The sequence below is a fragment of the Zalophus californianus genome, chromosome 2, assembly GCF_009762305.2.
Source record: "Zalophus californianus isolate mZalCal1 chromosome 2, mZalCal1.pri.v2, whole genome shotgun sequence".
NCBI classification, from domain to species: Eukaryota; Metazoa; Chordata; class Mammalia; order Carnivora; family Otariidae; genus Zalophus; species Zalophus californianus.
Genome location: NC_045596.1, coordinates 151,004,097 through 151,148,275, shown reverse-complemented (window position 1 = coordinate 151,148,275; position 144,179 = coordinate 151,004,097). Strand labels below are relative to the sequence as shown.

Genomic DNA, 144,179 nt, shown 5'->3' with positions numbered 1-144,179 from the left:
TCCGTTGACTTCACCATATGTGAATAATGATTATAATACCTCCATTTAAAAATAGATGCATATAAATCCACCCTAATATCTGATTTCAATTTTCAGGTTTCTACTCTTCCCCTAGTTCTATCTTTTGCATGAGAGACCTATAGTGGCTGTGAATTCAATTTATACTGTATTTAAGCAACCAGTAGTGTTAGATTGGGGACTTAAATTTTGGCTACATTGGCTCTGCAGCTACAAGAAAGAAGATACTTTTCGTATAGCAGATATAGACACTCTGGTTCTTTGACTATGCCTTAAGCCCCAAACCTAAAACCCTGAGTTTACTAGTTTCTTTAAGCTTTTTTTTAAGCAGTTAGGCTACCCCCATGGCCTTTGTATTTCTCATTCTATTATAATGGTTAATTGCAACAGCAATTTGGCCTGCCAAAACCTTCCTTTCAATAGCTAATTCATTCTAAGGTACTATAGGTTATAATTAAATGAGTACATGCTACAGACTACCTGTATCCTATTTTCAAGTGGTAACAAAGCCATCAAGATCAGATATCAAATACAACCCAAATCAGACATCTAATTCTAGACTATCTAGGACAGCAAAAAACAAACAAACAACAACAACAACAAAAACAATCCCATAAATGGGCCCACACTTATATTTTGTGGTCAGTTGATTTAGACCAAGACACCAAAGCTATTCAATGGGTTAAAAGAAGGTCTTTTCAACTTAATTGGCTGTGTATATGGAAGAAATGAGTCTTGAACCATAACACATCATACTTGGAAATTATTTCAAAATGGATCATAGACCTAAATGTTAAAGCAGAATAAATAAATATAAGCTGAATAAATAATAAATAAAATTATATACATCTGATAAAGGGCACACACTCAATATATAAGCAATTGGGTATGTTTCTCTATGTAATTTATACCTCAATTTGAGGAAAAAAGTTACTAGTTTGAGCTCTTATTTCTTCCTTGCAGGATTGGCAAAAGTCAGAAAGTTTGATAACATGCTTTGTAATGGAGTCAAAGCAGCCCCCTTCCTGCACACACTCCCTTTCACAGGATCCTGGCTGAGGGGCCAGGCTGTTTTCAGCTTCTCTGTTAACCTCTGCCCTGAGCTGAGGGCACAGGATTGTGGCTTCTCAGTCTCTCCCAGCCTCTGCCCTCTGAAGGCCAAGTTGAAGGCCGAGTTGCTGTCACTGCTGCTTCTTTCATGAAAAAGAGGAAATCCTTATAAATCTACCTTTCTCAGCAACAGTTACGCATCTGCTTGTAGCTGTATTTCCCTGCTTACCGATAATCAAAAGTTTGGGGTAGCTCAGCAGTTTTGGCAAAACAACTACATACTGATTCTCCCTGCTCTCATCTACTGAAATGCTTCTTCACCCACTCTCTAGATTCAGCTGGTGGCCAAGCTCTCCTGTTCTGATGCAGCCAATGAGAACCAGCACAGAGAAATTCTTTTCATCCTCTTTTCTTCCCTTTCACTATGTATATGCAGAACAGATTTCACCTTTTCGTTTTATTTTGTTGTTGTTACTCACAGCTCAAGGAATTCTACTTTAGGCAAACTCATATAAAAACACCCATCTTTTTGAGTATGGCTTCTCCCTCTCTCCTCAAAAATGTGCTGAGTTGCCTCAGAAAAGAATGCCACTTATTACCTCTTGTCTGGTTGGAAAAATTATGCTCGTGGGTGATTGGATGAAGGATGGAGGGTCCATCCACTCTTTCAGATGGTCCAAAATGTAGTCTTGGACTGTCAAACTTTTAGACAGCCATTTACTAGAAAAGTAATTCCTTTGATTTTGTGCTACCCCAATATATTTATCATTTTCTTTTTGCTTCAGGTTGTTTCTGATGTTTGCATGCAAAGGTGCCTTGACTACTATAACCCATTTAGCTATGTGTTTCTTTCCCATCTAATCTCTAGGACGATTCTACTTCAATGATTTCCTAATCCTGAATCATAGCATTGTTCCACATGATCTCTGAGAGCCCAAAACAGTATTTAATGGGGCTCTCGACCCGGTGATAGCTATGGAAGCAGAAGAAGGTGAAGAAAAGTATCTTTCTGAAGACAAAATCTGTAGGTCTCAGGGATTAGCTACAAATGAGGGGAGAGAGAAAAGTTGGAATGTTATTTCAAGACTCCCCCCCCCACAATGGGGAACTGTCTACTCCTTTGGAAAATGAAAGAATTTGTGGAAGGATATCTGTTTATAGGAGGGAAAAGAATAGGATTTCTGTTTCAGAGATCCTTGGCATGCCCCTCCGCAAGCAGAGGTACTCCATCCCCACCTCTGGAGAGGCCTCAAGCTGAAATTGGTAGCCTGCCTCCAAGTTCCAAGGGAACAATCGGCTGTGTAGTAGGTCGCAGGTGTATCATAAGCACTCCTATGGGTATATGACTATTTCAGGCACAACTAAAACTATGAGAATCCCTTGCACCCCACCTTTAACCTTACTCCAAAAACCGAGGATGCTTGGTTTTGAGGCGCTACAGTTTTTAATCACAGAGGTAATAGAAGTATCACAAAATACAGTAACAAGATGGCCCAGGGTGATTGAAGCAAACTGTACCCAGAGTCTGGCTCATGCATGTAGGGCCTTCCTGACAGCGTGGTCTCCATGTTAATCCATAACAGATAATTAGACACCTTCGTATACACTCCAGGCTTTTTCTTCCGGCCACAGCCCTCTCCCCAGCTGACAATGCCCACCTGGTACCATATGCTTTGGTTGTCTTTTTTCTGGCAAACCAGAGGCCCCCCACTGTCACCCTAGGAGAGAAAAGTTGTTTGGGAGTGGAAGGGACAATAGCAAATTCCTTCTATAGCCTATTGAGGTGTGGGCAACTGGCACAAGGCAAAAAGCATTTATAGTGTCTTTTGATGAGAGGACAGTTGATTAGGCTCTCCAACTACATGACTATACTCCCAGCCCCATGACTGTCAGACAAAGTGGCAAACCATTCGGTCAAAAGCAATGGCAGTGAATGACAGTTTGATTAAAAAAATGAACATCCATCAAAATCATTATCATCTAGTTGCATGGGTTCATTTTGATGTACCAAGAAGTGGTTTTGTAATCCATTTTGCCTCTAAGCACTTTTCATTGTTTTTCAGAATTCTTACAATTTTCTCACTGCCTCTTTAAATCTATTTTCAGCCAACCAATTTAGTCTTTCTATATTGTTCATAATAGCAAAAAGTAAAAAACAAAAACAAAAATCCACTATGCCTCATAATAGGTAATCGGTTGAATACAGTAAGTGCACAAACTGATATATACAAGATGCAAAAGGTACAAAAAGTGAGTCAAAATGTTATGTTGTGGTTTAAAACATTAAATTTGAAACACTTTACAAATTTTAAAGCATCATGAAAAAGATTGCCAAATAAGCACAAATAAGGGGAATGGACATCATTGACAAGAAAATTGAGGAACACACAATCTTTCAATGCCCCCAAATTTGGGGGCTATTTCTTTATTTTACACTTTTATTATTTAAGTATAGTTGACATACAATGTTATATTAGTTTCAGGTGCACACATGGTGATTTGATGATTCTATGTATTATACAATGCCATAAGTGTTGTTCCTCTCTGTCACCATGCAATGTTATTACAACACTATTCGCTATATTCCATATGCTGTACTTTTCATCTCTGTGACTTAATAATTCTATTAAAAATTATGTATCTTCATCAAAGAAAATTAGAAATCTCAGATATGGAAAAAGAACATGCAGAATATCCATAATTATATAAATAAGTAAATTTATATATAAACACACATATGATTGTATATGAAAAGAATATTTCAGGAAAGATAAGGTAACATGATAAAAATGGTTTCTCTGGGGAGTGAAAAGGACGACAAGTGTGAGAGGTAAACTTCCTTTTCACTGTATATCCATCTATAACATTTGAATTTTCCCTACCACGTACTCAAATAAATAAACGACATAAACAACATTTATAATTCTAGCCATGCAGAGGCAACCCCTTAGTCAAATAAAATTGTCCACAGCCTTGAGTATGCAAATATGAATACATCATTGTTATTTTACAGAAATAAGATCAGGTGGTACATATTTTTTCACAGCTTACCAAAGATTTATTTTTGAAAATATTAAGTGACACACAAAAAAGTTGAAAAGAAGCACCATTTAATAATATGCCAAAAACCCAAATCTAAAACAAATAAAACAAAGCAAACAGGATATGGGTTTATTTGATTTTTTTCTAAACCAGATTGTTATCATAAACAAATCGCTGTGCCCATCAACTAACTTTGAACCAAACTGTTCTTTACCAGATTCCTTGAGGTCATTGGAAAGTCCCCTGACCTTTCTTTAAAATGAAGAATTAGATACCAGCCCTTTATCTGTAGTGTCATTTGCAAATATCTTCTCCCATTCTGTATCCAAGATCTATAAAGAACATCTCAAACTCAACACCCGAAAAACAAATAATCAAGTCAAAAAATGGGCAGAAGACATGAACAGACACTTCTCCAAAGAAGACATACAAATGACTAATAGACATATGAAAAAATGTTCATCATCATTAGCCATCAGGGAAATTCAAATCAAAACCACATTGAGATACCACCTTACACCAGTTAGAATGGCAAAAATGGACAAGGCAAGAAACAACAAATGTTGGAGAGGTTGCGGAGAAAGGGGAACCCCTCTTATACTGTTGATGCGAATGCAAGTTGGTAAAGCCACTTTGGAAAGCAGTGTGGAGGTGCCTCAAAAAATTAAAAATAGAGCTACCCTATGACCCAGCAATTGCACTCCTGGGTATTTACCCCAAAGACACAGATGTAGTGAAAAGAAGGGCCATATGCACCCCAATGTTCGTAGCAGCAATGTCCGAAATAGACAAACTGTGGAAAGAGCCGAGATGCCCTTCAACAGATGAATGGATAAAGAAGATGTGGTCCATATATACAATGGAATATGACTCAGCCATCAGAAAGGATGAATACCCAACTTTTACATCAACATGGATGGGACTGGAGGAGATGATGCTAAGTGAAATCAGTCAAGCACAGAAAGACAATTATCACATGGTTTCACTTACTTGTGGCACATAAGGAATAGCATGGAGGACATTAGGGGAAGGAAGGGAAAAATGAAGGGAGGGTAATCGTAGGGAGAGATGAACCATGAGAGACTATGGACTCTGAGAAACAAACTGAGGGTTCTAGAGGGGAGGGCGGTGGGGGGATGGGTTAGCCTGGTGATGGGTAATAAGGAGGACACGTACTGCATGGAGCACTGGGTGTTATACAAAAACAATGGATCGTGGATCACTACATCAAAAACTAATGATGTATTGTATGGTGACTAACATAACATAATAAAATAAAATTAAAAAATAAAATAAAATGAAGAATTACAATTTCTTCTGTGGGGTGAGGGGATCTATGTGAAGGATGTCAGGCAGAACAGCAGTACAGTTAAGATCTTCTATTTCTGAAGCCCCAGATCTTGGTTCATACTCCAGGGGGAGAATTTAGCTGGGAGAATGTGAAATTTTTCTTCAGCATTTAGTGTTTGGCTTTGATGCTGGTGATAATAACTACCTTTCCTGCAATACTGTGTGGATGGAAGGAAACGACAGCTGTGAAGCCCTGTACTGCCCTGCTATCTGGCAAGTCTGTACTCAATAGTAGTTCCTGGCATTTCTGTGGCTGTTGAACTAGCCAAGTCTGGGCATGACCAGGCTGGGCTGATGGATTTGGAGCCCCTGTTTCTACTGGAACCCAAAAGATGGCTCCAATCTCAGAAGACATTAGAATTCTGGGTCTGTAGTTTAACTTGCCAGCATGTCCTCTGTCGGCTTCCCTGATCCTCAGTTTCCTCATCTGAAATAAGCCTGCTTCCTAGGGCTAGTTTGCAACCCTTTTGTGTATTTGTGGAAGTGGTTTGTACTTTATTAAGCGCTGAACAGGTATAAAAGATGGTGATGGAGAAAATTATATTTATAGAATTTACTATGACCATCCTCTGCTCTGTGCTGTTTTATGCATTGACTCACTTAATTTTCACAATAGTCCTAGAAGGTAGGAACTCTTAATATTCCCATTTTACAGATGGGGAAATTTGAAAAAGCACAAGCATAGAGGGAATTCACAGGCCATAAGTAGAGGAGCTAAGAGGGAAGCTAAAGGAAACTGCACCCCTAACCACTATCCCACACAGTCTCCCTTTGGTTACAGGGCATCTGTACTGGGCTGAATAGCATCCCTCTCAAATTCAAGTCTACCTGGAACCTCAGAATGTGAGCTTAGTTGGAAATAGGACTTTTGCAAATGTATTTAGTTAAGTTAAATGAAGTCCTACTGAATTAGGGTGGGTCCTAATCCAACAACTGAAATCCTTATAAGAAGAGAAAATAGGAGACACACATACAGGGGAGAAGTCCATGTGAAGATGTGGGCAGAAAGTGGAGCGATTCATCTACAAGCTAAGTAATGCCACCGATTGCTGGAAACTACCAGAAGCAGGAAAAGTCCAGGAGGTATCCTCCCCTAGAACCTCCAAAGAGAGCATGGCCCTACCAATGCCTTGATTCAGACTCCAGAACTATAAGAGAATACATTTCTGTTGTTTGAATCCACCCTGTTTGTGATAATTTGTTACAGTAGCTTTAGGAAACTTATCCAGAGGGGGAAGAGGGGAGCAATTATCCTGGAAATATTGACCAGCCCTCTGTGGCAGTCCCTCTCTAAGCAAGGGACAAGCTCCATTACCTGGCAGGAGTCCTTCCCTTCTTGAGTGTTCCCAGCACACAACATGTTCTTGGTGAGCACAGTCATAACAGAGGAGCACATTTCCCGTTTGACCAAGTTGATGTTGACTTTGTTCAGCTGTTGACTTGTACTTTGCATAGGAACTGACCCAAAGAAGAAGCAGATAGGGAGAGGACCCCCTGAGCTCAAAGTGATCCCTTTGGGTTGAGGTGAAGCACCCACTCCCCATCATGTCTTTTTGCCTCAATGACAAAGGAACTACCGTATGGCTCAGAGAACTACCCAAACTTGGACTTAGTGAGGACAGGATGGAGAGGTGTTCAGGAGACTCTCAAGCCCATCCTCTTTGAATCCAGAGCTCCCCACAACTGGGTCTCTATTGGATCTCAGCCTAAGTGTAGCCTTCTCACTCTGCAGAAGGTGTCAACTCTATGGTCCCAAAAAGGTATTTCATTTAAATCCATAAGAAAGTAAAGAAAACCCATGATGACAAGTTCTGCAAGTTCTGTCCTGGGGCCCATGGCTCATAAAGATGGATTTGAATCATGTCAGAGCCTTTGAGTAATTCAGTGTCTATCTAAGAGGTGAACCTAACACCTAGAATGTTTATTCTCCGCAGATGAGGATATTTCCCTTTGTGTGTATTGCTGAATTCTCAGAGCCCAGAACACTGCCTGGAAGAGGATCAATAAATATGTGCTGACTGATACAAGAGGAACTCTAAATTAAGAAGGTGGCCTTTTTTGGAGTTCACGAAAAGCCTTCAAGGGTAATTCCCCATGAGGAATTCTAAAACAGCTCTGAGCTTTGGGACCAGGTAGGAATCAATGTATTGTCATTTGTGCGCCTACTTAGAAGAATGGCACTGACTGGAATTTTTTTTTTCTGTTCTTTAGATTTTGGAGTAAGACACATTTACCGAGAAAAATGACAAAATGTCACCATTTTATGAGTTGGTCGGGCAAAGTGGTGGGTGCAGGTTACAGGCTGACTCTATAAGGACAAATTTATATTCAGTTTATCCCTTTCTCCTTGGCCTGGATCAGTGGTTTTCAAATATTTGGGCCACCAAGCCCTTTGTTATAGGGGAGAAGAACTGACCCCATCAATTGGAACAGAGCTGCTCTGCTGACATTAGTGTGGACTTCCTGGAGCCCAGTCCATTTTGCCACCCCTTTGCCCATCAACATGTCCCTCAAAATTCCTCCAAGTCACCCTTGGACTCTGAACACTTCTTCCTGGGTTATCACTGAGGCCCTGTTAGGGTTTGTGTTCTATAATGTGGACATAAAATTTGCTACAGGAGCCCAAGAAGGCCAAGGAAGAATGACTCACATGTGGACTGAGATTAAGGTTCATCGTGGATCTTTAAATGAGAACTGGAAGTTTCCAAACCCACCAGGTAGACTTCCCAGAGCTAGCAGAGCCTCCAGAGTTTACTTTCTCATTGTAAACATCAACCAGGTTGCCATCCCCCACTGGGTTGGGCCATAGTAACTCACTGGTAATACCCCATCCAGTCACCCAGCAGTTTCGCCATCTCTCTATGTCAGTGACCTCTGAAAGGCAGATGGGTACTTTCTGGGCATCCAACTTAAAAGGAGATTTGAGCAAGAGCAAAGCAATGTCATTATCCAAGAACCAGCTGTCAAAATAAGGGTGAGTAATTAGCTTGTCCACTTTCATCCTCTTCGAGTTCTTGGTGCCAATGCTTCTTTCACTATGTATAATCTCCAAGCCAGATCTTATGTAAAAACAAAAGGAGGAGAAAAAAAGGTAAGTGGCGGAAGGGTTAAAAAGGTGGGTCTTAAGAGAAAATAATTCCACCAGTGTGAGACTGTGATCCTGAGAGCTGGAGGGATGGAGGCATCTGGGACCATGCACTTGGGCCCTGACTGGGCAGAAAAAGACAGACCGGAGTTCCAGTCTTGCCCTGTTGCCAACCAGCTTTTGCCTTGATGGCCTTGTGGGCAAATTCACTTGTAAATTTTATTAATAGATGTCTGAAAGTCATGCTATGCACATGTCACTGAGGGACTTGATATTGATTTGCAAGAAGAGGTGGACTAGCTACTAAGAAACACCTGGGAAGTTTCTCAAAAATACTGATGTATGGACTTGAGCTAAGATAGCACCTCAGGAACTTCTGTCATGCAACCAGGTCTGCTGCCCTGCCCTGGGGTCCCAATCCCTTCTAGGAGTCTGACTCTGTGGTCAGTGTCAGCTTACTTTCACTCCAAGTAATAGCAAATACTTAGGGAAGTACTTTCCAAAGGTTTGGACCAGGACCACATGCACTTGGCAAGATGCTGAGAAGTCCAAAGGATACTTGTTCTGCCATTTGGGTCCCATGAAATAAGATGTAAAACATCCTAGGAGGAGAACAGCGTCTATACCACCTGCAAAGTCTGGTATTCAGTCACACAGGCATACAGTTAACCTCCTGGTATTTCATTTGGTGACTGACAAACCTGGGTGGAGTTTCCAGGAGAATAATAAGCATGTAAGGACAAATATTCTACCACATTGGTTAAAAAAAAAAATCTGTTTGGAATACTTACCTACTTCTGTTTATGAAGCAATGGGCCGCAGTTAAAATCCACCACATGCTGAGGATTGATCCTCCACAGAGATGTTTCCCGTAGTAAAGAATACTCACCTGCCATGGAAAATCTGTAAGGTCTGCAGGTTCCCCGCCTATGATTCCCAAAGTTTCTGATTTCTCAGGTTTGCTACTTTTTCTTTGGCCACATGTCACTAAAAGCAAAAAGAAGGAAGAGGGACAAGAGAACCAGAGCCCAACGGTCAAGGTTTGTTGGCTTGAAAGAAACTTAAATACAGTGCCCCCTTCTTCTTGCCTCCCCAGCACATAGATAGCAATGGCTTAGCCAGGTTAACACCAGGTGGGAGATCCATCAAACAAGAATGATGCTTCCTAGTGCCTATGAAAGGCATCAAAATTGTATATTGTGCTTTTGGGGGAACAATGACTCCTTCCTTCACCATAGCTTTGCTTTTTAGAAGGGTCTCTCTCTGAGGGCTTGTGGGAAGGAGACACAACCACAAACCCTGGAGCTGGATCTTGTTATTGCCTCTCAGTAAGGAAGCCCAAATGGGAGTATTCATTTATTTGAAATAGGACCATGGTATGGTGTCTTTACATGGACCATAAAATCCTTTTTAGCTCTGTACTCATATTTTCAACTTCTATACCTGGATGACACAAACATCAGAAATTCTACAGGCAAAGGGAAAGTGATCAGCCCCTCCCTTCCTAACTGATTGCTCGCTCTCCTGCATTTCCTATTGTGATTAGTGGCACCGTTTTTCACTTAATTTAATTCTAGGCATTCCAATTGCACCTTAAAAGGAATAAAACTTTTGGCATTTCCTATGTGATAGGATTGTTTTGAGATCTTTTGGTGTCTTTCAAATGTCATTTGAGTAATGAGAAAAATAAATATCATAAAATCTAAAATGTTGAGTGCTTACTACTTGCCAGGCACCATTTTGTTTTGCATAAAACAGTTTAATTCTCACGTAAACTCCATGAGATAACTGAAATTATTATTGCCCCAATTTAAAGGTGAGCCAAAAAGGCAAGTTTAAAGCTTAGGACATCTGGCCAAGACCCAAAAGCTAATATACAACTGAGCTAAGATTTGAACCTAGGCAATCTGTTTCCAGAGTCTGTTTTCATTACCACTAGGCCTTCTAACTGTTAACCATGTTTATGCATGGGGAGAAAAGACAATGACATTCAAAAATTTCCACAGACAAGTATAATTCAAACCATCTCCATACCACACATCACGACCATCCATGTTACCATCACCAGATATCACCATAGCCATACAACCCCGCCACCACACAACCCTACCACTACATATCCCCACCACATGTCCCCATATCACAGGTCACCACAGCACACAACCTCACAACCACACAACCTTGCCACCATACAACATAACATACAACCTCACCACCACGTCCTTATCATGTCACCCCCATCACACCACTCATTATTACCACATTTTACCACAACCACTGCCAATCACCGGCACTGCTACTGCTTATCTCTGCCTTTGGGTGTCTCTCCTCCAATTTTCCTGGCCCATCAGCTCCCCAGAAGTACCTTGCTCTTTCCTATCTCAGAACTTTTCCCCATGCCTCTGCCAGAAAGACAGGCTCCTCCCTCATCTGTCTTGCCCCTCTTTGCCTGTTTAGTTCTTGTGTATCCTTCACATTTTAGCTCAATTATAAAGTTCTTTTAGAAATCTTCCTTGCCTTTCAGGATTACATAACCTACCCTCAGTATAACTTTCTTTTCTGACACCTACCTTCCACTCAGAACACTAACAACAGAAATTATGTATTTGTGAAACTGCTGAAGTCTATTTCCTCCATTAAATTCTAATCTCTATGAAGGCAGAAGGCATGTTGCATGTTTTGCTAATTTTCATATTCCCATTATCTTAGAGACTAGTACGTGGTGGCAACCCAATACATACTTATGAATAAATGAATGGATGGATGGATGGTTGGATGGATGGACGGGGTGGGAAGTAAAGGTCTTAATATCAGTGGTAAAATCCTTGACCTACTAATGAGCTGTACAGTTTATCAGGAATTGAGGGACCTTAGTTCATACCTACAGAGTCGGCTGTCCTTTGAGTTCCTAAATCAGAAAGCCTTGGGCAGGGGGACAGTAAGTGGCCCATAGAGGTGTCATTTCATTTGAAGATGCAAAGAGAGAATAAGGAGCTGGTGCCCAGGAATATCTGCTTCACCCACATTGCTCCTGTCAAAGGAGATGTTTTGGCATTCCCAGTGGAACACCACACACAGCAAGGACCCTGCACCCCAATCTCCGATGGAAATGTTGAGTTTTCAGGGCCAACAAGGAAATCTTAGAATTAATATACAATAAAGCAAGTTGGATCTCTGGGAAATTTTCTAAATACTTGAATAAAATAATAATTTATGAAAGTTTAAACAAAATTACTGATGATTGGGAGTCAGATTAGATTCATAGTTAAAAATCCCTAATATATCAGTCTTTTACAACATAGTAACTACTACTTTTTGAGCACCTACTATGAGTCAGCTTCTGCATTGTGCATGTGAGATATTTAATATTCCCAGCAAACCTCTAAGATATGTTTTATTATTATTCCCATTTTATAGATGAAGAAATAATCTCTGAGACGTCATGTGATTGCCCATGATTATTTAGCTTGTATGAGACAGACAGGGATTTTTCAGTCAGGTGTGTCTGGTTCTGAAGTCTAATTATCTATTCTTTTTGCCCATAGCTTTCATGGTATGTCTATATTTCAACAAAGCCTCTGCTCAATTCTTTGAGAATCTTATTTGGCTAAAATGATGGTATGTGATTTGATGATTGCTCTCTAAGGTTAACATCAAACAGATTGAGACATTATATCCAAAGCATTGATCTTCAAATCTGTGTGTACCTGCAATTCTGGAGTGAGGTAGAGAAAAGATTTCACCTGGAGAGCTAAGTCTGATTGGGGGGCAGTGGCTATCAGCAGTCCTCTATGTAAAACAGGTCCAAAGGTGCATCTAAGCTCAACAGAAAAAGGGACTATGATCTATCAGTAGTTTTTGCTGAAAGTCTGGGGGTGTTGGATTGGCAGTAGGATACCAAACCAGGCTAGTGCTAATAGATACCTTTAAAATTTAAATGGGTAAAAAGTCATCTTAAACTTGGGGAAAAAGTACACAATAATGCATGACATGAAACTGAGCAAGAACTACTAATACAGATTACAGAATTGAGATAGAAAATTATCTGGCCAGATCTGAATCCTGGGCATGAACCATCAATATCAAACTCAATAACGAATAGACTTGCAACTCCAGGTAGAAAAATAATAGATCCAAAGCTCTAGATTGTGAAGGGAGGTTGGAAGTTTTCATATGAAAATATCAACCATAAAATGCTGACAACATGACATCACTGGTAAGCTCTCTGCCTCATAGACGGCAGCATTTGAATGGTTGTCAGTCTAGAGCCACACGGGTAAGAATGACATTAACAAATGGAGTCTATTCAGAGATGAGTGGCCAACATAAGAAACCTTATAAGAAACATGAAAGGAAAGAAGACTCAGGCCTTCAGACTCTTGCAGGATTTTCTTAAAGATGAGACATCAGGGTTGTTCAGATCCACCATCAGCGGGTAGAAACTGCAGGGTGGTATGAAAAATCTTAAAGAAGTATAAAAATTCTGCCATATAGTTATAGTCTACTTTGTTGGCATTTGCACAGAATTGAGGCTGACCTAGACAATCTGAGACCCATGCACGTGAAGTTTAGGAGAGTCCCTGGGAACCCAATTGTATATTATTTGTATTAAATATTTGTATATTCTTTGTGGAATTCTCTGTAGTGGAACAGGCTACCTGTAGAGTCTTTAGTTTTCTCAAGGAGTGCACTTGTGATGAGCACCAGGTGTTGTATGGAAGTGCTGAATCACTTATATTGTACACCTGAAGTTAATATTATATTGTATATTAACTGGAATTTAAATAAAAACTTTAAAAAATTAGAGGATTTAATTAAATTATCTCTAAGGTTCTTTTCCGTTCTAAAACACTGTACTTTTACAGTTCAAAATGGTGAGGGGGAAATATTTTTACTTGAATTACATTAATGTAAAATGTCATCTTTATTCAAATTCTTAGATATAAAATATATATTTTAGCTTCCTTATTCTTAATTTTTCCTTGAGGTATATGATTTCAATTCCAACATTTTAAATGCTTTTTTGATATTGATGTCAGGCTGCCAATCATCATGCATACTGAAATGTCCATGTATTTACATGAAAAGTCTCATACAAGTACGGTAATTTTTTCATATTTTCATATGCTAATGGCTCAACTTTATTGAAAATTACATAGAATTGGGATTGACTTGAAAAATAGAAGACCTGTGGTTGTGAATTTTAAGAGAGTCCCTGGGAGCCCAAAGGGCTCTATTTTCTGTAGATAGAGAACGAAGTGAATTTTTGGGTCCATCAGCACCACAGAGCAAAATTCCGCGGGGTGGGGGGGTGGGCAGAGATGTCCCTTTGCAAGTCCCACCTGAAGGAAATAACTTCAGACTCTAGATTTTTCCCAAGTGACTGATTGATCCAGACCCAGGGATGTGACCAAGCAGATTAAGATAGGAAGGTCTCATTTCAGCTTTTTAGTCCAAAGTGGTTTCTCTTTGCTCATACTATCCAGGTGTCTCAGAAAAATATTCTTTCTCCCTAAAGATTCTACTGATATGGTGGTGACTATGGGAGAAAGAGAAGGATGACTGCAGAGACAGAACTCAAGTGTGCAGAAGGCACTGTGGTCTTAGCATGAAAATTTCCTGGCTCTGTCCTGTGTGGCAGGGCACCTGGTAAAGAGGGAAGAAGGTGGGGTTTGGGGTCAGAAGTTCTGAGTTGGCTGCACTGTTTGCTGGTTGTGTGACTTGGAGCCAGTGATTTAACATCTCTAAGCTTCAGTGTCCCCATCTTTAACGCAAATATAAGTATTAACACATGCTGTGTTAATGAACATTTCATGTAACATTGATTTAGGGGGATGGCATTTGGCTTCACTTTAGTCTGGAACAAGGAGAAAGGCGTCTGGGTTTTGCCCAAGACCCTTGGTGAAATCTGGGGTCATTTCTGGGCAAAATTTTAGTGGGAGAATGTACTTCCTAGTTGTCTTTCTACATCAATGGCCATACTTATGCTCTTCTGCTGAATCCTTCTGCCCTTCTAAAACCCAAGTCTCAGTCCTCAGACCGCTTCTCTCTTTTTGCATTTTAGCTAGGGTATCTCCTCCCAGCCATAACTTCGAATATCATCTTTATACAGAAGATCTCACATTTGACCTCTCAGACCTCTCCACTCAGCCCTCAACTCTTAACCAACTGCCCTACTCAATATCTCACAAGAATGTCTAAGAGGCACCTCAAATTTAATGTGGCCCAATGGAACTATCAACTTACCTGACCCCAGTCCAAATCTTCCTTCCTATAAGTTGTCCACAGTTCAGTAAATGGTACCTATATGTATCTGTTGGCTTAGGCGAGAATATCATCTGGGAGTTATCCTTGACTCCTCCTCTTCTCTGTCTCCTGGTGTCCAATGCATCAGCCAGTATAGTCAGCATTACCAAAAGATATCCAGAAACCAACCCCTTCCCTCCATGCCTCCTGCTCTAAACCCATCCAGGCCATGATCCCTTCATGCTCACTCACTCTTGTCCCTGCACACTGTCCTCTGCAGCAGCCAGTTTCTCTTCTTCAAGTACCTCTCATTTCTCACTCTCCTGTTTAGACTCTCTGATGGCTTCCCATTGTAATGAGAATAAAATCCAAAATCCTTACTGTGCCTTTATGAGGTTCAGCATGATCTGGGCCCCACTGGCCCCTCTGAGCCCATCTCTCTTCAGTGCCCCCTTCCCATTCATTCTGTTCCAGCAATACCAGTCTGTGTGCCTCCAAAACATACTGAGCTCACTCACTGCTCAGGGCCTTTGCACTTGCTGTCACATCTGCTTGGAAATATGTCTCCTTCTTATCAGATGGATCTCAAAGCCTGCCTGAGGTTTCCTGAAAGCCTTCCTGAGACCACCTACTAGTAGAGTCTCAACAACCACCTATAGGCCTTCTATCATATAAGCCTATTTTCGTGCTTTATATCAATTAATAGGAACTGAAATTAACTTATTTACTCATATTATATGTTTAATACATCCTTCCCCTCATTAGATAGTAAAACTGCATGAGATTAGGAAACGAATATGTCATTCTCTGTTATAAACTGACTCCTAAAACAACTCCTGGTCCATGGTAGATGTTTATAATATTTGTCAACCAACAACTGACTGAACATAACACAAATTTCCAGAAAGTCTCAGGACCCAGGGAGAATCCATAGTAGCTATTAATACACTGCCTTTATTATAGTTATATCATGTTACTGTTTTCATTAGGCCAGTAAGTCTCCATGTGATCCTTCAGAATGTATTCCAAGAGAAAGCAGCCTTACTCATGGCCTCAAAGCTGCAGGAATATGGCTAGTTGCATCTCCAGCTTGATGGCTGGTTACCCCTCTCAAAGGGTTTTCTTATATCAGCCATTCACTATGGAAAATTCTGGGACCTAACATAGGCATAAAATACACACACACACACACACACACACACACACACACACACACACACTCGGCATGTAGCTTTAAAGTTGAAGGTGTTGTGGGAGAAATGATCTGAAAGTCTGGTCCAGGTGCCCCCTGCATGAGATTCACTTAAGGGGCTTATTAAAAGTGCAGTTCCCTGGATCCCACTCAGAACTGTGGAATCAGCATCCTAGAACTTGACCTTTTGAACAAGTTCCCCAGGTGATCCTCCTGCACCCCAAAGAGCAAGGGCCCCAGTCAGGCACAGACACAAGAACACCACGAGACACCTACGTGCTAGGGAGCTGTGTGCCCAGGGCAGCAGCAGGGTGATGGGCAGCAGAAGTACCACTCTTCCATCTTTCCATCCTTTCATTGGCCCTGGTCTTTACTCAAGTCAATGGAAAGCCTTCAGGTGAGACTGTGCAGATTCAATTCAGAGGGACCAAGTCTGGTTTTGCTCTCTGTGTCTACTATCTGAAAGCCTGACAATCAAGGTCACAATGGGGCACTGGGTGAAGCAGTCATGGTCCAGACAAGGCAACCAAGTGGCATCCTGCACCCAGGACCTGATGATTTCCATGAGCCAATCTTTTGGGATGTGGAACTGGGGGCCAGAGGCAAGAGAGTAAGAGGTCTCCACACCAGTTGGGATCCTGTAAGTCGAGGCATCTCAGATTCTCTAATGCATCAGGACAAAAGAGCTGAAGCCACTCCCCAGGAGAAAGGATCCGAAGCTTCTGGTCCAAACAGCTCAGGTGATACGGCAGAGTGAGGATAGCCTCGGACTCCTAAAGAAGAAAACTCACATCACCAAGGGGATCTTTGGGGAGCTACTGAACTTTGAGCCTCAGATTACTCATCTGTACAATGGAGATAACAATAATACATCATTATATTGTTGGGAGGATTAATGAGATAATGTGTGTATCCTAGAACAGGACCTGGCAAATACCAAGCCCATGATTTTAATTCTCTGCTAATATCATCTCTACTAATGTCTTCTCTCTACTAATTGCATCTCTACAGGCTCCGGCAAAGGAAGGTACATTGATCAGCACTGTCTAAAACACGACACACATGAAGTACAGCTCCATGCAGGGTGGCTTTCGTTGATGCAGTTCATCCATTTGTTCACTAGGTTAGCTGGCATTTTATGCAGCACTTTCTACATGCCAGGCTTGTGGGATGATGCAAAGATGAACAATATTTGTTCTCTGTCTCCTAGAAGCTCATATCCATCTGGGAGAGAAACGTGACCAAAGACATCAACAATACAGTGGAGTAAGCGTATCACTGTGAACTGTAGAGAGGTACCCGATCCAGTCTAGGAGGAGCATGTTTAGGTGGTAGGTGGCAGAAAGAGGCTATTGGAGAAGATTCTCTAGGGGAAATAAGCTCTGTCTGGGCTGAGTCAGTCTACAAAGAGAAAGGGTATTAGGGAAAGACAGAGAGGCTTTTGTTGTGGATTGAATGGTGTCCTTCCAAAATTCATCTTTTGAAGTCCAAAACCCTAGTACTTCAGATTGTGACCTTATTTGGAAATAAGGATGTTGTAGATACAATTAGTTAAGATGAGGTCTTCCTGGAGCAGGGTTGGCCCCTAATTCAATATCACTGGTGTCCTTATAAGAAGGGAAAATTTGGATATACACACACACACAGAGGGAGAATGCCATGTGAAGATTAGAGTTAGGCTGCCACAAGCCAAGGAACTGCCCAAATCTACGAGAGAGACCTGGAAAAGATCCCTCCCTAGTGCTTTCAAGGGAGCATGACTTCTTGACACCTTGATTTTGGACTTCTGGCCTCCAGAACTCCAAACAATAAATTTCTGTTGTTCTAAACTACCCAGTTTGTGGTACTTTGTTATGGCAGTCCTAGGAAACTAATGATGGCATTCTAGATGGGCGGAAAACATGTGCAAAAATACCAAAGTGTACGGGAACTATAGGAACTTTATTTTTTTTAAAGATTTATCTCTTTATTTTTTATTTTTTTAAAGATGAAGTACTGTATGGTAACTAACATAATAACAAATAAAAATAAAAAAATAAAATATTCTGGAAAAAAAGATTTTATTTATTTACTTGAGGTGGCAGGGGGAGAGGAGCAGAGGGAGAGGGAGAAGCAGTCTTCCCACTGAGCAAGGAGCCTGATGTGGGGCTTGATCCCAGGACCTTGGGATCATGACCTGAGCCAAAAGCAGATGCTTAACTGACTGAACCACCCAGGCACCCCAAGATTTATCTATTTATTTTATATATAGAGAGAGCATGAGCAGGAGGGGCAGAGGGAGAGGGAGAGAGAATCCCAAGCAGGCTCCACGCTGAGTGCAGAGCCCAACGCAGGGCTTGATCTCAGGACCCTGATATCACCACGCTGAGATCACTGCCTGTGCAGAGACCAAAAGTCAGCTTACCAAACTGTGCCACCCAGGCGCCCCCTACAGGAACTTTTAAATTAAATCATATATAATTGCTGTTTTAGTAGCTCCAATATTGTCTTAATATTGGCAATTTCAAATGGTCCACTAAAATATTGAGCTGAAATAATGTACAAGTTTGAGCAGGAGACAGAGGTCAGTTTATTGAATAAAGCTCAAATCTGAACAGTTTTCCCTACTATGCAGCCACTGAATAATTCTCATGAGAAATCGCCATGCATGTGACAGGTATGTGGGGAGCAAGGGTTATTACTAAAGATTGGCAAGGAGCTGTAGATGTAAACATTCTCCAAAATTCTATACATAACGGATTTCCATTTCAGGGGAAATGACTATGGGCATTTTTCTTTCCCTGGCTGTCTTGAGGCTTTAAAATTTATCTTTAAAACTCTTGGAAATATCCTGTCAGAATAAGCAAAAGGCAGATGAAATATTAGGAAATTAGTTCATGTTATTGGGTATAGACTTTTCACACAACAAGCATTTACCATACTTCTCATAGCTGTAAGCAAAGTATCAGAATTCATCCACTTAGCTCATATTTTTCTATGCCAGGAGGGGGCCTGAAATGGGAGAGAAAGCTTCCTCACCACTGTTCTTTGGAAAACAGCATGAAGTTGAGTTTCATTGAAGCTATAAGTGTTTGTATCTTTTGGGGTACTGGAGAGCATGTTCATATGAGGTCGAACAGGGCAGAGATAAAGAATTCCCAGTGTCACCCACAATTCTGCTTAGCTTAACCACCTCGTTTCCATGGCTGGCCTCAGAGTCCAGAACAAGAAAACACAGCATATGCATTATTTTCACTCAGACCCCAAAGAATCCCCAAATCTCCCAGCACATCAGTAGATAAATTCACACCTTTATCAAAACACCACTGTATGAAGACATGTGTCCACACTAAAATCTCACAATGGTTATAGTGGCTTTATTCATAATCGCTAAAAACTGGTAACACCCTACATGTCCATCATCTGGTGAATGGATAAACAAACTGTGGCCCAGACAGCATCACCACTATTCAGCAGTAAAAAAGAAAAACTATAGATACATGCAGCAACATGAATCACAGATGCATTATGCTAAGTTGAAGAAGCCAGACACAAGCAACTGCACTCTGTATGATGCCATTTAGATGGCATTCTGGAAAAGACAAACAACAGGCACAGAGAACATGTCAGTTGTTGCTAGGGACCGGGATTTGGAGAAGGGGACGGGTTACCAAGGGACAAGGGGAACTTATTTTGGGAGGGTGGGGAGCTTCTATATCTAGATTGTGGTGGTGGTTACACAGCCATTTGTATTTGTCAGGATTCATAATACCGTACACCTTAAAAAGGTGAATTTACTAAATAAATATAAATTATACCTCATAAATCAAACAAAAAAAAATGCCTTAACACTTTGTGCTCTTCAGAAAGCCACTGATGTGAACCATTAAAGAATTGCCCAGTTTGTTGAAAGCCTTTTTGCTGTGACTTCAAGGGCCAACGTTGTGCAGGAAAATCATTCTTAAATACTGTCTTGGTCTGCTCAGGCTGCCATAACAAAATGCCACAGACTGGGTGGTTTACGCAACAGAAATTTATTTTCACAGTTCTGGAGGCTGGAAGTCTGAGATCAAGGTGCCAGATTTTTCAGTTCCTGGTGAGGGCCCTCCCTCTTCCAGGCTTTTGCATATGGCCAACTTTTCAACGTGTCCTCACATGGCCTTCCACAGGGAGTGTTCATGGAAGGAGGGATTCAGAGAGAGAGAGCAGGAGCACACACTCTGGCTTCTTATAAAAACACTAACCCTACAGCATCAAGGTCTCACCCTTTATGACCTCATTTAACCTTAATCACTTCTTTATTATTGTAATTACTAGCTTACTTACTTATTGGGCCCCATCACCAAATACAGCCACACTGGAGGCCAGGGCTCCCACATTTAAATTTTTGGACCATAGCACACAGCAGACAGGACACTCCGGTGCCCCCGAGGCTGCAGTACCCGTCGGGGTTCTTGCTCAGGTACTGCTGGTGGTACTCCTCCGCGTAGTAGGAGGTTTGGCCCTCCCGGATGTCGGTCGTGATCAGGCCATAGCCGTGCTCCGAAAGAACCTGGGGAGAGAAAGGCGCCGTGAGGACTGGATGCTGGGCAGACAGGGTCTGAAGGATCGGGGCGGGGGATCCGGCCGTGAGGGAGGCAGACGCGGGTGGCTTGGGGTGTGCCAGTGGGTCCTTGTGGGCCCGAGCTCTGCCGCTTCCCAGCTGGGTTATTTTGGGCAAGCTTCTAGCGCCCCGTGCCTCAGGTGACTGGGGCCTGAAATCCAGTTTTCTGATTCGGTAATTTGCATTCTACCCATCACACCAGCGATGCCCCCGGAGCGGGCTGGGAGCCCTGCTTTGGGCCCTGGGGTCTGTGTGGAAGGGGCCCCAGGGCTTCCCGGGGAAAACAGCAGGGCCATGTGGCTGCCTGGCTGTCCTGGGAAGAATGGGCCTCCCTGAGGGCACTGGAGCAGGGCTGCGGCAGGAGGGGCTGGAGGGGCAGGGGCAGGATGGGACTGGCAGGGCTGCGGCCCCAGCCCAGTGCTGTCCCCTCTGCTGCCGGCTCCGAACGGGCCCCCTGCCCACTCCCAGGCTGGACCCAGGAACCCCCACGCGCTGGGGTTCTAGGGAGCTCGGGCGCTGCCTGGGGGCCTTGGACAGCACGGGGTCGTCTGGGTCTGTGCTCTGCCACTCCAGCCCCGGGAGGCTGGGGACTGAAGTCAGGGGAGGACGTGGCCTGAGGGCCTTTGTGGGCTCCTCACCGCCCTCTGTGACCTACTTTAAGGCCTGGTGTCATCTGCTGCCAGGGAAAGAAACAGACACGTAAACACAAGTGGGGGAGGAGAGCGGAGCTATTTGGGGCAGGAGACAGATTAAGAAATAGACATTGTTCCCCATGGATCTTAGCCCGTTTCCTTTTCCTTTTGGATTTCAGCTGTGCCCTAATTCTTCCTTGTTGCAGGCTGCTCGGGGCATTTGGGCACAAGGCTACAGAAACCCGACCCCGGGTTTGTGGATTCCATTTTGGACAGGGAAGCAAAGTGGTTTTCGGACTTGTTTTTCCATGCAGGAACTGCCTGTGTGCTGATAGCTCATTGGTCTCTTGGAGATGAAGTCCTCGCACCTGTCAAGAAGGGTGGGTGAAGTCTTTGCGTTCCGCATCGTTCCACTGCTGGACCTGCCTCTGAGCTCTGAGTTTCCATCCAGCCCTCTGATAGCTCTACAACCGGGGGCTCAGCTGTGAAGGAAGATAACCCTGGGTGTATCAATCGGGGAGAGTCCGAGAAGGACTCGGACAGAATTCCACTCAGGAAGTTCAAATGGAGGTACCTTAGTGAAGGGATTGAGAAAGAGTTATGGGCATCGTAAAAGGACCCACATGTAGAAGGCATTTGAGAGACAGGTAACAGCAGGAAGTCACAGGGACAAGGAGAGAAGGTATACTTACTGGAATCCAGTGAGAATAGCAGGTGTGGAGCAGGGGCACCAAGCAGGCACTGAGTCAAGGAGGGTCTCTGCCATTGGCAGCACAATGTCTCAATGGGAAGGGACAGGGAGGAAATATCCACAAACGTCCTCACGGCCTGCCTATACCTTCTGTCAGTGTCAGTATCTCCCACTGCTTGGGGGAGGCCAAGTGACATTCAGTATCCCAGGTGACTTGGCCCCTAGGAGCCAGCCTACCTGGACCCAGGGAAGGACAGCCAATAGATCTGTAGTAGGGAAATGGGGGACAAATGGAAAATAGCTATACAGAATCATCTAGTGCTTTATCCCAGAGAACAGAATCGAAAGCTATGAGGCATTCATATTTTAGGACTGATGCAGATACCAAGCTTTTTCATGAACATCAGGGCTTTGCCAGTGTTATCTCATCCTCCATAGCAATTGTCTGAGGGAATGACTCTTCTTGTTTTCCACATTCAGTAGACCAATTTGCCAAATATTGTATGTTGATATTTGGCACCATCTCTGCCTTTCTAAACTCCCCTAAAAATTATAGAGGCTGAAAGCTTGGGGCTACATTTCTGAGAATCCCAGCAGCCTCCAAATTTGGATCCTTAGCCAAGTTTCAGGAGGGAGAGAACAGGAAGAAACCATCATTTTCCCTTAGCAGCTGTGTGCAGGCATGCAGATTTTAGCATATGACAGTTGTGAGGTTCTTGCCATTACCTTTGAATATCCTTTTGCAAATGGCCACTGTAATGCTGAAGAGAATAGTAAGATCATTAGCAGTGGGTTCCCATGATTTTTGAAGTTTGCTAAGCTCCAGAAAGCAAGAAACTGTTTTTCCTGACTTTTGCACTCAAGCCCTTTTAATAGTTCTGTAAGCATCTGTTTCTATGTCCTAAATCCCTTTCTGCTTGAGATACGTAGTGTTTTCTGTTATCCTTTTGGAATATTAACAGCTGCCGCATTTGGTACTAAAAGTAGTTCCAGGAAGTTCAACCGCAAAGATGGGAATCTATTTGTTGTCAGACCTGGTTTGATTTGAAGACAATAATGACCTTGTTCACTAGCAGAAAATGGGATTCTGGGAGTCCATGGTACGCAATGTCAAAACAGCTTCTCAAGTTATTACTTGTCATTCCTGGAATCAGTTACCTATTAAGAGAGACCAGGTGGCTTTTGCAATAGAATACTCTGGTGAAAGAGACAAGTACTAGGGCTATGGCAATGGGCGGCTTACAGAAAACAAACAAACCCAACAATCTTGGGGCTTTTCAACCCAAAGGTATTATCCAGGGGGCAGAGAAGCTTCCACAATTGCACTAAAAGAATCTCATATCTATTGTATCAAAAATCCAACCCAGAGTAGGTCCTGTAGGTGGCAGAATTACAACATAACTTGAATTCACAGCTTCTTCAGATGCTCACATAAAAGTGATTAATTGGGAAAGAAGGCGACCAAGAAATTTGCAATGGCATATTTGGATGGACTAAGATAAATCAGTGTACTTTAAAACCCCAAGTCCCACTGAGCTTGCCTTCCTGTCAGAGGCAGCCCTCTACCTCTTTCTGGGAAGGCCCATCTTCCCTTGCTTGAAGTCTGTAATGACTTAGCTGAAATAATTACTTTTCCAGGTGATGCTGATTCTCTCCACAACATACTCCTACCACCTCTCATAGGAGTCAAAACCAAAAGGAGAGTCATCCCAATAGACTTCATAGGGGATCAGTTCAAATCTGACCCAGAAGACTCTATTCATTAAAAGAACTGTGGCATTCTGCTAATGCGTATTTGCAGAAACCCAAGGGTTATGAGTGAGAATGAATTCTGATGGAGTTAGATGAGGGATAAAGTAAAATGTGACTAGGCCAAATTTATCAATCTAGTTACACTTAAGAGAAATTCTGTATTCAAATGAGTTAGCTGAAGCGGCTGGAAATGGCTTTGACAAATAATGGCCTACATGAAATGGAATTCCTTTGTGGAATATAAAAGAAGGAATCCAAAGCTTTGGATAGGAATGTCAGGATGGATTTATTGTGTGACCTGCTCACCCATCCTCTAACTCTATCCCTCATATGAGTCCCAAGGACACCGTGTTAAATTAGGCATTGAAAAATGATTTCCAAGAGGAGCATCAGCATTCTTGTAATACCCTGTTGTGACCATCATCTGCAGACTGAGGATGATGTGACACACAAACCATCTGGCTAAAGATTGACTACACTTGGCCCCTGCTTTTGTGGAATAGGCAGCAATTTTTTTTTATCATAGTAATAGACATTTACTTTGTGTATGGATGTGACCGCCTTACACACATGCTTCTGCCACCCCATCACACATAACTTACTAAATACTGTTATTCATCATATGGTTTTCCATTTGGCATAACTTCTGACCAACCGGTTATAATGCAACAGAAGTGAGGCAATAAGCTGATGCCCCTGAGATTTACTGATCTTACCATGCATCTCACCACCCAGGATCAGCATGCCTACTAGAACAGTAGAATGGCCTACTGAAGGTTCCATAACCGAGCCTGTTGAGATCTAACAATATATGATGTTGGAGTGCTCTTTTACAAAGTATGGTGTATATTAAGAACCTGTATTCAATAGATGGTGCCAATTCTCCCATGCTAGAAAACATGGGTGTATATATAAATCAAATAATAGAAATGAGACTGGTTCCAATTACTATTCACCCAATGATCCGTTCAAAAAATGTTTTACTCCATTTCACTACAACTTTGAGCTTTGAAGGTCTAGAAGCCTTAGTTCCCAAAGGAGGAGTGCTTCTTCCAGGGAATACAATGGATCTATTGATTTGTGAGTTGAGACTGCTACCCGGCCATTTAGAGCTCCCCATGCCGTTGAACCAAGAGACAAAGAAGGAGTTAATGTGCTGACCGAAATGACTGAGCCTGCTCATCAAGAGAAGAGTTTTACTGCAAGTAGATTTTAGACAAGGAGGAGTCCGTGAAATCCTCCAGGGATACTCTTAGTATTTCATTATCCAAAAGGAAAAATAGAAAACTATACAGCTCAATACAGGCAAAACCACCAAGAGCTCAGAAATGAGCTGAGCTTCATTCAAGAATTCACACATAGCAGCCATGGCTCCAGTTGTATACTCAAGAACTGTACTAGCTGCCCAGATTTTCATGTTTGTGTATACTGATTTCCCTTTTTCCCTTCCTTTCCCAGGTGTTGGTGGTCATTAAATTTATCATTTAGTCTTTTTTTTTTAAGATTTTATTTATTTGAGAAAGGGAGAGAGAGCACAAGTCAGGGGGAGGAACAGAGGCAGAGGGAGAAGCAGGCTCCCCGCCGAGCAGGGAGCCCGATGCGGGGCTCCATCCCAGGACCCTGGGATCATGACCTGAGCTGTAGGCAGCCATTTTTTAACTGACTGAGCCACCCAGGCACCCCTGTGATTTAGTCCTTAGATACAAGATTGGGATAGCCAAGGAGGTGCACCATTCAAATCTGCTTCGAGAGAAACTGCTGCAGGAGTGTAGTTGGTAACAGCTTTCAGCTGCTACTCCTTTGGGTCCATCAGGCAGTCAGGCCAAGAACACCCTTTTCTTGGGCTGTACCCAGGCAATGATTGAGAGTAGCAGGCAAGGGGTACTAGAGCAGGTCCATTATTACCCAACGTGGCAATCTTTGCTCAGGAGCTCCTATCAGTTTGATCAAGACTTTCTCAGACCTGCCCTGGGGTTTGAAGATGCCCTGCCTACTGCCACTTCCCTGCCTTTTATTCTTCCTAGGCATTTCCCCCAATAAATCCCTTTCACATATAATTCTTAGCATCTGCTTCTTGGCGGACCCAAAGTGACACAAAGACACAAGTGGGAATTCCTGAAAGAGGAATGATTATCACCCAGAGATGGATATTGTGATTTATGAGACTTTCGGTTCCTGCTTTGGGGAAGAGATTTGTGTTTGTATGAAGAATATTTGTATTGTGTTGGGTAGATGCATGCTCTTGTTGCTATTCTTGTTTTCCAGAATTTTTTTTAAAAGATTTTATTTATTTGACAGAGAGATACACAGTGAGAGAGAGAACACAAGCAGGGGGAGTGGGAGAAGGGGAAGCTGCTTCCCTCTGAGCAGGGAGCCCAATGCGGGGCTCGACCCCAGGACCCTGGGATCATGACCTGAGCCAAAGGCAGACGCTTAATGACTGAGCCATCCAGGCACCCCTGTTTTCTAGAATTTTTAACATAGTATAAATTTGTGTATATAAGCCGAGAAGCCAAAGGGGTATGGATTTGCTAGCTAGTGTCTAGTAGCACTCAAAATCTAGTTCCCTAAAACCTAAATCCCCATTTTTCTGTATCATGAGGTCTGAAAGCCTATGAATTACAGTTCCCAGCTCCCTTGCACTGACATTTTAGATGTGATTCGGGGTCCAGTGAGATGCACCTTGCTAATATTTGAGATGCAGAAGGGAGGCGGTAGCAGTAGCAGCTGAAACTGGGTTCCAGTAGCGTTGAGTTTTTATAGTGACCTAACTCTTCATTCCCTCCATGTCATCAGCCTCAGGGCTGCGAGACAGCTGGGCATGGGAGAGAGGAAGCTATGTTTTCTGCTTCTTCCCAATTGTTGGCTGCAGCACCAGCCTCCTGGCTTCAGGGCCACAAAGATGTGGCCTGAAAATTAGCAGAGACCCATGACTTCTGCTTATAAAACCCTGGGCAAACTGGAGAAACAATCCTGTAACTAAACCTACTCTTGTAGTGAGTTTCTATCTGCTAACTTCACTCAGATCTGCTTTATTCTCTTACCTTTTTTCCCTTTAATTATGTCTCATAAGCACTAGTTTTACCATTCCTTATGATTCTGCTTTGCAAAATGAGAGGAGATCATAAACATTTTGAGTGTTCTTTTTTCCTTTTCATAAGTTATGGTAAAATATTTAAGACAAAAGTGATACAAATAATAATATAATAAACACCATGTATACTTCATACTTCAAGAAATAAAACACCATGAACCCACTTGAAGGTCTCTGTGGGTCTCTCCACCTCCTCCAGTCATAATAAGTAGCCTGAACTGTGTGTTTATCTTTTCCTTGAATTTTTTTTAAATTTATTTTTTAATTTAAATTCAGTTAATTAGCATATAATGTATTATTGGTTTCAGAGGTAGAAGCCAGTGATACATCAGTCTTCTATAATACCCAGTGCTCATTACATCACGTGCCCTCCTTAATGTCCATCACCCCGTTACCCCATCCCTCCACCCGCCCCGCTCCAGCAGCCCTCAGTTTGTTTCCTATGATTAAGAGTCTCTTATGGTACAGTCCCTTGAATTTATAATTTTTCTGTATCTGAATATATACTAAGCAATTGTAAGGTCTTACATATTTTTAAAAATGTGTAGAAAGTGTTATCATAGCACATTTTTCTGTAGCTTGTTTTCGCCCGTGATTTGGGGGCGATCAGTTTAGTTCTAGTTCCTGTATGTATTCACCTCTAAATGGTACTCTGTTGTATGGCTATACTAAAACTTATTCATGTCTCTGACGATGAGCATTAATGTTTTTTGTTAATTTTTTATTACACGCTGTGATGCTATGGATATTCCTATGTACATCACCTTCTTGGTCTCAAATGTTTTTATTTTTTTTTATTTATTTACCTTTTTAAAGATTTTATTTATTTATTTGAGAGAGAGAATGAGAGATAGAGAGCACGAGAGGGAAGAGGGTCAGAGGAAGAAGCAGACTCCCTGCTGAGCAGGGAGCCCGATGTGGGACTCGATCCCGGGACTCCAGGATCATGACCTGAGCCGAAGGCAGTCGCTTAACCAACTAAGCCACCCAGGCGCCCTCAAATGTTTTTAAATATGAAAAACATATTAGTGAAGATCTGTTAATAATAAACTATTTTCAAAATCTGTTTTACATTAATGATAGTTTTGGTGTCAACAATTTAAAAACATGGTGGTTATTTTCTCTCAGCCCTGGTAATTCCAATATCTTTTGGCTTCCATTGTTGCTGCCTAGAAGTCTATCAATTCAATGTACTTTTATAACCACAGTTTCTCTTGCCTGTGTTGATTTTGACATTTTCTCTGTCTGCTGTTTTGCAATTTCACTAAAATGTGTTCGTCTATAAATTCTGCTGCAGATTTGTGCTTTCCTGAATTGGAGGATTCTTTTTTTCATCAATTATGGAAAATTCTTGGTCATTGATTCATTGAACATTTTCTTTCCTCCATCATTTCCATTCTCTCCTTCTGAAACTGCAGTAGCCATATGTTAGAGCCTTTCAGTTTGTCCTTGTTTTGTAACTTCTTTCTCATATTTCTCATGTTTTGTTGTTTTGTTTTTACATTCTCAGTAATTTGTTCAGATCTATCTACTGGTTTACAGGTCATGTTTTTTATTGCCATAAATTCTATTTGATTCTTTTTTGATTTTTGTCTGGCCATTTTTATAGTATTTTGTTTGTAGTCTCAAGTTTTCAGTTCCTTCCTTTTTGCTATGTAATTGCTTATATGCATTATCTAATAACTTAAATATCTGAATTCTTTGGGTGTATAATCTGTTCTTCCTGCTCTCTCTCATGGTGGCTTATTTCCTATATGAATTTAGCAATTTTATATTTTGAACTCATGATTTGCTGAACTTAAACTGTGGGCATCTGTAGGGAACTATGATTAGAGTTGCCAGTTTAGGGGAAAAAACAAGATACCTAGTTAAATTTGAGTTTCAGATAAACAATTAATACTTTAAGTATTCCTCAGACGTGTCATGCTGCATATTTATACTAAAACTTTTTTTCATTGTTTATCTAAAATTCAAATTTAACTTTGTGACATGTATTTTATCTGGCAGCTCTACCTATGCTGAAGATACATGTTTCTAGAGAAGATTTGTTCTTGTTTCATATATATTGTTATGTTATGTTAGTCACCATACAGTACATCATTAGTTTTTGTTCTTGTTTCTCAGAGATTTCCCGGGTTACATCCAACTGGGACCACTTTTTCAGTTTGGTGTTTTCTGGGTTATGTACAGGGTTCACTTTGAGCTGTAACACACTTATAAGGATAGGGTCATGTTTGCCCTTTCCGAGAATTCTTTCCCTGTCTAAAGGGCTAAAACAAAGAATATCTCCTTTTGCCAGAGGATGGGTTTGTTTGTTTTTTGTTTTTTTCCTAGCTTATAATCTTTAGGGGTCCATTCTTTGTGAATGGTTCTCAGTTTGTACCACATACCTTCCAAAAGCTCAAGCTAGTCCCCCCACATGACCATTAAAATCCAAGAGTCTAGGTTTATGTAACCTGTTCATATAACTTAATGCTCTAGACCTCTTGTTGGCTTTTCATTCTGGATAACAACTCTGGACTCCTACTTCTGTTTTGTATTTGACTCCCTAAAATTTCCTTACTTTTTATGGGATCAGCTGTGCATTTTGAAGGATGTTTGTTGAATTTTAGCCTTCATTCGTAGATGTTTACTAAAAAGAAAGTTTTTCAAATTATCTTGGAGCCCATATTAGCTCAGAAAAATTCCCTTTTTATTTACTTTAAAAAAAATTTTATTGTTATGTTAATCACCATACCTTACATCATTAGTTTTTGATGTAGTGTTCCATGATTCATTGTTTGTGCATAACACCCAGTGCTCCACGCAGAATGTGCCCTCTTTAATACCCATCACCAGGTTAACCCATCCCCCACCCTCCTCCCCTCTAGAACCCTCAGTGTGTTTTTCAGAGTCCATCGTCTCTCATGGTTTGTCTCCCCCTCCGATTTATCCCCCTTCATTCTTCCCCTCCTGCTATCTTCTTCTTATTTCTTAACATATGTTGCATTATTTGTTTCAGAAGTACAGATCTGTGATTCAACAGTCTTGCACAATTCACAGTACTCACCATAGCACATACCCTACCCAATGTCTATCACCCAGCCACCCCATCCCTCCCACCCCCCACACTCCAGCAACACTCAGTTTGTTTTCTGAGATTAAGAATTCCTCGTATCAGTGAGGTCATATGATACATGTCTTTCTCTGATTGACTTATTTCACTCAGCATAACACCCTCCAGTTCCATCCACGTCCTTGCAAATGGCAAGATCTCATTCCTTTTGATGGCTGCATAATATTCCATTGTGTATATATACCACTTCTTCTTTATCCATTCATCTGTCGATGGACATTTTGGCTCTTTCCACAGTTTGACAATTGTGGACATCGCTGCTATAAACATTGGGGTGCACATACCCCTTCGGATCCCTACATCTGTATCTTTGGGGTAAATACCCAGGAGTGCAATTGCTGGGTCATAGGGCAGCTCTATTTTCAACTGTTTGAGGAACCTCCATACTGTTTTCCAGAGTGGTTGCACCAGCTTGCATTCCCACCAACAGCGTAGGAGGGTTCCTCTTTCTCAGCATCCCCGCCAACATCTGTCGTTTCCTGACTTGTTAAATTTAGCCATTCTGACGGGTGTGAGGTGGTATCTCATTGAGGTTTTGATTTGGATTTCCCCGATGCCGAGTGATGTTGAGCACTTGTTCATGTGTCTGTTGGCCATTTGGATGTCTTCTTTGGAAAAATGTCTGTTCATGTCGTCTGCCCATTTCTTGATTGGATTATTTGTTCTTTGGGTGTTCAGTTTGATAAGCTCTTTATAGATTTTGGATACTAGCCCTTTATCTGATATGTCATTTGCAAATATTTTCTCCCATTCTGTCAGTTGTCTTTTGGTTTTGTGGACTGTTTCTTTTGCTGTGCAAAAGCTTTTTATCTTGATGAAATCCCAATAGTTCATTTTTGCCCTTGCTTCCCTTGCCTTTGTCGATGTTTCTAGGAAGAAGTTGCTGCGGCTGAGGTCGAAGAGGCTGCTGCCTGTGTTCTCCTTTAGGATTTTGATGGACTCCTGTCTCACGTTTAGGTCTTTCAACCATTTGGAGTCGATTTGTGTGTGTGGTGTAAGGAAATGGTCCAGTTTCATTCTTCTGCATGTGGCTGTCCAATTTTCTCAACACCATTTGTTGAAGAGACTGTCTTTTTTCCACTGGACATTCTTTCCTGCTTTGTCAAAGATTAGTTGACCATAGAGTTGAGGGTCCATTTCTGGGCTCTCGATTCTGTTCCATTGATCTATGTGTCTGTTTTTGTGCCAGTACCATACTGTCTTGATGATGACAGCTTTGTAATAGAGCTGGAAGTCCGGAATTGTGATGCCGCCAGCTTTGCTTTTCTTCTTCAAGATTCTTCTGGCTATTCGGGGTCTCTTCTGGTTCCATACAAATTTTAGGATTATTGGTTCCGTTTCTTCGAAAAGAGTGGATGGTATTTTGATGGGGATTGCATTGAATGTGTAGATTGCTCTAGGTAGCATTGATATCTTCACAATGTTTGTTCTTCCAATCCATGAGCATGGAACGTTTTTCCATTTCTTTGTGTCTTCTTCAATTTCTTTCCTGAGTATTTTATAGTTTTCTGAGTACAGATCCTTTGCCTCTTTGGTTAAATTTATTCCTAGGTATCTTATGGTTTTGGGTGCAATTGTAAATGGGATCAACTCCTTGATTTGTTTCTCTTTTGTCTTGTTGTTGGTGTATAGGAATGCCACTGATTTCTGTACATTGATTTTATATCCTGCCACTTTACTGAATTCCTGTATGAGTTCTAGCAGTTTTGGGGTGGAGTCTTTTGGGTTTTCCACATACAGTATCATATCATCTGCAAAGAGTGAGAGTTTGACTTCCGCCTTGCTGATTTGGATGCCTTTGATTTCTTTTTGTTGTCTGATTGCTGTGGCTAGGACTTCTAATACTATGTTGAATAGCAGTGGTGATAGTGGACATCCCTGCCGCGTTCCTGACCTTAGGGGAAAAGCTCTCAGCTTTTCCCCATTGAGAATGATATTCGCTGTAGGTTTTTCGTAGATGGCTTTTATGATATTGAGGTATGTACCCTCTATCCCTATACTCTGAAGAGTTTTGATCAAGAAAGGATGCTGTACTTTGTCAAATGCTTTTTCTGCATCTATGGAGAGGATCATATGATTCTTGTTCTTTCTTTTGTTAATGTATTCTATCACGTTGATTGATTTGCGGATGTTGAACCAACCTTGCAGCCCAGGGATAAATCCCACTTGGTCGTGGTGAATAATCCTTTTAATGTACTGTTGGATCCTATTGGCTAGTATTTTGGTGAGAATGTTTGCATCCATGTTCATCAAGGATATTGGTCTGTAATTCTCCTTTTTGATGGGGTCTTTGTCTGGTTTGGGGATCAAGGTAATGGTGGCCTCATAAAATGAGTTTGGAAGTTTTTCTTCCATTTCTATTTTTTGGAACACTTTCAGGAGAATAGGTATTAATTCTTCTTGAAATGTTTGGTAGAATTCCCCTGGGAAGCCATCTGGCCCTGGGCTTTTGTTTGTTGGGAGATTTTTGATGACTGCTTCAATTTCCTTAGTGGTTATAGGTCTGTCCAGGTTTTCTATTTCTTCCTGGTTCAGTTTTGGTAGTTGATACATCTCTAGGAATGCACCCATTTCTTCCAGGTTATCTAATTTGCTGGCATAGAGTTGCTCATAATATGTTCTTATAATTGTTTGTATTTCTTTGGTGTTGGTTGTGATCTTTCATTCATGATTTTGTTGATTTGGGTCCTTTCTCTTTTCTTTTTGATAAGCCTGGCCAGGGGTTTATCAATCTTGTTAATTCTTCCAAAGAACCAGCTTCTAGTTTCGTTGATCTGTTCTACTGTTCTTTTGGTTTCTAGTTCATTGATTTCTGCTCTGATCTTTATTATTTCTCTTCTCCTGCTGGGTTTAGGCTTTCTTTGCTGTTCTTTCTCTAGCTCCTTTAGGTGTAGGGTTAGGTTGTGTATCTGAGACCTTTCTTGTTTCTTGAGAAAGGCTTTTATTGCTATATTCTTTCCTCTTAGGACTGCCTTTGCTGTATCCCAAAGATTTTGAACAGTTGTGTTTTCATTTTCATTGGTTTCCATGAATTTTTTTAATTCTTCTTTAATTTCCTGGTTGACCCATTCATTCTTTAGTAGGATGCTCTTTAGCTTCCATGTATTTGAGTTCTTTCCAACTTTCCTCTTGTGATTGAGTTCTAGTTTTAAAGCATTGTGTCTGAAAATATGCAGGGAATGATCCCAATCTTTTGGTCCTGGTTGAGACCTGATTTGTGACCTAGGATGTGATCTATTCTGGAGAATGTTCCATGGGCACTAGAGAAGAATGTGTATTCTGTTGCTTTGGGATGGAATGTTCTGAATATATCTGTAAAGTCCATTTGGTCCAGTGTTTCATTTGAAGTCTTTATTTCCTTGTTGATCTTTTGCTTAGATGATCTGTCCATTTCAGTCAGGGGGTGTTAAAGTCCCCCACTATTATTGTATTGTTGTCAATGTGTTTCTTTGCTTTTGTTATTAATTGCCCTATATAATTGGCTGCTCCCATGTTTGGGGCATAGATATTTACAATTGTTAAATCTTCTTGTTGGATAGACCCTTTAAGTAGGATATAGTGTCCTTCTTCATCTCTTATCACAGTCTTTTTTTTTAAATCTAATTTGTCTGATATAAGGATTGCCACCCCAGCTTTCTTTTGGTGTCCATTAGCATGGTAAATTGTTTTCCACCCCCTCACTTTCAATCTGGGGGTGTCTTTGGGTCTAAAATGAGTCTCTTGCAGACAGCATATCGATGGGTCCTGTTTTTTAATCCAATCTGATAGCCTGTGTCTTTTGATTGGGGCTTTTAGCCCATTTACATTCAGGGTAACTATTGAAAGATATGAATTTAGTGCCATTGTATTGCCTATAAGGTGACTGTTACTGTATATTGTCTCTGTTCCTTTCTGTTCTATGCTGCTTTTAGGCTCTCTCTTTGCTTAGAAGACCCCTTTCAATATTTCTTGGAGGGCTGGTTTCGTGTTTGCAAATTCCTTTAGTTTTTGTTTGTTCTGGAAGCTTTTTATCTCTCCTTCTATTTTCTATGACAGCCTAGCTGGATATAGTATTCTTGGCTGCATATTTTTCTCATTTAGTGCTCTGAAGATATCATGCCAGTCCTTTCTGGCCTGCCAGGTCTCTGTGGGTAGGTCTGTTGCCAATCTAATGTTTCTACCATTGTAGGTTACATATCTCTTCTCCCGAGCTGCTTTCAGGATTTTCTCTTTGTCTCTGAGACTTGTAAGTTTTACTATTAGATGTCAGGGTGTTGACCTATTTTTATTGATTTTGAGAGGGGTTCTCTGTGCCGCCTGGGTTTTGATGCCTGTTTCCTTCCCCACATTAGGGAAGTTCTCTGCTATAATTTGCTCCAATATACCTTCTGCCCCTCTCTCTCTTTCTTCTTCTGGGATCCCAAGTATTCTAATGTTGTTTTGTCTTATTGTATGGCTTATCTCTCGAATTCTGCCCTCGTGTTCCTGTAGTTGTTTCTCTCTCTTTTTCTCAGCCTCTTTATTTCCCATCATTTGGTCTTCTATATCGCTGATTCTCTCTTCTGCCTCATTTATCCTAGCAGTTAATGTCCCCATTTTTTATTGCACCTCATTAATAGCCTTTTTGATTTCGACTTGGTTAGATTTTAGTTCTTTTATTTCTCCAGAAAGGGTTTCTCTAATAACTTCCACGCTTTTTTCAAGCCCAGCTAGTATCTTTAAAGTCATGATTCTGAACTCTAGGTCCAACATCGTACTAATGTCCGTATTGAGTAGGTCCCTGGCAGACCGTACTGCCTCTTGTTCTTTTTGCTGAGGTGATTTTTTTCGTCTTGTCATTTTGTCCAGAGGAGAATAGATGAATGAGAGAACAAAATGCTAACAGGTTAACAACGTCCCCAGCAAATATACTCTATACAAATCAGAAAAGGCCTGAAACCAGGGGAAAAGAAAGGGAAAGAAAGGAAAAAGAAAGAGAAAGAAAAAAAAAAGAGAAAAAGATAAAAACAAACAAAAACAGAACAAAACAAAACAAAAGAAAAAAAACAGAATATGATCAGATATTATCAGGCTAGTGCATAGATCAGTGCCACACAGTAGATTTGGGGCATATTTTGGTCTGTTAGAAGAAAGTGCCTCCTAAAATTTTAAAGGAAGAAAGACTTATATATGTACAAAATAAGGGTTGATACAATGAAGGGATAGAAGATGACTGTAAAGATGAAAATTATAAAAGATTTTATAAAAGGATTTGATAAGTTGTTTGAAAAAAGAAAGAAGATTTAAAAAAAAAAAGAGGGCGCCTGCGTGGCTCAGATGGTTACGCGTCTGCCTTCGGCTTAGGTCATGATCCCAGGGTCTTGGGATCGAGTCCCGCATTGGGGTCCCTGCTCCTTGGGAGCCTGCTTCTCCCTCTGCCTCTCTCTGTGTGTCTCTCATGAATAAATAAATAAAATCTTTAAAAAAAAAAGAAAAAAAAAGGAGAGAATGTGATCAGGCAGGAGACTAGAACAAAGCCATACACTAGTGATTTAGGGTATATTTTGATCTGTTAGAAGAAACTGTATCTCAAAATTTTAAAGAGAGAACAACTTATATATACATGCCAAAAAATAAGGGTAACTACTATGAAGGGATAAAATATGATTCTAAAAATGAAAAATAAAAAATGTTTTTTTTTTAAAAAGGGATTGATAAGATGTTGGTTGAAAAAGGGAAAAAGAAAAATTCAAAAAAAAAAGTTAAAAAAATTAACTTTGAAAAACTAATGAATCATGGTAAAAAAGCCATGAATTCTATGTGCAGTATTCCCCTAGCGCTGGAGTTCTCCCGTTCTCCTTGATCGGTAAACTTGGTCTTGGCTTGCTTGCTGTTCGTGCAGATCTTCTGGGGGAGGGGCCTGTTGCCGTGGTTCCCAAATGTCTTTGCCGGAGGCGGAATTGCCCCGCCCTTGTTGGTCCAGGCTAAGCAAGCTGCTCGGGTTTGCTCTCAGGAGCCTTTATTCCCTGCAAGCTCTCGGCACAGCTTTGGAGGACCAGGGTGAAAATGGTGGCCTCCCAATCTCCGCCCGGAGGAGGTTAGAACTTGGGGCCCCGCTCTGCAGTGTGCCCCCAGAGAAAAGTAGTCACTCCCGTGTCCCCGGTCTCCGGCGGCACTCTGTGCTCACCCGGCTTGTGACCGAGCGTTTCTATCTCTGGCACCCAACCCCGTGTGGAGTCTCCAAACCCAGCAGATCCCTGCGGTGCGCTCCTGCGCCGCTCCTCCCGAGGGTGGAAAGGGAGTCTCCCTGGATCTGCCACGTGTTGGGTCCCTGCAGGAGGAGCAGTGGCCCGACTGGGCCGCGGATCACAGTTTATGGCCACCCCGAGCTGAGAGCCCGCGCCTCGGCTCCGTCTCTGCAGCCGGCTTCCCCGCTCTGATACCTGGGAGCTCTGCCGCACTCAGGCACCCCTGGTCTTTCTGTGACCCCGAGGGTCCTGAGACCACACTGTCCCGTGAGGGTTCCACCTCCCGCTTAGCCACTGCAGCGACGTCCCTCAGTGGAGCCGGCTTCTAAAAGGTCCGATTTTGTGCTCCGCGGCTCTATCACTTGCCAGAAGCGGCCATCGGAGGCCCCTTCCCCTGCCGTCTATCCTCCCAAATATCACCTCGGATTCACTTCTCCGCACGTCCTAACTTCCAGTAAGTGGTTGCTTCTCTGTTCAGAGAGTTGTTGCTATTCTTTTCTTCGATCTCCTGTTGAGTTCGTAGGTGTTCAGAATGGTTTGATCCCTATTCAGCTGAATTCCTGAGACCAGACGAAATCCAGGTCTCCTACTCCTCCGCCATCTTGCTCCTCCCCTCCCTTTTTATTTTCTTTAACAAATGTGAGAAAGATGCTAAAAACTAAATTGATCTGAGTCAAGAAATATGTATTTTAGTCCTGAATCTGTTCATAACTTTTAGCAAAACCTTGTCTTCTTTAGAGCTCAGTTTCCTTAAATGTAAAAGGAAGGTTAGGATCGATTTCCATCAGTGTTTTTCAAATGGTGATTCACTTTCACATCCTATTATTATTGAGTCATGCAATTTAGTGGATAGTAACTAGCATATGGAAGAATATGCATTGTTTCATGAAAATTTAGCTTCTGGTGTGTGTGTGTGTGTGTGTGTGTGTGTGTGTGTGTGTGTGTGTGTGTGTTCCAGGTCATGATGTAGGATCTACTCTTTACTGTGGGTTACACAGGCTATCATTATAGGCATTGATCCCCCTCATTGATCAGAACCTCCCTTGCAGTGAGTACTCTCTAGTGGGCATTGATGCGAAACACAGAGATTTCTCCTCAGTTCCATTCACATGCCTCTTTTCTAGACTTTTTACTTTGGATATTTCAGTCTTGCTTTTCCAAGCCCGTGACCAGCCAGCCAAGTGGTTCACCACTGCCCATGAGGCCTTACTTCATACTACCTATTTCTCCATACAAAGGATATGACCAAATGCACTGTTCAGAGCTCTGCCCACAGGGGTATTGCTCCTCCTCATCACATCATTCAAGGCCAGCCCTGAGTAGGTCTATATTGTGGCGGAAGTCCATCTTCATGGCCTCTGTGGAACCACGACTGAGAGCTTTTCCTTTGTCATCAGCTGGCTTAGGGCCTCTTATTAAGTCAATGGATAAGGTGAGAGAGAAGCTTTATTCCAACAGAGATAGGGGACATAGGGACCTAAGCAACCTGTTCATGCTAATTACTTAGACTTGCTTGTGCTTAATCCTAAATTTTCATTAGAAGATGGAGTATTTCTGGCCTGCCAAACCATGTGAACTGGGTGGGTTATGATAGGTAGCTCTTGTCCCATAGTTACTTGGTGTCTCATGGCTAGGTGCTCACTCTCCTATAACTCTAGCTCATCAGGAATTGTTTTACAAATTCTCAGCTGCAGAAGGCAGATTCCTTCAGATCCATAACAGTCTACAATTCTCTTATTCTGGTTTGCGAGAGACTCCATACAATGTCCATACCTACCATAGTAATATGGACACACACAGATACTAGGGTTGATTGGGGTAGGCGAGTTATAGTGGAGAAGTATTAAAACACACACAATCCCCTGAACTCTCATTACTTTAGACTGAGCACAGATGGTCTGTAAATACCATAGTTAGTGTTTCAGGAGAGAGGAGCTCCATGGTCATAATTCTCTACATTTTTACTGGAGGGGGGAAAACAGGGAACGTCTCTGGGACTATGTAACTTAGGATGCTTCATGGATTGAGAAAGTGATCTTATTTGAAAAGAGGAGTGTCAGGAGCTCAGCAGTAAAGAGTGTTAGCCTCTTCTTCATTGAGCTAACTCAGGCCTACTGAACCAGGCCTCTGTTGAGCTATCAAAAATAGAAAGAAAATGAGCCTTCAGGATCATTCAAAATTTTTTTCTCACACAGATTTGGTGTCATTGGATCGATTGGTCATCTGGCCAAAGTGGCAGGTCAGTTTGTACTGTATCTTGAACTCAATGTAAAATCTTCTCTTGCTTTGAGCCCCACAATCAACTGGAAAAATTCTGAGGCACTGATAAATGGGTTGGAGTATTATTTGCAATGATAGTATATGCTATTTACAAGATCCAAGGAGGACCCACCGATTGCTGTGTCCCTTTCTTAGTGACAGGAGGTATACAATGCAAAAAGTTGTCCTCTCTCTTAGAGTGGATGCCTGAGATGTCCAGATCATTGGACCCCTAAAAATGTTACTAATGTATCAGGCCTCTGAATCTTTATATTTCATCCTCTGGAGTGATATGTCTTATCAGGGCATTCAAAGTACTTTCCACTTCCTATTCTCTGGGACTGATAAGCAAGATGACATTAATATAGTGGACTAATGTGGTACTCTGTCTTGTGACAGAGAGCAAGACAGTGGATATCAGCTACTATCCTGTCCAGGTCAATGCAAACCAATTTTAATCTTCTTTCTTAGAGGAAATGGAAAAGAATGATTTTTCCAGATCAATAATTACATACCATGTGCCAGAGTATGGGTTGTAATGATGATGCCACATAAAGCGTAACAGCTCGATTGGGGCTGCCAATTGATAAAATGTATGGCAAGTATATTATCGTCTGCTATGATTCATCTGGATTTCTGCAGGGACCATACCAGTTAATTGAATGGAGATATGATGGGGATTCTCCTTTAAGTCTTGAGAGTGGTACTAATATTGGCAAGTCCACCTAGGATGCAGTACTGCTTCTGGTTAACCTCCATAGTGGAAATTGTGATATGGTGCTCAAACTCCCCCTTCAGGAATCTCTCTGACTTATTTCCCCATCTGTCAACTCTCTTTGGGAATTCTTTGACTGAAGAGAGCCTCTTCATCTAAGGTCCTGTCTAAAGTTCTCCAAAGGATCCCCACATTGAATGAGTGATCAATGTAGGGAATATAAAGTTCTAGCTCCCTTACCTCAATTAGCGACAACTGTGGAGGGCCATTCCAGCTTCAGAGGACCTCATGGAGTTACTGAGTCCTTCAATGAAATTGTATCACAGCCCAAGTTTTCCTTTAGCTGGTCTTGCTTCCTTCTCCCCACAGGTGTTTCTCCTGAAGCCACTCCCTAATAAGCCTCTTGCATAGTCTAAGAGTCTGCTTCCTAAGGAACCCAAGCAATGGCAACTATCTTGATCAATAGGGGCATTATCAGGGTTTTTCTACCATAAAGATTCTTAGACTTGAGAATGAATAGAAGGGTTTGGGTTCTGCCGGCTGCTAAGTATAACCATCCTTGTGTGCACCCAGGAACCAGAAAAATGAATCTATTGGTTGGGGTCCATAAATCTATTGTATCTACTTTGACTCAGACTTGGGCCAGGACTATAACAGGAGGGCCATAATGACATTTTGGTTCCCTAGTAACAGTATCATCTCAGGTGACTTATCCAACTGCTTTCAAAATATCAGAGTATTCTCCTTTCCCCCAGAGTACAGCTACCCTGGTAAGGGAAAAGGGTGTTGACACAGGAAAGGACGAAGGACAGGACAAATAATTCAATCTGCTACAGCAAGCATGAGAGCATATAAAAGAACTGAGAGTAGGAGGGAAAATTTTTTAGACTGAGTGATCAGGGACTCTGAAGAAGTGACGTTTAAAATGAGCCCTGGCTAATAAGTAGGAGTTAGCATAAGGAAGATTGGTGAAAAGAATGTTCCAGGCAAAGGATAAGCATATGGGAAGGCCCTGGAGGAGAAAAGAACTTGGCCCATTGAAAGAATGGAATGATCAGTGTGGTTTCACCTGGTCAGTGAAGTGGAGACATCAGTGGGAGAGATGGGATTTGTGGGCTACAGCAGGAATAGCCAGAGTTCAAGTCAAGAGGTTTTCAAGAGTACTCAAGGTTCAGGATTTCATAAGCTTCTGAGCGATGTGTATAAAACAGGAAATATTTGGACAAATGTTTGTTATCCAATGTAAATAAAGCTCCATTACTTCAACTTAAAAGTTTCCCTATTTAGTGACATAATAGTATGAACAGTCCTCTCTTAGAGAAGGGAAGTCTTTACTCCTTGGCTATGGCTTCTGTGAAACACTAATGTTTCCCTTTGAGGTATTCTCTTAAATGTCATCCCCTGAATAATGCCCATTTTCACATCCCGCCTTGTCCTGCAAGCTCCAGACACCTCGGGAAGATCTATCTGTGCCTCTCTTAATGCGCAGAATGCTTCATACTGTGAAATGAGTTATTAATATACATATTAGCACAATTAATATGTGCATAAACATAGAGCACAACTATTCTTACATAGGATTTAAAACTGGATACTTAATATCTCACTACAAAAGAGGATTTAAGGTTACCCATGAGTAACCCCTGAGAATAGTCTAAAGTTTGTACCTCCACCGCATCCCATCAAATGTCATAGATAAGGAAAGACTGAAGTACAGAAGAAACTAAGAAAGTATGTTCGTCTCTACATTTTGCCTCCATTACAGCAATAAACTGGTAGTTCTCAAATATCAGCTACTATGAGTATTGCCAAATGATAGCTCATAATTTTTTATTTGTCTCTTTAAAAGATAACTGTTTAAACAAAACTGGAAAACATTCTCTCTCTCTCTCTTTTGGTTTATAATGTAAATAAGCAAATTGTATGACAACAATAGAACAAAGGTTAAAGGTGAGGGGAAGAAGTGTACTTTTACAAGGTTTTTATACTAAACATGAATTGTATATCATGTGAAGGTAGTCTGTCATAAGTTAAGGATGTATACTGTAAGCAAGGGTAGCAAACTTTTTCTTAAAGGGAACAGGTAGTAAATGTTTTAGACTTGTGTGCCATAGAGTATTTGTCACAATTTCCTCACCTCTGCTGTTTTAGCTTGAAAGTAGCTATAGACAATGTAAATGAATGGGTATGGCTGCCTTCCAATATCTGATTTACAGAAACAGACCCACAGGCCCAATTTTCCAACTCCTACTATAAACCTTAAATCAGTCACTAAAATAAAAATTTTATTTTTTTATTTGTTTTAAGATTTTATTTATTTATTTGAGAGAGTGAGTGAGGAGAGAGAGCACAAGCCAGCCATGGGGGAGAGGCAGAAGGAGAGGGAGAAGTAGACTCCATGCTGAGCAAGGAGCCCAATGCAGGACTAGATGCCAGGATTCTGGGATCATGACCTGAGCCAGAGGCAGACGCTTAACTGACTGAGATACCCAGGCACCTCAATAAAAATTTTAAAAAGAGTTCTAGCTAGTAAGCCAAGAAAGACGATACAATGGGATCCTAAAAAATAATTAACTCAAAAGAAGCATTTTAAAAAGGACAAATAAGAAAGAAATTGCAAGATGCTAAACTTAAACCCAATCATATCAAGAGTTACATTAACTATAAATGGTTTAAATATGCCAATTAAAATGCAGATGTTGCCAAATTGGGTAAAACAGCAATATCCAATTATATACTGCTTATAATTAAGTCACTTTAAATATAAAGACAAAAATTATTTAAAAGTAAAAGAATGGGAAAAGTTATACCATGATAAAACTAGTCAAAATAAAGCTAGAATGCCTTTATTAGTATTAGAGAAAGTAGATTTTAGAGCAAAGAATATAGCAAGAATAAAGGTTATTTCATAATTGTAAAGTGGCCAATTAATCAAGAGGGAATAACAATCCAAAACCTTGTGCACCTAACAACTTCAAGAGACCTAAGACAAAAACTGGTAGATTTCCAAGAAATAATAGACAATTTTAGTTGCAGATATCAATACTCCTGTCTCAACAATTGGTAAAATAAGTAGACATATCAGTTCATATATAGAAGTCATTGACAATATGATCAACCAACCTGATCTGATTTAGATGTATCACACACTCTATCCATTGACAACAGAGTACACATGTTCCCCCTGAGTACTCCAGAGCATTTATCAAGATAGACTATATTCTGGGTCATAAAAATAGTCTCAATAAATTTTAAACAATTCAAGTTATACAATGTATGTGCTAGGACCACAGTGGAATTAAATTAAAATCAATAACACAATAGTATCTGGAAAATACCCCAGTACTTAGGAACCATATAACACACTTCTACATAACCCATGGATCAAAGAAGAAACCAAAAGGGAAAATAGAATGCTTTTTGAACTGAGTGAAAATGAAAATTTATAGTACTAAATCTCTATATTAGAAAATAACAGAAGTCTTAAACCAGTGAACTCAGCTTCCAACTTATGAAATAAGAAAGAAAAGAGCGGGTGCCTGGGTGGCTCAGTCATTAAGCATCTGCCTTCGGCTCAGGTCATGATCCTAGGGTCCTGGGATCGAGCCCCACATCAGGCTCCCTGCTTGGTGGGAGGTCTGCTTCTCCCTCTCCCACTCCCCCTGCTTGTGTTCCTGCTCTTGTTATCTCTCTCTCTGTCAAATAAATAAATAAAATCTTTAAAAACAATTAAGAAAGAAAAGAGCAAGTGAAAATCCAAATAAGCAAAAAATAGGAAATGATAAATATAAGATAAAAATTAATGAAATAGAAAAATAATGGAGAAAATCAGTAAACCAAAAGCTGATTTTCTGAGATCAAAAAAAATATATATATACCTATAGACAGACTGATCAGGAAAAAAAAAGAGAGAAAACACAAATTACCAATATCTTATGCTAAAAGGACATATTTTTAAAAAATATTTTATTTATTTATTTGAGAGAGATAGAATGAGAGACAGAGAGCACAAGAGGGAAGAGGGTCAGAGGGAGAAGCAGACTCCCTGCTGAGCAGGGAGCCCAATATGGGACTTGATCCTGGGACTCCAGGATCATGACCTGAGCCGAAAGCAGTCGCAACTGAGCCACCCAGGTGCCCTAAAGGGACATATTTTAAAAGGACAATTAGAGGTTATACAGATATTTAAAGAATAACATTATGAAAACACCTTATGCCAAAAAAAGTTGACAACTTAGATGGAAATAGATAAATTCTTTGAAAGACACAAATTGCCAAACTGCCAAAACTCACTCAAGAATAAATAGATAATCTGAGTAGCTCTATATCTACTAAAGAAATTGAATTTATGCTTAAAAATCTTACAGCAAAGAAATTTCCAAGTCCAGATGAACCCACTGGTGAATTCTACCAAACATTTAAGGAAGAAATAATACCAATTCTATACAATCTCTACTAGAAAATTGAAAAGGAGGGATTATTTCTATATTCTATATGAGGTTCTATATGAGGTTCAGCACTGCTCTGGTATCAAAATTAGACAAAGACAGTACAAAAAAACTTCAGATTAATATCCCTCAGAAACATAGATGTAAAAATTTTAGTAAATTGAATGTGACAATATATAAAAAGGAAAATAAACCACAATCAGTTAAGGTTTAGCATAGGAATGCAAAGTTAGTTTAAAAAGATTCAAAGATCAATTTGAAGATTTGAATAAAAAGTTTCAAAAATCAACCTTTGAAACCACACAAACCTGAACAAAGAAATATATCAGGGAAACATAAAATACATAAAATGGAGACAGATCCCATGTACGTGGATAAGAAGACTCAATATTGTCAAAATTTCAGTTCTTCCCAATTTATGTATAGATTAAACACAATTCAAATCATGTTACTTTGTAAATATTGACAATCTGTTCCTAAAACTTATATGGAAAGGCAAAATTGAAGTTGAAAGATGGAGACTACCAGACTTCAAGTCTTACTACAAAGCTACAGTAATCAGGACAGTGTAGTATTGACAAAAGAGTAGACAAATAGACCAATGCCACAGAAATAAATCCACACAAATATAGCCAACTGGAGTATGACAAAGGAGCAAAGACAAGTCAATGTAGAAAAAAGAGTCTTTTCAACAAATGGTGCTGGAAACACTGGACATTCAAAAAATACAAAAATACAAAAAAATACAAAAAAATGAATCTAGACACAAACTTATACCCTTCACAAAAATTAACTCAAAATGGATCATAAACATCAATGTAAAATGGAAAATTTTAACATTCCTAGAAGATAATATAGGAGAAATCCTAGGTGACCTTGGGTTCCGTGATGACTTCTTAGATACACCAAAGCATGGGGCACCTGGATGGCTCAGTTGGTTAAGCATCTGCCTTTGGTTCAGGTCAGATCCCAGAGTCCTGGCATCGAGTCCTGCATCAGGCTCCTTGCTCAGCAGGGAGCCTGCTTCTCCCTCTGCCTGCCACTCCCCCTGCTTGTGCTCTCTCTCAATCTGACAAATAAATAAATTTAAAAATCTTAAAAAAAAGATGCCATTACAGGCCTATTAAAATAGTTAAAATCCAGAATACTGGTAATATCAAATGTTGGTGAGGATGTGGAGCCACAGAAACTCATTTATTGCTGGTGGGAATGCAAAATGGTACAATCACTTTGGAAAAGCTTGGCAGTTTCTTACAAACTTAAATTTGCTGGCAGTTATGCTTCATGGTATTTACTTTACCATTGGGTATTTACCCAAATGAGTTGAAAACTTATGACCACAGAAAAACCTGTGCATGAATGTTTTATAGCAGCCTTACATATAATTGCCAAAACATGGAAGCAACCAAGATGTCCCTTGGTAAGTGAATGGATAACTAAACTGCAGTACATCCAGATAACGGAGTAGCTTTCGGCAATAAAAAGACATGAGCTATCAGGGAAAGAAAAGACATGGAAAAGACATGGAGGAAACTTAAATGCACGTTAAAACAAGCCAATCTAAAAATAAGCCAATCTGAAAAGTCTACACACCATATGATTCCAACTACATGACATTCCAGAAAACGCAAAAACTATGTAGGCAGTAAAAAGATCAGTAGTTGCCGGGAATTTAGGGGTAGAAAGATGAATAGGAGGAGCACTGGTGATTTTTTAAAGAAGTGAAACTATTCTGCATGATATTGTAATGGTGGACATGTCATACATTTGTTAAAACCCATAGAATGTGCCACATAAAGAATGAACTCTAAACTATAAACTTCAGTTAATAATCTACCAATATTGAATTATTAATTATAATAAATGTACTAATGCAAAATGTTAAAAATAGGGGAAATTGGGAGGGGTGGGAGTATTTGGGAACTCTCTGTACTTTCTGCTCAATTTTTCTATAAACCTGTACCTACTCATAAAAGTATATTAACTGATGGTTGCCAGAGGGAAAGTGGATGGGTGGGGAGTGAAATTGATAAAGGAGACCAAGGGTATACTTATCTTGATGAGCACTGAATAACATATAGGATTGTTGAATCATTATATTGTATATTTGAAACTAATATCACACTGTATGTTAATTATACTTCAATAAATTTTTTTGAATACCAAAAAGTCTATGAACTTTTTAAAATGTAAAAGTAAAGGGTGCCTGGGTGGCTCAGTTGTTAAGCGTCTGCCTTCAGCTCAAGTCATGATCCCAGGGTCCTGGGATCGAGCCCCACATCGGGCTCCCTGCTCGATTGGGAAGCCTGCATCTCCCTCTCTGGCTCCTCCTGCTTATGTTCCCTCACTCGCTGTCAAATGAATAAATAAAAAATCTTTAAAAAAATAAACAAATAAAATGTAAAAGTAAAAAAAAAAAAAGAAAAAACAGTCTTTGTGACTTTGAGTTAGGCAAAGATTTCTTAGTTACAATGCCAAAAGCATGAACCATAGAAGAAAACACTGGTAAATTGGGATTCATGAAAATTAAAAACTTCTATTCTTCAAAAGTCATGAGGAAAGCTTTGGGTTAATAGCTACATTCATTCTTTTGATTGTGGTGATCATTTCATGAGTGTATACATATGTCAAAACTTACCTAATTCTGTACTTCAATGTGTACAATTTATTGTACACACAAACCTGTTAAAGCTTTAAAAATTTAAAAGAATGACCCAGAGAGCTTCTAATGCAGATGCCTTGGGCCTCACTCCTAGAACTCCTAATTTTGTAAGCCTGAGATAAAGTCTAGGAATCTGCATTTTTACCAGGCATTCAGGTAATTCTAGTCCTAGGGAGGAAGGAAATATTCCTCCAGACTGTCCTCAGACTCCAGACTGCAACATCAATCCTTTCCTGGGTCTCCAGTCTGCTGGTCTCCCATGCAGATTTCAGACTTACCAGCCTCCATAATTGCATGAATCAATTTCTTAAATAAAACTCTAATTCTCTCCCTCCCCCTCCATATGCAATTTTTTTCTGTTTCTCTGGAAAACTCTAATATGGTCAGTAAAATAATAATATCCCACAAAAATAATCACTATAAGACTCCTTGAAAAGATTCATAAATTTGGGGCACCTGGGTGGCTCAGTTGTTAAGCGTCTGCCTTCAGCTCAGGTCATGATCCCAGGGTCCTGGGATCGAGTCCCATATCGGGCTCCCTGCTCAGCAGGAAGCCTGCTTCTCCCTCTCCCACTCTCCCTGCTTGTGTTCCCTCTCTCGCTGTCTCTCTCTCTGTTAAAAAATAAATTAAAAAAAAAGAAAAGATTCATAAATTTGGATTTGGCTACATAAATGTGGTTCATACACATTTAAGACTGGAACCTTACATATTTACATTCTTGTATTTTTATAACGCCTGATACATATTCAGTATTCATAGGGTATCTGAATGAATGAATGTTTTTCTCTTTATGGACTCCTGTGGGGCTGCATATGGTTGATTGTCTTCTTTGCATCTTCTAATTCTGGTCATGTCCATGCCAGTTTGACTCAACCGAGAAAGAATCTTGGGAAGACTCTACCACTAGTCCCTGACTGCACTTTATAGCACTGATCTTTAAGCATTGTCTCGCGGGGTGCCTGGGTGACTCAGTCGTTAAGCATCTACTTTCGGCTCAGGTCATTATCCCGGGGTCCCCGGGTCAAGCCCTGCATCAGGCTCCGTGGGAAGCCTGCTTCTCCCTCTCCCACTCCCCCTGCTTGTGTTCCCTCTCTTGCTGTGTCTCTCTCTGTCAAATAAAATCTTAAAAAAAATAAATACTGTCTTACAATTTTCTAAAAACAAATTCTTATCCTTTGTATTTTTGTCTGGCCATACAAACTATTCTGTTTCCTCTCAGTGACAGGACCTACTGGCTTTCACGTCCTTGAATTTTTATCCATTCCCATTTTAGAAGTAATGACTTTGATCACCCAACAGTGGCCCTCTTTCAGTTACCCATGTCTATGGAAAGGGCAGATTTTGTTGATTCCTCCAAGCCACTACATTAGGCTAACTTTTTATTTGGATATTAAGGGGAGGGAAAGAAAGGTGTGTCTCTAAGTCTCAAGTCATAATCACCTCACTTTCAACTCTAAACAGGACAAGAAACCCCTGATCCTAACTCTACCATAGACTTTCCTTCACGAATGGCCCAGCAGATGAAAGCATTTGTACCTCAGCTGGGGAGCTCCCTGTGTTTGGGTCTATGTAAAGCACTGAGCTGATGGAATTAAAGCTGATCACAAGCTTGGCAATATTTTGTTCCATGAGAGAAGTAAAAAAAGTTACTCAATAACACAAATGTCAGAGTGATGAAACACCTTGAAATTCATCTGATCAAATCTTACTCATAGATAAAGAAACTAAGGTCCAGAAACATGAAGTGACTTCTCAAGGTTGGGTTTCCAACACTATCCTGGAGCCTTCTTTGACCTTTTTGGAGGTCATCTTTATTCCTCTGGGATCCCCCATGTACTGCTAGTACCTCTTTTTAGTGCTGTATTTGGTCTTCCTTCATTAGATTTGCAATATTGGGGAGATTGAATCAATGTCTAACTTCCAGGGTTTAGCATAGAAGCTAAACTCATAGTCAATGCTTCATAAATGCTTGTGTAAAGATGGGAGGGAAGAAAGGAGGAGGAGGAGAAGAAGTAAGGATGGGTTTAAAGCTTAGTGATTTGATTTATCACTAGTAAACATGGTGGCAAGCCACATCTGAGAACCCAGGCCCAACAATAGTGGGTACGTTGGAACATGAAGCAGGGAGCTTCTCCAGCCTCCTGAGGTGGTGTAGGCTTTTCCCTCTTTTTCTGTCTCCTCCTGGATCCATGGGATAAATTGAGCCACAGACACAAACATACCAGGCCTCCCCCTGAAGCCAGATCTTATGCCCCAACTGAAGACACCCACTTGGAAGAGCCTCTGGGTTCCATGGATAGCACAGACCATAGGTGCCCCACTGTCTCCCTGAGAATGAGATAATGAAGAAGATACAGTCTGCAAAGAATCAACAGTAGCTCTAAAAAGAGGGCAAGATGAGAGGGTCCTAGGCATAGGCATAGGCTAGGGGCCTCACTCCTGGGCTCTCTCCTGAGAACCTAGAAAGTGGTGGGGCATGTGGAGGATGGGGCCAAGGCAGGGACTGAGTACCTGGCAATTGCCTTTGGTGCCTGGTTCCTTCCAAGCACAAACCATGTTCCTAGAGAGCTGGTCTACCCTCTTGCTGCATTCTCTCCAGCTAATCTGCATCACTCTCAGCTTCTGCAGGTACATGTTAAAGTTGTCATGTTGGTCTGGGAAATGAGGAAGCTAGTGTGAGAATGAGTGCTACATCAACCACTGAAAGTGGCCCACAAATGATCAGGGTGGAAGCCATGGAATGATGCAAACAATTCGCAAATCATAGACTCACAGGGTAGAAAGGTGTTAGAGGTGACCTAATGTAATGCCCCACTCAATATCCCCTTCAGGATCTCCGATAAGGGGTTCCTTCATTTCTACTTCTATGTATTCCCTTTGGGAAACTCATTCCTTCTGGAAGCAGCCTACTAAACCCCCAGCACCAGCCCCTGCCAGGTAAACCTAGAATAAGCTTTCTCCATGGTTCTGCTATCTCTCTCCACAGCTATGCTTGGTCCCTGTACAGAGGTTCAGAACAACCCAACTTCTGAATCAGTATTGTCCAGTGTCTCTGCTAGGCCAGTGGAAAAAACAGGAAACTGACCCACCTATTATTGTCAATTTGTGGAAAGGAAAAGATTATAATTCTAGAGGAACTTCTGGCTTCCCCATCCCATTCCCAACCTCCCAGAGGTTCTCCCTGTCTGGCTAGCCTTGTGTCCTGGGAAAGGAGTAGCGTCATTGATGACAAAGCTTGGTTGGAGAATCACTGGTTCAGTTATTTTGATCATTGATTTTCATCAAATGATAAACAGATGGGGAGATGCATATTATAAAACAATCCATGAAGGAAGAATCCAAACTAGCTTTCTAGTGCCCAGTGCTTCTGGGCCCCCCAAAAATTATCAATGTCATATTTTGAGATTCTTTTATCTTCCAGGCTTTCACCAGGGACTTTACAAGTATAATTGCATTTAATTTAATCCACATAACTGATTTGAGGGAGACATTGCTGTCATTCTACAGGTGAGAAAAAAGTGAGAGTGACTAAGGGGAAGGAGCTAGCTCAAGGTCACAAAGCTAGAGTAGTGAAGCCAAAATTCAGACCTGAGTCTTCTAAAGCATCATGCTGTCTAGCCCAAGGAAACATAAATGTGAACTTTCTATGGCTTTTGAAGGGAAGACACCTACCATATTCATAAGCTGTCACCCACTCTGCCATCCAACACCGGTCCCAGATCCTTTCCTTCTTCTGCAGACAGATGGGCATTTTGAAGTTAGTGAATTGTACTGGTGTGGCAAGCAGGAGCAGGGAGAGGTCACTGTCAAGGTGGGATGGTTTATAATCTTTGTGAATAATTATCTTCTGCACTTGCTTTCTCTCCAAGTGGATATCGCTGAATCTTTTGGTTCCCATGACCACAGTAATATTTCCCAATGCCATTTTTAACCTAAAATATGAAAATAATAACTCCAAACTATAATAATAGTTACACTGCATTTCACATTTATAGACACATTTGTAAACAAAAGAGTTTACAATTGATACTGAGAAATCCAAAGAAGTGGATGTGTGGTGCCCTAGAGACTGGCTAGAGTCAGGGATCCAGACTCAGGCAAATGTCCAAACTAATGACATCAGCCCAGGAAGTTTTCCCTGACCCAAAGGAAGAGGAATGAATCCATCCAAGAGAATAGAATGTGAATTCCTTGACAATAGAGATTTTGACTATCTTGTTTACTGCTATATCACCAGCACGTAGAACAGCACGTGGTAGGTGTTTAATGAGTATGTGTACAATGAACAAACACAGTGCATTTTCTAGACATGTGGCAGGTAGGAGAAGGGAAGATTTGTACTGATTTTCCAATACTGGGTACATAGTCACAACTAGCAGCCAACCTTAGGATATGGTTCACTTAAAAGGAGAAAGTGGGTGTAGAAAAGAGACTTTTTGGTACAAAGCCAATGGGAACAAACCGGGTATAGAGTCCATGGTTTCATAAGCCTTGTGCATTAATCCATTAAGCTACTCAGCCCAGACAAAATGTTGAGGAAATTTGATGTAAATTAAGACAATGCTTCAGAAACTTACAGGGTTCTTGGGAAGCAATGTGCAGCTGTCAAAACCCACCATCGATGTATGATTGAGCCTCCACAGAGGTGTTTCCGTGAGATCTGGATACTCACTTGCCATGGGAACTCACCTTCCTGGACTTCAAACAGTTCATGAAATGATAATGATGATGAATTTGAAAAGGCAGGTCTGTGGCCACATTGAACTTTGTCTGAAAGAGAAATGAAAGAGCCATTTGTACATGAGGAGCACTGAGAAATCCTTCTTATCTGGTATTCCCAACCTCTTCCAAGTTTAGACTGGTAATGAAGCTGAGTGAAATAAATGAGCAGGCACAGACGGGCAGGTCTCAGAAAACACCAGCAAAACACACCTTCTTTAATGTCTGTCCCTCACGTTCAAAAACTACTGTGAGACCTGGAGAAGTCAGGGCAGAGATCCATCAGAAGCTAGAAAAGTGTTGGGGTGTCAATGCAAAAGGGCCAAAGATATATAGGATCCATTCAGGAGACAGCAATCATGCAGAATTTGAATAGGGAAAGTTAATATCAAGAATTATAAACCATAACAGAGGAATAACTACAAAGGGTCGAGAGGACTCCAAGAATACCATAAGGTTAGGGGAGAGTGGAAGGACTGAATTTGGCAGGGGAGCCCCTCCCCAAGGTTCAGGTTCAGAAATCACTGGATAATGTGTGCTTGCAGCCCAAGGGAAAACAGAAGTTTGCTAGTTCCTAATGCTATACAAGCAGGAAACATCCTTTTAAAGTACAGCTGGATTGAAACTTAACACCCCTTCTGGTAAGCAAGGGAGGTGAGCAGGAGGGAGCTTAGGTATCAAGAGCCTGCTCATTAGCCAGAGGGCACAAGGCCTGGGATGTCCATGTCTGTGTTGGGACAGCTGCAGTGAGGAGGTGTAAGGAAATTGGAAGGATTTGGGGGACCGATCAAAGAAAAAGATATGACCACATGGTGGCAGTAGCACACACAAGCTTTATTTTAATAGGTCTGCATGCAACAGAAGCCCTTTACAGCAGGAGACCATCCAGAAACTAAGGTATAGGGGTCACCATCCAAAAGCGGAGGAGGACAAGGGAACTCCCAGGGGGAAAGAGATCAGAGACGGTGCTTAACATTTAGGTAATGTTGCTCAGTGGCAGAAATGGGAGTCTCTGAGTCCGAGAACAATTAAGGGCAGCAGTGGTGTGGGTGTTGATAATCAACAGGCTTTATCTTATCTATGACTAGCAGATATTGGGTGCAGTTTCACTGGCTATGCAAAACAGGAGGCTCTCAACGTCTAAAAACTGCTAAGTTGGCCTTGTTGAAAACAAATGAATGGGGCTCCTGGGTGGCTCAGTAGTTTAAATGGCTGCCTTTGGCTCAGGTCCTGGTCCCGGGGTCCTAGGATTGAGCCCCGTATGGGGCTCCCTGCTCAGCGGGGAGTCTGCTTGTCCCTCTTCTTCTCCCTCTCTCTCTGCCCCTCCCCTGTTCATGCTCTCTTCCTCTCTTTCTATCGCAAAAAATAAATAAAATCTTTTTTAAAAAAAGAAAAAGAAAACAAATGGATGTGTAAAAATTAAGTGTGGCGGGGCGCCTGGGTGGCTTAGTTGTTAAGCGTCTGCCTTCAGCTCAGGTCATGATCCCAGGGTCCTGGGATTGAGCCCTGCATCGGGCTCCCTGCTCAGTGGGAAGCCTGCTTCTCCCTCTCCCACTCCACGTGCTTGTGTTCCCTTTCTCGCTGTCTCTTTCTGTCAAATAAATAAAATCTTTAAAAAAAGTTAGGTTTGGCACTGGCAGGCTTTGAGCTGATGGGTATTGGCCTGCTATGAAGAAATAAACAATCTATGGTCTAGTAGACAAAAGCCATTTTGGGGCCATTTATATACCAGGAGGTCACTAAACAGGGGACAAGACTCAAGCTTATGACCCATGGCTTGAGCCAAGCACTTCTGGATGTTCTCTTCCTGCAACAGTCATACTGAAGGAACAAAGAGAAACAAACAGAAGCATGCCAGACAGAACCAGGAAAAAACCCTTTCCTTCTGCAGGATCTGTCTAGTATCTTCTACTGAGGATAATTTTGTTTTTCAGATTAAGATATAACTGACATAGAGCAGTGTGAAAGTTTCAGATGGACAACTTGTTGATTTGATACACTTATGTATTGCAAAATGATTACCATACATAACATTAACTAACATCTCCACCACATCCCATTATTACCATTTCTTTTTTATAGTGACAACATTTAAGATCTACTCTCTTAGCAACATTCAAGTATATACTACAGTACTATTAACTATAATCACCATATATTACATTAGGTTCCCAGAATTTATTCATCTTCTGACTGAAAATTTGTATCCTTTGACCAACCTCTCCCCATTTCTCCCACCCACAGAATACCATAAGGTTAGGGGAGAGTGGAAGGACTGAATTTGGCAGGGGAGCCCCTCCTTTGGAGTTCCCCCAAAGGGAATTCCTTTGGGTTCAGAAATCACTGGATAATGTGTGCTTGCAGCCCAAGGGAAAACAGAAGTTTGCTAGTTCCTAATGCTACACAAGCAGGAAACATCCCTTTAAAGTACAGCTGGATTGAAACTTAACACCCCTTCTGGTAAGCAAGGGAGGTGAGCGGGAGGGAGCTTAGGTATCAAGAGCCACCACTCTACCCTCTGTTCCTGTGAGTTTGTTGTTTGTTTGTTTGTTTTTCAGGTTCCAAATATAAGTGAGATCACACAGTATTTGTCATTCTCTGTCTGACTTATTTCACTCGGCGTAGTGCCCTCAGGGTCCATTCACGTTGTTGCAAATGGCAGGATTTCCTTCTTTCCTATGACTGAATAATATTCGTATATTTATCACATCTTTATCCATTCATCCACCGGCAGACACTTAGGTCGTTTCCATATCTTGGCTCTTGTGAATAAAGCTGAAATGAATGTGAGAATACAGACAACTCTTTGAGATCCTGTTTTCCTTTCCTTTGAATATACACCCAGAAGTGGGACTGCAGGATCATATAGTAATTCTATTCTCAATTTTTTAACGAAATCTCATTCTGTTTTCCAAATTGGTTGCACCAATTTCCATTCCCACCAACAGTGCACAAGAGTTCCCTTTTTTCTACATCCTTGTCAAGACGTGTTATCTCTTGTCATTTTGATAAAAGCTATTCTAGCAGGTGTGAGGTGATATCTCATTGTGGTTTTGATTTGCATTTTCCTGATGATTAGTGATGTCAGTGTATCTGTTCATGTTTCACCTATCTGTTAGTCATTTTCTATGTCTTCTTTGGGAAAATATCTATTCAGTTCCTCTGTCCATTTTTTAATCAAAAGAAAGTTTTGGCCATTAAATTATATGAGTTCTTTATATATTTTGGATATTAAGCCTTTATCAGATATATGATTTGCAAATACTTTCTCCCATTCAGTAGGTTGCCTTTTAGTTTGTTGACTTTTTCTTTTGTTGTGCAGAACTTTTTAGTTTGATATAGTTCCACTTATTAATTTTTCCTTTTATTGCTTGTGTTTTTGGTGTGACAACCAAAAAATTGTTGCCAATAACAATGTCAAGAAATTTTTTCCTTTGTTTTCTTCTAGGAGTTTTATGGTTTTAGTTTTTATGTTTAAGTCTTTTATCCATTTCAAGTTAATTTTGATGTGTGGTGTAAGATAGGGGTCCCATTTCATTCATGTATTCATGTGACTAACCAGTTTTCCAGAACCATTTATTGAAGAGACTTTTGTTTTTCCCATTGAGTATTCTTGGATCCCTGTCAAATATTAGTTGGCCATGTATGTGAGGGTTTATTTCTGGGTTGTCAATTTGTTTCCATTGGTTTTTGTGTCTGATTTTATTCCCTATAGCTTTGTGTGATGCCTCCAGGTTTGTTCTTCCTCGGAATTCCTATGGCTATTCAGAGAATTTGGTGATTCCATACAAATTTTAAGTTTTTTTCTTCTTTTTCTGAGAAAGATGTTGTTGGAATTTTGATAGAGTTTGTGTTGATGCCATAGATGGTTTTGAGTAGTATTGATATTTTAACAATACTAATTCTGATCCATAAACATGGGATATTTTTCCATTTGTTTGTGTTTTCTTCATTTTTTTTTCCCATCAGAGTCATAGTTTTCAGTGTAGAGATCTTTCATCTTTTGGTTAAATTTATTCCTATTTTTTGATGCTATTGTGAATGGGATTATTTTCTTTATTTCATTCTCAGATATAATGTTGTTAGTGTACAGAAGTGCAACTGATTTCTGTATGTTGATCTTGTATCCTGCAACTTTACTGAGTTCATTGATTAGTTTTTTGGTGTAGTAAATTTATTTTCCATATAAAAAATTACATCAGCTGCATACAAGACAATTAATTTTTTACTTTTTCATTTGGATGCCTTTTATTTTATTTTCTTGATCGATTGCTCTGGCTAGGACTTCCAGTGCTTTGTTGAATAAGTGAGAATGGGCACCTTTGTCTTGTTCCTGGCCTTAGAGGAAAAGCTCTCAATTTTTCTCATTGAGTATAATGTTGGCTGTGGGTTTGTCATATATGGCTTTTATTATGTTGAAGTATGTTCCTTCTATATCCAATATGTTGAGCATTTTTATCATGAAAAGCTAATGTATTTTGTCAAATGCTATTTCTGCATCTATTGAAATGATCATGTGATTTTTATCTTTCATTCAGTTAATGTGGTGTGCCACATGTATTGATCTGTAACCATTCCTTTAATCTTAGGGATGAATACCACTTGATCATGGTTTATGATTCTTTTAATGTGCTGTTGAATTTGGTTTACTAATATTTTGTTGAGAATTTGTATATCTATATTCATCAGGAATATTGGTAGGTAGTTTTTTTCTGTTATAGCATCCTTATCTGGCTTTGGTATCAGAGTATGCTGGCCTTGTGAAATGAGTTTGGGAATGTTCCTTCCTCTTCTATTTTTTGGAAGAGTTTGAAAGGCTTGGCATTAATTCCTTAAATGTTTGGTAGAATGAACCATTGAAACTGTCAGGTCTTGTCCTTCTCTGTATTGGTTGGCTTTTGATTACTGATTCAATCTTCTTACTCATTATTGGTCTGCTCAGATTTTCTATTTCTTCATGATTCAGTTTGGTAGGTTGTATGTCCTAGGAATATATCCACTTCTTCTAGGTTATCTAATCTGTTGCCATACAATTTTTATGAGCCTGTGTATCTTTGTAGCATAAGTTGTAATGTCTTTTTTCATTTCTAATTTTATTTATTTGAGTCTTTTCTTTTTTCTTCTTAGTCTAGCTAAAGATTTGTACATTTTGTTTATCTTTTTTAAAAACTGACATTTAGTTTTGTTGACACTTTGTATAAATATGGTTGTTTGAGATCATCCTAATTTCTTAATATATGCATTTATCACTATAAACTTTCCTCTCAATTGCTTTTGCTCCATCACATAATTTTTGATACATTGCATTTCCATTTTCATTTGTTTTGAGATATTTGTAAAATGTCTCTTTTGATTTCTTCTTTGACCCATTGGTTGTTCAGAAGTGTGTTGTTTAGTTTCCTCTTCATTTCTAACTTCATTCCATTGTGGTCAGAAAAAAAATATTGATATGATTTCAATGTTCTTCAAACTTCTAAGATTTGTTTTGTGCCATATTGTACAATCTATCCTCGAGAATGTTACCTGTGTACTCACGAAGAAAATTCTGCTGATTTGATAGAATGGTCTATACATGTTTATTAAGTTCATTTGTTCTGGATTATGATTCAATTCCAATATTTTCTTTTGATTTTGTCTGGATGTTCTACCCATTGTTGACAGTGGGGTAGTGAAATCTCCTACTATTATTATATTTTTGTCTATTTCTCTCTTCATATCCATTAGTATTTGTTTAATATATTCCAGTGCTGTAATGTTGGGTGCATATATATTTACTATTGTTATATATTCTTGATGTATTGACTTTTTAATCATTATATAATGACCTGAATCTCTTGTTATCTTTTTTAGCATAAAGTCTACTTTGTCTGATGTAAGTATGGCTACATTCACTTCCCTTTTGTTTTCCACTTGCATGAAATATCTTTTTCCATCCCTTTACATTGAGCCTAGGTGTGTCTTTAGAGCTAAAATGAGTTTCCTGTAGGCAGCATGTATTGGGTCTTGTTTTTTCTTCTTTTTTTTTTAATCCATCCAGAATATTCTGTGCCTTTCTATTGGTGAATTCCATTCATTTATATTTAGAGTGACTATTGATATGTAAAGACATACTTCTGCCATCATATCCTTTGTCTTCTAGTTGTTTTGCATCTCCATTGTTTCTTTTTCCCTCTGTTTCTGTCTACCTTTATAAAGTGGTCATTTTCCATGGTGATTTACTCAGTCTCCCTTTTTATGTTTTGTGGCTCTACTCTAGGTTTTTAGTTTGTGGTTACCATGTGGCTTATATAAAACATCTCATATATAAAATAGTCCTTTTTATGCCGGTAGCATCTAATCTTCATTTGCCTATAAAAGTTCCACCCTAATATTGCCATTTTACAGATAAGGAAACAAATACAGAGATATTTAGTAACTTATTCTGAGACCACATAACAAGTATGTGAAGGAAATGTAATTAGTTGCTGTCAGTCTACTTCAGAGTTCATTATGCTACAGGTCTGATTGTGTTTGTAATCTGGGATGAAAAGGTCCATCTAGCACATCATATAAAATATTGATGAATTTTTTACATAAATTTAAAATTTTTACATTTGGCCCAAAATAGTTTTAAGAGTGTTAAAGAATCAGGAGAAAAGATTTAGCAGCACACATAAGACACAGAGGGCTAATGTCATTAAAATTAAAAAAGGTCCTGCAAACCAGTTTACCACACCCATTCAAATAGGAAAAATAAGAAAGTTATAGGAACAGGTAATTCTCAAAAGGATAAATGGAAAATGTTACAACTAAGGAAAATGCTACAAATAAGGGGGTAAAGATTGGTCTTGTGGCCAGAAACATTTCAGAAATACCAGATTAAATGAAATTAAACTATTTTCTTTACAGTGAGATTTCTCAAAACCTTTAATATGTGAATATTCACTGTGACTCTACAGAAAAAGTATGAAATAGAGCATTTCTAAAATCTTATCTAACCATGAGGACTTTTTCTTTTTCTGTGCAGCTTCTAACAGGACAAGGATTTTACAGAACATACTTGAAAATGCATTAATTCATTTGCTCCTATAATAGTCCTATAACTTTTCCCACTCTATGAGATTGTATAATTTAATACATGTAGTCTAAATTAATAAGGCCCTTATTCCACCACAACTCTGTTACTTGTCCCAGAGTGTTGGGCCCAGAAAGATCCTTAATACATTTATAAAGAAGGGAGTGGAGACTGGAGAAGCAGAGGCAATTGCTAAACTGTTGTTTCAAGTGCTCTGTATTTCCAGAACTCGGGTCCAGACCCTGAAGGATCATTTTAAAAGGTATGTTCACTAAGCCCAAAATATCTACTTTGATTAATCAATTGTAATCTCCTCATTTCCTGGGCCATTTGCTCTAACTCAGCAACCCCTCAGGACTCTAAATAAAATCTACAGGAACCAGGTAAGAGGTTGAAGGCCTCTCTCCATCCTCTGCTCTGGGTTAGCCTGGCACAGACCTGGATCTTCCAGGGCATGTCCCTTGAGCACTATAAGCAGTGGAATTAGAAGCTGGAGCATCTTCTTTTCATTCCAGTCCAAAATTGCCCAACCTATGCCTCTAGCCAAAGCTGATAAAGTGCCAACTGCCACTGCTTCAGTTGAGGCCATCATAAATGCATGGCAGAGCTGGTCTTGGGTGACATCACAGTAAGCCCAGGGTTAGGGAGGATACAGGGGATGCAAGGCAGCCTGGCTTAATGTGTCTGTGTGCCTAATCCTTCCCTGTGTGCCCTCCACAGTGGGGAATAAAGGGACAATGTCTCTAGCAAACTTTTGTCTGCACACTCCCTTCCCACTTTTGACTGAGCCTCTTGTTAAGCCATGTATTCTATCATATGCTTTGGCATCAAAAAGCTATGGGTCTTTGGGTGAGTTTTCATATTTTTTATTTCAAGCCTGCTATGACTTTTTAGAAGATTGAACTTTATTGTGAGGTTAATGGGGAGAATGGTAGAATGAAAATGGGTCATATAGTCACATATGCATGAAAAGATTACTCTGAGTGTTACACAGGGATTATTTTAGAGAGGACTAACTAAAAAAGAGAATATAATTTAGGAAGTTGCTCCAGAAATGCAGATAAAAGATGATGGTGGCCTAAAGTAGTAAAGAGGGTGGGTGTATTAGTTTGCCAAGGCTACCATAACAATGTACCACATACTGGGTGGCTTAAACAACACAAATTTCTCAGTTCTGGAGGCTGGGAAGTCCAAGATCAAGGTGTCAATAGGGTTGGTTTCCTTCTGAGGGCCATAATGGAAGGATCTGTTCCAGGCCTCTCTGGCTGGTGTGCAGATGGTCATCCTCTTGCTGCCTCTTCACTACGGTCTTCTCTCTGTGCACGTGCACTCCTGGTGTCTCTTCCTCTGTTTTTTAAATTTAATTTGATTTTAGTTGCAGTATAGTTGACATATAGTGTTATATTAGTTTCAGGTGTACAACATAGTGACTCAACAATTCCATACATCACCCAGTGCTCATCACAAGGGCACTCCTTAATCTCCATCACTTATTTCACTTATCCCCCTGCCCACCTCCCCTCTGGTAACCATCTTCCTCTTTTTATAAGAATACCAGTTATATTAGATTAGGGCCTTATTTTAACTTAATCATCTCTGTAAAGACCTTATCTTCAAATATGATTACATTCTGAGGTACTGGGGGCTGGGATATCAACATATGAATTATAAGAGGGACACAATTCAGCCCATAATAGTGGAGTCACCAAGAAACAGATGTAATTGAGAGATAACCAAAGAGTTTGAATATAAAAGTAATGTGATTGATGAGCTATACAGGATGAGCAGTCAGATACAAGTACAGATCTGAAAGTTTGGGGGGGAAGTATAAATTGGAAAGTTATCAGCCTATTGAAGTCATGGGAATGGATAAGATTGTTCACTGAGAAGGTTTGGAGAGAGAAGCAAAGAGGGCTTAGGACTGAGGCCAGAATAACTGCCAACATTTTTGGTCCTATAGAGGAAGCAGAGCCCGAAAAGGAAGCTAGCAATTGCCAGAAGCACTGTAGGAAAATAAGAGGGTGATGGTGTGCAAAATGGGACTAGAATGTTCCAAAGAGGAGCAATGTCTTCTAATTAAAGATAATCCCTCCCCATGTCCTCTGAATCTCTCAATCCTCCCACAGCCTCGGGAATATGATACTATCAATTACTTGCTCCCTCCCTAGTCCTCATGCTCTTTTTCTCTTCCACATCTTTCTCATCAGCATTTAAATGTGCTTAAGTCATCAAATCTTTTAAATAAACGAATCTCAAAAGGCTCTCCCCCTACTCTGACTTACTCTTTTGCCACCACCCTATCTCTTCTCATTTATAACTCTTTGTAAAGAATTTAAAGAATGACTGTATAGGAGACTGAATGAAGTGCTAACTGCCGAAAATAGCTATTATCTGTAAGTAAAGACTCCTGTTTTCTCCTCTGTTCTTACAACAGTTCTGACATCAGATGTGTGGGTTTTTCCATACCAAGCACTTCTCCAAATCTTAGTGGACATTGAATGGGAGTCCTACAGTTTAACTCAATTCTGACACTAACTACATGGAGTAAGTGCAGACCCCACAGGTTAAGGGTCCAGTCCCACAAAATTGCACCCACTTCAGACGCCAATCGCAAATCCAGGTTGTCACTTACACTTCTGACTGACCTGCTGTAAGTCAGGAGTTCCCACAACCCCTCCTCAGTTTCCATGATTTGCTAGAAGAGGTCATAGAACTCAGTGAGCTTTCCTAACTATTTCTGATTTATTATAAAGAATACAACTCAGGGACAACCAAATGGAAAAGATACATAGAATAAGGTATAGGGAAGGGACATGGAGTTCTCTTGCCCTCTCTAGGTGCACCACCCTTCCAGCACCTCCTTGTGTGCACGAACCCATATGCTCTCTGAACCCCTTCAGTTAGGGTTTTTATGTTGGCTTCATTATGTAGGCTTGATTGACTAAACCACTGGCCACTGGTGGTTAATTCAACCTCCACCCCTTCTCTCCTTAGACATCAGGTCTGGGGCTGGAAATTCCAACCGTCTCGTCACAAAATTGGTTCCCTAGGCAACCAGCCCCCCAGCCCAAGGGATTTTTCAAAAGTAACCTCATTAACATAAACTCAGATGTGGTTGAAAAAGGCTTGTTACTGATAACAGGAGACACTCTTTTCATCTTTATCACCTCAGAGCTATTTTAGGGCTCAGGACAAGAACCATATATTAGCACATAAGAAATTACAAAGATTTTAAGGGCTCTGGCCAGGAGCCCAGATGAAGACTACAATATATGTTTCTTATTATATCACAAGATTACAATAATATTCCCCGGTTATCTACAGGAATCCCCAGTTACCTACAAGAATCCCTAGCTACCTATAAGGCTTCCCAGTTACCTGCAAGCCTTGCTCCCTCCTTCCTTCAGGTCTCTTCTGTCCCCTTGTCAGTTAGACCTCCCCAATCACTCTATTAAAAACAGCATCTGCTACCTTCTTCAACCTACACTCACTATACTCTTTCTCTACTTTCTTTTTCCGTAGCATTTGTGATCATCTGATAGAGTCCATATCTTCAGGATTTATTTAATTTCTGTCTCTTCTACTAGAATGATCTTTGTGAGGGCAGGGGCTTTTTATTTATTATTTATTCCTATATCCCTAGTTTTTAGAAAATTTCCTGGTACATATTAGGCACTTAATTAATAGTTGGAATGAATGAATGAATGCCTTGAGAAGAAAAGGCTGGCCTCCCACTCAAGGTAGAGATTTACTTGTGAATGTTGGTGAGGTATGCTCTGCCCTGATGAGTTGCACTATCTTGAGAAAGTCAAAGTTTATGTTTCCTCTCCCCTCATGAGTTTTTCAAAAGGATAAGCCAAAATAATTTGAGAATTAACTGTGGTTATATGTCTAAAAGTATAATGTAGAGTAGTATGGTCTTCGGAGCTGGGCAGACCTGGGTTTGGATCCTGGCATGATATTCACAGTATTAATCAGGGTTCTTTAGGGAAACATAACCAATAGGCTATTATATATCATATATGTAATGACTTATTATTATAAAGAATTGTCTTATACAATTATGGAGGCTGACAAGTCCCATTATCTGCCATCTGCAAACTGGAGACCCAAGAAAGCCAGTAATGTAGTTTGAAGGCCTGACGCCAGAAAGCCAATGGTGTGATTCCAGTCCAAGTCCAAATACCTGAAAAACAAGAGAACCAGTGGAAGTTCTAGTCCAAGTCTAAAGTCCTAAGATCCAGAGGGCTAATGGTGAAGTCGGAGGGCAGAAGACTGATGTCCCAGGTCAAGTAGTCAGGCAGGGAGAGCAAATGTTCTCTTCCCCCAACTTTTTGTTTTATTTAAGCCTTCAACTGATTGGAGAATATCCACCCACATTGGGACGGGCCATCTGCTTTACCCTATCTACAAATTCAAATGCTAATCTCATCTGGAAACACCCTTACAGACACACTCAGAAATAATGTTTAATATCTGGGCACTCCATGATCCAGTCAAGTTGACATAAAATGTACCTCCACACTCAGTAACCTGTGATTCTGGTCTGGTTCCTTAACTTGTCCCAGGCTGCTTTCTTCACCATGAAATGAGGAAAGAAGATAACTTGGTCTAGTTTTGTAGGGTTGTTCTGCAGATTAAATGTGATGGCAAATGCAAAACCTTGGCATGCAGGAAGCCATTAGAACAAGCCAGTGCCCTGTCCTTCTGGTGCTCCAGGCGCCTCACTCAGAATCCAAGAGGGTTAGACATGAAGATGATCTCAGAGCCTGTGTATACCTGAGACAATGATCATGATCTGCCACTGACTGACAATGCATACTTGGTGATTTAACTTGTAAACTGGGCTCCAGAACATTATTGCATTATCATAGCAAGCATGTTTTGGATGCATTACTATGTAGCAGTCACTGTATTGGGGACTGCATGTTTGTATCCCCCTCAAAATTCATTTGTTGCGGGGTACCTGGGTGGCTCAGTCATTAGGTGTCTGCCTTTGGCTCAGGTCATGATCCCAGGGTCCTGGGATCGAGCCCTGCATCAGGCTCCTTGCTCTGCAAGGAGCCTGCTTCTCCCTCTCCCACTCCACTTGCTTGTGTTCCCTCTCTCACTGTGTCTCTCTCTGTCAAAAAATAAGTAAAATCTTTAAAAAAAAAATCATTTGTTGAAACAATTTCAATGTGATAGGATTTGGAGGTGGGCCTTTGAAAAAAGTAATTGGTCATGAGAATGGAGCCCTCACAAATAGGATTTGTGCCCTTATAATAAGAGATTGGAAAAGATCTCTCATCCATGTGAAGACCCACTAAGAAGGCAGCTGTTTGAAAACCAGGAAGAGAGCCCTGTCCAAGAACCAACCATCCTGGCAGGCTGAGTTTTAAGAGTTTAGATATCCAACTTCCAGAACTATGAGAAATAAGTGTCTGTTTTTTAAGTCACCCGGTCTAGGGCACAGTTGGCCCTTGAACAACACAGGTTTTGACTGCACAAATCCACTTATACGCAGATTTTTTTTCAATAAATACAGTGGAAAATTGTTTGGAGATTTGCAACAATTGGAAAAACAAATTCCATAGCCTAGGGATACCAAAAAAATTAAGAAAAAATTTGGTGGGGTGCCTGAATGGCTCCGTTGGTTGAGCGTCCCATTCTTGGTTTTGACTCAGGTAGTGATCTCATGGGTTGTGGGATCGAGCCCTGTGTCAGGCTCTGCTCTTGGCATGGGGTCTGCTTCAAGATTCTCTCCCTCTGTCCCTCCCCACACACATGTGCACTCACACATGTGCATGTGCGCGCTCTCTCTCTAAAATAAATAAATGAATCTTTAGAAGAAAAAGAAGTTTGGTGTGTCATAAATGCATAAAATATATGTATATACTAGACTATTATATCATTTACTGCCATAAAATACACACAAATCTATTACAAAAGGTTAAAATTTATCAAAACGTATGCACACACAAAATTTACAGACTGTCTATGGAGTCATTCATGGTCAAGAGAAATAAAAGCAAATGTAAAGATGCAAGATTAAATCATGACTGTAAAAAATTAACTGTAGTGTATACTGTATTACTGTAATACTTCCATAGCCATTTTTTGTTGCTATTGCAGTGAACTCCAGTGTTGGGAATATCCACTTCAAATGCTGTGATGTCAATCATTTCCATGTAAGCAGCTGGTCTTTCCAGTAAATTGTTTATTGCAATTAAAAAGTAATCTCTCAAGTTCTTGTGTATTTTTCATTGTGTTTAGTGAAATACTGTAAACCTTGAAGAACACTGTGGACCCATACAAAGTGCTACTAGTGATGCTGAAAGTGCTTCCAAGAAGCAGAAAAAAGTCATGACATTACAAGAAAAAGTTTAATTCCTTCATATGTACTATAGACTGAGGTCTGCAGCTGTGGTTGCCCACCATTTCAAGGTAAATGAATACAGCATAGGATCATTGTAAAAAAAAAAAAAAAGAAAGAAAAGGAAATCCGTGAACTCATCACTGCAGCTATGCCAGCAGGTACAAAAACCTTGGACTTTTTGCAAAATGCTTTTTTATCTCATATTGAAAATCTCATGCTGAAAATGCAGCTTTTATATGGGTGTGGAATTGCTATAAAAAAGGCATACCTCTAGACTCTAATATGACTTGAGAAAAAGCAAAGTCATTATACAACAACTTCAAGCAAAAGGAAGGTGAAAGATCTAAAGCTGGAGAATTTAATACCGACAGAAGATGGCTTGATGATTTTATAAAGAGGTTTGGCTTAAAAAATGTCAAGATAACAGGAGAAGCAGCTTTTGGTGACCAAGAGGCAGGAGATGAGTTCCCAAATGCCATTGAGAGAATCACTGATGAGAAAAGATACCTACCTGATCAGATTTTTTTCATGCAGATGAAAATAACTGGGGCGGGGGGGGGAGCCACAGAGGACATTTATTAGTAAGGAAGAAGAGCGAGCACCAGTGTTTAAGACAGGGAGGGATAGGCTAGCTCTACTGTTTTATGCCAGTGTTGGGTTTATAATGAGGACTTCCCTTATCTATAAAGCTACTAAGCCTTGAGTCTTAAAGGGGAAAGATAAACACTAGCCGCCAGTCTTTTGGTTGTACAACAAGAAGGCTTAGACAATAAGAACCCTTTTTCTGGAATTGGTTCCACTGATGCTTTGTCCCTGAAGTCAGGAAGTACTTGTGGGTAAGGGGCTGCCTTTTATGTATGTATGTATGTATATATGTATGTATGTATGTATGTATGTATGTACTTTTAAAGATTTTATTTATTTGACAGAGAGAAAGAGTACAAGCAGGGGGAGTGGCAAGCAGAGGGAGAGGGAGAAGCAGGCTCCCCACTGAGCAGGCAGCCCGATGTGGGGCTCGATCCCAGGACCTGGGATCATGACCTAAGCCGAAAGCAGCCACTTAACCAACTGAGCCACCCAGGTGCCCCAGGGGCTGCCTTTTAAAGAAATGCCATTTGACACCAGAAATTCTTCTGGCCACACAGAGCCCCATGAGTTCAAACACCAAAGGTATTGCCCCCAAACACAATGTCTCTAATTAGGCCTCTAGATCAGGCAATCATAAGGGTTTTTAAGGCTCATTATACATGACAGTCTATGTAAAGCTTTGCCAATGCAATGGAAGAGAACCCTGACAGAGAGAACATCATGAAAGTCTGGGAGGATTACACCATCAAAGGTGCCATCGTTGTTGTAAGAAAAGCCATGAAAGCCATCAAGCCCGAAACAATAAACAAATTCCTCATAATTGGAGAAACTGCATATCAGCCTGTTATCACAGGTAAATGGTTTTAAAAAAACTGTAACAATGTTACTAATACTGTATTGTGAATATGTAATACTACATGCCATAAAAATTTTACAATTCATTCATTAGTGTATAAGCGAGGATACCATGAAGCAATCATATCAATTACACTACGCTACCACAAAGCAATCATATTGCTGCTTCAATGCATATATCATTATACCTGTAAAAAACATGAATTTCTTTTTCACTTTCTCTTTTAATTTTTTACTAGTGCTAGTAATATGTATAATACCTACAGTGTTTTGTATCATATAAGACTGTTGATGTAAGCACTGACAGACAATTCATCTTGTAAACAGATGATGTAAACTTATGGTATTAATAAATACAGTACAGTACTGTAAATATGTTTTCTCTTCCTTATGATTTTCTTAGTAACATTTTCTTTCTCTAGCTTATTTTATTGTAAGAATACAGTGTATAACATATATAGCATACAAAATATGTATTAATCAACTGTTTATGTTATTGGTAAGGCTTTCAGTGAACAGCAGGTTATTAGTAGTTACGTTTTTGGAGAGTCAAAGTTATATGTGGATTTTAGCTGCAAGGAGTGGGGTCGGTGTCTCTAACCCCCATGTTGTTCAAGGGTCAACTGAATTTGTTATAGTTGTCAGAAGTGACTAAGAGGCATTGTGACCACAGCCTGAGCCTCATGTCAACCCTAAAAGGTAGCTCCTATTATACCTTGTGTAGAAATAAGCAAAACTCTGAGAGGTGAAATAACATGCCCATGATCCTTTATAGAAGTAGTGGAAGCAGGATTTGGAACTAAGTATGTCCGACTTCAGAAATCATCTCTAGTACAACATGCAAACCACCTACTAAATAATACAGTACAATATAAATGGATACACAAGTTTTAGGGGCAGCAAGCCTCTGCAGGAAAGTCAGAGAGGAGACCAGATGCATCCTCTGAACTCTCTGGCTACGTCATTACTTGGTGAGGTTCTTGTAACCATAAGGTCATAGTCCAACAATAACAATGGGTTTTGTCTGATCGTCTGGTAACAGCTGCCTAAATGGCCATATTGTGGCCACTTCTTGGCTCAGCAGAAAGGAGTTATGATCAATTGGCCGCATCTGTCATGAGAGCTGGGGGCTGGAGGTGGTGGTGGGTGGAGCATGGCAGTCCTACCCGACATTTGCCTCCCTGAGCTAGGTGACTTGCCCATGCTTGTATGGATGAGTACGTTCCCCACAGTTGATGTTCAGCAAACTGCTGTAAATGGAGAAATCATGAAGTTCTAGCCAGACCTTTCCCAACTGTAAAGGCACTGAAAAATGCAATGGGTAATACAACTGCTGTGTTTGAACAAGTGCAATGCATGGACTGTGATCATGACACAGCTTTATTTGTGTCCCCCACCATTTTTTTAAACTCCATTCACTAGGGATGATTCGTCCTGCCCAGATAAAAAAGCTCCAGGTACAGCTTTTGGTTGTTCAGAGATAATAGTCCTACAGGCACTTGAGTCCCAAACCCAGTTTCCATGTAGGCATTAGAATATCTAAACCCTTGTCATACTCCAGAGGCTGAAATCTGACTCTGTTAAATCTCCCTCTCCCAGTCTGGGTCCATTTAGGGACAGGGGCCTTTTTTCACCTCTGGTTCCGCTCATCTTCCCCCACCTTGAGCTGCCCTTTCACTCTTGGCAGAGATCAAAGTTGGGGAGAGGGTGCAGATAAAGGTGAGCTAGCCCAAACATCAGCTTCCTGACCTCTGGGCCTAGAAGTCATTTTCTGCTGACTTTTAGGGTGGTGTTTTCATGGGCTCTTCTGTGGTTCCCTGCTGGCCTTCTTTCTCCTGCAGCTCCCAAGCCTGGTAACACCTCCCCAGCCTGTTTCCTCTGGGGTCCTCTTGCCCCCACTGGGAAGTCCTATGGGTGGATCCTCAGACATCCCTGACTGGCTCTCTCCCCTGTGCAGCCCACACTGCAGAAACTGTGGGGGGGGGGGGGAAGGGGAGGGTCAGCAGTCCCTCCACAGCAGTACTGTCCCAGACCCTAAGTGGTTGGCCAGACACTCTCTTGCTCCCCAGATTTCCCAGGTAGAGTCAGACTCCAGCACCAGCTTCCCAGGGACCCCAGGAAGCTCTCTATCCTAAGCCTGACTGACATTTCTCCAAGTCGTTCAGGATGCTCTCCACTGGAATCATCTGGAAGCAGCTGTTAAAATGCTTAGATCTGGCTCTCCTCCCCTCCAATCCACTGGATCAGCATCTGAAGGGAGAAGCCTGGAAATCACCCCCTGGTTACCAGAGAAAATACAGAACTCCAGATACATTAGGATTCAGATAAAAAATGAATATATATATATATATATATACATACATATATATATATATATATATATATATATTTAGTGTATGTATGTTCCAAACATTGCAAGGGGTACATACATATTAGAAATATAGTTGTTCTTTACCTGAAATTCAAAATTAAGTGGGCATCCTGTATTTTTCTTTGATAAATCTGGCAACCTTAATCTGCACTGAACAAGCTCCCCAGGCTGCACCGCAAAGTTAGGTATCTATTGGTCAGGACTGTGGTAAATAAAGTCACCATGATAATGCCACCCTGGGGGCCTCTGAAGCATCAGCAGACCCTGGGCAACCTATGTCATCATGTGCCTTCTTTCCTTTTTGGATTTCTCTAGATTCCTTATAGAGCACTGAAGTTTCTCTTCACAGCTGAGCCCCCATGTTTGCCCAATTCCAGGGGGACGGAGCCCGCTGTAGTCTATGGGATTGGCGCCCTCTGGAGGTGTGGCTGTGCACAGTAGCTCTGTCCCTACCCATCTCTCCCCTCCATTGGTTCAGGCATTTTGCAATCTGGTGTTATTGTAAAGAAGCTTGACACACAAAATAAATGAATAAATAAAAATTAAAAAATAATAATAATGCTGGGCAGTGAGTGAGTATTTCACAGGAAATAGGGCCCAGTCGCATTAACAGAAGGAATATTAGACCCAGAAGGAAATGGATCTTCCTAGAGGAGAGCTGTGCTTTTGTCCAGATACTTCTGTAGAAAATGAGCAGCAGTTTAGTGTGGGGGTCTGCCCATTATCTCTGCCTCCCCACAAGTGAGATTAACGGGCATCCTCCTTTCTCAGAATCAGACCTAGGGCCCAGGCTCCTCCTCCCCGCCACACCCCACCCCCAGAACCTGAGCAAAGGGCAAAGCAACCAGCATTCAGCAGGGGTGGGAGTAGCAGGTCCAGGGGAGGAGAGAGCTGAGTCTAAAGGAAGAGCAGAAGGAAAGCCCGGAGCTCGCTGGTGGTGAGACTAGGGCCCGGTCACTCAGTATGCTTTGGTATTTTTACCCATATTCCAGTAAAGAAAAAAAGGGTTAGCCCTTCATCAGTCCTCCTCTGTTTGAGGAGGCAGATTACATATTATTCAGAAGAGGTGGGGGTCGCACTGTCCCATGACCACTTAACAGGCCCTGGTCCAACCCTCAGAGTGGACCCCAGGGTGCTGAGGAACAGCTATCTCCATGGGATAAGAGAAGGAGTAAGTCACCTGTCCTGGAATTTCTCCTCTCAAGAAGTAGCTGGAGCCACACCCTTGTTATAGTAAAAATGGGCCATTACCCAAGTAACATAATCTTGTTTTGAGCTTCACAATGACTTTACTGGTGGACCCTATTATTCCTTTTCTGTGGGTAAGAAAACCATGGGAGCTAGGCTGGGCAGAGTAGACACTCTGGGAAAATTAACTGTGGTCACTTTGGGAACTGAAATGAGTGTGATTCACTTTCAACCACTGGGCCTGGCCAGTGGCCAGGAAGGCAGTACTGAGGCGGCTTGGGTAGAGTCCACCCAAGTCAGTGTGTTTAAAGTCTGGGAAAAAATAGTAAGGTCCAAATCCCATGACTGAGCTGCTGACATAAGGAGAAGCCATGGCCAGGCATTTCCACCTTTGAGTCTGATCTTCCCATCTATGAACAGACAGGGGCCTATCCGGAGATTTGGGGGCCATGTCTAATCAACCCAGAAAGTGGTGGCTGCAAGGATTGTCACCTGCTGGGCTGTGCATGAGGGGAAGCCAGGGTCTCTGAATCCAGCCTGGGAGGTTCATGCCACAGCCCAAGATCAGAGGCCTGAGCAGGAAACTATGAGGGCAAATGTACTGGGTAGGGTGGCAGTGGGCTCCTGGATCTCCTCCCCAGTCTATAGGTCCAGCCTGACAACCCTTCCCTTAGGCCTTGTGAAAGGCCTTGTGAATGCACAAATTCACAGAGAACCCCTGATATAACAGGCCTTGTGAAAGAGGAGGCATTTGAGCCATAAAACACGTGGGAGTGACAAGGGCCAAAAGCAAGGTGCCCATCAAGGACTCAATGAGGGATGGGTCCTGCCCAGATCAGTGGGAAGGGAAGTTGAGACCAGATACCATCAAGGATGCGGTCCCTCTGAGCAACCATCTTAGAAACAAAATGGCAAGAAGAGAAGCCTGTATGACCTGTCTAAGTTCTCAAAGCCACAGCCCATTGTGACATCGTCAGCCAGGGACTGGCTATAAGAAGGGAGGCTCTGTCAGCATCATTTCCCTCAGCCCTGGCCTCCATCACCTCCTAGGCCAACAGCAAAGCCAAGGGCCATGCTCCTGTTATCAATTCTGCTGCTCACGTCCGAAGCCAAGGGCGTACATGTTGGTATGTAGGCTCCTCTCCCAGTGGCCAGAGCAGCTCTCCCAGGTGGGGCTGGGCATGACAATGGCCCTGCTCACATCACTTTCATCCAGTCAGGGGTTAGCATTAAGGGCTAAGAGAGAGATGTGGTTATTGAGCTCATTAATTAGCTAATTGGTCAGTAAGAGGCTGGCTCACAAGAGCACAAGAGCAGTAGCTTCAGGTTTCCCCACATACCCCCCTCAAAAATACTTCCCTTTCTTCTCCTCTCTTCCCCAGTCCAAAGTTCAACCAGTCTGACCTTAAGTTTCAGTTTTGAAATTCTAAACTTTATCTCTGAATGAGTAATGGAGTGCCTAAAAGCAAGTGCCCAGAATGAGCTGAACATCAGACCTCCAAATCAGGGGAAGAAGAGCGTGGGGGTCAGGAGCATGACAGAGGTCCGGGGAACTGCAGGTGTAGAGCAGAAGCCTAGCTGGGCACAAGCATGTGTGTGCACAGAGGCAGAAGTCCAGGGCCTTCTGTTCTCAATGGGCAGCTCCTCACAGTTGGTTCCCTGATGGGTTCTCTCTCTAAGTGGTGGCTGAGGTTATAGGGAAGCTGGGTTACTTAGCTGCTCTCATGGGTCAGGTAATTCCCCACATTTAATTTCCATCCTACCACAGTGGGGTCTCCACTCTCAGCCCCATGCATGCGTGAGGAACTCTGAGCCTTATGAAGGTTGAAGATTTGTCCCAAGTCACACAGCGGGGAAGCAGAAGAGCTGGGATTTTGTACCCATCTGACTCCAGGGCCTGCATTTCCCTTTCTGCACACTACCCCATGAAAAGAACACAGCCTATTCACCTGGCCTCCCTCACTCTGGCCTGGGCGTTGGCTGAAATGTGAGTCGGGGGTGGTGTGTGGTGTTGGGAGAGAATCAGCAGAACGCAGCCCTCTCCAGTGTTTACAATTGCCATGGATTCTCACCCGTTTCAGCATTGCCTCCATCACTGCTTAGGGATTTTGTGCTCTAGTATTAATTGACAAGTCCACACGATTCTACACTGGTGTTCTCAGGACAAAGGTGGAGAATGGAGCCCAGCTGACAGCCCCATGAAGCCTTTGGTCCAAGATGATATAAGAAATTCTGACAGCTAATGTGGCTTGAGGATTTACTCTGTGCTGAGCACTGTGTTGGACACCTCAGTGCCCATTATCTCATTTAATCTGTGAAACATCTGTTTTATAGGGTAGGTCCATTTTAGGAATGAAGAAAGGGAGGGTAAGCAAGGATAAGTGGTTTTCCCCAATGCTTACTGAAATCATTCAGGCAGTAAGCAACAGAGCCAGGATTTGGATTTGGGCTGTGGGACCCCAGAGCCCACCCTCTTAGCAAATGCCATATTCTGCTTCTCAGAGATGTCACACGATTGGTACCCATAGCAGTCATCCATCATTTGATCAAGCTTCAAGCTCATTATCACTCTTAGTATCATGACACATTTCCTCCCACACGCATCAGGCCAGCTTGTTAACATGATTGAACCCATACATTCATATATGATTTTTTATCCTGACCTCATAGCGTTATTATGAAAATTAAGTAAACTGGTCTTTGTAGAATGTTTGTAACAATGCATGACACATAGTAAGCACTCTGTGTTTGGTAAATAAAAGAGGAAGTACAGATCCGAAGGTTCTGAAAAGAGCCTTTATAGATTACTGACAGCTGAAGGCCTTTGACACAAATTGCTAAATTTTCACTCTAGTTTTTTTTTTTTTTTTTAAGCAAAGCATGACCACTACTGGGTCACTCCAACCCACACTACAAAATCCTCAAAACCTTTAGTAAGTGAAAAGTTGGAAAAGTGGCATCAAGAAAGAGACAAGAGGAGACCTTAGGCTCCTTAGAGTCAAACTCATTCCTTGTCCCGGAACACAAGGTGACAGTTAAGTCAACCACCATAAATGGAGTGGCTCCTCCTCCTGGGGGCAAGGCGTTGGACCCGTACTCTGTCCAGAGGTGAATTTCTCTTCTCTGCACGAGCAGCCACAGCCTTTGCTCTCAGCGTCTCAGGACATGGAGCTGCTCTGCCTGGAATAGAATGTTCTAACCTAGAAGGGCTCAGGCTCAAGGCTTGCAGGAGGTCCATGCCCTTTCTGGGCCACCTTTCTGGTTTCCTGCATGTGTGTTTCCTATGGCTGCTATAACAAACCACCACAAACTTAAACAACACCCATTTCTCATCTTACATTTCTGTAGGATAGAATTCAGCACAGGTCTCACTGAGCAAAGATCAAGCTGTCAGCAGGACTTTGTTCCTGATCTGAGGCTTTAGGGGAGAATCTTTTGCCTTGCCTTTTCTAGCTTCTACAGGTCATCTGTATTGCTTGGCTGATAGCCCCACCATCTTCAAAGCCAGCAGCATGCATCTCTGCATACCTTTCTACCATAGTCATATCTCCTGCTTCCTTCCACCATGTTAAGGACCCTTGTAACCACACTGGGCCCACTCACATTATTCAGGATAATCTCCCCATTTTAAGGGCAGCAGATTAGCAAATTTAATTCCATCTCTCAAGTCCCCCTTTCCCTGAAAGGTAGTGTAGTCATAAGTTCCAGGGCATGGTCCATTAGGACATGGACATCTATTGGGGGCGGGGGCATTATTCTGCCTAACACTCCAGAGATGGCTCTGGACACGTATTTTCCTCTGATTTCTCTTAGACTAGAGCAGAAACAAGCTCAGTGAAGTGACTTGTTTGAGATCACAACGCTGGAGAGGGGACAGAGCCAACACTTCTGACCCATGTCCCAGACTCTGTGCAACAAAATAAAGCAACTGTTGCCTTTCTCATATTCCTAGAGGTGCTTCATTGGGCCAGCCTCAATTTCCTCATCTCTAGAATGGGTATAATGATAACTACTTATAAGCCTCCATGGATATTGACTGTGTTGCATCTTTTCCTGTTTTTTTTCTCTTTCATTCTACCAGAATGTGGTAAAAGACCAATTTTTGATGGAAGAGTTCAGTATTCCAGAATCATAGGGGGGATGGAGGCTGAGGTGGGTGAGTTCCCGTGGCAGGTGAGTATTCAGGCAAGAAATGAACATTTCTGTGGCGGCTCAATCATCAACAAGTGGTGGATTATCACTGCTCTTCACTGTGTAGTTTTTGAAGAGCTACTGTAAGTATCCAAGAGCCCGTCCCTGTTGCTTCTGACTGTGTTCATCCCCAGGCACCCCGAACACTCAGCAAAACTTGATTGCTAAGGGAAATCCTAGACCTGGTCAGTCCTGAGTCAGACAGGAATGACTACCACCCAACCCTTCCAGCCCCAGGGAGGAGGAGGCAGTGAACCTGAAGATGGCATCTGCTCTGCTCTCCTCATTGTCACCCAGGACCAATAACTATGGTTTCCCTGAGGTTACACACTGTCCTCTTCAGGAATATTCATGGTTTGGTGGAGCCAAAGCCTTGGTCCACCCACCTCTTCTAGGACATGTAAGTCCTTCTAGAAGGAAATTCTGCTAATTCTGGAAGTCTGGGATCCTGGGCTATCTGACACCCTATTTACTTGCTCCTTGGAGAGTTTTCTCTGCACGCTAGGATACTGGATGTAAATCTAGAATTTACTGGTTACTAGTCATGAATTAGTTACCTGCTAAGAAATTACCTGCATTAACTTATTCATTCAGACATCAACCCTGAAGAAGGTAGATGAATAACCCCATTTTAACTCATTCAATCTTACAATAACCCTCTGAGGCAAGTAGAATGAACAGCCCTATTTTTATAGAAAGGGAAACAGGCCCAATAAGGCTGGGTGACTCGCCCACAGTGCACACATAGTAAACAGAAATAAGATTTAAATCCTGGCTACAGTGCTTATGCTTTCTGCTATACCTGCTACACCACCTCAAGAAAGTTTGAAGATACACAGAAAGGCTGACTTTTAAAAGTTAATAAAAAACAGGGGAAAGTTTCACCATGGCATAACCAAGGAAACTTGTTGCATATACTTCCATGATATACTTAAGGATTGGCTATTGGGAAGTTTCTGGCCATTCTGCCTGGAGGAAATGCCTAAATTATTATTAAAGATTCTTTCTGCTTATCAGTGGTAGGTCTAGATTAAATACTGAGCCTGGGTCTCTAAGTTGTTTGTAGACAAATCAATGTAATAATACCTTACTATCTGAAGCAAGTTTGATCTATGCCAAGTGGTCTCCTGTGTATTCTTTGGAGTCCCCAAAGCTAAGTATTTTCTCTGTAACATTAGACAGGAGTATCTCATATCTCTAGACCTGTGCTGGAGCAGCAACTTAGCTGTAGTCTGCCGCTCCTGCTGTTTCACTTCCCTTTATCTTTTTCAAATTCTTACATCTTCTGAGCAACAGGCCCAGTAGGACAAATCTTAACGGCCCCTAGAACTATATGGGATTTAGGTTTTTTGGGCAAATTAAATTCTGTGTGCTTCATGACTTCTCTTCTCCTCCCACTTCCCCCTCTCTGGTTCTATGCCACCAGTCCAACGGACTTGAGTGTTGTGCTGGGAAGCAATGACTTAAGAAGCTCATCTGTGGAAATAAAGGGTGTTACCAGAATAGTTCTTCACAAGGACTTTCAAAGACACAACATGGACAATGATATTGCCTTGCTGCTGTTGGACTCACCCATCACATTCAATGGACTGACAGAGCCCATCTGCATGCCCAGAAAGCCCAGCCCCTCCATGTGGCACAACTGCTGGGTGGCAGGATGGGGTCAGACCAGCAGTGGTACGTGACTGTTCAGCATCTCCTGAGAGCTGCTGGGGGAGGAGCCACATCACGGGCATCTGAGGATGGGCCAGTAAATCTTAAGATGTGGGCAGGAGCATGAAAGGAGAGATGGTTAAGGAAGGAGGAAGGAGAAAAAGACTTGCATTGGAACAAATCCCTGCATACCTGAGGCTCACAGAGGCCAAATCTCAGCCCCTTCCCAGTGCCAAAGAAGCATCTCCTCAAGGCCCCAAGTTGAGATGCCAGTCGCCAAGCCAGTTGCCAGGTGTGGTCATATTCAGCCAGCACAGAGCAGTCTTGTTTGTTTGTTTAACTGGATTTAAACTCTCCAGTTTGCCAGGGGCCCCCATACTCTTTATTCTCTTGCATCTCCTTTGATTTACACATTAATGTTTCCCACCTGGTTCCTACAGGCATTCAAGATACCTGTCCCAGCCTAGACTTTTGATGGTCCTGGAGTCTTGCCCAGCCATTCTTAGAAATGAATGTGTTGTTACTTGTTGTTACATTGTTACTTGGCCAAGAAAGGAAGAGCTGTACTAGGGCAAAAAGGGATTATGAAAGCCCCATTGGACTATCCCCAAAGAAAATAGATAGGGGAAGGGATGGGAACAGCACTGTCTCAGGCCTGAACAAGACTCTAGGTCCATGGGGAGCTTTGCAACCAGCTGGGGTCTGGATGGTAGGTATTTCAAGAGTTTAATAACTAGAGGACAACTAGAGTAACACTTTCTGGGTTACTACTGGATAGTTAGAAGTGAGGAAGAGGCAGATGGGTACCTATAAGATTAAAACTACTCAATAAGGAGAAGAATTTGGAAAACTGTGTGATCTGAGTTAATGAAATAGAAAGAAGTTCAGACAAAATCCTGGAAGCTGGCAGTCCAGAAAGGGCTTTAGCAAATCCCCTATAAAGACTTTTAGCCAACCTACCCTTGCCTGGAGGACCTGAAAGCTTTTTCCCTAGGAGCACAAACCTACTCTCAGCAACCCTGTGTTGGGGAAGTGTCATACTCACTAAAAAGTAGCAATAGGTATACATGCTGAAGAGGCAAGCTTATGTTGAGAAATGAATGATCAATAGCCAGTTCCAAGAAGTCAATTCTGTAGGGCTGGTTGGAGTTAAATAGAAAGCCTGCTTGGAAGCAGGATTATGATTTTGAATAAGAGGAATAATTCAAGTAGGTGGGGAATTGTTTAGAAAAGACTGGGATGGTAGAATGAGTGAATAGCATGGGATTACTGGAAGGAAGTGGAAAGTGGAGGATATGAAGAAAGGTAGACAACGGGCTGGTGGGACGCAGGGATACACAGAGTGATCTAGTTGCATTATCAGCACTGAGACTGCTATCTAGTGACTTTTCTAATGTGCTTTTTCTGTGGACTAGATGACAAAAACTCTATGAAAACTGATCTGATGAAAGTGCCAATGATCATCATGGATTGGGAGAAATGTTCAAAGGCATTTCCAAAACTTACCAAGAATATGCTGTGTGCTGGATATGAGAATGAGAGTTTTGATGCTTGCCAGGTAACTGAGGGGTATCCCCACCCTCACCCTATAGGCTCCTATCACCTCAGGGCTACCAATGCAAGGGTATCTTCTCTTCACTGAGAATAGACAGTAAGAGTCTGGAAAATGTGTGGGATTCAGGGCTCCACCATGGGAATGGGGACATGAATTGGGGGAGCACTCATTGTCAGGTCCTTGGAATGTCAGTGCATGCCCATGAGTCAGTATGTAGCAACTCTGCATAAATATTTCTACTCTTCTCTAGATATAAATAGGGCTCCAAGTTTTTTCCATTTCTTGGACTTCTTAAAAAACAAAAAGCCAAGCAGGATTTGAGATTCATACAAGGAATCATTTTATTTCATTAATTCACTGTTGAGCACATTAAGCCTTGGGAATCCAACCATGAATGAAACATAGTTTCTCACCTAAAGGAGTCTACAATCTCCTGGGCAGGCAGTTGAGTAAAGACTTACAATATTATGGAAAATACATGTGGATTTCACTGAACTAAAGACTGGAATCTTAGTTTTTAATAAAATTAGCACAACAATTTTAAAAAGAAAAACATTTTTGATTGATGCTAGAAAAAAATAGGAAAAAACCCCCTCAGAAATTAGCTTCCTGTGGCTCTAAGGATGAATGACGGGTGTTGTCTTTAAAACCTAAGAATGCTCTCTTTGTCTTGGGAGATGCTCTGTTCATTATCACCTTGATGAGTCCACTTAGTCCTACTCATTTGCTGGGCAATGGATCTGGTCACTGGTTAAAAAACTATGAATGCAGATGTTGAATATCCTGTAGAGTAATGAAAAAGCTGTCTCACGGAAGGGGAAAGTATCTATCTACAGAATTATCTACTATTGTTTAATGTTAGGAGATGGTAGTTTTCCCTGCTAGGCTGTGAGATAAGGTCTTGGAAGAGAGTTGTTGGGATAGGGGTTGAGGAAATGAGGGAGAAGAGAATGGAGAAAGGGCTCTGAGGTAAGAAAGAATGGACTCTTTTACAATGACACTGTTTAGAAGGAGTCTCTCATGTGGTGAATATTGTGAGGACCAAAAAGAGAGATAATATCAAATGTCACATTAACCTTGTGTTTTCTTCACATTTTGGACCATTTAAAACATTACAAAACAAAAAAGAGAATTGGAACTTCTGGTTCTAGACAGGATGGAGTAAACATAGTTCCCCCAATCCCTCCCACTAAGTACAGCTAAAAGTACTATACATTATATTGTAAAATAAAAATAAAGGCTCTGAAAGGTAGAGATGGACTGACTGGATATCCCAATGCTTAAGAAAGGACCCAGCAGTGAGTTTCTTGGGTTTTCTTTTTTTATATCCCAGATTGGTTGCTAGACAAGCCTGCAACCCAGAATGCCAATGAGCACAGATGAAAACTAACAAAACAAGAAACACTTCCCTCTCTTTGGACTAAGAAAGGAGCAACATAGGAAGCCAGAAACTTTTTGACAATAAACATTAAACATTGTATTCCAACAAAACAACAGGAAAAAAATTGATGGCCCTCCAACCCCATCAACCAAGGTCAAGTGGACAACCTCGACTTCCTTCCACTGCCCACCATAGTGGTTACAGAAGAAGTTATATGGAGAACCAGGACTTTAACTACCATCTAGTAGTAACCAGCCATCTTCTGCCCCCCTTTATGTCACTGGAAGCCACCTGAGGAACTGGGGCTTCCACCCCACTCAGGTAGGCCACCCAGGTATAACTGAGCATGCCTGCTCTTCCCCTAGGTGTCATCACTAGCCTGAGTGGAGAATCGGGGCTTCCACCCCAGTCCAGTGGCAAAGAGTTGCTATCCCCCACCCCCCACTCCAATTTCAAAGAAATCTGTTAAAATTGAAGATTTAAATGAGAACCAGTCTTGTAACCTAATACCTAAGGCAATACTCCAGGCAGGATCTGTCATAGCTAGAATAGAGAGTTGGATTTAATTTATTGATAAACATAGGATAAGGAAAATAAGGAAAAATAAAGCCAAAAATCAGAGTAAAGAATCTTTTTTTAAAATTGAGAACCATTAATTCTTAGAATAAGTTCAATTAAAACTTAAGTGGTGCCTGGGTGGCTCAGTCGGTTAAGCATCAGACTTTGGCTCAGGTCATGATCTCAGGGTCCTGGGATGGAGCACTGCAATGGGCTCCCCGCTCAGTGGGGAGTCTGCTTCTCCCTCTCCCTCTGTCCCTCCCCCCTGCTCATGCTTTCTCTCTCTCAAATAAATAAAATTTTTAAAGAAAAAACAACTCAAAATGTATCATGAACTTAAATGTAAAACCATAAAAATTTTAGTAAAAAACACAGGAAATCCTTGAGACATAGAGTAACATCAAGGACAAAACTCATAAAAGGAAAAATTGATAAATTGGACCTCATCAAAATTAAACACTTTTGCCCTGTGAAAGACCCCATTAAGAGTGTTACCAAATCCAAGTTCAGCTCCCAGTCACTTGAAAGGCCATCACTCAAGAGATGAGGTTTTTTTAAAATAAAAGATTTTATTTTATTTTTTTTCAAATTTTTACTTTTTTTATATTTTAGCACTTTTTAAAAAATTTTTGTTTATGTTATGTTAATCACCATACATTACATCATTAGTTTTTTTTTTTTTTTAAATAACATGTCTTAACTTAGTTTATTAAAAATATAATCTCAATATGTAATAATATAAGATTGTTAATGATATTTTACTTTTCTGGTACAAGGTCTCTGAAGTCCGGTGAATATTACACATTTAAAACATACCTCAATTGTCACTAGCCACATTTTAAGTGCTCAATAGCCAAATGCGGACAGTGCACCTCTAAAGCAACCAACACAGGAATATGTCCTATCTTTGGATAATTCTAGTTAATTATATCATTACATTTCCTTTTTCAAAAAGGCCAATTTGGGTGGTACTGTCTGTTCCTTTCGATCAAAAATATCCTATTATGAGCCCATATGACTCTTCTGATAATTGAGCTATTAAAAAACTCAAGGTATCTTTGCTAGCATTTCTTTCTTTCTTTCTTTTTTTATTTTTATTTTTATTTTTTATTTTTTATTTTTTTAATTTTTTATTGTTATGTTAATCACCATATATTACATCATTAGTTTTTGATGTAGTGTTCCATGATTCATTGTTTGTGTATAATACCAGTGATCCATTCAGTACGTGCCCTCTTTAATACCCATCACCAGGCTAACCCATCCCCCCACCCCCTCCCCTCTAGAACCTTCAGTTTGTTTCTCAGAGTCCACAGTCTCTCATGGTTCATCTCCCCCTCCGATTTCCCCTCCTTCATTCTTCCCTTCCTGCCATCTTTTTTTTTTTTTTAACATATAATGTATTATTTGTTTCAGAGGTACAGGTCTGTAATTCAATAGTCTTGCACAATTCACAGCGCTCACCATAGCACATACCCTCCCCAATGTGTATCACCCAGCCACCCCATCCCTCCCACCCCACACCACTCCAGCAACCCTCAGTTTGTTTCCTCCTCATATCAGTGAGGTCATATGATACATGTCTTTCTCTGATTGACTTATTTCGCTCAGCATAATACCCTCCAGTTCCATCCACGTTGCAAATGGCAAGATTTCATTCCTTTTGATGGCTGCATAATATTCCATTGTGTGTGTGTGTGTGTGTGTGTATATATATATATATATATATATATATATATATATATATATATACCACATATATATGTGGTATATACCACATAAAGAAAAAAAAAGAAGAAAAGAGATGAGTTTTTGATTGGAAAGAAATTTGAGCTCTAATCAGGAGGCCAGCAACCCAGGGAGAAGATGGACTTTTGACCAAAAGCCAACTCTGAGATTTCTGCCTGGCCCAGGGGCTTTTAAAGGGGTTTAGGATGGTTAATCAGCAAAGGAAGTGCAGTGGCAGCCACATTTCTTGATAACATGCAGACTTGCTGATGATAGCTATAAGCATTATTCTAATGCAAGGGGATCTGGTACTGGGAGTATGCTGTTCTTTCTGCAAAGGAGGGCCAGGTCTACATATGCATGAAGGGAGGGAGGACAGCAAAATCATTTGTGTGACCAAAAAAAAAAAAAAAAGTAAACAAAATAACCATTTTGCAAAAAAATTGTTAGCTAATCAGAAAGCTAGGAGGTTTCAGACAGACTTGCTGGCTTCTGTGGCCTAGGAAAGTTCTGGTCCTTCACTCCTCAAGGCGCATGGTCTGCAAATCTCAAAGAAAGTAAATTTATTCTGTTATAGATCAGGGGACTTAGGTCAGCAAGCAAGGAGTGTGTTAACTTGGAGCAAGTCAACCCTTAAGGCTGGTTGGAGTGTTGTTACAAGAGGATGAAAACAAAGCTACAGATTGGGAGATGATATCCAACAAAGGAATTACTTATACTATATAAAGAACTCTCAAACTCAACAGTAGAAAAAAACTATCCAGTTAGAAAACGGGCAAAAGACATGGACAGACATTTCACTAAACAAGATATACAGATGGCAAATAAGAACATGAAGAGAAGTTCAACATCATTGGCCATTAAGCAAATGCAGATTAAAACTGCAATGAGCTATCACTCCATACCTCTTAGAATGGCTAAAAAAAATAGTGACACCACCAAATGCTGACAAAAATGCAGAGGAACTAGAGCCCTCATGCACCGCTAGTGGAAATTTAAAATAGTCCAACCACTCTGGAAAACAGTTTGACAGTTTCTTAAAAAACAGAACGCACTCCTGCCATACAACCCAGCAAATGCCACTCTTAGGCACTTAGTCGAGATAAATGAAGGCTTGTGTTCACATTAAAATCTGTCCAGGAGTGTTTATATCATTCATAATAGCCAAAAATTGAAAATAATTGTCTTTGAAGATGTGGATGGTTAAACTATGGTACATCAAGGCCATGCAATATCACTCAGCTATGACAAAAACAAACTGATACATGCACCAATGTGGATGGATCTCCTGAGACTTACACTGTGCGAAACAAGCCAATCCCCAGAGGTCCCACACTGAATGATTCCATTTACATAACATTCTAGAAATGACAAAATTATAGACATGGATAACAGATTTGTGGTTGCCAGGGATTAAGGAAGCGTTGCAGGGAGGAGGGAAGTAGAGGCAGGACAAAAAGGGCAACATGAGGGATCCCTGTATCCACACCAACATCCTGGTTGTGCTATCGTACAATAGTTTTGCAAGATGTTATTATTGGAAGAAACATATAAAGATGTTATTATTGGAGGGAACATGGGATCCCTTTGTATTACTTCTTACAACTGCATTATAACATTATAACATATATTTCTTACAACTGCATTATACAACTACAACATTATAGTAACTGCATTGTACAGCTACAGTTATATCAAAATTAAATAAGGAAGAGAAGATGAAGCTTCCCAATAATAGCAGTTACAGAAAGATCTCAGATCCTAGCCATACCACAGACTCAGGGAGCAACCATTACATCCTGAAGCAGGAGGCAAAGGCCTCCAATATCAATAGAAAAGGGGAAACAACATTTAATAGATAAGATTGGAAAGAGAGCGCAGTTGGAGAGAATGTGAGAAAAATCACAAAGGCTTGAAACAGCATCATGCGCTCAGGGAATTTCCAGTATTTCGGAAGCCAGAAGTAATAAGAAATGAGACTGGAGAGGTGGACAGAGCAAGATCACCTAGGGAGGTTGTGTGCCAGGCATGGAAGACTTGCTGTCACTCCTACCGCTCACCCAACATAAGAATCAGGCCCCATGGGCACTCCCACTGGACCATTTCAATCTCTTTGATTTAACACCATCCCACATTCAAATGGCCAAAGACAATTATGACAAAATTCGAAATAATCAAATGTTGTCTTTGATGGTATTTTCTGTACCCCTTGCTTCAGTGGCTGGATCTACCACCTAGAGTCTAGGAGTTTTGCTTCAATACCTCTCCCATCAAAATGTACTTTAGTGAAGGCTTCTAAAATTAAATGTCTATTACTTAAGAGTATTATAAATGAATGTGTGGTTATCATCTTAGGCCTTGTTTTTATAATTGTGAAGTGAAAAGCTTTGCCCTCTGCTTAGACAGCTTTTTATTGTTAACAATAAGTTGACAGTGATGCAGTCAAGGAAATTTTTCTGAAATTATACAATATTATCATCACTTTAAAACAGATAAACTAGGCAGACAGTCCCCTAGGGTTTAAAAATAAAATCATACTTTTAAAGGGCATCTCGGCTCTTTCCACAGTTTGGCTATGAGGTAGGTCTTTTGATTCCCATTTTATAATTCCACAACTGAAGGTCAGAGAGGTTTGATCACTCCCATTTAGCAAATCTTCACTGAGGAAAAACTAATCATCAGGCCTTTGGGATACAAGACCTCATGCTTTAGTGGAAGAGATAAAAATATAAACAAAGAGGATCAACTGTGTTTGATCATACTTCTGTATGAACACAATAAGGGAGGGGTACAAAGCGGGGAATAAATTGATTCTATTGAGGGAAAGGTCTGTCGGGGTATACTTCAAAACATTTAGTTTGAAGGGTAAATAGGAATTTGACAGGAAGAGTGTGTGGGACGGGGGACAGATTGGAGGGGAATCAGACAGGAAGTAGAGGGACCAAGATGAGGACATAAAAATGATGAAGATCTGAACCAGGGATGACTTTGGATATAAATGATGAGGACTAGTTCCAAAGTCATAGGGTGTGGATAATAGAGATAAAGTGTAGGGGGGAGAAAATGAAGAAATGTGTTCAAGTGGAGTTTGGGTTGACTGAGGGACGCATCACCAAGCAGAGGGATATACAGAGCAGAATTACAAAGAGGTCAGGGCTCAAGGACACACAGTAAATGTGGGCCAAAAACAAAATTGCCCTTTCCAGTATAAAATGTTGCCTCTAACACTTGTCTGGATTTGTGGGTGTTTTTCTTTGTACTAGTTTTGTTTTAGTCATTGGGCAAGAACAAAATCAACAGGATTACCACTTCAATAACTCCTTCCATAAATTTTGTTTTTATAACTTTCTTCATTTTATGAAGGGATAAATGTTATTAAAAACCTTATTAATCTGTTGCCTTGACTATTTGTTATTTTCTTATACAACAGGGAGAGAACCGTTGTCCCTGGGCAAGTACCTCTTCTAAGCCTCAGTTTCCACATAGTTCAAATGGAAATAATACCAAGTACTTGCCAAGACTGTTGGCAGGTGAAATTTTAAGAATATATAAATAACTCAGCCCAGGGTAAATGTTATGTAGTAAATGCCCTGGAAATGTATTAATATTGTTATTTAACCCTAATGTATTACAAACATTGCTTGTTTATTTAGGAAATAGAGATTCTTCTCATGGACTGCTGGGACCAAGAAGGACATCTGTAAATATATGTCCTTTTATCCATAAACTTAATTTTTTTTCTTCCTTTTGGAAAGAAAAAGCAAACATTGCCTCAAAGGAGGGTTTAGCCTCGGACGGTTAAGGACCCAGGGCTGATGACAGCATGCCTCAGGGGGACTTTCTTCCAAGGACGAAGCCTGATAGCCAACTGATTTAGCATCAGGAATTCCTGGTTCTAGCTTTGGCTGGGCTACTGTGTAGCCCTGATCAACTTTTAAGCCTCCTTAAGCCTCATTTTACATGTGTTAAAATGGGTAGAAGGAAGTCATATATATGTGTGGTACATGGTAGGGACTTGGTATACATTTTCTGTATATAGAACCATGTGAGTCATAGGCCCATGTGATTCCACCCCAGATGGGTCATGCATTCAGAAAAGCTTTAGCTCGCTGTGTCCTGCAGACACCCACACCAAAGAATTAAAAAGGAACATCATTCTCCTTCATCTCCCTGGAAGAACACGAAAGGAGACTCAAAGCATATCCACAACTCTAACAATATTTCTCATATCCTGCTTTCATTCTTTTCTTTTACAGCCCTTCCCAGAGCTTCTGATTTGATAAGGCCCACAAAACTAGCTCCCACTCCTCTTGGTCTATGCAGTATTTACTCCAGCCTCCAGCTCCTCTCTCACTATGCTACATGCAGTGATTTTCTCACCAGTTCTCTCTCTCTCTCTCTCTCCTCCGTCTTCAGTTTCATCTTCTCCACTGTCTATAACTCCCAGAGCCAGCCTGACAGCGACACACTGCTCCTGTGGACCCAGGAGAGGGGTGGGCATTGCCCAGCAATGACAACATTTCCTTTGGCAGCCTGGAGCAGGGGAGATCAGTGCCTTGTCTCAGTTAGTGAGATATGCTTTGCCTCAAATGAACAGTCTGGAATGGGACTCACTATTGAACTTTGTTATCTGCCCACAGGGTGACAGTGGAGGGCCTCTGGTCTGCACCACAGAATCTGACAAGACCTGGTACCAGGTGGGCATCATCAGCTGGGGCAAGAGCTGTGGACAGAAGAACATGCCAGGAATATACACCTTGTTAGAAAATTACAGCCTCTGGATTAAGAAGGTGACTGAGGTAGAGGGAAGGCCCTTTAATGCTGAGGAAATGAGAGCTCCTCCCAATAGGAAACAAGTGAGGTCCCATGCTGCAGAATTTCCAGAGCCAGGAAGTCCCAGATTCTGGATCCTGATTTCGCTTCTGTCCATCATGCTATTCAGGGCCATTTTCTCCTGATAATAAAGCAGATGCTATTTCTTAGCCAATGAAGGTGTGTGAAAATGTACTACTAGCAGACAGGCTGGCTACAGATTAGATCTAAGAGCCAGGAACTGAAGGTGACAATAGATAGTAGGACCAGAAAGGCAGGCTGGAGCCCTGGCTTGGGGGCTAGGCTTTGGGTCCCTCCATTAGTCAGGACTCTTTCCATTGCAAGTGAGTTATCTATCTCAAATCATCTAAAGCCAAAAACAGTTATTTATAGATGTAGATGTACATAACAGAAAAACACCATGAATGGTATTTGGCTTCGGGCATGCCTGAATCTAGGGGCTCAACAAATGTTGACAGGGACTATTTTTTTTATAGCTATCACCCTCAAAAAGGGCTTCCAAGTGGTGGCCATAATGACTACCAGCACCTCCAGTTTGCATCCTACCAGTTTAATAGCCTTGGTAAAAAGAGAGAGCCTTCTTCCTGGTAATTCCAGCAAAAGTCTGTGGTCTAATTCTCATGACTCATAAGCCCACAGCCCATTGCTGCTCCAATCACTGTGACATTCTTCTAGGTGAGATTCAAATTACAAGTCCACTCCAGGAGCCAGCAAAGGGCCAGCCATTTAAAACTATGTGTACTGATAATGGGTGCAGGTAGTGCCCCACACAGAAATAAAAGTGCTGTGAACAGGAAAAGGGGACTGTGTACTGAAGATGTCCTTTGATGGTGGACATTCTGGTTGGCTGGCCTCCAAGGTAGCCAAATCCCAGGCTCCCAGGAACTTCTGAAGAAAGTATGTCCAGAAATTGCTGCTTCAGGACCACTGGGGGAGCAAGGGTAGAGTAGGGGAAAAGAGAACTAGGAAATGTTTTGTCTCACAATCTCCTTCTGAAAACATATCAGCCATGCTGTAGGTCGTGGGAAAAGTCCAAGCTTCCATTTAAAGTTTTGCATTTCCTAAATTGCCATTGCATCTTAGGTGTGGCCCAGGAAATCCAATGGAGACTGAAGCCAGAGAAGAGAGGCATATGGCAATGGCAACACTCAGTAATTTGGTCTTATATTGACAGCTCACAGTGTCAGATGCTGGAGGATTTAGCAGAAGGCAGGAATTTTCTTGGCAGACAGTGATATGTCCCACACCTGACCCTTCCAATTGAGTGCTAGAGGGTGGGACCCAGGAATCCTGCAGAGTACAGAGGGGGCCATCTTCATGGGCTGGCAGGACCCAGAAGTCTCCTCAGAGAGACTGAAACATGGAAGAGAATCTCCTGAAGGACTGCTGTAGAAGTGAGGTTTTTCCAAGTGTGGAAAAGAGAGCAAATGAAGGACTAGTTGGAGATGAGCATCATCAGTTTGACTAAAGAATAAACTGGAAGTGAAAATTGGTAACAAGCTGAAAGCAAGGGGGAAAGAGAGCAGAACCTTCTGCCCTCAAAGAGAAGAGTTCTAAGGTAGAAAATGAAAATATGATTTTTAAGTAGGGGGTCCTGAGAAAAAAATTAACATTGCTCAAGAAAGGTAAAAATGAGTTGTCCTCAAAGTAAGGATAAGTATGGCACGTTATTAGTTCTAACATATGGGGAAAACAAAATATCATGTGAAAGACACCTGGGAAAGACACCAGTTTTATATCTCCACTTGGAGAGTATGATGGTTTTTGGATGAGATTAGCATTTGAATAAGTGAACTTTGAGTAAGCAGATTGCTCTCCATAAGGTGGTGGGCTTCATCCAATTAGTTGAAGGTCTGAATAGAACAAAGAGACTAGCCTCCACAAAAAAGAGGGAGTTTCTCCAATACTCCAATTTGGATTTCATCTGCACTATCACCTTTCCTGGGTGACCTTCAGAGTTTATAACCATCAGCTTTTCTGTGTCTTGAGCCTGATAGATCACACAGCAGATTAGGATTTACCAGTCTCCATGATCATGTGAGGCAATTTCTTATAACACATACACACATGCACATACACATACACTTTTCTCTGGGGAATTCTGACTAGTACAAATTTTGATACTAAGAGTGTTTTTAATTCTTTTTTTTTTAAAGATTTTATTTATTTGAGAGAGAGAGAGAGCATGAAAGAGAGAGCGCGTGAGCAGGGGGTAGGGGCAAAGGGAGAAGCAGGCTCCCCCCTGAACAGGGAGCCTGGTGCGGAACTCAGTTCCAAGGCTCTGGGATCATGACCTGGGCAGAACGCAGACGCTTTAACCAACTGAGCCACCAAGACGCCCGGAGAGTGCTTCTAGAAGAACAAAATTTTAAGGAAGAATTTTCTGAATTCATTCGGGGATTTCTGGAATTGGCTCTCTAATCTGGATAGATTTACAGACACTAAACTTATAAGAAACTACGATCTGGGTGACCATGTATATGATACGTTCAGACATTTTTGTCAAACTAATAAGTACAAGGAGATTGGCTGGTTGCTCCTAATGTTGTTAGATAAAGTGGGGAAAGAAAAAGATGAGCTCACAATTCAAATTCTCAGCTCAAGAGTCCCAGAAATTACTTGAAATCTTAATTTTTCCTGAAGGATACCCTTTTTCCTATGGCCACAAGGCTGAGATTGCTAAAAATCAAACTCACAATCTCATCTTGAATCTAGCTGAAATACGATGTGAGTTCAACTCCTAACCTTAGAGGGTGTCTACTGTTAAAGGCATTAATTGCAAAGGAATGGAATCCTGAAAGTTGGAATGAGGATATGTGGGAAGACCCTGATGGAGCTGGGAACACTGGACCCCTAAATTCTGATGAGTCATCTTTGACAGTGGAAGCAGTTTCTCTACCCCCAGTAAAAGTGATCTCTTAACCCCTGTCTGAAGCCTGCACTGCATGAGGAGAGGGCGGTGGCCTCCCCCACTGCCAAGCAAGACAATGTTGATGCTCCTGAGGACCCACCTCCACCACCCCTCTTTGCTTCTAGACCTATAACTAGACTCAGTTCTCAGCAGGACCCTAAAGGTGAGGTACAAAGTATGACCCATGAGGTGGTGTGCTATATTCCAAAAGAATTACCTGAGTTTTCTAATTCATGCAGATAGAAATCTGAGGAGTATTTGTGGTAATGGATACTAAAGGGGTGAGATAATGGTGGCAGAAACATAATGTTGGATCGGGCAGAATTTATTGATAGGGGCTGACTAAGCAGAGATTTTCTATGTAATGGTGCATCTTGAGGAGTTAGAAAGGGTCTAACAGTGTGTTTCGTTGGCTGGCTGAAGCATGGGCCGAAAAGGTGACCCACAGTGAGTGAGAGAGAAGTGCTGGATCTGCCTTGATTTCATGTAAAGAAAGGGATTCAAAGACAGGGAAGGTGGGATGTTGGAGTGGGTTTGTCATCTGAGACCCACTCACCCGCCTGGGAAGGTCCAGAAGACATGCCTTTCACCACGACTGTGAGAAATAAATCTGTGAGGAGAGTCTTAGAATCCTTGAAGAGCTCTGTGATCATTCCTTGTAGGCCAGACCTTGCAGGGAGAACTGCAGTCTCTGAACTGGGAAACCTAGGTCCTGGGGTGGCAGATACGTAATGGTGGCACTCAATTGCCTAAGGCAAGGAGAGCATGGATACCATAATAGCAGAGTCAATGCAGTGATGGGGATAGGCTGACGTGCACTGACCCATGGTGTTGGCTAGTTGGTCATAGTGTGCCTAGAAGTGAAATAGATAGGAAGCCTACTAAATTCTTACTTGTTCTGGATAAGCAGAGAAGTTCTAGGTCAAGTGAACAAAAGTCTAATCTGAATTATAAAAACAGTCATGGCTTCTCCTCAGACTTGAGCCAGTTTACAAACCCAGAATGACTTAAATGAAAGGGAAGCTTGGTACCCTTGAAGAAAGACCCCAATATACACCAAATATTTTTACTGTTAATCTTCCCAGCTTTCCCAAAAGGGACCTATAGCTTTTTACCAGGATAACTGTACACTGGGGAAAAGGAAATAATCACCCCTTTGGGGGACTGCTAGACACTGGCTCTGAACGACACTGATTCCAGGAGACCCAAACACCACTATGGTCCTCTAGTCAGAGTAGGGGCTTATGGAGGTCAGGTGATCAATGGGGTTTTAACTGAAGTACATCTCATAGGAGATGGGTTCCTGAATCCACCCTGTGGTTGTTTTCCCAGTTCTGGAGTGCACAACTGGAACAGACATACTGAGAAACTGGCAGAATCTCACACTGGTTCCCTGATCTATGTAGTAAAGGATATTATGGTGGAAAAGGCCAAGAGGCACTGCCTTTACCTAGGAAAATAGTAAACCGAACACAATCCTGCATTCCTGGAGGGACTGAAGAGATTAGTGTCTCCATCAAAGACTTAAAGAATGCAGGGGTGGTAATTCTCACCACATCCCCATTCAACTATTCTCTCTGGTCTGGACAGAACACTGATAGTTCTCTGAGAATGACAGGATTATTGTAAGCTTAACAAGATGGTGACTCCAATTGCAATGACTCTACCAGATGTACTTTAATTACTTGAACAAATTAATATATTGCCTGGTATCTGCTATGCAGCTATTGATCTGGAAAATGCCTTTTTCTCTGTCCCTATTCATAAGGTCCACCAGAAGCAGTTTGTTCTCTAGCCTACCTCAGGGGTATATCAACTCTCCAGACCTATGTCGTAATTTAACGCATGGGGATCTTGATCATGAGATCCCTTTCCCCTCCACAAGATATCATACTAGTCCTTTACATTGATGACATGGTGCTGATTAGACCTTGTGAGCAAGAGAAATCAATTACTCTAGACTTATTGGTAAGACATTTGTAAGCTAGGTGGTGAGAAAAAAATGTAACCAACTTCAGCAGCCTCCAACCTTGGTGAAATTTCTAGGGATTTGGTGGGTCAGACATGTTGAGGTATCCCTTCTAAGGTAAAGCATGAATTGTTGCATCTAGCCCCTCCTACAACCAAAAAAGAGGTATAACCTTGTGGGCCTCATTGGATTTTGGAGGCAACATATTCCTTGTTTGAGTGTGCTACTCTGGCCCATTTACTAAGTGACCCAAAAAGCTGCTACATGAAGCCCAGAACAGAAGGTTCTGCAACAGGTCCAGCTTGCCATACAAGCTATTCTGCCACTTGGGCCTATGCTCCTACAGGTCCAATGGTGGTTGAAGTATCAGTGGCAGATAGGGATGCTGTTGGGACATTGTGGCAGGCCCTTAAAGGTAAATTATAGCATAGGTCCTTCGGGTTTTGGAGAAAAGTGCTGCCATCCTTGGTAGAGAACTACTTTCCTTTTGAGAAGCAGCTTTTGGCCTGATACTAGAACTTGTAGATACTGAACACTTAACCATGGGCCACCAAGTTACGATATGACCTGAGCTGCAATTCATTAACTGAGTGTTATCTGATATTCCAAGCCATAAAGTTGGGCATGTACATACAGCAGCACTCCATCATCCTATGGACATTAGTATATATGAGACTGGGCTTAAGCAGGCTCTGAAGAAACAAGTTACACGAAGTGTCTCAATGCCCTTGGTTCACCCCAACCCAGCCACACTACCTTCTCTCTCCCAGTTTGCACCTATGGACTCATGAGGAGTTCTTTACGATCAGTTGACCAAGGAAGAGGAAACTCAGCCCTGATTTATAGGGTGGTTCTGTATCATATGCAGGCATTATCTGAAAGGAGACAGAGGTAGCACTATAGTTCCTTCTTGGGGTATCCTTGAAGGAGAGTGAGGAAGAGAAATTCTCCCAGAACTTTAAGCAGTGCACCTGGTTGTTCATTTTGCTTAGAAGGAGAAATGGCCACATGTACAATTATATACGATTCATGGCTGTGGGCAATGGTTTGGCTGGAGGGTCAGGGACTTGGAAGGAACACGATTGGAAAATTGGTGACAAGGAAGTCTGGAGAAGAAATATGTGGATAAACTTCTCTGAATGAGTGAAAAAGTGAAGATAGTTGTATTTCATGTTAATGCCCACCAAAAGGAGATCTCAACAGAGGAGGATTTTAATAATGCAGTATATAGGATGACTTATTCTGTGACTACCAGTAGCTTCTTTTCCCAGCCACCCCTGTCATCTCCCAATCACTTCCTGAACAAAGCAACCATGGAGGCAGCGATAGAGATTATGCATGAGGTCAGCAACTTGGACTCTTAGTCACCAAGGCCAACCTGGCTATGGCCACTGCTGAGTGCCCAAACTGCCAACAGCAGAGACTGACAATAAATTCCCAATATGGCACCATTCCCCAAGGTGATAGCCAGCTACTTGTGTCAGGTTGATTACATTGGACCACCTCCATCATGGAAAGGGCTGAATTTTTGTTCTTACTGGAATAGACACTTATTCTGGATATAGATTTGCTTTTTCTGTGTGCAATGCCTCTACCAAAATTATCATTCATGTACCTACAGAATGTATTATCCACAGTATTCCACAAAACATTGTTTCTGATCAAGGAACTAACTTAACAGCAAATGAAGTGCATTGATGGGTTCATGCTAATGGAATTCACTCGTCTTACCTTGTTTCCTACAATCCTGAAGCATCTGGCTTTATAAAACAGTGGAATAGCCTTTTGAGGATTTAATTTCAGTGCCAGGCAGATAGAAACGCTTTGTAGGACTAGGAAAAGGCTTTGTAGGAGGTTGTATATGCTCTGAATCAATCAAAACATGATGCTGTTTCTTCCAAAGCCAGGATTCACAGGTCTAGGAATCTAGGGCTAGAAATAGGAGTAGCTCTATTCACCTGCTTCTTGTCCCCACAACTTACACTTAGAGGTTTTAGTTCTAACTAGAGGAATGTTTCCACCAGGAGACATAACAATGATTTCATTGAACTGGAAGATAAGACTACCACCTGGCCATTTTGGACTCCTCATGCCTCTGAATCAACAACAGGCAAATAAGGGACTTACTGTGCTGGCTGAGGTAATGAATCCTGATTACTAGGGGAAATTGGATTACTACTCTATAATGGAGGTCAGGAGGAGTATGTCTGGAACCCCAGCAATCTCTGAAATTAAGGTTAATGGAAACCTACAACAACCCAATCCAGACAAGGTTACTGATGGCCCAAACCTTTCAGGAATTAAGATTTAGGTCATCCCACTGTGTAAGAGCCATCGCCCACTGAACTGCTTGCTGAGGGCAAAGAAAATACAGAATGGTTAGTGGAAGAAGGTAGTTATAAATGCCAGATATGACCATGTGACTAGTCATAGAAATAAAAGCTGTAATTGTCATATTTTTCCTTTATTTTGTTATGAATATGTATGTATATATTGAGCAAATATCTTCGTTTTCTTCTCTCTTATCTCCTTATTATGTAACATGAGACGTGTTGACTTTATATCATAGTATTTAAGTATTATTAATTTTATATGGAACTCTATATGAAATAGTACTTAAGTTACAAGATATCAAGAGAACACTAAACATCACAAAGACATTGCATCCTCCTCTGGAGAAAGGGTTAGTGGATTTTCCATTGTATATAGAATTGTTGTATCATGTTAGGTAGAAGTGTGACCTTGTTGTTGCCTTTATTTGGAGATTATGATTTAAGGAGATGTGTGTGGGTGACAAAGGGTGGACTTTTGATGATTCACTTAGTGTGCCAATTTGGAGGGTATTTGGATAAAATTAACATTTAAATCAATGAACTTTGAGTAAGTGGATTTCCCTCCATAATGTGGGTGAGCCTCATCTAATCAGTCGAAGGCCTGAATAGAACAAAAAGACCGACCTCTTTGATCAAAAGGAGATTCACAGCAGACTGCCTTTGGACTTCATCTTCACCATCAGCTGTCCTGAGCCTTAAGCCTGCCAACCCCCACTGTAGATTTGGACTTGCCCGTCTCCATAGTCAGAGGAACCATTTCCTTACAATAAATCTTTCTTTCTCTCTATATATGCACTTTTCATTTCTCTGGAGGATCCTAAGTAATACAGTGAGGAATATCATCAGTATAGTGAAGGGGGCTGCTCAGATAATGAGGTGGAAGCAATGTTGCCATTTAACATTTAACTAACCAATGTAATGCTTTATGGAAGCATACGGAAACTATAAGTTTAAATGTTATCCAGTCAATTGACTTAAGATTAGTTGTGCAACATGACTGTCATTTATGTCCCATCAGAATTTTAATACCTAGAGCTGTAATTCCTAAACTTCTCTGAGGTGCCCCAGGGCACTACTACAAACTTGTAGGGATTCAATGGAAGCACAGAGACATCTGTCTGACATAGAGGGAAGGAGCAACCACTGTCAGACATTGAGTGGGCTACTGCTCTTAAGTTATTTGGACCTAACTACTTAATAAATGCAGTCATTAGGTATTTCTTTTGGCCTAGGAGTGCTGTGAAAAAAAAACTACTAAGACACCAAGGACCCATGAACTGAGGAAGTTTGGGAACCTCTGATGCAGTGCTATATTAATATTTTGTATTTAAAGTGTAGGCTGTTTTAGGAATATTGTGCATGTTGGCTGTGACAAGGTTCTCAGACGTTCCTTGTTTTTTATGAACTTGATAGTTTTTAGAAGAGCTAGTTAAGTATATTGTTGAATGCCACTCTATTGGAATTTGTCTTATCTTTTTCTTATGATTAGGCTGGAGCTATGGATTTGGGGGAAGAAGATCACAGAGGTTAAGTGTATTTTTATCACATCGTAACAAGAGTTCATACTATCCACATGATTTTTGACTGTTAATCTTGACTTTGATCACCAGGCTAAGGCAATGTGTGTCAGGTCTCTCTACTGTAAAGTTACTCTTTTCCCCCTCCTTTCCATCCTGTACTCTTTGGAAGGAAGTCAAAATGCGCAGCCCACTCTGAAGGAGTGGGGAGTTATATTCCACCTCCTTTAATGCGGAGTATATTTATTTGGAATTTTTCTGTACGGGAAATTTGTCTTTTGTACCCCATTTACTACTTTATTTAGTCATTTACATGTATCAATAGGGATTCACTTTTTACTTTGCATTTAATCCAAAACTATCTTTTCATTTTATTGCTCAAATTTTCCAGCTGTGGTCATTGGGAACTCTGTGTTGGTTTCTGTGCCCCTTTGACATACCTTTATCAATGTGTGTGTGTGTGTGTGTGTGTGTGTGTGTGTGTGTGTGTGTGTGTGTGTGTGTGTTAAGCACTTCCTTACTTTCTGGCACTGCAAGATGCTAAAAGGAAGCTCAGATTTTTAATTATGAACCCACAAAATTCTTTTTGTTAAAGTTTGATTTCTGTGTCTTGCAACTAGATGAGTTCTGACTGATACAAAGGGGACCAGCGTCACTATTTCACACTTTATTTTTAAAATTTATTTATTTATTTATTTTTGACAAATAAAAATTCTGTATATTTAAGGTGTACAATGTGATATTTTGATATAGTGCACATTGTGAAATGATCACCAAACTCAAACTAATTAACATAGCCATCACTTCCCACAGTTACCTTTGTGTGTGTGTGTGTGTGTGTGTGTGTGTGTGTGTGTGTGTGTGTGTGTGTATGTGTTGAGAATACTTGAGATCCACTCTTGGCAAATTTCAAGGGTACAATATATAATTATTAACCATAGTTACCATGCTGTATATTTAGGTCTCCCAACTTATTCATCTTATAACTGAAAATTTGTGTTCTTTGATAAATATCGCTCCTTCCCCCCACCCCCCCAGCCTCTGGTAATCACCATTCTACCTTGTTTCCAAGAGTTTGACTTAGATTTTTTTAGATTTCACGTATAAGTGAGATCATGTGATACTGTCCTATATCTGGCTTATTTCACTTAGCATAATGTCTTCTAAGTTCACCTATGTTGTTGCAAATAGCAAGATATCATTTCTTTTAAAGATTGAATGATATTGCACTGCATATACCACATTTTCTTAATTCATTTATCTGTCAATAGACAGGTTGTTTCCATATTTTGCCTATTGTAAAAAATGTTGCAATGAACATGGGAATGAAACTATCTCTTTGAAATAGTTTTTTATTTCCTTTGGATACATACCCAGAATTGGATTGCTGGGTCATTTTTAATTTTTTAAGGAGACTCCATACTATTTTCCACAGTGATTGTACCAATTTACATTCTTACCAAGAGTGCACAAGGGTTCCCTTTTCTCAACATTCTTGCCAACACTTGTTATCTTTAGACTTTTTTATAATATCCCTCCTAACAAGTGTGAGGTGATATCTCATTGTGGTTTTGATTTGCATTTTCCTGATGATTCAATGACTAGTTAAGCTTCTTTTCATAAATCTGTGAGCCATTTGTAGGTCTTCCTTAGAAAGATGTCTATTCAGTTCTTTAGCCCATTTTTAATTTTTTTTTTGTTTCTTGCTATTGAGTTGTATGAGTTCCTTATTTCTTTTGGATGTTAGCCTTTTATTGCATATATGCTTTGGAAATATTCTTTCTTTTTGTAGGTTGCTTTTTCATTTTGTTAATTGTTTGCTTTGCAGAAGTTTTTAGTTTGATGTAGTCTTATTGGCTTATTTTTGCTTTCCCCTTAAATGTTCTAGACGTTTTATAATATTAGTCTTGTGAGTAAGTCTTTAATCCATTTTGAGTTGATTTTTGTGTATGATGTAAGATAAGGGTCTAATTTTATTCTTTTGTATGTGGATATTCAGTATTCTCAACACCATTTATTGAAAAGACTATCCTTTCCCCATTATATATTTTTGCCACCTTTGTCAAAAATTTGTTGGCCATATATGCATGGGTTTGTTTCTGGGCTCTCTCTTCTGTTCCGTTGGTCTCTGTGTCTGTTTTTATGTCAACACCATACTGTTTTGGTTATTATAGCTTTGTAATATAGCTTGAAGTCGGAAATTGTGATACCTTCAGTTATGTTCCTGTTCAAGGTTGCTTTGGCTATTTTCTGGGTTTTTTTTCCTGGTTCCATATGAATTTTATGGTTGGTTTTCCTATTTCTATGAAAAGTGCCATTGAAATCTTGATAGATTGCATCAAACCTATAGATCACTTTGAGTAGAATGGACATTTTAACAATAATTCTTCCAATCTGCACACTTTAAACTCAAAGCATTTTCCCATGACACTGAACTCCAGGGTCAGATAAGATAGGAAAGTCCCAGGGCCATTTGGAAATAGTGACAAACCAGTCTGGCAAGATGTAGAGCCTTTCACACTTTAAATCTGAGCAGTGGCATCTTCAGCCCCAGGCCCTTTGCTGGCTCTGTGTCAGGCTGTTGTTTGAGCATCTGGGGTAACTGAAGTTACCCTTCCACTGATTGAAGGTGAGTGGGAACGACAGGAAGGGGAAAGGGGGGGAGGAGATGAAATGTGGAGCTCATATTTTGATATGTTGAATTTAAGCTCTCAGTTGGACCTCCAGTAGAGATGTTTAATAGGCGTTTGGGTATATGGTTTGGAGTTCAGGTGAGAAGACTGAGCAGGAGAGAATAAATTTTATAGTCACTCACATAAAATGTTAATTGAAACCAAGACAAAGGGCAGATTGTCAAATCAGATTCATGAATCAGATCTTTTACCCAGTAACAAGTTACAAGTTTTACTAATAATTTTCAAGCATACAAATAATTGCACAGGTAAAGCATGGCAATCTGAGGCTGCTTGCCAGATCTTTTCTGGCTGCCATGAGATAAGCTCTAGCTTAGATTTAACATAAGAGGTCTCTCAATAATGGCTGGGGGAACATCACTTACAGCAAAGAACTATTTCATTAAGAAATTTCTCCATTTTCTATTCAGCTAGGTACATGATTGACATGATATTTTCCAGAGCATCATGCCTATAGATTCTAGGTTTATTTACTATAAGTAATACTAGATAGATGAGGTACATCCTATCAAATGCATTCAGTAGAAAATATCCCACTAGAAAATATCATTAGTATATTTTCCAAGAGGTCTGGCATTATTGTTTATAAGGGGATTTGACATGAGCATTCTTCTTTCCCGGGGTATCCCCACAGTAAAAGGAAGAATGAATTCCAGATTCTATCTAACAGAGTGAAAGCTATTGTCAAGGGAGAGTATAAATGAAAAGAAATAAGAACGAGGGCAGAGTTCTAAAGAAAAATTAACATATGAAGGACGAGCAGCAGAAAACTTGGTGAAGGAGACTGAGAAGTGGCCTCCAGAGAGTTGGGAGGAGAGCCAGGAAAATGTGCTTGTCCCAGCAACTCGATGGAGGGTGTCATCATCTCCTTCCAGTGTGGTTGAGAGGTCACAGAAGATAAGGACTGGAAAATGTCCCTTGGACTTAATAAAGAGGTCACTCCTGACCTTGGGAGCAGAGCTAGATTATAGTAGATTGAGGAGTGACTATAAGTTGAACAACTGGAGACAAAGTTGGTGGGCAACTCAAGAACCTTGATTGAAAAAGGTAGGAAAGAAACAGGGTAATGTCAGAGAGAGATTTTAGACTGAAGAGCATTTTCCCCTTTGGAGGAATATGTTTAAATGCTCAAGTGAATGTGTCAGTAGGAAAGAGGCTGAAGGTATCAGAATAGGTATAATGGATGGAACACGAGTGCAGGTGGCATTCTAATAAATGGTCCCTCTGAACAAAAGAAAAAGCATGATTTGTTGCACATGGGGATTTCTGTTATGTAAATACTACCACCTTGGCTAATTTTCAAGCAATCGGTGAAACAACCAGCTCTCAAAATCCCTGTGTATTTTGCAAATGACTTTCACAGGCCCATAAGAGCTGGCCCCAGCACACTGCTGGGTCCAGTAGAGGTAGGATTCAAGAGCACCTGGGAAGAGAAATTGGTAGCTAGTGTGTCCAGAAGTTGACAGAATTCTCATCTACAGGCTGCTAATCTTTGGTGAAATAAGAGTCAAGATTCAGCTTTAAGAGGGAAGAGAAAGAGAGTGGGGTAGGAAGTTTTAGGAGAATGGGAAGTTTTGAAAAAGTTACTACAGAGATTGGAATAGAAAACTGACTTGCAGATGAGGGCAGAAATTCTAGGCACCATTGACCATTCAGTGGAAGTAGGAAACTGTGCATAGGGTGGTTCCATTCCAATGAGCCTATGTGAGTTTTTTCAGCAAGGCTCAGAAGGCCACGTGTATAAACCTAAGTGCCTAACTAGTATCTCAAATTCCACGCTAAAATAGAACACTTGATTACTCTCACACCAAGTGTGTTTCTTCCTCCAGTATCCTCAAGATAAGTAAATGACACCGCTATCATTCACCCAACTGCTCAAGCCAGAAACTTGGAAAACATTCTTGAATATCTCATCCCCCATGTGAAACACATCTTCATATTTTTTAGGTATTTCTTCCAAAATAAATTCTTCCTTTCCTCTCCACCTCCACCACCAACCTAAGTTAAGCCATTATTTCTTGCCTGGATCACTCTGGGTTTGGGGGAAAGGGGTTGTTTTTTTCCCCCCTCTCTTGCCTCTCATTTGCTACACACCAGAGGGATTTTTTTAAGTGTCTTTATTAAGATATATTTACATACCATACAGTTCACCTTTTTAAAGTATACAAGTCAATGATTTTTAATATAACCACACAGTTGTGCAACCAACACGACAATCCAATTTTAGAACATTTTTGCCACCTTAAAAAGAACCCACATGCCCAATCACAGTCACACCCCATTTCTCCCAGCCACCTTCCCTTTTCAACCCTAGGCAATGACTAAATGGGATCTTTCTGTCTCTTCAGGTTTTCCTCATTCTGGCATTTCATTTAAATGTAATCATACAATATATGTTGTTTTGGGACTTGCTTCTTTCACTCAGCATAATATTTTCAAGATTTAATGATGTTATGGCATGTATCAGAGCTTTATTCCTTTTTATTGTGGAATATTCCATTGTATGATATACCACATTTTATTTATCCATTCATCAGTTGATGAATATTTAGGTTGTTTCTACATTTTGGCTATTGCAAATACTACTACTATGAACATTCATAGGCAGATTTGTGTATGAATATGTTTTCATTTCTTTTGGGTATATACCCAAGAGAGGAGTTGCTGAGTCATATAGCAAGTCTATGTTTAATTTTTTGAGGAAATTCCAAACTATTTTCCAAAGTGACTGAACCATTTTCATTGTTATCAGTAATGTGTTAGAGTTCTAATTCTCGCTCATCTTCATCAACACAGTTATTGCTCATTTTCTTGGTCTTACATCCTAGTGTGTGTAAGTGGTATCTCACTATGGCTTTGATTTTCATTTCCCTGGTGACTAAATAATGTTGAGCATTTTTCCATGTGTTTATTGTGTTTATTTATTTGGAGAAATGCCTTTTCAAACCCTTTGCTCATTTTAAGTTGGGCTCTGTATTTTTCTATTACTGAGATGTAAGTGTTCTTTATATATTCTACCAGTCTCTTACAAGATGCTTAATTTGAAAATATTTTCTACCATTCTGTAAGTTGTCTTTTCATTTTCTTGATAGCAACACTTTCAGCACAAAATTTTTTCATTTTAATGAAGTTCAATTTATCTGCTTTTTTCTTTAGTCACTTTTGTGTCTAAGAAACAATGTGCTATATCTAAGAAATCATTGCCGAATCCTAATTCAAAAAGATTTACTCTCATTTTCTTTTTAGGAGTTTGGTTAGTTTAGCTCCTATATGTAGATATACTGGTTTGAGTTGTTTTTTATGTATGGTGTAAGGAGAGAGTGTAACTCCATTCCTTTCTGTTGTCCCAGAACCATCTGTTGAAACACCATCCTTTTCCTATTGAATTGTCTTGGCAGCCTTGTCAGAAATCAATTGAACACAAATGTAAGGGTTTGTTTCTAGGCTCTCAGTTTTAAAGATTTATTAGAGAAAGCATATGTGCATGTGTGCACACAAGCTGGGGGAGAGGCAGAAGGAGAGAGAATCCTCAAGTAGACTCCCTGCTGAGCATGGAGCTCAATGTGAGGATCAATCCCAGAACCCTAAGATCATGACATGAGCTGAAGTCAAGAGTTGATTGCATAACCAACTGAGCCACCCAGTGTCCCTCTATGCTCTCAGTTTTATTCCATTGATCTATATATCTATCCTTATGCCAGTATTATACTGTACTGATTACTATAGCTTTGCAATACATTTTGAAATCAGGAAGTGTAAGTCTTTCAACTTTTTTCTTCCTTTTCAAGACTGTTTTGGCTGAGTACCTTACATTCCTATATGAATTTTAGGATTGGTTTGTTAATTTCTGCAGAAAAGGCATCTGGGATTTTTGGTGGTATTGTATCAAATCTGTGGTAGAGTAATGTCAGCTTAAACAATATTAAGTCTTCTGCTCTATGAACATGGTATGTCTCTCAATTTATTCAGATTTTCTTTAATTTCTTTTAACAGTGGTTTGTAGTTTTCAGCAGACAAGTCTTGAACTTCTTTGTTAAATTTATTCTTGAGTATTTTATTTTTTGGTGTTATTTTAAATGGTATTGTTTTCTTAATTTTATTTTCAGATTGTTCATTGTAAGGTATAGAAAGACAACTGATTTTTGTATACTGCTCATATATCTTGTAAGCTTGCTAAACTTGCTTATTAATTCTAATAGTGTTTAAATGGACTTGTTAGGATTTTCTATATACATGATCATGTCATCTACAAATAGGTATAATTATACTTTTTCCTTTCCAATCTGGGTAACTTTTATTTCCTATTCTCCCTTAATTTACCCAGCTAGAGCCAGGGCATATAGTGGTAAGAATGAACATCCATGTTTTCTTGATCTTAGGGAAAAAAGCACCCAGTCTTTTACCATTACATATGATGTTAGCTGTGGAGTTTTGTAAAGGCCTTTTATCAGACTGAGGAAATCCCCTTCTATTTCCAGTTTGTTGAGTGTTTTCATCAAGAAAGGGTGTTGGACTGATATGTGGAATTTGAGAAACAAGGCAGAGGATCTTAGGGGAAGAGAGGGAAAAATGCAACAAGATGAAACTGGAGAGGGAGACAAACTGTAAGAGACTCTTAATCTCAGGAAACAAACTAAGGGTTGCTGGAGTGGAAGGGGATGGGGGGATGGGGTGGCTGGCTGATGGACACTGGGGAGGGTATGTGTTATGGTGAGCACTATGTATTATGTAAGACTAATGAATCACAGACCTGTACCCTGAAACAAATAATACATTATATCTTAATAATAAAAAAAAAATTAAAAAAAAGAAAGGGTGTTGGATTTTGTCAAATGTTTTTCCTGTGCTTACTACACAACTGATTTTTGTTGAAGATTTTTGTGTTTATAATCATACAGAATTGTGGCCTGTAATTCACTTTACTTGCAATGTCTTTTTTTAAATTTTAATTCTAGTACAGTTAAATACAGTGTTACATTAGTTTCAGGTGTACAATACAGTGATTCAACAATTCTATATATTACTCTCTGCTCATCAAGATAAGTGTACTCTTGAGGGGGAAAAGATGGTGGACAAGTAGGGGACCCTATTCCAACTGGTCCCTGGAATTGAGCTGGATACCTACCAGACCACTCTGAACACCCACAAAATCAGCCTGAGATGTAAGAAGATAGATCTGGATCTCTACAAACAGAATATCACAGGCGGTTGGTTTTGAGGTACTAAGCAGAGAGCCGTGATCCCCTAGGCAGATATCAGAGGATAAATGGCCATGGGAGGGAGCATGGCCATCGGGATCCTACACTGCTGGTGAGCAAGAGCCTCCTGCGCTGAGGGGCCGCACGTGCGAACTGAGGGCGGCTGGCAGTTTTAGAAGCACAAAGGGCAGAGATGTGCCCTGACCCAGAGGCGAGGATTGGGAATGCTGCTGAGGGACACAAAACCCAGGACTGCAGTTTATAGCAGCACAGACAGAAATGGAGATAGTGTGGCCTGGAGAGATCACTGAAGAACAGACTGCAATCTCTCTGCTCTGAGGCAGAGGGTTGGAAATGGTCTCTTCTGCTCTGACTCTCAGAAAAGACATGGAAAGCTGTCAGGGAAAACCACCAGAGAACAAAAGCCCCCAAAAACCAGTTTTCACTGAACCCATCCCCTGCCACAGGGGGCAGGGCAACTCTGCCTAAACAGGGTTTCCTGAGTAACAGTGTGGCAGGCCCCTCCCCCAGAAGACAGGCTGGGAAAACAAGAGGCCAGCGACCCTAAGGTCCCTAGAAAACAAGTGCATCTTGCTTGGGTTGTAGTCAATAATTTGGACTCTATACATTCCCTCAACCCCCCATCAACAGAATGACTAGAAGGAGGAACCCCCAAAATAGGAAAGACTTAGAGATTATGACTTATGCCACAGATTTACAAATGGATTCAGATGTAACTAAGATGTCAGAGATGGAATTCAGGCTAGCAATTCTGAAGACAATATCTAGAATGGAGAAATCAATTAATGGCAACATAGAGTCTCTAAGGGCAGAAATGAAAGCTGAATTGGCAGAACTTAAAAATGCTATCAATGAGATCCAATCTAATCTAGATAATCTAACAGCTAGGGTAAGTGAGGCAGAAGAACGAATTAGTGACCTGGAAGACCATTTAGAGATAAAAAGGGAAAAGAGGTGGCCAGGGAAAAACAACTCAGAATCCATGAAAATAGAATCAGAGAAATAAGTGACACCATGAAATGTTCCACTGTCAGAATTATTGGGATCCCTGAAGGGGTGGAGAGAGAGAGAGGACTAGAAGATATATTTGAGCAAATCATAGCTGAGAACCTCCCTAATCTGGAGAATGAAACAAACATTCGTGTCCTAGAGACAGAGAGGACCCCTCCCAAGATCAAGGAAAACAGGCCAACACCCCACATGTAATAGTAAAACTCGCAAATCTTAGAACCAAGAAAACAGTCTTAAGGGCAGTTAGGGAGAAGAGATTCCTTACATACAGAGGGAGGAATATCAGAATAATGTCAGACCTATCCACAGAGACCTGGCAAACCAGAAAGGCCTGGCAAGACATATTCAGGGTACTAAACGAAAAAAAGATGCAGCCAAGAATACTTTATCCGGCAAGGCTGTCATTTAGAATGGATGGAGAGATGCAGAGCTTCCAAGACCGGCAGAAACAGAAAGAATATGTGACCACTAAGCCAGCCCTGCCAGAAATATTCAGGGGGGTTCTATAAAAGAAGAAAGACCCCAAGAGTGATATACAACAGAAATTTGCAGGGACAATCTATAAAAACAAGGTCTTCACAGGCAACATGATGACAATAAATCATATCTTTCAATAATCACTCTCCATGTGAACAGCCAAAATGCTCCCATAAAACAGCACAGGGTTGCAGATTGGATAAAAAGACAGGACCCATCCATATGCTGTCTACAAGAGACTCATTTTGAACCTAAAGTTACATCCAGACTGAAAGTGAAGGGAGGGAGATCCATCTCCCATGCTAGCAGACCTCAAAAGAAAGCTGGGGTAGCAATTCTTATATCAGACAAATTAGATTTTAAACTAAAGAAAGACTGTAGTTAGAGACACAGAAGGACACTATATCATTCTTAAAGAGGTCTATCCAACAAGAAGATCTAACAATTGTAAATATCTATGCCCCCAACATGGGAGCAGCTATCTACATAAGCCAACTCTTAACCAAATAGTCATACTGATAACAATACATTAATTGTAGGAGGCCTCAATACTCCACTCTCAGCAATAGACAGATCATCTAAGCAGAAAATCAACAAAGAAACAAGAGCTTTGAATGACACACTGGACCAGATGGACCTCATAGATATATACAGAACATTCTACCCTAAAACAACAGAATACTCATTCTTCTTGAGCGCACATGGAACTTTCTCCAGAATAGACCACATACTGTGTCACAAGTCAGGTCTCAACCGATACCAAAAGATTGAGATTATTCCCTGCATATTCTCAGACCATAATGCTTTAAAACTGGAACTTAATCACAAGAAAAAATTTGGCAGAGATTCAAACACTTGGAAGCCAAAGACCACTTTGCTCAAGAATGTTTGGGTCAACCAGGAAATCAAAGAAGAACTTAAACAATTCATGGAAACCAATGAGAACAAAAATACATTGGTCCAAAACCTATGGGATACTGCAAAAGTGGTCCTAAGGGAGAAATACATAGCCATCCAAGCCTCACTCAAAAAAATAGAAAAATCCTGAATTAAACGACTAACTCTACACCTTAAAGAACTAGAGAAAAAGCAACAAATGATACCTAAGCCACCCATTAGAGGAGAAATAATTAAGATTAGAGCAGAGATCAATGAATTAGAAACCAGAAACACAGTAGATCAGATCAATGAAACTAGAAGCTGGTTCTTCGAAAGAACTAATAAGATCGATAAACCACTGGCCAGACTTATCCAAAAGAAAAGAGAAAGGACCCAAATTAATAAAATTATGAACGAAAGGGGAGAGATCACGACTAACACCAGGGAAATAGAAACAATTATTAGAAATTATTATCAAGAACTATATGCCAATAAACTGAGCAACCTGGATGAAAGGGTTGCCTTCCCGGAAATCTATAAACTGCCAAGACTGAAACAGGAAGAAATTGACAACCTGAATAGGCCAATAACCAGTAATGAGATTGAAGCAGTGATCAAAAACCTCCCAAAAAACAGGGGTCCAGGGCCTGATGGATTCCCTGGGGAATTCTACCAAACATTCAAAGAAGAAATAATACCTATTCTCCTGAAGCTGTTTCAAAAAACAGAAACAGAAGGAAAGCTTCCAGACTCATTCTATGAGGCCAGCATTACCTTAATCCCCAAACCAGGCAGAGACCCCATCAAAAAAGAGAATTTCAGACTGATATCCCTGATGAATATGGATTCCAAAATCCTCAACCAAATCCTAGCTAATAGGATCCAACAATACATTAAAAGGATCATCCACCACAACCAAGTGGGATTTATCCCCAGGATGCAAGGGTGGTTCAACATTCGCAAATCAATCAATGTGATAGAATACATTAATAAGAGGAGAGAGAAGAACCATATGGTCCTCTCAATTGATGCAGAAGAAGCATTTGACCCACATGAAAAACGCACAGCAAATATCATCCTCAATAGGGAAAAGTTGAGAGCCTTTCCCTTAAGATCAGGAACACGTCAAGGATGCCCACTCTCTCCACTATTGCTCAACATAATACTAGAAGTCCTAGCAATGGCAATCAGACAACAAAGAGAAATAAAAGGCATTCAAATTGGCAAAGAAGAAGTCAAACTCTCTCTTTTCACAGATGATATGATATTTTATGTGGAAAACCCAAAAGACTCCACCCCCAAATTACTAGAACTCATACAGCAATTCAATAATGTGGCAGGATACAAAATCAATGCACAGAAATCAGTTGCTTTCTTATACATTAACAATGTCACTATAGAAAGAGAAATTAGAGAAACGATTCCATTTACAAAAGCACCAAAAACCATAAGATACCTTGGAATAAACCTAACCAAGAGGTAAAGGATCTATACTCTAGGAACTACAGAACACTCATGAAAGAAATTGAAGAAGACACAAAAAGATGGAAAGATATTTTATGCTCATGGATCAGAAGAATAAACATTGTTAAAATGTCTATGTTACCCAGAGCAATCTATACCTTCAATGCCATCCCGATCAAAATTCCAATGACATTTTTCAAGGTGCTGGAACAAACAATCCTAAAATTTGTATGGAATCAGAAAAGACCCTGAATCGCCAAGGAAATGTTGAAAAAGAAAAACAAAGCTGGGGGCATCACGTTGTCCGATTTCAAGCTCTTTTACAAAGCCGTAATCATGAAGACAGCATGGTACTGGCCCAAAAACAGACATATAGACCAATGGAACAGAATAGAGAGCCCAGATATGGACCCTCAACTCTATGGTCAAATAATCTTCGACAAAGCAGAAAAAATATGCAATGGAAAAAAGACAGTCTCTTCAATAAAAGGTGCTGGGAAAATTGGACAGCCACATGCAGAAGAATGAAACTTGACCATTCTCTAACACCATACACAAAGATAAACTCAAAATGGATGAAAGACCTCAATGTGAGACAGGAATCCATCAAAATCCTAGAGGAGGACATAGGCAATAACCTCTTTGACATCAGCCACAGCAACTTCTTTCAAGATACTTCTCCAAAGGCTAGTGAAACAAAAGCAAAAATGAGCTCTTGGGACTTGATCAAGATAAAAAACTTCTACACAGCAAAGGAAACAGTCAACAAAACAAAGAGGCAACCCACAAAATGAGAGAAGATATTTGCAAATGACACTACAGATAAAGGGCTGGTATCCAAGATCTATAAAGAACTCAAACTCAACACCCAAAAAAACAAAAAATCAAGTCAAAAAATGGGCAGAAGACATGAACAGACACTTCTCTGAAGAAGACATACAAATGGCTAAAACACACATGAAAAATTGTTCATCATCATTAGCCATCAGGGAAATTCAAATCAAAACCACATTGAGATACCATCTTACACCAGTTAGAATGGCAAAAATTGACAGGGCAAGAAACGACAAATGTTGGAGAGGTTGTGGAGAAAGGGGAACCCTCTTACACTCTTGGTGGGAATGCAAGTTGGTACAGCCACTTTGGAAAACAGTGTGGAGGTTCCTCAAAAAATTAAAAATAGTGCTACCCTATGACCCAGCAATTACACTACTGGGTATTTACCCCAAAGACACAGATGTAGTGAAAAGAAGGACCATATGCACCCCAATGTTCATAGCAGCAATGTCTGCAATAACCAAACTGTGGAAAGAGCCGAGATGCCCTTCAACAGATGAATGGATAAAGAAAATGTGGTCCATATATACAATGGAATATTACTCAGCCATCAGAAAGGATGAATACCCAACTTTTGCATCAACTTGGATAGGACTGGGGGAGATTATGCTAAGTGAAATAAGTCAAGGAGAGAAAGTCAATTATCATATGGTTTCACTTATTTGTGGAACTAAGGAATAGCATGGAGGACATTAGGAGAAGGAAGGGAAAAATGAAGGGGGGGAATTGGAGGGAGAGATGAACCATGAGAGACTATGGACTCAGAAACAAACTGAGGATTTTAGAGGGGAGAGGGCTGGGGTGATGGGTTAGCCTGGTGATGGGTATTAAGGAGGGTACGTACTGCATGGCGCACTGGGTGTTATATGAAAACAATGAATCATGGATCAGTACATCAAAAACTAATGATGTATTGTATGGTGACTAACATATCATAATAAAATAAAATTAAATTAAAAATTAAAAAATGTTAACAAATAGGGAACCTAGGTAAAGAGAATATGCAAGTTTTCTGTACTGTTCTTATAACTTTTCTCTAAGTCTGAAATTAGTTCAAAATAAGATTTTTTTAAAGGTATTGTTAAAATGAGATGCTAGAATGACTCAAATTAAAAAGACTAATAATGCCTAGTGTTGTCAAGGATATGGAATAGCATAAACTCTCATACATTGTTGGTGGTGGTATAAACTGGTACAACTACTTTGGAAAACCATAAGGATGTATCTACTAAAGCTGACATAAATATACCCTATGATCCAGTAATTCTACTTCTAGGTATATACTCCAAAAGAAATGCCCACATAGGTGCCCTACACATATAAGAAAATTTGGGCAGCACTATTTGTACCAGTCAAAAACTGGGGGAAAAAAAACTGTATTAGTTATCAATTACTGCAAAAAAAATTACCCCCAAAGTTAGCAGCTAATAACAGAAACACTTATATCTCACAGATTCTGTAAGTCAGGATTCCATTGTGGCTTAGCTTCATGACTCCTGCTCAAGGTCTGTTATGATGTTGCAGTCAACTGTTGGCCAAAGCTCAGTCATCTCAAGGTTTGACTAGGGCTGGAGAATCTGCTTCCAAGCTCACTCGTGTTGGTTAGAAGACCTCTGTCTCTCACCACGCAGACCTCTCCAGAGGACTGCCTCATAATATGGCACTGATTTTTTTCAGGTAAGCAATGGAAGAGAAAGTATCCACAACTGAGGCCATAGTCTTTTTGTAACCTTACCTCAGAAGTGAAATTCCATCACTTTTGCCATATTCTATTCATTAGAAGCTAGTCACTAAGTTCAGCTCACACTCAAGGAGAGAGGATGACAAAAAGTCATGAATAACAAAAAACAAGGATTATTGGGGGCCATTTTAGAGACTGCCTACCTCACAACCTAAACGTCCAAAAATCGTAGAATGGGTAAATAAATTATGGTCTATTTAAATACACTGCAATATTAAAGAACAAGAAAACAAATTACCTACAGTTACTTGGAACAACAAGAAATGTCTCTCACAAACATAACATTGGAAAAAAATACGCACACACAAAAAAGAATAATATGGTATGATTTTATTTATGTAACATTCAAAAACAGAGAAAACTCAACTGAGATAGAAGTTAAAGTTTACCTTTGTGGAGAAAGGATGGAGTAATGACTGGGAAAGAACACTTGTAATGTGTTAGATTCTGACCTGCATCACAATTACGTGAGAGGTTCATTTCATAAAAATGTATCAAGCTTTACACTTTTGGTGTGCACACTCTTCTGTATGCATACTGTACTTCAATAAAAGATTTTACTTAAAATTCAAAAAAAAAAGTTAAGTGTACTCTTAATCCCGTTCAACTGTTTCACCCATCCCCCCATCCACCTCCCCTCTGGTAACATCAGTTTGTTCACTATAGTTGAGAGTCTGTTTTTCATTTGTCTCTTATTTTTTCTTTGTTTGTTTATTTCTTAAATTCCTCATATGTGTGAAGTCATATGGTATTTGTTTTTCTCTGACTGGCTTATTTTGCCTAACATTATATTCTCAGATCCATCCACATTGTTGCAAATGATGAAATTTTGTTTTTTTTAATGGCTAAAAAATATTCTATCATATATATATAATATATATATGGCTATATATATCATATATATATATTCTATCATATATATATGGCTATATATATATCATATATACATATATATGTACATATATATCACATATATTCCATCATATATATATGTATATGATATATATATATCACATCTTCTTTACCCATTTAGCCATTGATGATGGACACTGGGCTGCTTCCATAATTTGGCTATTGTAAATAATGCTGCAATAAACATAGGGGTGCATATATCCTTTTGAATTAGTGTTTTTGTATTCTTTGGGTAAATATGCAGTAGTATGATTACTGGATCATATGGTAGGTCTATGTTTAATTTTTTGAGTAACCTCCATACTGTTTTCCACAATGGCTGCACCAGTTTACACTCTTACCAACAATATATGAGTTTTTCTCCACATCCTTGCCAACACTTGTTTCTTGTGTTTTTGATTTTAGCTATTCTGACAGGTATCATTGTAGTTTTTATTAGCATTTCCCTGATGATGAATGATGTCAAACGTCTTGTCATGTGTCTGTTGGCCATCTGTTTGTCTTTGTTGGAGAAACGTTTGTTCATGTCTTCTGACCATTTTTATTCCAATTATTTGTTTTGTATTGTTTTGGTGTTGGGTTTTATAAGTTCTTTATATGATTTGGATACTAACCCTTTATTGGATATGTCATTTGCAAATATCTTCTCCCATTCAGTGGGTTGTCTTTTAGTTTTGTTGATAATTTCCTTTGCTGTGCAGAAGCTTTTTATTTTAATGTAATCCCAAAAGTGTATTTTTGCTTTTATTTCCCTTGCTTTAGGAGACATATCTAGGAAAATGTTGTTACAGCCTATGTCAGAGAGATTACTGCCTATGCTCTCTTCCAGGATTTTCATGTTTCAGGTTTCACATTTAGGTCCTTAATCCATTTTGAATTTATTTTTGTGTATGGTGTAAGAAAGTGGTCCAATTTCATTGTTTTGCATATAGCTGTCCAGTTTTCCCACCATTTGCTGAAGAGACTTTTTCCCAATGCATATCCTTGCCTCCTTTGTTGAAGACTAATTGACCATATAACCATGGGTTTATTTCTGAGCTTTCTATTCTTCATTGATTTATGTGTCTATTTTCGTGCCCGTACATACTGTTTTGATTACTACAGCTTTGTAGTAGAATTTGAAATGTGGAATTACAATACCTTCAGCTTTGTTTTTCTTTTTTTTAAGATTGCTTTGGCTATTTTAGTTCTTTTCTGGTTCCAAATAAATTTCAGGATTGTTTGTTCTAGTTCTGTGAAAAATGCTGTTGATATTTTTAGAGGGATTGCCTTATATTTGTAGATTGCTTTGGGTAGTATGGACATTTTAACAATATTTGTCCTTCTAATCCATGAACTTGGAATGTCTTTCCATTTCTTTGCATCCTTTTCAATTTCTTTCATCAATGTTAGGACAGGTCTTGCACCGCCTTGGTTAAATTTATTCTTAGGTATTTTATTATTTTGGTGCAATTGTAAATGGGATTATTAATTTCTCTTTCTGCTGCTTCCTTATTAGTGTATACAAATGCCATGGATTTCTGTACATTGATTTTATATTCTGTGACTTTATTGAATTCATTTATCAATTCTAATAGATTTTTGGTCAAGTCTTTAGGGTTTTTGTACCTAGTATTGTCATCTGAAAGTGGTGAAAATTTTACTTCTTTCTTACCAGTGTGTATGTCTTTTATTTCTTTTTCTTGTCTGATTGCTATGGCTAGCACTTCCAGTACTATGCTGAATAAAAGCGGTGAAAGTTGTCATCCTTGGTTCCTGACCTTAGGGGGAAAGCTCTCAGTTTTTCCCTATTGAGTATAATGTTAGCTGTGGGTTTTTCAAATATGGTCTTTGTTATGTGGAGGAATGTTCCCTCCAAACCCACTCTGTTGAGGACTTTTATCTTGAATGGATGTTATACTTTGTCAAATGCTTTTTCTGCATCTATTGAGATTATTATATGGTTTTTATACTTTCTCTTATTGATGTGATGTATCACCCTGATTGATTTGTAAATACTGAACTACCCTTGCATCCTGGAAATAAATCCTACTTGATCATGGTGAATGATTGTTTTAAATGTATTGTTGGATTCAGTTTGCTAATATTTTGTTGAGGATTTTTGCATCGATGTTCATCAGAGATATTGGCCTGTAGTTCTCTGGTTTTGTGGTGTCTATCTGGTTTTGGTATCAGGGTAATGTTGGCTTCATAGAATGAATTTGGGAGATTTCCTTCCTCTTCTATTTTTTGGAATAGTTTGAGAAGAATAAGTATTAACTCTTCTTTAAATGTTTAGTAGAATTTGCCTGTGAAGCCATCTGGCCCTGGAGTTTTGTTTGTTGGGAGTTTTTTTTATTACAGATTCAATTCCATTGCTGATGATTAGTCTGCTCAAATTTTCTATCTCTTCCTGATTCAGTTTTGGGAGGTTATATGTTTCTAGATCTTCATCCATTTCTTCTGGGTTGTCCAATTTGTCAGCATACAATTTTTCATAATATTCTCTTATAATCCTTTGTATTACTATGGTATTGGTTGTTATCTCTCTTCTTTCATTTCTAATTTTGTTTATTTGGGTCCCCTTTCTTTCTCTTTTTGATGAGTCTGGCTAAAGGTTTATCAATTTTGTTGATCTTTTCAAAGAATCATCTCCTGATTTCACTGATCTGTTTTATTGTTTTTTTAGTTTCTATTTCATTTATTTCTGCTCTAATCTTTATTATTTCCTTCCTTCTGCTGGTTTTGGGTTTTGATTTTTATTCTTTTCTAGCTCTTTTTTTTTTAAGATTTTATTTATTTATTTGAGAGAGAGAGAATGAGAGATAGAGAGCACGAGAGGGAAGAGGGTCAGAGGGAGAAGCAGACCCCCACTGAGCGGGGAGCCCAATGCGGGACTCGATCCCGGGACTCCAGGATCATGACCTGAGCCGAAGGCAGTTGCTTAACCAACTGAGCCACCCAGGCGCCCTTTTCTAGCTCTTTTAAGTGTAAGGCTAGGTTTTTTATTTGAAATTTCTCTTGCTTCTTGAAGTAGGCCTATATTGCTATAAACTTTCCTCTTAGAACTGCTTTTGCTGCATCCCAAAGATTTTGGACCTTTGTGTTTTCATTTTCACTTGCCTGTATGTATTTTTTGATTTCCTCTTTGATTTTTTGGTTGACCCATTCATTGTTTAGTAGCATGCCATTTAACCTCCATGTATTTGTGTTTTTTCCAGATTTTTTTTCTTTTTTGTAATCTCTTTGTCCAGTTTTGGCATCAGGGTAACACTGGCTTCATAGAACGAATTACAAAGGTTCTAATTTGGGGAGGGCTTGTGAATAACTGGTCTGAATTAAAAAAAATGTTTGGTGGCATTCACCAATGAAGCTTTGGGCCTGGTCTTTTCTTTGTAGGAATTTTTAAGATTACTCCTTCAATCTTTTACTTGTTATAGGTCTGTTCAGATTATGTGTAGCTTCTTTAGTAAGTTTTATTTTTTGTGTGTCTTTCTGGCAATTTCTCCATTTCATCTGAGTTATTGAATTTCTTGGAATGTGGTTGTTTATGGTATTCATTTATGTTTCTTTTTATTCCTATAAGAATAATAGTGATGTCTCATCTTTCTTTTTGTTTTTTTTTTTTTTAAATTTATTTATTTGACAAAGAGAGAGATAGCCAGAGAAGGAACACAAGCAGGGGGAGTGGGAGAGGGAGAAGCAGGCTTCCCACAGAGCAGGGAGCCCGACATGGGGTTCAATTCCAGGACCCTGGGATCATGACCTGAGCTGAAGGCAGACACCTAACGACTGAGCTACCCAGGCACCCCAATGTCTCATCTTTCATTCTTGATTTTAAATTTTGAGTCTTCTCCTTTTATTCTTGGTCAATATTGCTTGTCAATTTTTTGATCTTTTCAAAGATCTTTTCATTGGTTTTCTCTGTTTTTTTTTTCCTATTCTCTGTTTCATTCATTTTCACCCTACTCTTTATTATTTCTTTTCCTCATCTTGCTTTGGTTTTAGTTTACTCCTCTTTTCTCAGTTTCTTAAGGGAAAAAGTTCGACAATTTGAGACCTTTCTTCATTATTAATATATGTAGCATTTACAGCTATAAATTTCCCTGTAAGTACTACTTTAGCTGCATCTTATATATCTGCCTTAAAGAGTGTTTCTTTAGCTGCTTCTTATATATCTGCCTTAAAGAGTGTTTCTTGTACTGTAGAGAAAACTGTGTATTCTGCTATTATTGGGTGGAGTATTCAATAAATGGTTGTTAGATCTAGTTGGTTTATAGTAACATTTGAACAAGATCTTGAGGACTGGCATCAAAGACTGAGCTGAGCTTCTGTGATTGGATTAATTAACAAAATTGTCCAAGTGATACAGTAATTGAAAAAGCAGCTGGTAAACACACAAGGGTTTATTCTTTGATATAAAGAAAGGCTGGAGATAGGCAGTTTATGGTGGACATGCCTCAGAGACCCAGATTCCTTCTCTCTTCCCGCTCCATTTTCTTGACTATAGGAAACTAGGTATCTGAATTTGTTTGGCTTGTGTGACAGGGCTCTGAGAACCTCTATGCATTCCTCCCCCTCTCAGTACATGAGTTGAGATTTCTGTCAGAAACCCAAGGCTAGTTCTAACTAAGATTACTTAAGGGTTTTCCTTTTCTGTGCCTCAGTCTACCTGAATTAACATCCAATCTTCCTGAGTTTTATAGAGGAACTTCTCAATTAGTTCCAAAATATCTGTCAGTATAAAGAAAACAAAACAAAATAAAGCCTATGCAGCCCAATCCATATGGATTTAACCATATGTCATGGTGCCCAGTGGGGATTCAGGTGGCCCATAATTTTTTATGATAAGCTGGCTGTACTGCCCAGTGCCAAATCTCTCTCCATTTTGCTTGTTACCTGCAGAATTAAGGTCAATAGAAATCTCAGAATTATTTTTTTTATAGAATCAGGATTTGAATACCCATTGTTAAAATGCTAAAGGCCCATTGTCCCACTGGGGGTAATTTCCAAACAGAAATTTGTTTCTGTGATTCTCAGCCCAGTGGGGACTTTGCACACACCTGCCCCCACACCACTACCCACTGCTGCCCCTGCCTTCAGGAGACACTTGGTGATGTCTGAGACCATTTTAGTTGTCACAGCTGGGAACTGAGGTGAGGGTACTACTGGCATCTATCTAGGGATGCTGCAATGAAAAGGACAACTCCCACAATAAAGACTTTTGTGGTCCCCAATATCCATAGTGCAAAGGTTGAGAAACCCTAGTGTTCTCTTAACTGGTTGATAGATTGGTGGTGTGACTTTTCAAAGTCAGGTGGGTGCTATCAGTGTTGGAAGTCAGAGTCCTGACTCCTGACATCCAAGCCAACCCTTGTTCTAGGGACCCCTCTCCCCAGCCCCCACCTTTTCTCTCTCTACACTGTCCCAGCTAACAGCCTTCAACCCTCACATTTCCTTCCTCCCAGCCATATGTCTCCCACAAGCAGTTAGGGACGAGCTTAAAACTGCCCTTGTCTAGCCTCTGCTGCTGCTCACAGTACAGTTGTGACCATTTGGCCCCCTGGAAAACCCACCCTGCTGCCAGGTCTCACAAATGACCCGGACTTGGGTCTGAACCTCTCTTGTTGCAGAGATTCCATTACATGCAGGGGAAATAACTCCTTTGAGACACGTGGTATAATTTTGAACCCAGGCAGCATGTGTGGTCAGGGAGTGAGGAAAGAGAGTGCGAAGCAGAGTGGGAGAGTGTGGTAGCCTAGGGAGGTAGTGGAGGAGGAGGGAGAGAGACAACAAGCAGATAGCCTTCGAGGAAGAGATGGAGATGGAATGGATGGGGCAGGAGGGGGAGAGGAAGTGGCCATGTTTTCCACCAGCTCCTGCCATCCATCATCCTTTCCTGGAGGGGAAATCAGTATTCCTCACTCTTGTTCTCTCCCCAAATGTTCTGAGTTTAGAAAAGAAAGCAAAACCCTGACAAACGCATCCGCTTCCGCCCCCGCACAGATGTCACCGCCTCTTTCCTGCTGCCCAGTGTGGTGTCGCCGGCCTGGGCACTCTGCCACTTCTGCTGGCTGCACCCACCCTGAGCACGGATGTAACCAATGAAATGAACGGTTAACTTTCCACTCGAGGTCACCTTGTTTCCTAAGAAGCAGATTCTCAGCAATTCTCAGCTCCTCCTCAGGAGGAGCATTTCTGACTCAAAACTCAGTATTTACCCGGACAACTCACTTGTTTGGAAAATAATTGTGAAAACTTTCATTTTTTCTGTTTAAAATCACCTTCTCACTCATCACTGTTGACCTTGTATGTAGGAGGACAGAGATGACCACTTCCTCCCTTCAAATGAGGAAACTGAGGCTCATAGGATAGAAGGCATTTGCTCAGAGGGAAGTGCCAAAAATCAGGATTAGTGAGGGACAGACATACTGGAGCCCTGAAAGCACCCCAGGAGCCTCAGTGTCCTGAGTCCTAATTCAACCCCTCACTTGCTGTGGAAATCAGGAATGTCTCAGATTCCCCTCCAATCACTGGATTGAGTGGCTCTGAGCAGGCTAAGAAATACCACACAAACCTCTTTGTTTATAACAGCTAACACTTGCATAATGCTTCCTGTATGTCAAGCACACTTCTAAATACTTTTATATGTGTTAAGACTCCACCCCCATCAGTCCTCAGAGTAACCTTATGAAGTAGGTACTGTGCCTGGTTCACAGATTGAGGAAACCAAGCTCAAAGAGGTGAAGTGACTTGCCCAATGTCATGCAGTTAAGAGGTGGTAGAACTAGTATTCACATACAGACAGTCTGATCTAATGGAGGTAGACTTAACGACTGGGCCACACCACTTCTGGACACTGTTTAAGGTGAAGATCTGGCCTGAGGATCTGATACCTGGGTTCAGGTATCACTTGTTCTCTGAGGGATTTGGTTAAACTTGTTCAAACTCTGTATCCTCCTAGATAAAAGGAATCTCTAAAGAAACTCTAAGAGCCTCTTATAGAGTAAAAATTCATGACTTTACATTCGAAAAGAATGTTGAGGCAGAACCTCAGCTCTTTATTGGGTGAGAAGCCATTTTCTAGATCCCAGGAAGAGCAATGGGAGATGGAGGAGGCTCCTCATTCCTCTCTAGACTGTGGTTCTTCTGCCAGGAACGTAGAAGGCATCAGTCAATAGCTATTCAGTTAACACACATTTATTAAGCATTTAAAGTGTCCCTGAGTATAAGCATATCACCATGATCAAGATAAGCCTTGGTGAATGCCTTCCTGGAGCTTGCATTATGGTATGGAAAGCCAGCATTGGACAAGCAATGACAGAATGACAAATCTCACTTAAGGGAAGTCCAGTGTTCTATGGCAAATTTAACCATTCTAAGGTTAGGGGAGACAAATCTGAAAGATGAAGATGTAAGACAAGTTCCCAAGGTAAGAACCTTTCCTCCCCACCTGGCCGTAATTCACACATGGTGTTCTTCAGACCAATGAACTTACTGTATGCTAACATACTCCAATTCCTATAGCACTCCAGAAGTCTTTGTGTTTTAAGGTGTCTGTTTGCAGTCTGCAGTCATGTCCATGAGCATGGTTAACATTGAGAACTATCTGCTAGGTTTATTGGGGTGAGCAGGGTAATGGGTATATAAGCAAATGTGTGGAGAGTGGGAGGACAAAATGATCTACATAAGGAAAGGCACGTGGTCACACAGAGAAGAAAAGATGAAGATGGGGAGCAGGTGTCTAACCTGGAGACCAACTGTTTAATGCTTTCTTTAGGAATACCTGGTTCTCCTATACTTATTCCCCAGGCAATATACAATATATGACTACAGGCTTTTTACAATAACATTCAACCATCATTTGATGAGAACACAGAAAATGCTAACATTTCCTAAACAAAGAACAAGACAGACAAGATCCCTGCCCTGAGCCAAGAGCTACTCACTATCCATCATCAAACCTTTTTGTAACCTGAATAAAACGGGACTGCCTTGAGGCCAACCTCAGCATGCTGTTGCATTCAGAATAAATACAAATCTGACTCAAAAAACTTTGAGGTGCATCAGAGGTCTTTACTGGAAAGTTTCTTGAAAGGCAGATGAAGAAGATAGAACACTGTATGCACACATCAAAACCTACAACAATCCTCTAGTTTTGGTTATCTCTTCCACGAATGCATATTTCATAACAGCTGCTCAAATTCATTGATCCTCCTCTTCAAGTGCTTGGCCTGCCTGGTCTTCCTCCCCATTTCTGCTTCTCCTCTGTTGGCAAACATCTTTCCCCACCCTCTTCTCCTCCCCAGGTATCTACAAGCCCTTGTTATGCATATCAATTTAAATCTTTCATTTTGTCCAAATCTGCTTATGCACACATCTCCCTGGCCAGCATCACAAAAGCCAAATACAATAATTTGGTCTCCCATCTGTCCTCCATGTCTTCCATTCTTCCTCTCTCTGGGGCTGGGAATATTAACTCCTTCATTCTTCAGTCCTTGATCTCTTGTTCTTTTCATGTCCTCTACAGACTCTACATGAGAGGACTCATTCAGTGTCCTGCCCTCAATCAGGAATGCCTCACAGCTCAAGCAACTTGACTTGCATGTCTTGCAACAGAGTCCACCAGGTCTTCCTTGATGACTTTATCAAACTTGTTTTCTTTTTTTTTCACAATTTCTTTATTATGTTATGTTAATCACCATACATTACATCATTAGTTTTTGATGTAGTGTTCCATGATTCTTTGTTTGCATATAACACCCAGTGCTCCATGTAGAACGTGCCCTCTTTAATACCCATCACCAGGCTAACCCATCCTCCCACCCCCCTCCCCTCTAGAACCCTCATCAAACCTGTTTTCTTGGCTGTACTTTCTCTGGACAGTCGGTAGGGACAGTGTGAATCTCATTTGTTGATATTCTGTTGAACTTTTCCACTTTATTGTCATCCCCTAAAATTCAATTGACCTGAAACTATGCACACCTGTCCTACTCACAAAATTATTCTACCTTCACTGGGCCTATTTCTGCTACTGGCACCAGCTTTCACCATCTTTTGGCCAGGCCTGGAAACTTAGAGCCGATGTTCTTCACCTGGGTCCATGGCTAGGACTCAGGCACATGGATATCCTTATATAGAATTGTAAAGCCCTAGAAATTGTATGCAATCAAAAAACTGAAGACCAAGTGTTGGGACTGGAAGAAAATATTTGCGACATGTACATCAAACAAAGGAGTTTTATCCAGAATATATAAAGAATTCTTGCAGTGAAATGAGCTCAGTTTAAAAATGGGGAAAAGATTTAACAGACACTTGACAAAAGATTTACAAATGATCTATAGGCACATGAAAAGATGTTCAACTTGATTAGTCATCAGGGAAATGCAAATTAAAACCACACTGAGATACTACAATGCATTCACTAGAACAGTTAAAATTTAAGACTGGTGGTACTGAGTGTTGACAAGGGTGTAGAATAAGTGGGCTTCTCATACAAATCTGATGGAATTGTAAAATGGTACAACCCACTAAAAAAACAGCTTGGTAATTTCTAAAATAGTTCAACATATACCTACCTTATGATCCAGCCATTCAAATCCTACACATTTATCCAAGAGAAATGAAAGTACATGTTCACACTAAAACTTTACATATGAATGTTTATAGTAATATTTGTAATAGCAAACACTGGCAACAACCCAAATTTTATCAACTACATTTTATCATTAACTACTGAACAGATAAAAATGTTATGGTATATCCAATTAATGCAGTAAAAAGGGTTGATGCGGGGTGCCTGGGTGGCTCAGTCGGTTAAGCATCTGCCTTTGGCTCAGGTCATAATCTCCGGGTCCTGGGATCGATCCTGGGATCTTTGGTTCCTGGCTCATCTCTCTCTGCTTGCGTGTGTGAATGGGCCGCCCCTCCCATCAGGCTCTCTGCTCAGCAAAAATCTGCTTCTCCCTTTCACTCTCCCTCTGCGCTCTCTCTCTCTCTCTCAAATAATAAATACATTTTTTAAAGGATTGATGCATGGAGCAACATGGATAAATCTTAAAACCATTATGTTGGGTGAAAAAAAGTCAGAAAAAGTGCATACTGTATGATTCTATTCATATAAAGTTCTATAAAATGCAATCATCTGTAGTGACAGAAAGCAGATCGTTGGTTGGCTGGGGGCCAGAGTTTAAGGGGAAAGAGGATTTTGAAGGGGCACAAGACAACTTTTGGAAGTGATGGGAATGATCAATATGGTTGGTCCTTGAACAACATATGAGTTTGAACTACACAGGTCCACTTATATGAGGATTTTGTACAGTGTAGAACTGTAAATGTATTTTCTCTTCCTTATGGTTTTTAATAACATTTTCCTTTCTTTAGCCTACTTTAAGGTGAGAATACAGTATATAATACATATAATATGTGTTAATCAACTGTTTATGTTATCAGTAAGGCTTCCAACAGTAGGCTACTAGTAGTTAAGTTTTGGGGGAGTTAAAGTTATACACAGAGCTTCAACTGCTTGGAGGTTGGTGCATCTAACCCCTGTATTGTTCAGGGGTCAACTATATTTTGGTTTAGATGATAGCTTCACAGGCGAATGCACATGTCAAAACTCAACACAATATACTCTTCAGATATGTGCAGCTTATTATATTAAACTAAACCTTGATAGATGTGTAAGAAAATATGAGTGTTGGATATCAGTGATTCTTCTGCGTCTAGATTAAGAAATTGCTTTCAATGTGCTATGAGAACTTGGTTAGAGATACGGCCTTGATTTTCTTGTTTTAAAATGAGCATTTTAGTGGTTCCCAGGGGATGTTGGAGTCATAGAATGAAAGAACTGGAAGGGCCATTGAAATGAAAATTTTTTTCATTTTACAAACAAGAAACCTAAAACTCAAAGGGAGAAGAAACTTGGCCAAGGTCACCCAGCTACTTCCTGGCAAAGTCGGGGTATGAACTTTGATGTCCTGATTCAGTCACTGGTCTACAAGCCCCAAGAGGGTATTATGACTCCAGGAAGGTCAGCTGTGGTCTTGAGCTAAGGGACCACACAGCTGGAGCTCAGCGTCGACAACCCTGCAGCGAATGCAGGGCATGCTCCTCTTCCCCAAGTGCTTGAACCTGGTGATTTGCTCTTGAACTGGGCCTGGTGCTCTGCACTAACTAGGCCTGAGGGTCATGAAGCTGACTGTGTGCTCTGCAGACTCTGTGATGAGCAGGAACGACCATGGCCTGGACCTGTACTTCTCAGACCATTTGTGGGAGAAGAGGGCTCTTGTTTTTTATTTTAAATTGCTAATTTATTAAACCAATATTTTCATAAAGCATAATAAAATTGAATTACTAGAAAAGTGAATTAAAAAATGAACATATAAAATGCAAACCCAAACTTTTATTATTAGATTCTACCCACACAAAGTCACTCTGTTAAATTGTTATAAACGCTTCTAAGCATTTACTCTCCATTTCTGTACTTATCTCTCCATGGACCAGGAACAAGCAGTTTGCTGACCAGCAATGGTCCATGTTTCACCTTTGAAAAGTGTTTCCCTAAAAGAGCCAAACTTTAATCACCAAGAAGTAGGGGGCCCCAGCTGCCAAGCCTAGGCTTTCTGAAGTGTAGGAAGATCACATCAGAATATGGATAGGGTTGGAACGAAGCCTTCGATGTGACTGATGAGTCATCATTTGAATTGAGACTGTACAGACTTATGTATTATTCATTGTCTTGAGCAATAAAAACTCACAAAATTCCTAAGTGCCCCCAGGCCCCAGAATAGCTTAATTAGGCACTATTGCTCTGCAATGCAAAATGCTTGTTTAATTCTGAGTTCTGCATTTTTACATCAGAACAGGCCCAATAAGAGGCACTTTCTATCTTTGGTTCCTGGCTCATCTCTCTCTGCTTGCGTGTGTGAATGGGCCGCCCCTCCCTTTGGAGCATCCTTCCAAAGCCTTGTCCCCAGATCACCCAGGGGCTCAGATGCTGTGTGAGCAGCTGCTGGCACAGATGTGGAGAGCAGAGCCAGCCTCAGTGTGACCCACACCCAGGGGAGCAGGCAGGACTGGTCTCCTTTGTCCTGAGTTGGCCTTGAGAACATTGAGGGCGGGGTGGGGGGTGGACCTGAGCACTGGGGTCAGGTCCAGAATCACAGTGGCCAAGACTCAGCACTTAACCCCAAGAACTTGAGCATCTAAACCCCACATTCCTGGCCTGTAAAATGGGGAGAATTGTCACAAGGACTGCATAAGGCCAATGCCAGGATATAATGATGCAGATGAAGGGATGACAAAGCCTGGCACATAGTTAACAGTAGAACCAAGCGCCTTTCATAGGGCAAGCTGAATGACAAAACCTCAGATTGGGATGGGCTCTTATTGAGTTCTCTCTCCTCCTTACACCCCTTCCCTGGCCTGGACTTGAGTCCTCTTGAAGTTCTCTATATCAACCCCAGCAAGTAGTTATTCAACTTGAATGCCGCAAATGACAGGAAGCTCACCACCGGTAGACAGCCCTTCTCAGCTTTGCATAGCTTTGAACAAAGTCCCATGCTGAGCTACATCAGCCTCCCTGTAGCTCTTTTGCACATGAACTTGGTGCAGCTCCTTGGGGGCCATGTGGACATTGTGTGCATGCGTGAAGACCATGCTTCTGGCTTTGCAGAACATTGACTTCTCCAAGCTGTGCATCCCCAGCTCCCTATCACATCTCTTGTTTATACTTTTACAATTTGCACCATTCTGGCACTTGCCTGGGAACAAATGCCCACATGAGATAACCTTCCAAAATGAGACCCCATTCCCGTCCTGCTCTTGTGGGGTTCTTTTTGTGGACCCAATCTTTCTGAGCTCTAGAATGAGCAAAACCTGTTTCAGTGCCCTCAGGTTCCTTGTTTTTCTTTTCTTGACCCCACTACTGCCTCTCTTTAAATCCTGGGGCCTCCTGGTCCTTCTCTTCCTTCTTATTGACTCCCACTTAGCAGGCATCATCTATACTCAGAGGACACACTCAGGACGAAAGTCATCAGCTTTAGTCCCACCTTCCTTTCCCTTCCCTTTCACACAGAACTATTCAGTCCTAAAGCCATGCTGTGTGGTTGAGTATCTATTATGTCCTCAGTTCAGGGACAGGAGAGCCACAGTCTCAGAGCTGTGTGACAGCACTGAGGAGAATGTCCACAAGGAAAGGTGGCCTGGCAAGGGTTGGTTGAGCCCAAGCCAGGTGAGGAGGACATCCTCATGGAGGGGTGGCCCAGAATGAGAATCAGAGCCTGGATGGGGCAACATGCAGCAAGATGAGTAATGTGGGAAGCCAGAGTCCAAGTGAGGTATCCCTGTAAAGGGGGCCTGGCACTGAAGAACATTCTACAAAGTAACTGGACCACAATCTTCCACAGAATCAAGGTCATGAAAATAGAAGGAAAAATGGAGGAATTGTCCCAAGCTGAAGAGGACTAAATTGAAGTGACCACCTAAAGCAGCACATCATTCTGAAAGGATCCCTTTGCTTTGAAAGACCTTCTTGGGCCAATTGGAAAAATGTCAATGGGGGTCTGAAGAGTATGATGACAACTATGTATCAATGTCAGTTCCCTGGTGCTGATGGTTGTGTTGTGGTTATATAGGTAGATGTCTTTATTTGTAGAAACACACACTAATGGGGAATCAGGTCAGCAACTTACTCTCAAATGATCAGGAGGAAAAGGTTTTGTTACATAACAGTACTTCCTACTTTTCTGTAAGTTTATATCTGCTTGAAAAAATTTTAAAACAGAGAATTTCAGAGATGGCACTGAATTATAGATTACCTGATCCTACTCTTTATTTATGAGATGTAGCTACTGAGTTGCAGAAAAGTTAAGTGACTTGACCAAGGTCACACAGCTAACTGGTATTGGAGCTGGGACACAAACCCTCCTTTTAAATCTTACTGTTGGATCTAGTCCAAGTCCCTTATTTTATAGGTTAAGAAATTGAGGTCTAGGGTCACGAAGAGGCTTTCTCCAACATGAGCTGAACAAATTTCAGGTGGCAGTTAATTGGGACACATTAGGAGAGCTTCTTAGGTCTCTGAAATTGAACTCTGAGTGCTTGCCTCCTCTGTCCATGTGCACAGAACATTCTTCTAGATGTTGGCCCTAGGGCATTCTTCTTAGAAGGAAATCCCCTGTTACTTGGGATGTTAATAAAGTGGTCATAGTTTACAACAGCTGCTTTTCCTGCAGGGGTCTCTATGGCTTCTAGGGTTTTCCATCCTTTCAGTCACTGGTGGCCTGGGACCTTGTCCTTCCACATGCCAGTAATCAGCCAACCAGCTGGCAATTTCTGAACATGCAGGAAAGTATCCAGAGGCTCTCCAAGGAGAGCACAGGCCTGTGGGGAAAGAAGGTGGCATTTGTCTCATGGAGGCAAGTGGAGGGGGTGGAGTATTATAGGCTGAATTGTGTCCTCTCAACCTCCTATTTTGAAGTTCTAACTCCCAGGGACTCAGACTGTGCCTCTATTTGGAGATAGGGCTTTTAAAGAGGAAATTAATGTAAAATGAAGTCATTAGAGTGGGCTCCAACCCAATATAACTGGTGTTCTTATTAAAAAAAGAAATCAAGACATAAACACACACAAAGGAAAGGCCACATGAGAAGGTGGCCATCTGCAGGCCAAGGAGAGCAGCCTCAGGAGAAACCAAACCTGCTGACACCTTGATCTTAGATTTTGAACCTCCAGGACTGTGAGAAAATAAATGTCTGTTGTTTAAGCCACCCAGTCTCAGGCACTTTGTTATCTCAGCAGATTAATACAGCAGGGGCAAGGAATGCTGGAGAATCAGCTTTTCTGCAGATCACAGGGTCTTTGTACAGAGCCCCTCTGCCCACACTGTGATGTCACATTTTCCCAACAACCTCATCTGACAGGCAGTCTCCCCATTTGGTTGCTAATCAAGAAAAGCAGATAACAGAATGCTCAGTCTGGATTCGGAAGTTCCGGCACATTCACTCAGGAGTTGTGTGACCTTGGACAAGTCATTTAACCTTAGTATGAGGAGCCCTAGGTTCCTCCTATAAAAATTAGATTCATAATTCCTGTTTTTAATCTTTTATAGAATTGTCAGGAAGATCAAGTGTAGAAACTATGAAACAGATTATAAATGTGAGGGACTATTAATGATAGTAACATTATTGTATTCATAGTAAAAAAAATATTTATTTATTGAGCTTTGGTTTCAGTTAGAAAATGGAAACATAATCCTCTCCAGAATTTGCAATCCAGGAGGGAATATGAGATTACATACTTAATGTTATGTACAAGATGGCACATAACGAAATGCAGTTCACAAAACTGAGATCAAGTGTTTAAAGAAAGCAAAATCATAGGCTGGTGTGTATTTGGTACTGTCTACTCATTCATTTAAACATTTACTGGGAGCCTCTGTGTGCCAGCACTGTTCTAGCCACAGAGATAGAAACTGGAACTAGACAGCACACCCTCAGAAAGCCCACATTCTAGTGCGGGGACGGGCACAATAAACAAACCAACAATGTTACTGGAAATGACAGGTGGTGACAGCACAGTGAAGGAAAGGAAACAAGGGGGAGAGGGTAGGAAGCTTTTGAGTGGGGAGGAGGATGGAGTTCCTTTATAGCAGTTATTAGGGAGGAACTCACTGAGAGCTCAGACCTAGAGGAAGTGAGGGACAGAGCCATGCCGCTACATGGGAAAAGAGCATCATTGATGCTAATGGATGTCTTTACAAAATAGAGCTCCATGAGTTTGCAGAATGAATGGAGTCCTATCAGGTTGCTGGAAAAGGCTTTGAAGGTAGGGCTACCCAGCCAAAAGGGCTTCTCTGGGATTGGCCATAATGGGGATGTAATTCCCAGATAATGCCACCAGGTGGTAGAATGACTTCAGACAAAAGGTCTACCAGGTGTCAAGAAAGTTCTTTCTTCCTCCAAATGAGGAGTGCTTGGATAGGCCCCAAGACATCCCAGAGGCAGGAGAGCCACAGAAACAGCTTTGAAGGGTGAGAGAGAAAATAAGGTTTCTTGCCTCACAACTAGTTGGAGCTTTCTGGGAGTCTTTGGATACCCTCACCCTCCCAATGGCTGCCATGAGGCTCTGGGCCCAGAGCAGTCATAGCTGATGGATATTTTTGAGGGAGCCTGGCCCCATGGGGTTTTTGCTCAGTACTGGGAGCTGACAAGTGGTTTCCCTCCCTCTATGGCTGGGTCATTTGGGGGCTTTCCTGTCCCTGTGCACTAGTGAACCAGGAATCTCACTCTACAGCTTACCAAATGCTAATCCATGAAGCCTGGGGTTTCTCCTCCTGAGATCCAACGCTGGAAGCAGAAGCTCTGGTATGGCAGCACAGAGTCAAATCCCACAGGCTGAGGCTGCTCACGGTGCTCTAGTGTTAGACTTGGATCCACAGGAAAAACATGTGCCCTTCTGTCCCCTCCATGCATGCTTCCAGGTCATACATTCATTCAAACATGTTTTGTGAAACATTAACATGTATAAGACAGTGTGCTGGGGACCACAAACTACAACCTGGGAGCTAAATCCAGCCCATTCCTGCTTTTATAAATAAAGCTTTATTGGAACACAGCCTTGTCCATTTGTTAACCTATTGTCCATGGTTGCTTTGTGTTATAAAGGCAGGTTGAGTAGCTGTAACAGAGAGCACATGGCCAACAAATCTGAAAATACTTACTATCTGGCCTTTAAGAGAAAATGTTTGCTGACTGCTGGTCTGGAGGAAGAGACAGGGACGTAAACAGATGATTGCCTCACGACAGCAAGTGCTATGATGGAGGTGGGCAGGTGAGAGATAAAGCTGGGCCAGAGTGTCAGGGAAAGCCCCCAGGGGACCCATCCTTTAGGACCCCAAAAGGCCCCTGAGGCAGCCATGGGCAGCCACTGAAGGTCTTCAGCAGGAGTGACAGGATCACATCCTGGAACTATTGCTTGGAAAGTGGAGGAAGACAGCAGCAGAGCCAGGGGGCCCAGTGAGAGACTGTTGTGATGGTCCAGGAGGGAGAAGTGAAAGGCCTGCAGGGACCAGGAGCTGTGGGGATGGAGGAGCCAATCCTGGCAGAATCTCAAAGGCTAGGTAACAGCATCTGGGTGGAGGGAGGGTGACGGAGGGTCAGGACTGAGTCGGTGTCCAGCCTGCATCCCAGCACTCTGGGGTCACAAAGGAGCTCACCAAGCCCTGCCAAATGCAACAGTGGATGTGACCAGGTGGATCATCAAGAGAAGTCCCTCATTCAAAGATGGGGAAATGAGGTCTATAGTCAGCTCTCCAGCTGTTCAGTGGCTACGTTAGAAATGTCCTGCAGGAGCATCCTGAAGTCAGTTTCAGTGCTCTGTACTCCCTCTGGCTGCTTCTCTGTACCTGACCGAGTACTTGGTATCTTCCAGGAGTCTCCTAACCACTGAGAGCAGCATAAGCCTGTTGGGATGCTCTATGCATGGGACCAGTCTTTGTGTGAACTCAAGGAGCCTTGAAAACCCAGCACATTCCAGCCCAAGGCCAGGTGCTGAAAGGCAGGGAAAGGAAGAGAAGCTGTTGCCTGTTTCCCCCAGGGTGCCCACAGTGGCTCAGGGGAGCTAACTAAGAGATGGGCCCTGGGGTCTGTAAGCAAAGGGCTCCACAATTATGGGGGTCTCTAAAGCCTCAGGTTTTCTTTAAAATTCAGGTGACTTTTTTTTTTTTTTAAGATTTTACTTATCTTTTCGACAGCGAGAGACACAGCGAGAGAGGGAACACAAGCGGGGGGAGTGGGAGAGGGAGAAGCAGGCTTCCCGCTGAGCAGGGAGCCCGATGCGGAGCTCGATCCTGGGATCCCAGGATCATGACCTGAGCCGAAGGCAGGTGCCCAACGACTAAGCCACTCAGGCACCCCCGAATTTAGGTGATTTTTGCATTCTGTTCCATAATATATCTTTTGCATTTTGATACAGAAGGAATTTTTTAATTACTTGTTGAGTAACAGTGATGCTTTAAAATGTCTCAGGAGAATGTTCAGGTTTATTCTGTAGCTCCTGGTATCCCTGGCTTAACCAGCTAAGTGAACCTCATTTTGAAAAGCCTGGATCTGGGGTGTGACAATGAGAATGTGGCTGCAGCCTGCGGAGGGACAAGGGCCCAGAAGAGAGCAGACCCAACTCTTTGTGCTGATACAACTGCAAAGAGGGAGGAAAGACAGAGAAATGATCAGGCTCAAAGTTCCATGACAGCAGCCATGGGCAACCACTGAAGGTCTTCAGCAGGAGTGACACGATCACATCCTGGAACTATTGCTTGGAAAGTGGAGGAAGACAGCAGTGGAGCCAGGGGGCCTTGAAACCCCTGACAAGAGCCTTTTCACATTGCAAATACACCTCAGATCAACAAAGAGGAGAAGGATAGAATGCTCAGGGCCATGAAGCAGCTGAGGCACAGCCGGCCACTCCCTTCTCTCTGTGATTTCTCTAAACCACAGTTTTCTTGCCTATAAGATGGAAGTAATGAGCCCTTTATGTCTAGCTGTCAGTCTTCTTGCAATGAGGTAGAGCAAAGGCAAGCACTTTGATAAACTACAAGGCATTTTAGATATGCAAAGGATCATCATTATCCCATAGAGAATCACTCTAATAAAACCCTGACATGAAACCATAAAATGGAGGCTGAGATATCCAAGTTCCGAAAGTACAAGACTGAGATGTTGCAAAGTCAGATGTTGTAAACAGGTGAGCCTCGGGTCCATGGCACTGTGCAGTCTGTCCCAGCCCAGGCTCTGATTTGACACCACTGATGGCAGCTGTCTGCTCTGGTTTCAATATCAATGATGATTTGGGGTCCTGGGACTTTTGGTGGGACCTTCAAGACAGAGGCAGATTCCAGGATTCTCCTAATTCATGCCATTTTGTTGGCCCTTTTGGAGAAAGTTGAGGCCCAGGGACCTATCCTCTGCCTCCTCACTTTCTAAATCAGGATTACCTAAGTTTGTCCGGCCAGCTTTTCCATCTCCTCCCAGTCTGCCCCTCCGTGAAAATATCCGATGTTGACTTTATTATATCCAAATTCCTGTCACCCTTGGCTATGTTATCTTGGGCTTTTAATGTATTAGCCTCTTCTGAAGAAGTGGCTTTCCATTCGATACCTGTGTCTACATGATCTACTTCCCAAAGGGCATGATATGTTTATATTTGTGTGTGTGTGTGTGTGTGTGTGTGCTTGTGTGCATGCACAGATACACATAGGCACACACAGGTGCACACATTTGTATGGGGGTGTAGGGAGAGCTTGAGGGAAGAGTATTTGCTTGCTTTTCCTGTCTTCTTTCACATTCAGTTGACTTTCAATAAATCAGCTACTTCTGCTAAGACTTTTTCCTACCCCATCAGCCAAAATGGACTCAGCCTCCATCCAGAACTACTTTGAAATTCCCCACTGCTGCTACCTTCCCTTACTGTCTTGTTATTTCAGAGCACTCTGAGAAAGCCCTGAAAGTGGTTGGCTTTGAGAACCATCCAATCTCCCTTCCTTCTGGGAGGGTGGTGGAAGGATATCCTTTAAAAGCAGTCCATGCTCAACAAGCAGTAAAGGTCATGCTTCATAACTGAAGGTCAGAAGGCACAGGAAGCAATCCTGCACACAGGACTTCTTACTGGTCTCCTTCTTATTTGCTTTCTTTCCTCATAAGACAATGACTTGGTGAGACAGAAATACCTTTGTCTGCAGGTATAAAATGCACTCATTCATTCATTCATTCATTTTGTTATTGTATCAGAGTGATAAGTGTCTTTCTCTGTGCTGGGAAACAAAACGACAGGATGTGCATAATAACCGTCTTGGGGGAGCTCAACGTCTGGTGGGAGAGGCAGAGTCCCTGACAGCATCACAAGTCAGTGGACGCAATAATAGAAACACCAAATCTGAGGCATGAACTGAGGGCCATGTGTCCCAGAGGACTGAGGATATGCTCTCCTGTGACTGTGTTTGCTTAGGTCATCTTGTTCAAGATTCGGGAACGGCACAGAGGGGTTTCATTTTCTAATCCTAGCAATGCTGACCATGGTTGAAAGGAACACAGTGTCTCTTCATTCTGCACTGGCGCAGAGGCTCTCAGTGACTAGAACGAAGTCCCTACCCCATCCTCTCAGAAAACAAACAAATAATTTCATATTGCTTTGTTCTGGGTCAAGTCCCCAACTATCCTCACTAAAGAGCATTCCAGAGTCCGTTTTCTTTCCATGTGTTTGTTTGGTAGGTGCCAACAAGTAACTTCCAAAAGCAGAACTTTGCAAAATCCCCGCCTTCAAACAATCTTGCCCAGAGGGACAGTTAAACGACAGAACCATTGCACATCTGGATAATGGCAGTATGGAGCGACCAAGCAGTGAAGCACCAGGGAAAATCGCTGGAGATTACTAGGGAAAAAAAGGCTTGTTCTCTTACCTTGCCTCAGTAAGCCTTAATGTGAGTAGTGCAAAAGGGAATATCTTCGTTCATTAGAAGAAAAAGTATTAGAAGCTCCTGAAGAAGGTCCTCATCTTCCTCTTAGTATATAGGCTAGGGACTGTTTGATTTAAACCAGAGATCCCATTTCTAACTTGCTGATGCCCTAAAGTTGGAACTTTTGAGAAATCCGTTTCTTTGAGAGAGTGAAATCATGACAGTGTTAATAACGGCAAAGCCGATGATGGCTGGAGGGGCTCCAGGGAACATCCTCCTACTATAATCTACAGAACATTGGCTTGGAAGCACAAAGCTGTTTTCCCACTTTACAAGAACTGAGCCCAGGAAGCTAGCAAACGAGGGCCATGTGGATCCCATGCCTTTCATCTGCAAACTCTATGCCTTTCTTCTTCTTCAACATAAGCCATTTTTCAGGCAGAAAACACATTACTTAGGCATAGCTTCAAATTGAAAATCTTCAAGAACTTCTTCTGTCTAAATGAATGGTAAAATCAAGTAAAGCCTCTCCATTCGGTAATGCTTATGCTTTGTGGTAGAAGTAGCCTCAAAGTGTTTTAATGGGTTCATTTCTCCTGCCTAAATCATGAAATTTCACACAATTACCAGGAAAAGGAACACGTTGCACTGATAAGGAAAATTAGGTCTCTTCACGATTGTGACTCTATTGGTTATGGTCCACAGCAAGAGAGGGGGGCCGGGAGCCTGCTTCGATGAACCTTTGGATAGTGATTAACGTAATAAAGGTACTTACTGAAGACAGATTACATGTGCTGTTAAACACCATGTGTGCTATAAAATCTCATTTAAAACTCCATATGACCCAATGAAGTAGGCCCTACTATTGATTTCCATTTGATGAACTAGGAAAAGGAGAAATGCAGGGGTCTCATAACGTGTCCAGGGCCACAGAGGAGCAAGTTGGACTTGACGCTCCTGGGCCATCCCCATGAGCCTGCTGAGAACTACCCAGGCAAAGGCAAGCCCTATGTAGCCAGCCAACTTTTAGCTCAGAACTGCATGGGGTCTCCCGCCCTAGGTAACAGGGCTGTGAAGTCTCCTTCGTCCCTTGTTTCACAGTCTTTGTCCCTGTGGCATCCTCTGAGCCTCCAGTTCCTCCAACTGCGATGCACACATTGAAAAACATTAATATGTATCACTGCATCATCCGGAAGAGAAACCAACAATTATTTTTAAAAAGGATCTAAGAGAGAGACAAGTTCTAATTATAATCCCTTTCACTCTAAATGCTCACCCCTGCCTACACTACCCATTTTGTGTGTCCTTAAGAACCTCTGTTTTGTCTTTCACCCATTCAACAGATGCTTGCTGAGCAACCTTCCACAGGCTGGTTAGGTGTGGGCAATTAGGCGGTGAGGAAAAAGCAGCAGCCATTACTCTGTGCAGCTCCTAAGGGCGTGGGGGAGACAGGCATCTTAAAACGGTTGCAGCTGCGATAAATGCGGTGCTGGAGAGAGAACCGGTGACAGGGAGGAGATGAGAGGAGGATCTGGCCTGTGGTATAGCCTGGAAGGCTTCCCGTGCAAGTGACATTGAAACTGAGATAGAAAGGGATGAGTCAGAGAACAATGAAGGAAAGAACTTTCCAGGCAAAGGGAACAATGTCCACAAAGGGCTCAGGAAGAGGGAACATGGTGAATCTGGGAGTCTGAGGTCAGGTGGCTGTGCAGAGAGAATTCGGGGGCACACATGGTGGCCAGGCTGGAAAGCTGGGCAGAGGCAGAGTAGGCAGGACCAAGAAGGCATAGTCAAGCTCTGCCCTCCTCTTCTGAGCAGAAAGACTTGTGTTTTTGGACAATTTCTGGACTTATCAAATTTTGTTGAAATCAATCTAAAATCCCATGCCTCCAGTTTCTCTCAGGGTTGAAAAGACCTAGAATATGCAGAACCCAAGGTGGGTGATTGGCACCTCCTGTAGGTTGCTGTGGGAGCTCCTGGTTAAGATGGAAAATTTCAGAATTGAGGCCATTTGTCCCGGAACCCATACCTGGGCTCAACTGTGTCTAGGGGCCCTGATGTTTCCCAACACCTCCAGAGTTGCCAGCCAGATTCTAGGGTCCCCACCAGAATAAGGAATTATGTCTCAGCTAACTTCGAGTTCCAGAACCTCCTGTGTCATGGACCCCTGCCACAGAGTCAGTTTAATTCTCTGACTCACCAGAGATAAATCTTACTGGGTCTACCTCCTCCCCTCTTCCACCCATTTCCAAGAGCTTTCTCCCACAGGCTAGAGGAATTCAGGCCTATGGCCTAATAGAAGGCACAGAATCTGGTCAAAAAAACTTGTCCTGACCCAGAGAAGTCCCAGGAAGGACCCAAGCTGGGACAACCTCTGCACATCAACCACTCTAAGCACCCTGCTTACTCACTGGAGCCTCCGAATCCAAAGTCAAGGTCCCCACAGCCAGAGGCTTGGTCCTTGCCAGGTACCCAGGCCCAAAGGGGGCCCATTCCAGCTGTGGTCAAGCCGCACCTTCAGCCAGCATAGCCAACCCCACAGCCTCCCTGAACTTGGAGAAACCTGGGAAAGGGTCCCCAAGAGCAAGTGAGTGCTCCCCACCCCAGCTCCAGGAGGAAACTAATACTGGAATTTCCCTGGGGCTGGTGCACCTTACCCCTACACAGACCTCTATCTCTTGGCCTGTGAGCCACCTCCTGTTTTAATTACCGCCTCCGCACTCTATTGGGGAAGGAGGGTTTCCCACCCAGAGTTATGGGGCAGATCTTACATAACAACTGACAATGAACAGATGAGATCCCATAGACTCACAACCCTGGGGGAGAAGGAGACCACCTCATGCAGGCCACATTGGGGTGGCACCAGAAACAATGTCAACAACCAGGCTGTGGGGAGCAGGCTTTGTAGTAACAAGAGGACTGAGTGACCCCTGGTTCCTGAAGGAGGCTGGGATTGGGTTGTCTAAACAGAATACCATCGACTGGGTGGTTTAAACAATAGAAATTTATTTTCTCACGGTTCTGGAGGCTGGAAGTCCAAGATCACAATGCTAGCAGGGTTGGGTTCTGGTGAGACTTTTCTTCCTAACTTATAGATGGCCACCTTCCCACTGTGTCCTCACATGGCTTTTCTTCTGTGCACATAGACCCCTGGTATCTCTTCCTCTTTATATAAGGACACCAGTCTTGTTGGGTTAGGACCCCACCCTAATGACTGCATTTAACCTTAATTACCTCCTTAAACATCCCATCTCTAAATGCAGTCACAGTGAGAGTTGGGGCTTCAACATATGAATTTGGTGGGCGGGAGGGGACAAATTCAGTCCATACTAGGAGCACACAATGTTGAGCCTGAGTTTTAAGCCTTATACCACACCTTGGGATCCAATAAAGCAGCCCAACATCTGCTAGCACTGCCCAATTGCTCAGAATGAGAGAGAGTTCCAGAACCAGGAGTCACCACTTCTTGAAGAAGAACTTGGCCACATGGTCACTGCTAGAAGCAGGTCAGGCTGGCCTTCCCAGCCCAGCATCTTGGCTGCCAGGGGAGGCCCAGACTTTCCAACTTTGTAAGCCTTCTAGGGCCTGATTCAATTTAATATCTATACCCGAATTCCACCTGAAATCCTGATCTGAAATGGTTGTAAAGAAGGGACCGTTGGAGGGGTGGAGGAAGATGGCGGAGGAGTAGGAGACCTGGATTTCGTCTGGTCTCAGGAATTCAGCTGAATGGGGATCAAACCATTCTGAACACCTACGAACTCAACGGGAGATCAAAGAAGAGAGTAGCAACAACTCTCTGAACAGAGAAGCGACCACTTACTGGAAGGTAGGACGTGCGGAGAAGTGAATCCGAGGTGATATTCGGGAGGATAGACGGTGGGGGAAGGGGGCCTCCGTTGGCCCTTCTGGCAAGTGCTAGAGCCGCGGAGCACACAATCGGAACTTTTAGAAGTCAGCTCCACTGAGGGATGTCGCTCCAGTGGCTAAGCAGGGGGTGGAACCCTCGCGGGACAGTGTGGTCTCAGGACCCTCGGGGTCACAGAAAGACCGGGGGTGCCTGAGTGCGCCAGAGCTCCCAGGGATCGGAGCGGGGAAGCCGGCTGCAGAGACGGAGCCGAGGCGCGGGCTCTCAGCTCGGGGTGGCCATAAACTGTGATCCGCGGCCCAGTCGGGCCACTGCTCCTCCAGCAGGGACCCAACAAGCGGCAGAGCCGGGGAGACTCCCCTTCCTTCCCCAGGAGGAGTGGCGCGGGACAGCACCGCAGGGATCTGCTGGGTTTGGAGACTCCACACGGGGTCAGGTGCCAGAGATAGAAACGCTCGGTCACAGGCTGGGTGAGCACGGAGTGCGGCCGGAGACCGGGGAGATGGGAGTGACTGCTTTTCTCTGGGGGTGCACTGAGGAGCGGGGCCCCGAGTTCTCAGCTCCTCCGGGTGGAGATTGGGAGGCCACCATTTTCACCCTGGTCCTCCAAAGCTGTGCCGAGAGCTTGCAGGGAACAAAAGCTCCTGAGAGCAAACCCGAGCAGCTTGCTTAGCCCGGACTCACAAGGGCGGGGCAATTCCGCCTCCGGCAAAGACATTTGGGAACCACGGCAACAGGCCCCTCCCCCAGAAGATTGGCACGAACAGCCACCAAGCCAAGACCAAGTTTACCCATCAAGGAGAACAGGGGAACTCCAGCGCTAGGGGAATACTGCACATAGAATTTATGGCTTTTTTACCATGATTCATTAGTTTTTCAAAGTTAATTTTTTTAACTGTTTTTTCTTTTGAATTTTTCTTTTTCCCTTTTCAACCAACATCTTATCAATCCCTTTTTAAAAAAAAACATTTTTTTTTTCATTTTTAGAGTCATATTCTATCCCTTCATAGTAGTTACCCTTATTTTTGGCATATATATATAGATAGATAGATAGATAGATAGATAGATAGATAGATAAGTTGTTCTCTCTTTAAAATTTTGAGATACAGTTTCTTCTAACAGATCAAAATATACCCTAAATCACTAGTGTATGGCTTTGTTCTACTCTCCTGCCTGATCACATTCTCTCCCTTTTTTTTTCTTTTTTTTTTAAATCTTCTTTTTTCAAACAACTTCTTATCAATTCCTCTTATAAAATCTTTTATAATTTTCATCTTTACAGTCATCTTCCATCCCTTCATTGTATCGACCCTTATTTTGTATATATATAAGTCTTTCTTCCTTTAAAATTTTAAGAGGCACTTTTTTCTAACAGACCAAAATACACCCAAAATCTAGGGTGTGACACTGATCTATGCACTAGCCTGATCATATTTGATCATATTCTGCTTTTTTTGTATTGTTCTGTTTTTGTTTTTATCTTTTTCTTTTCTTTTTTTCTCTTTCTTTTTTCTTTCTTTCCCTTTCTTTTCCCCTGGTTTCAGGTCTTTTCTGATTTGTATAGAGTATATTTGCTGGGGAATGTTGTTAACCTGTTAGCATTATGTTCTCTCATTCATCTATTCTCGTCTGGACAAAATGACAAGACGAAAGAAATCACTTCAGCAAAAAGAACAAGAGGTAGTACCGTCTGCCAGGGACCTACTCAATACGGACATTAGTACGATGTTGGACCTAGAGTTCAGAATCATGACTTTAAAGATACTAGCTGGGCTTGAAAAAAGCGTGGAAGTTATTAGAGAAACCCTTTCTGGAGAAGTAAAAGAACTAAAATCTAACCAAGTCGAAATCAAAAAGGCTATTAATGAGGTGCAATAAAAAATGGGGACATTAACTGCTAGGATAAATGAGGCAGAAGAGAGAATCAGCGGTATAAAAGACCAAATGATGAAAAATAAAGAGGCTGAGAAAAAGAGAGATAAACAACTACAGGATCATGACGGCAAAAATCGAGAGATAAGCGATACGATAAGACGAAACAACATTAGAATAATTGGGATCCCAGAAGAAGAAGAAAGAGAGAGAGGGGCAGAAGGTATATTGGAGCAAACTATAGCAGAGAACCTCCCTAATGTGAGGAAGGAAACAGGCATCAAAATCCAGGAGGCACAGAGAACCCCTCTCAAAATCAATAAAAATACGTCAACACCCTGACATCTAATAGTAAAACTTACAAGTCTCGGAGACAAAGAGAAAATCCTGAAAGCAGCTCGGGAAAAGAGATATGTAACCTACAATGGTAGAAATATTAGATTGGCAACAGACCTATCCACAGAGACCTGGCAGGCCAGAAAGGACTGGCATGATATCTTCAGAGCACTAAACGAGAAAAATATGCAGCCAAGAATACTATATCCAGCTAGGCTGTCATTGAAAATAGAAGGAGAGATCAAAACCTTCCAGGACAAACAAAAACTAAAGGAATCTGCAAACACGAAACCAGCCCTCCAAGAAATATTGAAAGGGGTCCTCTAAGCAAAGAGAGAGCCTGAAAGCAACATAGACGAGAAAGGAACAGAGACAATATACAGTAACAGTCACCTTACAGGCAATACAATGGCACTAAATTCATATCTTTCAATAGTTACCCTGAATGTAAATGGGCTAAATGCCCCAATCAAAAGACACAGGCTATCAGATTAGATTAAAAAACAAGACCTATTGATATGCTGTCTGCAAGAGAGACTCATTTTAGACCCAAAGACACCCCCAGATTGAAAGTGAAGGGGTGGAAAACCATTTACCATGCTAATGGACACCAAAAGAAAGCTGGGGTGGCAATCCTTATATCAGACAAATTAGATTTTAAAACAAAGACTGTAATAAGAGTTGAAGAAGGACACTCTATCCTACTTAAAGGGTCTATCCAACAAGAAGATCTAACAATTGTAAATATCTATGCCCCTAACATGGGAGCAGCCAATTATATAAGGCAATTAATAACAAAAGCAAAGAAGCACATTGACAACAATACAATAATAGTGGGGGACTTTAACACCCCCCTGACTGAAATGGACAGATCATCTAAGCAAAAGATCAACAAGGAAATAAAGACTTTAAATGACACACTGGACCAAATGGACTTCACAGACATATTCAGAACATTCCATCCCAAAGCAACGGAATACACATTCTTCTCTAGTGCCCATGGAACATTCTCCAGAACTGATCACATCCTAGGTCAGAAATCAGGTCTCAACCAGTACCAAAAGATTGGGATCATTCCCTGCATGTTTTCAGACCACAATGCTTTGAAACTAGAACTCAATCACAAGAGGAAAGTTGGAAAGAACTCAAATACATGGAGGCTAAAGAGCATCCTACTAAAGAATGAATGGGTCAACCAGGAAATTAAAGGAGAATTAAAAAAATTCATGGAAACCAATGAAAATGAAAATACAGCTGTTCAAAATCTTTGGGATACAGCAAAGGCAGTCCTGAGGGGAAAGTATATAGCAATACAAGCCTTTCTCAAGAAACAAGAAAGGTCTCAGATACACAACCTAACCCTACACCTAAAGGAGCTAGAGAAAGAACAGCAAAGAAAGCCTAAACCCAGCAGGAGAAGAGAAATAATAAAGATCAGAGCAGAAATCAATGAACTAGAAACCAAAAGAACAGTAGAACAGATCAACGAAACTAGGAGCTGGTTCTTTGGAAGAATTAACAAGATTGATAAACCCCTGGCCAGGCTTATCAAAAAGAAAAGAGAAAGGACCCAAATCAACAAAATCATGAATGAAAGAGGAGAGATCACAACCAACACCAAAGAAATACAAACAATTATAAGAAGATATTATGAGCAACTCTATGCCAGCAAATTAGATAACCTGGAAGAAATGGGTGCATTCCTAGAGATGTATGAACTACCAAAATTGAAGGAGGAAGAAATAGAAAACCTGGACAGACCTATAACCACTAAGGAAATTGAAGCAGTCATCAAAAATCTCCCAACAAACAAAAGCCCAGGGCCAGATGGCTTCCCAGTGAATTCTATCAGACATTTAAAGAAGAAATAATACCTATTCTCCTGAAACTGTTCCAAATAGAAATGGAAGGAAAACTTCCAAACTCATTTTACAAGTCCACCATAACCTTGATTCCAAAACCAGACAAAGACCCCATCAAAAAGGAGAATTACAGATCAATAGCCTTGATGAACATGGATGCAAACATTCTCACCAAAATACTAGCCAATAGGATCCAACAGTACATTAAAAGGATTATTCACCACAACCAAGTGGGATTTATCCTTGGTCTTCAAGGTTGGTTCAACATCCGCAAATCAATCAATGTGATACAATACATTAACAAAAGAAAGAACAAGAATCATATGATCCTCTCAGTAGATGCAGAAAAAGCATTTGACAAAGTACAGCATCCTGTCTTGATCAAAACTCTTCAAAGTATAGGGATAGAGGGTACATACCTCAATATCATAAAAGCCATCTATGAAAAACCCACAGCGAATATCATTCTCAATGGGGAAAAGCTGAGAGCTTTTCCCCTAAGGTCAGGAACGCGCCAGGGATGTCCACTATCACCACTGCTATTCAACATAGTATTAGAAGTCCTAGCCACAGCAATCAGACAACAAAAAGAAATCAAAGGCATCCAAATCGGCAAGGAGGAAGTCAAACTCTCACTCTTTGCAGATGATATGATACTGTATGTGGAAAACCCAAAAGACTCCACCCCAAAACTGCCAGAACTCATACAGGAATTCAGTAAGGTAGCAGGATATAAAATCAATGCACAGAAATCAGTGGCATTCCTATACACCAACAACAAGACAGAAGAGAGACAAATCAAGGAGTCGATCCCATTCACAATTGCACCCAAAACCATAAGATACCTAGGAATAAATTTAACCAAAGAGGCAAAGGATCTGTACTCAGAAAACTATAAAATACTCATGAAAGAAATTGAAGAAGACACAAAGAAATGGAAAAACGTTCCATGCTCATGGATTGGAAGAACAAACATTGTGAAGATGTCAATACTACCTAGAGCAATCTACACATTCAATGCAATCCCCATCAAAAAAATACCATCCACTTTTTTCAAAGAAATGGAACCAATAATCCTAAAATTTGTATGGAACCAGAAGAGACCCCCGAATAGCCAGAGGAATCTTGAAAAAGAAAAGCAAAGCTGGCGGCATCACACTTCCGGACTTCCAGCTCTATTACAAAGCTGTCATCATCAAGACAGTATGGTACTGGCACAAAAACAGACACACAGATTATGGAACAGAATAGAGAGCCCAGAAATGGACCCTCAACTCTATGGTCAACTCATCTTTGACAAAGCAGGAAAGAATGTCCAATGGAAAAAAGTGTCTTCAACAAATGGTGTTGGGAAAATTGGACGGCCACATGCAGAAGAATGAAACTGGACCATTTCCTTACACCACACACAAAAAAGGACTCCAAATGGCTAAAAGACCTAAATGTGAGATAGGAGTCCATCAAAATCCTAAAGGAGAACACAGGCAGCAACCTCTTCGACCTCAGCCGCAGCAACTTCTTCCTAGAAACATCGCCAAAGGCAAGAGAAGCCAGGGTAAAAAATGAACTATTGGGATTTCATCAAGATGAAAAGCTTTTGCACAGCAAAAGAAACAGTCCACAAAACCAAAAGACAACCGACAGAATGGGAGAAAATATTTGCAAATGACATATCAGATAAAGGGCTAGTATCCAAAATCTATAAAGAATTTATCAAACTCAACACCCAAAGAACAAATGATGCAATCAAGAAATGGGCAGACGACATGAACAGACATTTTTCCAAAGAAGACATCCAAATGCCCAACAGACACATGAACAAGTGCTCAACATCACTCGGCATCAGGGAAATCCAAATCACAACCTCAATGAGATACCACCTCACACCAGTCAGAATGGCTAAAATTAACAAGTCAGGAAACGACAGATGTTGGCGGGGATGCGGAGAAAGGGGAACCCTCCTACGCTGTTGGTGGGAATGCAAGCTGGTGCAGCCACTCTGGAAAACAGTATGGAGGTTCCTCAAACAGTTGAAAATAGAGCTACCATACGATCCAGCAATTGCACTACTGGGTATTTACCCCAAAGATACAAATGTAGGGATCCGAAGGGGTACGTGCACCCCAATGTTTATAACAGCAATGTCCACAATAGCCAAACTGTGGAAAGAGTCAAGATGTCCATCGACAGATGAATGGATAAAGAAGAAGTGGTATATATACACAATGGAATATTATGCAGCCATCAAAAGGAATGAGATCTTGCCATTTGCAACGACGTGGATAGAACTGGAGGGTGTTATGCTGAGTGAAATAAGTCAATCAGAGAAAGACATGTATCATATGACCTCACTGATATGAGGAATTCTTAATCTCAGGAAACAAACTGAGTGTTGCTGGAGTGTGGGGGGTGGGAGGGATGGGGTGGCTGGGTGATAGACATTGGGTAGGGTATGTGCTATGGTGAGCGCTGTGAATTGTGTAAAACTGTTGAATCACAGATCTATACTTCTGAAACAAATAATGCAACATATGTTAAGAAAAAAGAAAAAGAAGAAGAAGATAGCAGGAGGGGAAGAATGAAGGGGAGTAAGTCGGAGGGGGAGACGAACCATGAGAGACGATGGACTCTGAAAAACAAACTGAGGGTTCTAGAGGGCAGGGGGGTGGGGCATGGGTTAGCCTGGTGATGGGTATTAAAGAGGGCACATTCTGCGTGGAGCACTGGGTGTTATGCACAAATAATGAATCATGGAACACTACATGAAGAACTAATGATGTAATGTATGGTGATTAACATAACAATAAAAAATTAAAAAAAAAAAAAGAAGGGACTGTTTGTTTCGCTTAAATCCCAAGTTGGAAAATGAAGACTTATGGCCAGGCAGGGCCATTATTCAGAACTTGTAATGCCCCTGTCTTTTTGTGGGCCCCATTTGTCCCCAACTGGACTGGACCATTGCACTGGCTTCCTAGGTAGCACCAACTCCATGCTGTTTCCCCAGCATCCGTCCCACCCCATGTACAGGCCTAATCCTAGCACTGGACTCCTTCTTGTGCTCCTTGTTCTGCTGTAAGGGGTGGCCCAGTCCCTGCACCTCCCAGCCTGCATCTTAAAGCCAATGAGCAATTCCTGGGTGACTTCTATGTGCCCTGCATAGTGGCAGGCACTCTCAAGAACCTGGCCTTATCTAACTCTCACAACAGCTCTGCCAGCATGAAGTATCATCATCTCCATGTGGTCAGGAGAACAGTGGCTCCCAAGGGCCTCAGTTCCTTATCCCCAGATCCTATGAATGTAACCTTAGTTGGAAAATGGGTCTTTGCACATGTGAGTAAGGTAAGGATCTTGAGGTGGGAAGAGCACCCTGGATTATCAGAGTGGACCCATTAGTGTCTTTACAAGAGGAGGCAGGGGAGTATTTGATACACACAGAGGAGTAGATGATATGAGGACAGAACAGAGAGAGATGAGAAGATGCCAGCCTTGAAGATTAGAGTCGTGCAACCACAAGCTCAGGAATGCCATGAGCCCCAGAACCTGGAAGAGGCAAGCAACAGAATCTGCCCTAGAGCTTCCAGGGAGAGCACAGCTCTGCTGACACCTTGATTTCAGTGCAGTGACACTGATTTGATAATTTTACATATTTTTTTATCCAAGTATAGTTGACACACAATGTTACATTAGTTCCAGATGTGCAACATGGTGATTCAACAACTATATGTTATGCCATGCTCACCACAAGTGTAGCTGCCATCAGTCACCATACTAAGCCATTACAATACCACTGACTATATTCCCTGTGCTGTACTTTTTATCCCCATGACTTATTCATTCCATAACCAGAAGCCTCTCCCACATCCCTTCACCCATTTTTGCCCATCCCACCCCCATCCCTCTGGCAACCATCAGTTTATTCTCTGTATTTATGGGTCCATTTCTCCCTTTTGCTTACTTGTTTGTGTACTCATCTGTTGCAGGGATACAGATTTCAGACTCTGGTCTACAGAACGGTGAGAGAATTGCCATTGTATTAAGCCACGCAGTTATGGTAATCTGTGGTAATCTGTTACAGCAGTCATAGCAAACTCATACACTCATTTAACAGATATTTCATGTGCCTGACCTCTTTTAATCACTATCCCCATTCACAGTTATTGGTCCCCATCATTATCCAGTCATTATCCTCATTTACAGATGAGGAGACCAGGGTCCAAATGATCCCCAGACATTGCCTACCAGAGACGTCTTGGTTCTTCTGTTCAACTACTCCCCAGTGGGGCCTCCATATCCTTCTAGCACACTCCCCTAATGCCACCTGCCTGCCTGGTATTCTAGATGGAGGGTCCACCTGTTTACTGTCCTTTTTCTGACTATCTAGACTATTCCACTTCATGCCCCCCTGGCTCACCCTTGGGAAGATCTGCGTACAGGAACTCGCTTCCCAGAGTGACTTGACCCTTGATCATAAGCTTCCTGACAGCCCCCTTATGCCACACGCTGGCCATATACAGAGCCAGAGTGCTGGGGCCAGCATGGAGGCCAGCATGAAATGACCATTGGGCTTCACGTGGGGGTACCTCTGTGGTGCATAGCCGTTCCTACTGACCCTACCTCCTAGGGGTCTGGTTCCTGCTCCCATAGGTGTTATACAGCCCCCATCGGTGCAGAGTGCCAGGTTGCTCTCTGCTCTTCCAGTGGGGGAAGGGTAAGACTTGCAGCCTCTTGGAGTGCAATGTGTGTGTACCAGAGAGATATCCGTTTCTTGGCTGCAGCTCCTGAACCTGCAGTCCCCAGCAGGGTGTCTTCGCCCTGCTCACTACAGAAAGTTCTTGGCAAAGGGATGGATGTCAGAGACACCTTGCTGGAGGCTGGCGAGTGTGACAACGATATCCTGGGCCAGGCCTTCTGCTGCTCTGGGAGAGGGAGGAAAGGAAAGACTTGCAGAGGAAAGAACACAATGATAATAAGGCATTGATTCATAATCATGGATTGTTCCAGGTTGTTCCATGGATTGTTCCTTAAGATTTTTTTAGGCCAATCAAATGACCCATGTCCTTAAAAGAGACAGAAGAGGAAAATACAGAGAAGAGAGGGAGGCAGCAAGTCTCCTCACGGGCTAGAATTTCACGCTGTGCTTTCACCAATAGGAAGACCAAGGAGAGGAGCCATATCTCCTGGCGGTTAACCACAAAGAACGGCTCCCAATACGCTGGCAAAGAACTGAAACAAAAACCCGGGAACCAGAAACTTGAAGTGCCTTCAAGTCTCCTAGCATTCCACAGTGGAAATATAACTTGATAGTTCTATAATTGGGCAATTTTCCTGGAGAAAAGAGAGTCCAGAGCCAAGAAGGCCTTTCCCTAATTCAGACATCTGTATTAGGAGCAGATACTCACCACCCAGGAGGGCTTTGGAGGACATGGACTCCTGGCCTGCCCTCTCCTGAGGGTTTTCAGATTCCTGGGAAACCAAGGGCCTAAACACAGAAGGATGAACAGGGGAGTTCAGCTCTGGGAGTGAGCAGTCCTATTCCCAAATGTACTGATGTTATCATCTGGAACAGATCAGCAACTCATAATTATGCAGCAGATGCCTTGCACTAAATAAGATTCCATCACCCACAAGAAATCTGTGAAAACGCTCGTCTGCAGGATGCAAATCCACTGTCATGCAGCATTTTTCTCCGCCACTAGGTGGCAGATGTTCGTGTTCGCGGGGCAGCCGGGGAGAATGGGGTTTGCCCGGAAGGGAGGATTCTGGTTCAGAGGGAAGTCAGGCCTCATGCCGCCTGAGCTGAGTCTAGAAGCTCCTCAGCTGAGGAAGCCTCTGCAGCTACTCTGGAGTTGTCCCTTCTTTCACAGAATCTCTGTCTCCAACAGCTGTGACATTTACACTCCTTTTCTGGTTCTTCCTGACTTGACCTCCCTTCTAAGCCAGCCTTTCTGTCTAACCCTCGTCCCCAAGTCCTCCAGGCCCCCCAGAGGGGGAAGAGGCTGTCTCCTCCTCTAACTAGACAGGATGTCGCCCTGTCGCTTTCAGGTCACTTGTCACAAGTCTTATAAAAATAACCCAACTGACCCTCTGTCCTCCTTTATCTGTCCCTTGCCTTTCACCCAGTTGCCTGACCCCATCTGTTCTTGACATGAGCCTGGCCTCTCCTGAGGCCCAGAGTCAGCCCTCCCTTTTCCAACAGATCTTGGCATTGGCATTGGATAGCATTTCCCAAAGAGTGTTGCAAGGGTCTCATGAAATGTTCTGTGTTCAGGTGGGTTTGGGAAACTCCTCTGGCTACATCTATCTCCATCCTGGGGATACACAGTGCATGTTAGCATAGGAAAGGCTCTGGAGAGTCCTATACAAAAGCTACTGTTCAACTAGGAGGACCCAGGCTTCCCTAGATCAGGCCTAGTTCCCTGCTCTCCTTCACCAAGCCTCCAGCCTCGTTAGTGCCCTTGGTTACTTGCATATATTTCAGGATAACTGAATAACTATATATTAAATTACTGATAACTAATATCAAGTAAGTATTTGGGGCTTTCTGGAGGGCCCAGAGTTCAAGCCTGAGCACACAGTTCCAAATGAGAAGTTGAAAGTTGATTTAAGAGTACCAAATAATTATGAGACACAGTTAAAAGGTTTGTGGATTGAATGAATTGATGATTGAATGAACAA

The 144,179-nt window shown here is 41.3% G+C and overlaps 2 protein-coding genes across 6 annotated transcripts; one reads left to right on the top strand and one right to left on the bottom strand.

The window, feature by feature from the left end:
• Positions 1-1,959: 1,959 nt before the first annotated feature.
• LOC113925428 (serine protease 52-like) lies at positions 1,960-16,996 on the bottom strand. Its single transcript, XM_035726356.1, has 6 exons — positions 16,260-16,996; positions 9,337-9,532; positions 8,278-8,519; positions 6,776-6,918; positions 2,587-2,786; positions 1,960-2,041 (listed from the first exon to the last, which is right to left on the bottom strand). The coding sequence occupies exons 1-6, from the start codon at positions 16,339-16,341 to the stop codon at positions 1,960-1,962; spliced, it is 945 nt and encodes a 314-aa protein (XP_035582249.1). The 5' UTR covers positions 16,342-16,996.
• A 53,268-nt stretch (positions 16,997-70,264) lies between these two features.
• Positions 70,265-125,440, top strand: PRSS55 (serine protease 55). Of its 5 annotated transcripts, none has more exons than XR_003520829.1 (6): positions 70,265-70,400; positions 73,355-73,547; positions 74,891-75,141; positions 76,533-76,675; positions 78,006-78,374; positions 84,980-85,111. XR_003520829.1 is itself a non-coding variant. In XM_027599139.1 (6 exons), the coding sequence occupies exons 1-6, from the start codon at positions 70,346-70,348 to the stop codon at positions 125,423-125,425; spliced, it is 807 nt and encodes a 268-aa protein (XP_027454940.1). In that variant the 5' UTR covers positions 70,265-70,345; the 3' UTR covers positions 125,426-125,440. The 5 variants fall into 5 exon arrangements, 4 of the variants coding, with proteins under 4 accessions (XP_027454940.1, XP_027454941.1, XP_027454939.1 ...); XM_027599139.1 differs by lacking the exon at positions 78,006-78,374 and adding an exon at positions 125,411-125,440 and having other exon boundaries at positions 84,980-85,129; XM_027599140.2 differs by lacking the exon at positions 78,006-78,374 and adding an exon at positions 92,077-92,450 and having other exon boundaries at positions 84,980-85,129.
• The last annotated feature ends 18,739 nt before the right edge of the window (positions 125,441-144,179 follow it).

Excerpts from the sequence above, each read along its gene's own strand:
- LOC113925428 (XM_035726356.1), bottom strand. The coding sequence starts at position 16,341 with ATGAAAGGATGGAAAGATGGAAGAGTGGTACTTCTGCTGCCCATCACC. Across the intron at positions 8,520-9,336 it reads TGCTTCATAAACAGAAGTAG|ATCTGGCTTGGAGATTATAC; the intron begins GTAAGTATTCCA and ends TTTTTACATAAG. Across the intron at positions 2,787-6,775 it reads AAGGGAAGGACTCCTGCCAG|GGTGACAGTGGGGGGCCTCT; the intron begins GTAATGGAGCTT and ends TTTCTCTCCTAG.
- PRSS55 (XM_027599136.1), top strand. The coding sequence starts at position 70,346 with ATGCTCCTGTTATCAATTCTGCTGCTCACGTCCGAAGCCAAGGGCGTA. Across the intron at positions 70,401-73,354 it reads AGCCAAGGGCGTACATGTTG|AATGTGGTAAAAGACCAATT; the intron begins GTATGTAGGCTC and ends TCATTCTACCAG. Across the intron at positions 73,548-74,890 it reads GTAGTTTTTGAAGAGCTACT|TCCAACGGACTTGAGTGTTG; the intron begins GTAAGTATCCAA and ends CTATGCCACCAG.